Source organism: Pleuronectes platessa, chromosome 22 (assembly GCF_947347685.1).
Source record: "Pleuronectes platessa chromosome 22, fPlePla1.1, whole genome shotgun sequence".
In the NCBI taxonomy this organism is placed as follows: Eukaryota; Metazoa; Chordata; class Actinopteri; order Pleuronectiformes; family Pleuronectidae; genus Pleuronectes; species Pleuronectes platessa.
The window spans coordinates 5,482,246-5,626,424 of NC_070647.1; the positions used below are offsets into that span (position 1 = coordinate 5,482,246).

At 41.7% G+C, this 144,179-nt stretch overlaps 4 protein-coding genes across 9 annotated transcripts; 1 reads left to right on the top strand and 3 right to left on the bottom strand.

Annotated features, from left to right (window-relative positions):
- Positions 1-731: 731 nt before the first annotated feature.
- osbpl8 (oxysterol binding protein-like 8) lies at positions 732-81,659 on the bottom strand. Of its 6 annotated transcripts, none has more exons than XM_053414735.1 (25): positions 81,342-81,659; positions 59,065-59,162; positions 48,363-48,431; positions 40,492-40,528; positions 37,627-37,797; positions 19,395-19,468; positions 17,950-18,030; positions 16,920-17,021; positions 16,110-16,313; positions 14,691-14,775; positions 13,544-13,709; positions 13,208-13,433; positions 12,061-12,245; positions 11,360-11,441; positions 11,151-11,249; positions 10,915-11,011; positions 10,673-10,771; positions 10,231-10,328; positions 9,821-9,910; positions 9,294-9,430; positions 9,015-9,200; positions 8,020-8,107; positions 5,861-5,963; positions 5,325-5,430; positions 732-5,230 (listed from the first exon to the last, which is right to left on the bottom strand). In XM_053414735.1, the coding sequence occupies exons 2-25, from the start codon at positions 59,107-59,109 to the stop codon at positions 5,101-5,103; spliced, it is 2,760 nt and encodes a 919-aa protein (XP_053270710.1). In that variant the 5' UTR covers positions 59,110-59,162; positions 81,342-81,659; the 3' UTR covers positions 732-5,100. The 6 variants fall into 6 exon arrangements, with proteins under 6 accessions (XP_053270710.1, XP_053270709.1, XP_053270711.1 ...); XM_053414734.1 differs by having other exon boundaries at positions 7,954-8,107; XM_053414736.1 differs by lacking the exon at positions 48,363-48,431 and having other exon boundaries at positions 7,954-8,107.
- Positions 81,660-84,401: 2,742 nt separating this feature from the next.
- Positions 84,402-114,114, top strand: zdhhc17 (zinc finger DHHC-type palmitoyltransferase 17). The gene is made up of 17 exons (XM_053415042.1): positions 84,402-84,505; positions 93,869-93,972; positions 94,473-94,595; positions 94,999-95,076; positions 96,710-96,854; positions 97,819-97,883; positions 98,628-98,790; positions 98,899-99,024; positions 100,050-100,192; positions 100,611-100,711; positions 106,831-106,955; positions 107,781-107,843; positions 107,958-108,051; positions 109,819-109,902; positions 110,005-110,162; positions 110,280-110,374; positions 111,087-114,114. The coding sequence occupies exons 1-17, from the start codon at positions 84,443-84,445 to the stop codon at positions 111,223-111,225; spliced, it is 1,869 nt and encodes a 622-aa protein (XP_053271017.1). The 5' UTR covers positions 84,402-84,442; the 3' UTR covers positions 111,226-114,114.
- A 6-nt stretch (positions 114,115-114,120) lies between these two features.
- Positions 114,121-126,450, bottom strand: csrp2 (cysteine and glycine-rich protein 2). Its single transcript, XM_053415043.1, has 6 exons — positions 126,334-126,450; positions 124,007-124,131; positions 120,749-120,917; positions 118,829-118,958; positions 116,671-116,764; positions 114,121-114,337 (listed from the first exon to the last, which is right to left on the bottom strand). The coding sequence occupies exons 2-6, from the start codon at positions 124,116-124,118 to the stop codon at positions 114,261-114,263; spliced, it is 582 nt and encodes a 193-aa protein (XP_053271018.1). The 5' UTR covers positions 124,119-124,131; positions 126,334-126,450; the 3' UTR covers positions 114,121-114,260.
- Positions 126,451-129,488: 3,038 nt separating this feature from the next.
- On the bottom strand, positions 129,489-140,411 carry e2f7 (E2F transcription factor 7). The gene is made up of 13 exons (XM_053415014.1): positions 140,221-140,411; positions 139,583-139,687; positions 138,829-139,134; positions 138,178-138,337; positions 137,628-137,861; positions 136,742-136,897; positions 136,492-136,635; positions 136,186-136,359; positions 135,992-136,076; positions 133,836-134,172; positions 133,536-133,692; positions 132,058-132,455; positions 129,489-131,109 (listed from the first exon to the last, which is right to left on the bottom strand). Exons 2-13 carry the CDS (start codon positions 139,676-139,678, stop codon positions 130,954-130,956), a joined length of 2,403 nt encoding a protein of 800 aa, XP_053270989.1. The 5' UTR covers positions 139,679-139,687; positions 140,221-140,411; the 3' UTR covers positions 129,489-130,953.
- Between the last annotated feature and the right edge of the window lie 3,768 nt (positions 140,412-144,179).

Here is a 144,179-nt window from a genome sequence, read left to right on the forward strand (position 1 = left end):
TGGGTTGACACATACTTACTGGGGTTAACATACATTCGGTTTATGTATAATTTATCATCAGAATATTTGCCAACTGCCAACTCAGTTTAAATGATCACATGGCATCAACTAGGACCTTCACAGCCGATACAATAAAGCAGCTTGGCCTATCATCTGCATGAGCATTTAATGAAATGAAATAAATCACCCTTTCTTTACCTTTACAGTTCATCAGATGAGAGTGAAATGTGATATTTCATGGCCATAAATGTATATTAAATAAAAAGGAAAGGATCAAATTGTTTATTTGACGAGGAAATGAGAAAACAGTAAACAAAACCAAGCAAATTCAATTAAATCCGACCTCAAATCTATTAATTATAAACCAGCTCCTCTCCTCGGTCATCCACACCTCACTTTCATTCCATGTTTCAATCTATTTTCATTTCCTGCATGTTACTTAATTCGTTTTTCACCATCAGTTGTTTCTGATGTTATTAGATCTTTTTTTTTAATTGAGCTGAAACCTGAGTGTATCAATGTTTCTATTTGCATTTAGCCATTTTACCTATTTATTAATTAATACAATGATGTCTCGTTCATGTTGTGCAGTTTAACAATTAAAAATAAATGGAAAACTATTTTGGAAAGATGATCTAAACATTAACAAGTCTCTGACCACTAGTGCATTATTCAAGAAGAATAAATCCCATAAACAGCTGCTTCACATCAAACACACAGAGAAGACACCGGGATGTCACTTGTTTTTATTCTGTTATTTGTTACATGTGACCATCAACTTCTAAGAAGTTATAGTTGCCATGGAGATACAGTAAATATATTCAGATACTAAGATAGGAAAAGTGTGTGTGTGTGTGTGTGGTGGTGGTGGGGGGGGGGGGGGGGTGTGGGGCAGTTATCAGTTGACAGAGTGCACAAGTTGAGGACAGTTGTGACGTCAAGTAACGAGGAGCGGAATAAAACTCTAAAATCCATTCTGAAAAAAAAACGTTCGGTGAGGAAACAGAACGGTGATCTGACGCTACGGGCAGAAACAAAAAAGAAAAGAAAAACATGAACCCACATAGAAAAGAGTAATAAATAAATCGTGTTATTTTACAGATACAACAACAGACAGCGGAGATGTTTATTTCTCTCTGAATTTGGTGTGTGTGTGTGTGTGTGTGTGCGGGAGAGAGAGAGAAAGAAAGAGAGAGAAAGAGAGAGAGAGAGAGAAACGGTCACCCTCCCTCCCTCTCTCACTCCTGTGGCAGGAATCAGCATCCGCGAGCCTACAGGTGCGTTACTATAGCGACGCGTCAGGAGAGGAGGCGGCAAACTGTGGAGCCGGAGTCAGACTCGTTTCTAAGGCTTCGTATGGCACGTCCACACGGAAACACCAGAGTCCCAGACCATGTCCAGGTCCACTGGTCCCATTAAGCCGTGCGACTCTGGCTACATCTGGATGCTCCGCGCCGTGCCACACCCCCTCACCCCTCCTCCCACCTCCCTATACAACCCCTTCCCCAGCCTGACTCTAGAAGGCACTGGTATATAATATGTTTATCTCCACATTCTAACATCTGGATTCTCTATTTAAGATCAGCGATTTGAGGCAATGAGGATACACACACGACCATGAAAAGGAAAAAAAAACAAGTACAGATACACACGGGCCAGCCGGGTAACTTACGGGAGGGGAGGGGGGGAAGGGGGGGGGTACAGCCGGCTCCTGATGATGCTACCAGTTTTGTCTTGAATACCTGCGTTGGGGGTAACAAAGTTCTCCTTCGCTTAACAGTCAGCTGACGGCGGAGGCAATCGGATATGTAAACGTCGACAAGGCTAACATCATGACAGGCGACAAGAGACACACACAAAATAAATATTTCCCGATATGGTCCAGAAGTAGGTTTGATCTTTCGAAAGGGCCCCGGCGAGTAATAACTTGCATCTTTGAAGGAAAACCCCTGACTGTGTGCTGCCCTCAGCCGTCAGTGAATCAGTCAAATGTTCAAACGTAATCGTTGGTTAACTAGATTTCCTGGGTAGTAAAGCCAAACACACACCATAACCTAGTTATTCCTCACAATCCCGTGATTTGTCAAGGTTGTTATGCCAAACATCACTTGTTTTGTTTGAAGCTGCAGGTAGCTACTGCTGAACAACACACACACCTGTAGGCCATGTGGATACACCGTCAATAGGAATCTAACCTGTGTACACCCACTAATCTGTTGTCCTCGGTTTTTGCCTACGTGCATGTGCAGCTACAGAGTGAGTGGACAGAAAGACACACGAGGTTGAAAAGACTGGCTTGTGCACAGAGCGCAGGAGTGTGTCTGTGTGTTTGCGAAAAGCTCGCTGTTAAAAACGGCCCGCGCTCGCCCGTGAGGAGACGAGCCGTCCCATTGGATATTTACACAGTGAACGGGGGGGTAGGGGGGGAGGGCCGACTTCTACTCTACACACTTGAGTTTGGCCGGTACTCGAGTACATCTGGAATGGTTCACTATGTTTCGATACTAGTAAGTAGAAAAAATTCGTACGTCTCCTCTGCAGCTAAAGTGTCTATCGCTAGTTTTTCCTGGTTAACATCTGAGACGCAAAAGCACTGGAAGTGATGTTTGATGCCGTGATGGTGCAGCTCGGGGGGGGGGGTTCTCCTCCATGGCTCAGTCTTGACTCTGCTTTATGCAACACTTTCTGATACATAGGGCTGGACATGAAGTAACGGAGGAATGAATCTGTATTTTCTTCCTTCCTTCGATTCGCTCATTAACCACTCTTTCTTTGCTTCCTTCCTTCCATCCCTCTTTCTTTCCTTCTAACCCTCTTTCCTCCTTCCTTGGATTCTCTCAAGAACCACTCTTTCCTTCCTTCCTTCCCTCCTTTTATTTCCATCTCACGCTATGTTTAAGTCGAACTCTTCTATTTCAAAGCCTTGGAGAAGCAGATGTCTGACGCCATGTACCATAAAAAAAAAAAAAACATTAACTAAAAGGCAACTTTAAATATATTTGCCTCTTTTTAATTAAAATACTATACATACTATTAGATATTAAAATCTGTTCTGCATTTACGCTGAGGTTAAAACAGGAAATCACTGTCACGGTCAGCCATGTTTTTTTTCTGTTAAAGTTTGGCTTCATGTGCCGGGAAACGTTTAGAAGCCTGAAAATCGGAGCCTCCCACGTGTCTTGAACGCAGCATCGATAGATCCCATTCCACCCATCAAGCTTTTTTTTTTGTGTCACAACTTCACCCACTGACAGGCACTTTTTGAAACAGGCAAACAAACACAGTTATTAGTTTAGTGTTGGGAAACACACTTACTCACTTTCCTGTTGAGAGTGAGATAAGACGATTGATATCACTCTGCATGATGGACATGAAGGTTGATCTATGTAGGCATTGAACTGTGGACGCTGAGACCGTGGGAGACACACACACACACACCCTCACCTCTTTCCTTTTCTTTGGTTATTATTGTTTACGTGGTTTAATGTGAAGTCAAGTCCAACACGTTCTTTAGTGTTCACCCAGAAAAAGTACATCTTGCACGCTCACTAAATTAACAAAATATTGTGTATTTGAAAATGATTGTTTGGATGGAATCATTTTGTAATGGGAGCAGTAACTACCTGATTCTAGCATCACATCTAAACTGTGTCACTGCCACATGAATAGTAAAAATGGTCTCTGAGCTTTAGAATAAATACGATATATTCAGAGATTTCTTTTGAATGAATACTGAATGTTTCCTCCGGTCTCCTCAGTCTGGGCGAGTGATGATTGACCTGAACAGAGTGGTATCGATTGTCTCATCTGACCGTCGAGAAAACAAATGAGAGCACTTCCATTTCTTTTCCTTTACTGTGTCATCGGATCTAAGACCGCGTCGTTTGGAATTTTGGTGAATTCGTGTTTTGCCTCGATAAAAACCAACTCCTCACTACCGACGCTTAACGTGTCATTCTCCCTTTTAACTGAAACCAGGGCAGTGGTTAGAAAAGTCATTCTCTGGCCCTCTGTGGCCTCCCCGGACCTCGGAGCAGAAATGTAAAAGTACTGTGATGCCCCTGAGCACCATTCGAACTGAAAGAATGACCAATGTATTTACAATACAAACAATTCCAGTGCATTTGTGCCTTCAAACAAAAATACTGTACATAGGGCTAGAGTCCTAACCACGCCGCCGTCTGTACACGCTACGGTATACAATGACGCTGTGTCAAACATCGGACTTCATTTTTTTTCTTAAACATTGACTTTGTATGCAAAAGGTGACATTTTATTACACAGCAGAAAGTATAGCTTCTGTTCCTTTTGACAGTATCACTTGTGTTATTTTGTCTCGCTCGTCTTTTTCCCCCCGCGTGAGCCTCTGTGAAAGTATGTGATAATAAAAAAATAAGTCACATCGCTTTTTGGACCACTTTGTTTCTGTCTCCCTTATCGTCGCTTGTTTGTTCCACGCAGACCAGGACACGCCAAGCAAACCAGAAGAGCAACAACACGAAAACATCCAAATAAAAGGTTACTTCTTTGTCTTGGTCACCGTCTGAGTGATGGTACTCGTCTGCGGGTGAAGATGCTCCCTGTCTTTTGAGGTTGAAAGTGAATCAACAGAGTTGTGTCCCATCATTGGTGGAGAAACAAAACAAAACAAATCAAAAATAAACACAAAGAACAGCTAAAAAATGGCTGCTGTCTTTGCCTCTTTACATCAAAGGCAAATCAATAAGCTTCAGAGTGGCAGTCGAGACTTTTCTACACGGATGACTCCTCTCCGCTGCTCCTCTCCGCCTTGAAATCTTCGGATCTCTCAAGAGTTTCGGAATGGACAGGTTGAAAATAAATAAAGAGTTTTTAAAAGTCTCTGTTCTGTGTGTGTCGAAGTCTCCACTTCTCCACTGGACGTGTTGCAGTTGGATTCAGTAAAGACGGATGAACACAGTCGGTGGAGACTGTCACTTAAAAGGACAAAGTTTATACTCTTCGTACCCCGTTGTGAAGCCTAAGGCTCAGAGTGTGTGTGTACAATATATATATATATATATGTGTGTGTGTATGTGTGTGTGTCTAAGGGCATCACGCTCTCTCTGTGGGGTATGGCTGCTACTTGAAGACGTAGTTGATCACGACCTGAAGGAGGATGAGGAAAAAGATGATGATGTAGTCGCGCTGCTGGAGGAAGGAGCCGCCCTCCACCCGGCCCGACGCACGACTCCGCAGCACACTGATGCTCCTGCCAACACACAGACACACACACATTAGATGTAGGGGCTGAAAACGCACACCTAGGACCACGAGCATCACAACGCGGCTGCTGTCCGTCTCACCTGTTGATGTCCTCCTGCGTCTTCTTTATGGATTCAATGGCACTTTGAAGTTCACTGAGGTCGGCTCCTTTTTTCCTCAGCCGACTGTTGTGTTTGCTTTTGTGTCCTGCAACAAAATGCAACAAGGAAATTCTGTGTTCACAAAAGGAAATATAAAAAAAATTCTGGACCCTTTTAAATACTAGATGACCCAATTACTAAAATAAAAACCAATAAATACATTTTTCAGGTAAAATGTAGTTAATTAGGAGGTACACAACAACAAGAATTTAACTAAAACGAAGGTTATTTACAGTATGGATCTAATTTATTTACATTTTTTACCAAATTACCCTATAGATATTTGTTTTTCCTGATTATTGGTCTCTAATAATAATAGTGTGCAGTATTTGTGATGTTTAGATTTCACTTTAATATAACAAAATATTAATAGACTACACAAAAACTTAATTTTTTTATATAAATAGCACAGAAGAGTTCTATTCATGTTTTCCAGTAAGTTTACACCAGCATGAATTTGAGTGAACACAACTCACGTTCGCTGCCAGACGAGTCCTGACGGTCGGGTTCAGGTGAAGAGCAGCCACTCTCTGGACTTTTGGGCTTGTCGCTCTTATGTTTCCTCTTTGGCACCGTCACCTATTCACACCAACACACACACACACACACACACACACACACACACACACACACACACAGAGTCACACACACACGCAGAGATGAGCAGGTCAAAAAATCAGGCCACACACGTCAGTTACAAACAAATAAAGCGAACACAAACACACTGAATGTTAGAGTACACACATGTACAGACAAATAATTGTTTCAGGTCACATCAATGCAACAAAGAAGTTCATCCCCCCCACGCAAACTCCCACACAAACATGCAAGTGCAAGGCATGCTGGGACATTAGCAAATTACATTCAGAATACACAAATTATCTAAACCTGCCAAGAGCTGGTACATTATTCAGTTCAAATGGATTAAACTCTGAGTGGGTGGCAGCTCTAACTCTTAGTGCTGTTTTAATGGGGCGCAGTTTGGACGCCCCAGGGTTTTGATTTGGTAGAATTAAAACTTTTCATATTTGACATCACAAAACAACCAAAAGGTTTAAAAGTTCAAGTGCACAAACAATAAATAAGGCAATGAATTATTACAGGTACAGAAATAATTATTTTTCCAAAAACTTCAGCTTTAAAATATACTGTATATACTTGTTAAGAATAATTTCTTCTCTTCCAGTACTATTTAGTTACCAAAGTCATGTAATTTAAAGATTTTGTGAAGAAAAAAACGAAATTGACCTTGTAGTGGTTTAAGTAGATAAGATATTAACTTGATATCATTGCTGTGAGTAGAACCGTGTGACGACAAGCCAATCAGGGCCTGGTATGAGGCCAAATCTAGAACCATAAAAAACTGAAAGACCCTGTTCAGACCTGGTATTAAAACACGCCCTGAATGTGTCTCCTTGTGTGATCACTTGTGAAGATAAACACGTTTATGACGAAAAAATATGTTGCTTATATCCAGTCTGAGTATCCAATCTACAGATGTGTGACAAAGTTTGTGTCAGTGTGTGAGATACAGAGACAGAGAGGGAGTGAGCAGAGTTAGGAGGGACTAAATTAATGAATGCACGCAGCTTTGAAGAAAGATTTGACCAGTTTAGGAAAAGTATCGGCCATTATGTGATGGACACTGTTGATATTATTGTGGTGGATACAAATAAATGAGTGTGTGGACACTGAGAAGCGTAAAAAAAGATGTTTTAAATGGATAAGCTGAGCAGTCGTTCTTTGTACCAATGTTACCAAGTCTGAACGGGGTCTTACAGGCAGGTAACTATCCACCCAAGAGAAACTTCACTGGATTGGACACTTGGCAGGTGTTTACTTTGAACAAACACAAATAAATGACCAGCAGCTGAGTAAAAGTAAAGAGTCTGTGAGTGACCACGACACAGGAACAGACAAAATGAAGATGAGGACAGGACATGAGGCCTTAAAGCAGCCAGGCTTTGATGGCAGTGGTCGGTTGATGTGATGGATGAAGCTGATGATGCTGTTCTCTCTCGATGACTCTGTACAGGGAGTCACCATCTGTAAATCTGTGTTGGGTTCGATGTACACGGGGCTTAAAAAGATTTACTTCACTAACTTTCTTCGACTCCCATTTGATGCTGAACAGGAAGTGTGTATCAGAACTTTTAATCACTTGCTCTTAATTTCTCACAATCTTGCCCACAAATCAACAACTTCATAGTTTTTAATATTACATCTGAAGCACAGACGTCTACATGAACCCTGCTGGTGTTTCGTCTCTGCACAAAGGCAAGAAAAGGAAGGAACAACTGTTGGATTTCCTGCAGTGTGACTTCCCGCCCATATAAAGAGAACAGCTGGTGCCACGGCAAGACAAGAAAAATAAAAAAAAAATTAAAAAAGGTAGAGAGACATAAAAGGAGCAGAGGCGGTGGCGGCGGTGGCACAGCGATGATGACACACACGGAAGAAGCGACAATGAAGACAGTGCATCGGGTGCTGCGTGGAAGGTGGCTGAGGCGGCGAGATGCTTTTTTATTTTTATTTTTTTAATGGCGGCTTTTCGATCGGGACAACCTACCTGGCACTTGCAATTGTCCCTCCGCGGCCCCTGGTTACTCAGACTAATAAGACTGCCAGAACGTACCATAGGGGTGCGGTGTCGGACCTTGGTCTGGATGCAGCCGTCCTTTTCAAACTGGATCAGGTCGTTGAGTGGATCCCATGGCCTTGTGCTGGGGAGGGGGACGCAAGACGCAGAGTTGCAGTTAAAAGTAGTCAACACTAGATGGCACCATGTCCCAGTGGACAACTCAATATTGAAGATGGGGGGTACAACTAAAGCATTACTGAATTTTAAACTAGGTGTGAACTAAATAATTTAAACAGTTCTATAACATAATTCTTTGTAAAGAAAAATTCAGTTAAGGGTATCTACTACATGTTAATTAAATTATAACATATAAGTCAATTTATTATTAATAATATATTTTTCTCTTTCTAACCAGGCATGGACACCTTTCAATAGATCATAAACACATAAATATTTAAAATAAAGCGATTTTTAATTTAACCAATTTAATATTTTTCTTTAATTATTCTACAAATGCTATAATATTTAGATAATATGGAATAATTATCAAAATGCCCAGTTACTTCATCCACAAATTATCAAGAGCTGCCGAGCTTTTTTCGCTGGTTTGTTTACTATTTGTCCCAGAATTGTAAAGACACTTGTCACAAGAAATTGTACAGTTCAGTACGTTCAAGCCAATTATATTTGTTAGTTTGAAACGGTGTCTAAATTACATAGTTTATCCACAAGAGGGCACAAATTTCTTACAAATGAGCAACTAAGAACACACTGCATTTGTTTAACACATTATTCATCATTAAACATTTGAAAAAAAACATAATGTCTTTTCTGTGTTTGTTATGTCACAAAACACAACCATTGGGTGAGATATATGATAAATCTAGTACCAGTAAGCCTGTACTGGGTCATTCCAAATGTACGTTATAAGCATAACGCATAAAATAAGTTTTTCGTTATCGTAGTGTGTTCGGTGCAGGAGATGTGATAGAGCCACCTCATTTCTGCCCGATAATGTGACGTCATGCTGCAGGAGAATAATCACTCACTCAGCATATCGGTAATGCCACTCTCCAGTGATGGGGTCCTGCTCAAACAGGGCGGAGATCCACTCCTCGCATTTTGCTTTCCGCTCGCGGGCCGACTTCCTCTGAGCTTCCTCCAGAAAGAACTTCTCGTTGGTAGCCTCGGTCTGGTCCTTGTTGTTGATGGCCCGGGTCACGTGCTGCCACAGTCTGACGGACGGACGGAGAACAAGTTAGGTCAAGTAGAGTAAAACACGCTGTCATGAATGTGTCTTCATTCTATTCTCATTTAGTTGAGGTAACCTTTCTGCTTCAAACTCCCCCTGGTCCTCTGGTGGGACTGTGCAGCGAGTGAGTCGACTCTGTCTCAGCTCTGGCGTCGGATTCCAGAAAGTGTCCACTGTCCCCGTCTTCTTGTCATTGATGAAGATCTCGCTGTCCTATAAGTGTCGTAAATATGTCGCGTTTAAAGACAGATTCTACCTGGGAATGTATCTCTTCTTTAATATTTTATAAATCTGCTAATACTGTGGTTACAAAGGAAAATAATTGTGAAAATTCTGTTGACATTTTCGAGTAAGAGTTAGTAAGTAATTCTTCAGTCATTGATCTTATACTGACAACATTTTAAACAACTGTGATTGGTTATCTAAATGAATTAGATAACCAACCACAGTAACTGGGACCTTAAAGCTCGTCTGGGAAAAGCAACATTGCTTTAAAAAAAAGTGACAGCTTTATTGTTTGACATGAACTGATAATCAACTGTAATCATATGACATCTTTTGATTGTTCTTCACATTTCATATTCACATATATCAGAGACTCACCCAGTGTCCTTCTAGTGTGGCTAACACCTCCTTTCCCAGCTTGATCTTTCCATAGATCTCATTGACACTGTCGCTGCTGCCCAGGAATGGCTGCAGGAGAGAGGAGAGAGACAGGGAGGAGGTGTAAGGAGAGGGGGGGAAAGGAGGAATAGGAAGTAACAGAGAAGGAAAGAGAGGATGGGATATAGCGGGGAACACACATCCAGTTTACTTGCTGCAATTACAGTGTGCTTCATCGGGTCTCATTTTGTGTCGAGAGTGTATTTACACAAATACACAGATTTGTTTTGTTGTGCTCAAGTTCTCAAAACGTCTGAGGATTCAATAAATAAACTCGACTTCTATCACAGCTGACGGAGGGAAAGGCATCTTCTAATCTTACATCCGTGGATTTGAAAACACAGTCGTACCTTCAGTTTGAACTCGAGCTGAGCGCTGTAGCCTGTTTTCTCACAGGCAATGGTGACCTGTCCTCCCAGCTCCAGTGTCATGGTGCCGTACAGGATACCTAACAGACGAACAAGTCATACACAAGATAAAATTATAATCAGTTGTCTGTCCTTTTTACACAAAAACAAACAGTGGAGCTCAATGACAATCTAAAGTTTAGTCTATAGATTAATAAATAATAATTAATAATACATCCGAATGTAGACCTACAGAACCAAGCATAACACACAAGTCTTGGTAAGGTACATTACCTTGGTGTGGCACAACATCTTACATGCAATGTTCTACAATATTTGGAATAGTCCGAGTTCCACTGCTCATGTAGATCTCACATTTCAAAGAGCTTACAGCTACGTAAAGCATCACTTCAGTGTCATCATGGTGTGGAGGATGAATTCTGACCTTTACAGTGGGCGTAGGGCATGTTCATCACATAGTCCTCCCCTCGGTTGAGAAAAGTGAGACGAGCCTCCCCGTCTAATATGGCCGACAGAGAGTTACCTAAAATTTGAATATTACAGTCAGTGGGCGTCAGAGCCTGAAACACCTGCAGCTGAATAAATACTAGAATATGCTTTTTTATTAGAGTTAAGATTATTGTGGATGATATTATTTTGGTTTTAGTTGTGTGTGTGTGTATGTACCATAAAACTTCGACTTGGCAAGGATGCTGCCACTGAGGCAGAACCCATCCTTCCTGTTGCTGACATAGAAGGCGGACACCGGAGGATGATGGGAAACCTGGGAACAAACGGTGAGTCAGCTTGGTTGCTAATGAGGTGATTTCGAGGTCCACCTATTCGTCCCATGGCCAAAACCAATGCAACAAGCTTTATAGGAATGATCTGTGAACCAATCAGTCTTGGTATCTCTTTGTTACCTGTTCTGCGATGTAGAACGTCTTGCTGTTTGTCCTCTGGTGGAGCCACATGCAGCGGTACGTCTCCCCAATAATCGGGTTGTAAGGCTTCTTCAACCCCTGTGGTTTAACAAGCAACAAAATACAAAGTTCATCTAGAGTACTGTTTGGAAATCTGTTTGGAATCTATGGAGCTCATCAACATGAAGTCAAGTGTTTAATCTGCTGACCTGTGGCTTCTTGTAAAATCCAGAAATGTACCACTTCACCACCTTCTTCATGCGGCTGTAGGCGTTCTCTTCGATCGCAGCACTGAGAATCAAATAGAGAGTTAAACTTACGCTCGTCTGGAACACACGCTGTTTAACTCAGTGGGTAGAAGTTCCATCTGCTGTTGCGAAATTCTGTCGATGAGCTTGCCCAGTTTTCTTAGCATCCACGGACCAACTTTACAGAGCAAAGATTCTCTGTGTATATCTTTTTTTTATATCTTGATTTTCTTGTTTTCTGAGTCCATGTGTTGATATGTGTTCATATATAGCTCAATTGGTCACTCAGCTCAATAATGGACAGCCTGTCTAGAACAACAGGACATTTCAACTTGACCAGTGATAATTAGAGAGCAGGAAGGCGTGGACAGACGCCTCCGAATCCATGCATCAGGTACGTCTCTCACTTCTCTCTCTGAGGTGCACATAGCAACCGTCTACCTGTTTTTCCATTAATCAAGTCACAGGCAAAAAAGAGACAGACCCTTGCTGTCCCATGAGTGTGCAATATTCCTTTTTCAGAGGCTTGCTACACTAGGTAATATGCAGGTATTATTACATTTTTTTTGGACAAATTAAAGGTTTACACAAAACTAAATAGGTTCCAGGAATGACTCTAAACCATAGAACTCCTTAAGTGAAAACAAAAAGACCGGGCTTACTCTGACAGGAAGTCTGCGTGGTAGTAGTAGTCCGAGAGTTTGTCGAGGAAGGATCTGGGCTCCAGGATGAAGGTGGGCAACACAACCTTGGACAGGTCCATGCCAGGTCGGACCTGCTTCAGCAACGTCCAGATCAGAGATTTATTCTCCTCCGATACCGTCTCTGTCTGCGCAGCCTCACCAGCCTGGAGAAGGGAGAGCGCAGGGAGGACGAGAGGCCATGATTGTTTTGAGTGTGATAAAACCGCAGACATCTTACTATTCACTCACAAGTGTTCAGATTCAGCTGGATGCCATTGGCCTCCCACTCTGTTCCACTAACCCACATTTGTCTGCTGAACATTGAATCCAAGTGTCTATCAGTTCTGTCCACTCTATGACATTAGGTTAAAACTACAAACCATAACATACACACCACACATCAATAATGAAGCAATCACCACGGAGTATATATCTAGTTTGTGTTCTTCTCCTAAATCATATGCTTGATTTTAATGCTTGTGTGTTTGTGTAGTTTGTCCTCTTCCTCCCTCCAGGTCTTCATGGTGGAGAGGTGTCTGTGTGGCTCAGGGCCTCAGAGATCACCGTTTTTGTATTAGCTCAACAAGATTTTCCACACTTTAAATCTACAATATTGGTTGGTTCTGTCCTGTACGTCACATTTGTGATTTGTAGGGGGGAACAAGGTGAAATTTATATAAAAACATTCACATTCTTCCATGTGTCTCCACTTTCTTGAAACTCGCTGCTGTGTGTGAGACTGCTGTGCAGAAGGCGGCTTTATTTAGCTTCTAACTATAAACAATTTGCCTCGCTTCGGTAGGTGTTTAATTAGTGAGCTGTCAAACTTTGATTTCATCAGGGTGGAAATCATTTCAGCACTTCCACACATAGCACTGCAGACACCCACACACCAACACACAGCTACACCGATCAAAGCCTGTCAGAGTTACAGTTTTCTTCATCGCCTCAACAGAGAAACATGCTAATTTCTCCTCACTTCAAGAAACTGACCTTCATGAGAGAAGCTAAGGATGAAAGCTGTTACAAAATACCCTATGAGATCATGTCCCGCTGGTGCAGACATGCTTGGACAACATTGATTCTTATTGAACAGCGGTTTTGAATCAAACTCTCCATCTCCTACCTCTCCCAGTTCCTCGTGGGACTGCTCCAGGTACGGGGTTTCCCTCAGATGTTCGTTTGGATCCAGGTCAATGTACGAGTCGTCTTGGCGCTCCGACGTGTCGCTGTCGCTCTCCTCGCTCTTCTCCAGGCCTTCTGGGTCCGACTCCTCGTGGTCCTGCTCCCCCTCCCGGTCCGACTTGTCCGAGTACAGGTCCGGGTCTTTCAAATGGTCACTGTCACTGAACCTGGAGGAAGACCGGAGTGGTGGAGAGGTTTACAAGAACATACAAATAGAATAGCCACTTTTACAGACTATAAGTGAGCTGTAGGTAGAGATTTTTATTTCCGTACTCACTGGAAACCGTGCATGTTGTGGGCTCGCAGGAGACTGTAGAAATTAATGGAGTGTTCTCCGCCAGTAGCGACTGTGCTCATGTCCTCCTTCCCCTCACGGATCATGGTCCTCTTCAGCAGGCCGGAGCACTTCAAGGCCAGCTCTAAGGCGTCCATCCAGCATCGACCTGAGAGAGAGATTTCAATTCATTATCAAACAGGAACATGCATTTAGGTTGTGTTAAGATGGGATTTTTGTTCTTCTGGGACTTTTAACCCTACTCTTTATATCATTCCTAAAGGATCTTTCTTTCTCATATTGATATTTATATCATCAATGTAAATTAAATGTAGGAGGGTTGTTTTTGGCATATAATAAAAAAATATTTCTGGCTAAGTGTTTATTTTTAAAGCATCTTTGAGGACACAATATTGTGTGTGCGCATTTTTTCACATCTCAAGACACTGAAGCAAAAAAGCAAAGGAAAAATGATAGACTTAATAGCAAATCGGTAGCCATTTTTGATTTGGCTTCTGCTTGCCTGTTCCAGCACCATGGAGAGAGACTGAAGGGAGAAGGGAGAGACTGGCTTGGAAGTTTCAGCACCATGGACAGAGACACATAGTTTCTGTGGCTTAAACCTCTCACTCATTTGGTCACTAAATGAGAACTTTATAAAAATGAGCAAATGATTCCCTCCCTAACAATCTACACTTAATACCCTGTAATGACAAAGTAAGTACAGAATTTGAGAACATTTTGGAGTGACTGAAATAACAAATTAACATTAGACGATGATAACCATGTTTTTTATTGTAACTGTAATACTTCATGGTTAAAAAACATTATTTAATGGGATTACAAAACTAAAGGAAGGCCGAGTGTTTTCTTTGTGTGTGTTTTTTTTTAAATTGTCCTTGGATTACTCTCTAAACATGGCAGTCTTACGTCAGGACCATCAGACAATAAGTGAGGTTTTCTTAATCAGACACAACATAAATTAACGGGTCTAAAAAAAGGCTTGTGTTATTTCCACAAATTAGCAGCAGGTATTATTATGGAGCTGATACTGCTGTGTTGCCATATTATGGGTTTGTCACATGATGTACGCAATCACTGGGACAACACAGACACATTACTGAAGAGTGAATGACAGCCTGTCTCTTACCATCAGACTCTGAGGTAGCACGAAAGATGAGGTGGCTGCTGGGTAATGGCTGCGTGATGGAGCCCACCGCTTCCCCTTTAGGACCCTGTTGAGAACAAGAGTTGAGAGATGTTATTTTGACTCAGTGTCCTTATTGGCGCATTTGTCATTTTGATCTTTGTCTCATTTTCTTTAGACGTGGTTTGAAGATTTCTTTTGTGATTTCCTTTATCATTTATTAGTATGATGTTTATGTTCAAATAGCGGAAATCTACACTCGTGACTATGCCATTATGAAATAATCTACAAGAGGGGAGAGATGCGACAGAAACTGAATGAGTGAAGTGTTTATCGCAACCGTGAAGAGGAGATTGGAGAGGGAAGGAGCGGTGAAATCTAAAACACAGGACGATAATTGTGATTCAAGCCTTTTCATTACACTGACAAAGAGAGAAAACACTTGAAATGCGAGGCCAGCGATGAAAAAACAAATCATAGTTGATGTGGATGAGAGAAGACAGCTGCACACACATCAGCAAATGGAAAATTTTGCTGCTGCCAAATAGGAAAATGGCTGGGGTGTCGTATAATGTTCTGCATCTGTCCTCAATTAAACAAAGATGAGCTCTTCATTACAGTAAACATCCACAGCTGTTTGACTGTTTGTTTTAACTACAGAGGACAAAGGGATTTTTTTATTTTTAATGGAAAATCATTGATGCCCTGATGATCTCCATCAGGACATTACTCTTCGTCTCTAGCTCTCCTATTATCAGTCTATTATAATCAACATTGGGATTACTCTATAAGAGCTATAAAGGACTTTTCCAACAATAACAACAAAGATAAATGTAAAGTAAATATGGCACATTTAAAGAAATTTGAAAGGCGTTGCGAACTATGTTAGAGATAGATGAGACGATACTGACTGCACAGTAAATACGATTTCTGTGCTTAGACTAAATTTACTGCAATGCGCTTGTATGCCCCCACCCATCCAGTGCAGTTTCCATGTAAATATTTGTATCCCAAATAGAAAAAAAATCTCTTAAGCAGTCTTAGAAATTACATGAAGTGGCCAAACACAAGTGTTTTGAAGCCACCGTGACCTTTGACCACTGTAATCAAATCAATTTATCAGTGAGTCCAAGTGAATTTTGCCAGATGGAATGAAATTCCCTATGGGCAGTCCTAATATGTTACATTCACAATAACATGAGTTCACTGTGATCGTGACCTTTGAATGCCTCCATCTATTTTTCATTTCCCGTTTCTTAAAGTAAGTTAATGTGAAGCTAAATAGTCTGTTTTTCTCTGCTTTTTAATTTAATAAATACTTTATTGGGGACGACAGGGAATTTTCCAAAAATAGAAAAAAACAACTCAACATCCCATGATAATCGACCCGAGTAAATTCTGTGTCTTATAGTGAGTTCTGACCTTGACGGCCCAGATGGACTGCTCCAGCGGGTGGAAGAGCTTGAAGCAGAAGCCGTCCTTCTTGGAGGGCCTCTCGATCAGCTCGCAGGCGTTGAGCAGCACCGTTCCCACCCACTGGCCGTTTTTGTTGGTTTTGTAGATGAGCAGGACGCCTGGCTTCAGCACGCACCACAGCTTGGTCCAGCTCTTCAGAGTGCCGCGAATCTAGAGAGGAAATATATGAGTGGCAGATAATCAAAGGTTTTACCTGAACAAAATTACTCTCTGTATTAGAGATTTTATATATCATAATTGCGTCTTTTAGTATTCTTATTTTATTATAGTATATGTATTTTTAAAAGGCACATTTTATTCTATTCTGGTATATTTCCCTGATTAGTATTATGTTCTGTCTTTTATTACACATCTTTAACCAATATGACAATAACCAACTTGAATTTTGAATTCACATTGAACATGTTAAGTGAGGTTTATTCTGTAATGGTAAAACATCTGGATTCTTTTACACCTTTGCACCAAGTTAACACAAATGCAGAAAACATATTGTATTTGGAATTTAAGGTGGAGTAAAGTGGAGCCAAATCTTTTACTGCTAGATGTAGCCAAGTGTCATTATGTATGATGTACTTGTATAAGTGCTTTGTAAGCACCAAACACACCATTTAAAAGAAAACATTTCAACTAAGCATTGTCTGTTCTTTATTCAACTGTATCCATTTAATCACTTTTATGAAGGATTTTATATGGAGTGTGAAATGGAATTATCTGTAAAGTTCCTGTAAACCAGAACAAACCACCCCTTCCTCTCACCTTCAGCCAGTCGGCCATGACGATGACAGAGGGGTCAGTGATGGTGCTGAGCAGCTCCTTGGTCGCCCTCTTCTTTTCTTCCCTGTAGTTTTTCTTCTGCACCTGCAGAGAGCACACACAGAGAGACAATGCTTCCAGTCAATCTACACAACTGCAGTGAATAATAATAAAATCCCACACTCGCTTCATCGCTGAACTGGAAACAGTGGGATCACACTCAATTTCTCACTTCCTGACTGCATTGTGAGGTATCCGCTGCATTTTTGATTCTTCAGTTTAATGTAATGTATCCTGCCTTCCATCTACTGTGGGGACACTGGTGCACAATAAGGAGGAACAATAAAGTAAATCCAATCCAATATACAGTATTTTGAGGATAATGACTCATGGTATTTGTACACTAAGGCCGTATTCTTTGTATGTTTTCCAATAAAAACTCAATGCACGGCAACCTTGCACATGGAGAAGAACAAGCTTTATTATTTTATATTATTTGTAACAGGATTTGAGCAACGAGGAAGATTTTGTGGTCCTCTTACTTAATAAACAAAACAATAGAAACAGTTAATTGTGTCTATCGAATCTTGAGAAGCCGTCAGGAACAAGGAGAAATTTATCCCATGATCAAGGAGCTGAGAAATTATCCTGATCACTTCCAAGTCTATTTCAGGTCCAGTGTGTTTCGCTGTTAAGAAGAAAACACATTTTTGTAAATCTAATTGATCCTGGGCAGCTTACACAACTCGACTTGACACGGCTTCGACAGATCCTAAAAACGCAGCTTTTCAAACCTCTTCTGAAAATTGAAATGACGGACAAACGTTTCAGAGTTGGTGTGCATAAATGTGATTTACACAATACAAGGTTGTATCTATTCATTTTAAAATGGAGGAGTGGATGATAAAGAGGGACTCAGTGTGCAAGGGCCTTTAGAATGAACGATAAGCATTTGACTATACATAGCATGACTGTTGTCGTGAGAAGTAAGAATCCGTATGCTCTCGACTTAAGCTATTTTAAGCTTATTTACCTTGAGGGACTCCTTCTTGGTGAGCTTTCCTCCAGACGCCGACACATCCTTGTCTGAGCCATTGTACAGCTTTGTTTCAGACTGTGAATACACAGAGGAAAGTCAGTAGATAATCTCTCAAGACTTCTTCAAATGTTACATGTAACTCTATCATGTGCTCTCTAATATATTTAAAAACACTACTCAAACATGTCTGGTGATTGTAACCAAAGCTTTCCTGTGTGCAGTCTGCATAACAATCATCAGCTTTTTCTACTCCTGCACTCTGCGTAAGCTGCTCTAAAAACACACTGACTAAAAGACTAAATGCAATCTAAGCTACAGTGTGTTCTCTGTTAATAATAAATCTGTTACCAAAAATGTTACAATCAACAAACTCGAATGAAATAAAGGCATCACATTGGAGGTTTACCAATAATAGAGTACTTGTGTAAGCTATTGTTTGCTTTTTCCTCTTAAGTCTGTGTGATCCCTGGGTTTGGTCCAAACTTAGCTCAGTTGGCAGAACGAAGCCTATAAATGCCAGTGCAGGAGCGACTCGGCCAGCTCCCTCTACAAGTTGATATTTAAAGTGCAGATACAGGTGGTGCAGTGTGGGAATCCTAAAGCAGGGCTGCTTAAATGCCCACAGGCAGGGTTGAAGAAATAGAGAAGATGCATGATAACGAACGTGGAAGCTGAAATGTTTGCTTTCTGATCGCGCACCAGATAATAACTTGTTTGGACACATTATTTACTAAAAAAATCTGGTGCATCTCTCACAACTTCAGATGATCTTAAAATCTATAAAAGCAAATGACCCCTGTTGTGTTCATAGTCAACCATGGTTTTACTATGCAGATATCAAGAAGGAAATTATCTTATGCTAACATAGCAAATAAATAATAAACATCAGCTGTCAGGACTTAAGGGCGCGGTACATTTCAGAACCACCTTTAGATGAGACTGAGCTATGGGTCGACTATCATATACACAATATCAAAGTCTTGTCTTTGCCTTTTAGAGGCCTCGCTGATATCAAGAGCTTCTTGAGGCAGACCAATGTCCAACAAGTTGGAAACTTCCGAGCTTTAATTGGATTCAAGTCTGATGCAAGTGCTTCTGCCGGGACTCAGAGGGAGACTCCCACGTTTGTGCTGACAAACATGTTTGATGTGGACCTCGACAGATAAAGGAGACGGACCTCCTCCACATTTATCTAACTTGAAAGAAGGACTGAGTTTAAGTTTTGGTTGATAAATGTTTGATGAGTGCAGTGTATGATATGTGAGAAACATCTCAAAGTAGGCTATCTCGTGCCTGAGGCAAGACTGGGAAAAACAGAAAGAAGAAGTGCACTAACTCCCATATTCTCCAGTCTCATTACAACGGGCACAACGAAGCACCAAATCAATCCGACCCACCCATCACAGAACACTCACTCAGTGGAAGGATCTGAATCTTACCTTGCTCTTTGAAATGGAATGTGAGTCCTCTTTTAAAGGCAGAGGCAAGAGGTCCTCCTTCCCTCTCTCAAAACCTGTAACAGAAAAAAACATAAAAGGCATCATACTCAGTGTGTCTCTGTGGAGTGAGCCGGGTTTCTACCATTAACTGTGACCCCAGCAACAGATTCCCCACTGGGTTCCAGGCAGATGGTGACACCGGTGGTCTCAAGGTGACAGAGAGCCTTTAAATATTTTATAATATCCATCTCCTATCCAAAGGTCATCAGTATTAATCAGTAAGTCAAGGGATGGCTGCAGAGTCTCATCATTACAAGTTGCATCTCATTTGCTTTAATGAAAAATGGGTGTGTTCCCGAGTTTGCTGCAAAATAGTCCTATCCTTTTCAGTATTTTTCAGGACATAGCCTGGATCCTGAGTTATTAAATGAATGTTGAGAAGAGAAGAGAAAAGCGGTTGCAGCAGCAGATAGTGAGAATGAGGCAATAGAGAGAATATGTAGATAATATTCACCTTTCACTACAGATGGAAATACAATTTGACTTAACTAGCTAGTTAAACATATCGGAGTGAAACAGTATGAATAATGTTCATGCTCTTTAAGTGCTACTTGACCAAGAGTCAGTCGCATGCATGCAAGTTTGGTTCGAGAACACTTCAGCTGCTTGAATGATGCCACGGAAGTATTAACCCAAGCATCGGTGAGAGATCCTTCTTATGCCAAAAAACCTGCCCTTTATTAAATGAGAACCCCCCCAGAAGCAGGAGTCTTTCCATTTAGCTGATAAAATCCAACATCAGAGCCACGCCGTGTTCCTTTTAATTAGTTCAAGCAGAAGCGGCGATATAAATCAAGACATCAGGGCATGTGATTGTCTTTCCTGCCGTGTGTGTGTGGCACTAATGCGAATCCAGCTTCAGTGGGATATGAGACGTCCCACCAGACCATCTGTGACCACTTGACAGACACATCGCCATGCCAACTTCAGATTGAAAACAACTCAAGGGCAATTCAGCCACTTATAGCGGAGCCACCTGAGATGACATAATCACCACCCCCATCCCTTAATCTCCACATGTATGGACAAGAGTGGATGATCATAACATATATAATTCCATTCATTAAGACGAAGAGTGTTCTGCTGCTTTGTGGTTCATGAAGTAACAGACGAGCTGGTTTGAACACAACAAAAGATATAGTAATACATGGACATGTGATAAGATGATATTGAGAGATAAATCTGGGATGCATGCGGATGTTTAGTCAGTGTGAGTACACTCCAATTTACATGCTTGACAATTAGTAATCAGGCAGTCTGAATAAATCAGTGCAGACCACCAAGTGTCCCATTTCCATTGGAGACACTACAGGAGGACACTTTTCCACGCCAAAGGGATCAGACCGAAAACCTGAGGCAACTTGTTCAATAATTACAGCCACTAGAGACACCATACATAATAAAATAATGAGGTTCATTAATATTTAGCTACCATTTATTGTGGGGAAACAAAACCACATTATGTTTATCGTGAAAAAAAATTACGATCATTTCTTTCCCAGGGGCCATTTTTAACAACAGATGTGCCATTTATTTTCGAAAAATCCTCTCATAACATAACACAGAGGGTCTCAAATAATCCAACTGGATATGAGGGATCTTTATTTTAAAATCTTAATCCTATCAATCCACATGAACCCTCTTGTTACATTTTGGGGATTACGCAAATACATTAAGGACGATAGCTACGCTTAGAAATGTGCTTTGTACCGTTTCTTCAACTGGGGACAGTGGCAAAGCAGATAGTCAAACCACCAGCAGATTTAGGCATCAGGGTTTTAGTGGGGTGTCTTTCACATATATTTTATTGACGTCATGCATTTTTCATTTGGTGCGAAGCTGTTTGGCTCAACAGCCTGACATACCTCTTTCAGCCTCTGGATTTGATTTAATAATTTCATGGTTACATATATTCCTTATTTTTTCGTAGAATGATCTTTTGGATTGTGTGTAGTCTAAGGTTGATACTTTTATGTGAACAATTATATATTAAGTATTCTAATCTAATAACTATTAAACATGATTGTCTAGGCACACATTCTGTGCCATCACATCATTATGGCACTGTGCCTTGCCTCCTACAAGTTGGCTGCTGAAATGTGGGCCACAGATTTTACATTTACCTGATCCCTCACACTATCCATAATCCTTGAGCAAAAATAAACTGCTCCAAGGATGCTGGGAAAAAACAATTAAAGTAGTTGGAGCATAGCCACACAACTGTTGCACAGCTAAAAAGCTGAACAATGGATAATTTTAATGTAACACACTCATCCTCACATTTCAACTCACTGTCCCACAATGTCAGGGATTTATAACTGAATTACAGCAAAAATAAGTCGTGTAAAGCAGTTTATTTTTATATCAAATATCGTTTTAGTGCTGCAGCTTTCGACAAACCCAGCGTTTGCTGTGCTCATGTGTGTGGTTGAAGCAGTTAGGAGCCTCACGTCCCACTGCAGACAGACTGGGGAATTCGCCTGTAAAAAACTGGAGCTGCAGTGATCTCACCCTGCATCAAAGATCATAGACAGAAGAGAACAGTAGAGGGACTGATGAAAACAGAGGGAGAGAAAGAGCTGTACGCTGCTAAAAGAAAGTGGTTATACATATATAACAGCGCCACCTCACACATGTACACACATACGCACAAACGCATACACTCTAGATCACCAGAGGCACGCGTATACATCAGACATCAATAGTGCAGAAGAAAGTAAAGGAAACTATATTGTTTGAGACGGCTAAATATGAAGAAATTTAGGTTTCAACCGAAGAAAATCGATAGAAACATTTCCAGCTTTTAATAGAGCTTCAGTATTTGTTGTTGTAAATGCGAGGGCTGCCATAGCAACAGGCGACCTGAGAACAACACAAGGAGGAAAAAGCTGTCAGCCCGTTTCTCCTCAGAATGCATCAGTTTTAAGGAGTAAATTGAATGCTTGTTCCTGTGTGAACCTCGGCATGGCAACAGCATGCGTGGAGATACTATTTTGGCTCTAGATTCAGGAAAACTGAAAGATGGCTTGATCCGTTGAAGGAAAAGGAAAATACAAATAAGGACATTCGCTGGTATTGATTTTCTGTTTAATTTTGGATGACTACCCAGTTAGCAGCATACGCCATGTGTAGTATTGTAATGTTTGAGTATAAATCTGACATGTATTATCAATGCTATAATAAGTTGTAACACCTCAGGTTCACATGTAAAAAATAGCCCCTCATAGATGTTGAATGTACTGATTATATGTCGCTTTTGAAAAAAGCACCCGCCAAATGAAATGTGATGTAATGTGTCTGGAGCACTTTTTTAAAACACGGATGTATTGGTTATCATATTTGTTAAAATCCTCTTCTCTTCCCAATAGCCATCAATAAAGTCATCAGGGGAAAAAAGGCTGTGGCCGTCGCTGGACTGAAATGTCATATAAATAACAATAATTTCATTCAAATTCAATGAAATCAGTGGTCCACATGCTATAACCCTGCTGCCCATACTCTCATTGAGCATTACCAGTTGTTTACAAGACGTGTTTTTAGTAATTGTCAGACATTGTATGTTCATAAGTTTTGGGGGCATAGCTTTGATGAGAGGGTCAGTGTCAGTGTTGTATCGGTCGCATGTGTTCAAAGTGTAGCCTGCTCTTGCTAAATTTTCAAGGATTACCAACCCTAGCTCCATATATCCCTATAGGGTCTTTTACTGTATATCTAACCTACAGCTAACCTCTTTTCATTGTGCACCACTTGCACTGGTAATCAAAAACTCATCTTGTCTTCATGGACAGAGACTCCACTTATTGTTCCGACACGCAGCCGAGTCACGCTGACCTCAGGATGAGCTGTGATTACAGCTACTTATCGACCACAATGGTAGGGCTCTTTCTCTCTTTGGCTTTATAAATACCCCGTGTTCAACCACCCCAATCAATTTCCCCCCTGCAGGTAGTCCTTGACTACAGAGACAACAACAGTCAACATAACAGCTGAAAGTGCACAGGCCACATTTAATGGTGGATATTTCAGTAATTTAGCTGAAAGTGGAAAAAGTAAGAGAAATTCACAGATTCACTCAAACCAGCAGAGCTAAGCTCAAACTTGATATATTTCGGTCTGCGGGTCTGCTTCCAGGTCTCTGAACCGGTAACTTATTCAGCCTGTACTTCACGAACAAAACAACAACTGAGATAAAATGGCGCAAACCACATTATGTGGGTCATACTCTTATTCTGTCCGCACACAGGAAGCTCGATGAGACAAAAGCACATTATCGCTTGGAAGTGGTGATATTTCAGGATGTGACTGGATGAGAGAGGAGGGCATCAGGTTGCTTGTTATGGCTGCTGTTTTGTGTTGGTTATATATTTATGGTTTCAGCAGGGTTGATGTGCACTGTCAGACGCTGGGCTCTTTTGCTTGAACTTTGGCAGGGACTACAGGCAATGACCGATTGCCCTGTCCTCTGATATTTTGAGGAAAGGATGTTCAGAAGAATCTAACTCCTGGATTTTGTTTATTAAAGTCAAATATGTCAAATTCTCCTACTGCCTTCTCACCGTCTGCTTACTGTCAGCCACTGGAAATGCCACTATGTTATTGTACGGGAAGATACCAACAATCATGTTCGCAATATCACTCTAAAGGTTAAGTGCTGAAGGATAAACCACAGAGAACACAAAGAACAAAATGAAACAACCAAAGGTCAAAAACATCAGTGAGCTGTTTCAACGGTCGAGAGACCAGTAGAAGTTGAAAAGGTTATGAAAGGGGATGAAGAAGTCGCTCTGCTTCTGCCGGACAGATTTATTTAGCTCACATTTGGCCAAAATTGTGTTGCTCAATTTGCTATTGTTTGTAATGCGTGTGCATGAGTGTGGGGGGTGCAGCCCTTCAGGGACCAGTTAAGGGAGGGGTTTGTTTGTTTTGGTATTAAGTTAAAATATCATCAGCAATTCCCCAGAATTCCATTTTTAAATAATAAAAGATTAAGAATGAAAATTGCATTATTCATCAAAAGACACTGGCTGAAAACTGAGTAGCACTAAATTTCAAACTCTTATATTTAAGAAGTTGGACACATCAAATCAATCATCAAATGTTATGCATTTTTTCTTCAACTGTAGCTTTAAAGGTTTCAGTTTTCTGTTGATGGGCAAATAATTATTTTTGGCTTCGTTGGGTTTTGCAAAACAAACAGAAAACCTGTCCATTTCATCTATAATACATTTAAAAGATGAAATGGCGAGAGAAAATAAGTTGACCACAATTTGTTTGGTAGTGTGTGTTTTTGACAGCATTACCAACGTATTAAGAAAAACTGAGTCATCAACCATTCGTCAGACAGAGCGTCAATCCTGAAAGTGATAAAGATAGAGTAGACGCAGACTCTACTGTGGAGGATGTGTGGGTGTAAAAAAACAAGGAAAGTATGAGAAGGTACGACAGTAAATGCAGCCTGCCTGCGCCAGCTGTCTCCTGCAGCTTCTCTTAGAGCCGGTGCCAGTTAGCAGAGTGACTACAATGAGGATGAATGGAGCCAAGACTGGGAGCTGACTGAGGATAAAACATCATGACTCAGACAACGTCTCGCAGCTCGAGATATTCCTATTGCTGGAGGAGGTGAAGCTTTAAAGGGGCCAAAAGGTCGTCATGTCAAATCCCCAGACATTGAAAGGTCTGAGGAGATAAAGACGATGACGAACACCCTCTCCGTCCTCGTCAGCTGCTGCTGCTGGGGCACCCTTGAGCAAAGCAGTGAAATGGCAGAGTTGCTCAATGGCAAATAGCGGGGGGGATGAAGGTTGCGGCAGGTCGCATGAATGTGGATTTGTGCATTAACAGTGTGGCAGTGCGTAGGTGAAAAGTGGCAGCTAAGCACAGTCAGCCTCTGCTGGATTAATAACATTCATCTGCGAAGGTGGAGCAGAGAACATCCACTCTGTCACCGCTCCAGCGGCTGCCAGCTGTCTGCCTCCAGGTTAGTGTCCTTTTCAGCAGGACAAACAAAGGTGGAGGCAGAGATTTCACGAACGAACACTTAGCTGATTTAATCCTAAGTGTTCTGGGGGGATTTGGTGCACTTCTAAAAAATGCACGATGAGGATTATCACTACACTATCACAGAGGTATCACCAGAGCCTGACTAACAGAAAGACAGCTGAGCTGAGGCATGGGCACTGCGTCATCCATCTGACAGTTTGCACCAACCTGGTTTACCTCTGTAGTCCATAAACAGTTATATGTTTCATTCTCCAACTGTAGAGAGAGACATGAGAGTCCTTGAAGTGGGAGGGGGGTCACTCTGACGAAATAGTTAAAGCATTTCGAGCTGAAATTATTCTGTTTTAGGATCGATGACACTAGTGTGACTTTTAACAAATTATTTTTTTATGTTACAGAGTTAAATCTACATTTACCATTGTCTCTATTTTCTTTCAATATTTCAGATAAGGTGTCGCTTACACCCTTGTTAACAAGCTTGAAGTCCTCTTATTCTTCACTACAGTTGGTGGCACATTGTTACACCCCTTTTCCTGTCATCTCCCCCAGTCCCTTGGTCAATGGAATGACATGAAACAGGCAACAGGAATATGTACATCGGATATAGAAAGATGACCACATCACCACCCTATGATGACGGGTTTTCTACCAATCAACATTTAGCCCACAGAGTCAAGATGCAACTTCATTTGAACTAGTTGATAGTGAGCACGTCTCTGATGTTAAGATGAAATTCTAAACAACCCAATGCATGAGAGCATTGGGTCCATGAAAGTCGTATATCCTGATGTATGGACTTTTAAGTTTCAATGCAACTTTTTGATGCCAACATAAAAAAAAGAAAAACTTCTCTTTGGTTGAAAAAAGTTTGAAGCAGTAAATCTGTTAAGTCATTCAGGCAGATCTTATATAAACCTCATTAAAATTCACTCTCTGAAATACAAGACCGAGCAGCCCTGAATCACAGGAGTTCAGACAAGCTTATACAGATCACCACAAGCCTGTTAATATTCAGTTTGGAATTCACAATCAAACGTGCATCTCAACAAACACAGTCATGCTTCAGTACTCCAAATTAGATTTCACTTTCAAAGCCACAGCTACACACATACTTGTCAGTCATTAGGTAAAACTAGAGGGTAAGCCTATGGGCCAGCAACACTTCCCAGAGTGGAGCTCTGTCTCCGTAACACCATCGGAAAACACCAACCTGGCAGCGACATGGGTGACAGCTCGTTATAGCCCCCGAAGGAGGCATTGCGGATGAGTTTGCGTCCGTCCGGATGCGGCGGTCGGAGCGATGCTGTGCCGCCACACGTGGAGAAACGCCGACGACTCAGCAGGCCCTCCTCCTTCATCATGGGGCCGGTGCGCAGCTCCCTTGTGGGGAAGCCGGGAGGGAGGGACGCGGGTGTGGGGAAGGTAAGGAAACTCAAAAGACTAGAAGGGTCGAGGAATGGGGGAGTCGGGGGGAACAGTCCGATCTGTCCCACGCAGATATCGTGTGAGTGAGAAAAGCAACAAAGACACTCACATACAGACAGACACACAAACACACACACACACACACAGTAGCTCAGACAGCAGTCGCCGAGGCAATGCAGTACGCTGCTCTCCTCAACGCTTCCTTCAACCAACAGCTCCCTTCCTCCCTCACACACAGTCTCTTTCTCTCTGCGAGTGTGTATGAAAGCAGCAGCCTCCAAGTACTTAATAACGAATAAGCTGAGCCCCTCCTACTCCCTCTCCTCAGGATGGGCAGGAGAGCTGCATCTTAGCTTGGAAATAGCCCTTATGTTCCATATCTCATCTTTCTATTCAGCTATATCCCTCTCGCTACATATTTTATTCATTATTATAGATTCAAAAGGGGCACTTTACTGCTTTTCAACCGTGTTAATGGATTAGTCATTGGGTGGTGTGTCTATGACGTCAAGGGTACTTATAAATATTTTCAAAATATTAGCCGAGCTGAATTAAGTTTCTGTATTCACTCCTCTGACATCAGCGGATGATGTTAAAAAAATACTAGGAGGGTTTGTACACAACAGCTGTGGAAATTGAAAATCACATTTCTTTTTCCCAAATGTTCAAAAATCTTTGCTCAACATAACCATAGCACTTGTCAGAGTCTGGACAGGAGTTCTACTGCATGAGTCACAGAATAAAGATGAGTATGTGCACCAAGCGAAGCATAAACTCGAGCTGCTATTGATAGTATTGCCTTCCAGCAGGAATGGACAGAACAACTGGCAGCATCAGGGCAGCTAGCTGGAATAAAAACAGCTGAAACACTGGTAGTGAAGCTATTTATATATTATATATATTTCAAAATGTTTAATCTAATTATATTTGAATAGGCTGCAAACATTATATTTGTATGTTTATATTCAATACATTAAAGTTACTAAGGCTACCAGGTAGTGTTCAAAGGGATAGTCCACCACTAGGCCGATGGAAGGGTGGGTGAAGTGTTTGAGTCCACAAAACACTTCTGGAGTCTCAGGGGTAAACAGCGTTTCATCCAAAGTGAGCTGTTCTTCAGGCAGAAGAATAAAATAAAACACCATGCCTCGATACTGCTTATGTGGTGTCATCCAAGTGTCCGCAAGCCCAGACACATATTCCACTCGAAACGGCATAATTTACACAAGTTTTAAGCCTATAGTCCACTACCTGAAGTGACAAAGCTAACAGATGAAGCCACGCGCACCCCGCCTATGCCCTTGGGCAAGAATGCGGGGTGCCGAGGTGCCCGAGGGTACGTGAAGGCGCCTTCGAGGAGGCTATCAGGTGACATTTAGGCTTCAAACACAGTGTAAATGGCCTTGTTTCAAGTCAATAATGAATGTTGGGGCTGCCTGACACTTGGATGAAACCACACAAGCAGTATGGAGGCATGTTATGTTTTTTCTATTGTGGTATTATGTCTGAAGAAGAGGTCCCGATTGTTTTCAATTGTATACGATTCAGCTGCAATGCTGTTTACCACTAAGACTCCAGAAGTGTTTTGTGGACTCAAACACTTGGATGGAGAGAGAAGAAGTATTACCACATCGGTGGTCCACTGCAACGTAAAAAAAAGTTTTTACCATCACCGGCAGGCTGTATTGTTCAAATATCTCTCGTATGACAAACACATACGTAATGCTTGCTATGTTTGCTTGATTTCTGTGGTGAGCAGGATTAAGTTTGAACCTAGTAAATGTAAGCACTGTATTTAATCAAAGAAACACTGGTTTTGGTCGGCTCTTCAGAGGTTATGAGTCAATGGCCTATATAGACCAGCGATATTTAATAATATCTATATCAACAGCAGTGAAATACCCCTTTAAGATAACAGTATACAGACCATCCTTCCTCTCCCTGCTAGCCACACTACATAGAGCTTACAAACTGTAAGTGCTACAGAGACAGCTGTCGTCAGACCAGAGAAACACAACCACTCACACACACACACACATACAATCACGCAACATAAACTCTATTGAGGACAGAAGGAAGCACTTTATAACATCAGCGCTCAGATAATTCCAACGCATAACAAATTTCTTCCAATCCCAGGCTTCTGTGACCAACCCGGTCGATCAAAATTGAAATTCTACCCAGTATAAATCATATTCATATAGCACTACTTCCTGTGCACAGCTTTTAAAGCAGGAGATTCAGTAGTACCCAGATTCACAAATTATATGGTAATGGTGTGTATTAATACAGTGCTTTTCTAGTCTTGATGATCACTCAAAGTGTTTTACAGGACAGTGTTAGATGAATACCATGGCAACAATTCATTCTGAGACTGACTACAGTTAAATAGGGCTGATCACAAAGGAATCGACTGTGAGGGAGCATGTGACACTCACTGGAAGTTGCTTTGTTGGAGGACACAGTTTCCTACAAAAGTTATCGCATGGTACAAATCTAGCTGTGTTGTAAGGAATAACTGAGGCTCAGACCAGACAGAAAGCTGATTGGTTTGGAATTAGTTTTTTGATTCAGTTATAATGAGTTGTTTCTTTATTTAAAACAATATAACTCATTTAGTTGCTGTGGTGACGGCCATAAAGGATAATTGAGGTTATCTGTGTTGCTCATACCAAATGATGATAAAGTGTGCGTTGGAAAAAATACTTCGGCAAGGACACCGGTGGGTAATGCATTCTTTGCAGGAATGAAAAGACTTGCCATTAGGCCTTATCTTTGAAACTCAGTCTCTGAGGCGCATTGTCTGCTGTGGATATCCCTCCACAGTCCACTGGCATCTCCATCTTCCCTTTCAGCTGAAGTACCCTTTTCTACTCTGTCGTTTGAGCCACTCCAAATGCAATCTCCTGGCATCGGGTCGAACCATGATACGAAGTGGCCACAGAGACATTTCATCCCAGGTAGCTTCAAGAGGTAAACAGTGCGATCCCTTTCCCTGAAGCTAAATGATGAATACAAAACTGGTAAGTCAGCAGCTTTGACCTCCTCTGCTTTAATTAACAAAGGTAATTAGGATGTTCCGTATGTATAATGCGGATCCCAGATCTAATTAACCCGCTTGCTGGAAAAAGTCCATTTCTACTGGTCCAATGGCACATCGGCTAAGTATAGCCACCATCTGGGACGTTTCTCAAGTAGGAAGTGATTCTGGCCAATCCTTACCTCACCACCTTCGCTAACAAATCCAAACTCAAGAATGGCATTAACCTGCTGACAACACTCCTACCATTAGCTTTTCCCTATGACCACAGGTTTTGCCATCTGTCTTCCTGGTAATAATACATTTTTGTTATAAAAACGTTTTATTAAACCTTTTCTAAAAAGCATTCTTATCACAAGGACGTGAGAAGGAACCATCAGTTATGTGTACAACTGGGTGAACATTGTCTGAATATCAGCTCTTTAGCACGACTGGCCAGATAGAGTTACTTATGTGCTACGTCTATCTGCTCCACCACTCATGTGTATCAGGTGAGCTGGTGTCAGGTATATAGGGAGTGCTGCTATGCCAAGCAGGTAAACATGTGGAAGAGTGAGGATATACAGCTGCCCTGTGGAACAACAATTCAACACGCTGATTCTCACCAGAGGGGGCAGAGTTATTGCTATATTGACATTTGAAAGTTAATTTCGATCAGTTGATTCCAGACAAAGAACTGTGGTGTTTTTATTAGCCATGTCTATCAGTTAAATCACCACTTTGGCCTGAATATGAAAAAATCTTTGATACAGATATCCGTGCTGTCGCAAAGATGAACCCTGACATTTCCTTGATGAGTTTGAGTTTGACATTTGTGGCTTTAGGTGAAATATCTTGACAGCTGCTGCTTGGACTACCACAAAACTGTAGGTCCCCCTCAGGGTGAATTTTAATGACTTTTAATTAGCACCATTAAGAAGGCAGAGTTTTAATTTGTCCCATAGTTTGCTTTAAGACAAAGATCAGAAGTGTAATCCGGAAGCAAAAAGAAGATTTTGATTATCAGCCATAATATTGTTACACCTAGGGGGCACAAACCACAGCTATGCGATTGTCGTATGCTATTCGCAATGTAAAGGAGAAGAACTACATTCCCCACAATGCTTAGGTCTAATGGCGATGTCTCTGATCGAAGGAGCTAGCTGTTACCATGGACATTTTAACCAGTACTGTAAAAATCATATTGGGTACGATCTTTCACAGTTATATTACGTTTACCACAGAGTGACCCTTTATGACAGTGACAAGAATACAATAGTCATTGGTCAAAAGGTCATGTACTGGAGTATAGTGTTAGTGTTTTTTTTGTCTCTGAATCAAATGCTATACGGTCACGATTCATCTAGAAGCAGCTCGGCCTTGTTCCAGGTTATATTTTTTCATTATAAGGATTTTGTCAAATGTCAATGGAGAAAATTAATGGGGAAAATACTTTCAAAACCAGTTCTGGCAGGGGACGGTCACTGTTACTCTCAACAGCCATCAGCCATTAATGTACTTTTAAGATGCTAGGATGTTAGCATTCTGTCAAACTGTAGCCTCAAAGAGTTGCTAAGATGGCAGTAGACCTGCTATTACTTTAAGAATTTATAGCAAGTTTACCACGATAAATGTAAAATCACTTCAGAAGAGTTACCATCAGTTACAGTCAGTTCTGGTTGAGACCAAAACAAAGTTTTCTAAGCTTTTTCTTTTTCAGCTGAACAGTAAAAAACTGTTTCATCATTACACACTGACAGTCTGAAGTCACAGGAGGATAACAATCTGTCTCTGTAGCTGCAAATCACCTGCAGACAGAATGTGACACAGTAACCCACAGGTTGCAATTCACTGGATACCAAGCATGTATACAGAACATACTGTGTTTCACATGCAGACAAACCTCCCCAGTATTACGTAAAGCATCCAAGGAAACCCTGTAAGCCTGGGATTAGCTTTGGAACAAAGCAGCTTTTTGAACGCTGGCCTACAGGTATCTTCTGCTGTACTTCTCTCCTGTTAGACTCACTGTCACAGTCGAGGCTTTTTAAGAATCAACAACCTCGTTTCTTTGGTGCGTAAAAGCGGTTTTATGTTAGAGCAGTCTTCCTTCTCTCCTCATCACACAGAAAATGCACACATGTAAAAGCACAACACAGACAGCAACACGAGAGTCATCATAGCAAAATGGGGGTGGGTTTCATATTAGCAAGGACAACCAGGACAAAAGGGGGGGTTAAGGGGTCGCGCTAGCTGAAACACTAACAAGCTAAACTGCATGGTACCTCTTTTCTGAAGCTTCCGTTCAGGCTAAAGCCAGTGTGCTAAGGTCAAGTGCTGACAGCGGTCCAATCTCCCATATCATGCTAAATCACTTGTGCTTTAAATCCAGATCATGTTAGTCCAAACAAGCCTCCGGCCGTCCGAGCAGAGCTCAGACCTCAGGGCCGAGATATTGTCCATCACGTCGTCCTGTCCTCCTTTACTTCCATAGACTTTTCCTTATCTATGATGTGTATCTCCACCATCAGGCCCTCTCCCTCTTAGCACTCAGGCCTCCAAGGGCTCAGCGGCTCATTGGACGAGAGCGTAGGTTGAAGAAAAGGACACCGGCCTGGCAGTGGCTGGAGTGCAGATAAGACCTGCCCCTTCCATGTTATTAACCCTGTCTGACAGGGTATAATCCCCGAGGCTGATCTCAAATCCGCACTGACCCCACCTGCTTTCTCACTTTTGCACTCCTTTGCCTTTCATCTCACCTCTCTTCCATATATATAAATATATATCCCAAATCTCTCCATTTCCTTGGAAATCTCTTTTTAAATTCTCTCCCTATCTTAAACTTTGCCCTTTTGTCTCACTCTGCAGTACAAGTAGACGTTGGGTTTACCTAGAAAGAGGGTCAAGGCAGCAAAAGGTGTTTAAAGCGAGAGCGGCTTATAAGCCACTTGAAGAAACCTTATTAAACAACCTCCTGGGTTTATTTTTGTTCCCGGTGAATCGTGAGGAAAAGAAGACTCACGTAACAGCCGGACAACAGACACCAGTGTTTGTCCGTGCTTACGTGATGACGCAACTAAACTCAGATTAAAATAAATGAAAAAACACTTCCAATTATGGTGCGAGACCAGGGTGAGTCATGAACCAACACAGCAAGGATTTACGATAGAGAACTGTTTTGCTCTCTACAAAAGCACGACTCATTTTGACAGCAAATGGCCATATTTTAGAATCCGATAACTATACATTGGCCACTATTTTGTATGTGTATATTTTCATTACTGATAAGGATCCCTTAAATTAAATCTTTGCTCTGAAAGATGCTGGATATAAGGTTTCTCTTCAAATAAATTAGATTTTAAGACCTACATCCATTATTGTGTTTGCAAGACAAATCTGCTATTATAGGAGGCAGTGCAAAAACAAGAGTTATTGGTGTTGCTTTTTACTGTTAGAAATTAAGGAATACAATTTGATACTCATGTTGACTTTGAAGCAATAGTGTGATGTGCTGCAATAAATTCAAGCTTAATCAAAAATGCAAAAGAAATGCAAGAGAATAAATAATTACAGAGCAAATCAATACTACTAAGTTGAAAACTTTTAAGCAATGTGTCCTAGTTAGTGATTTAAAATGTCTTAAATGATGTTAAGATCGATATTAAGATATTATGTAGTTGCCAAATGATCAGTGTCAGTAGTTTTTCATTACTCTTGATGAAGGTTGAGGGCAGAGGATGGCCTGTGATTCTAAAACTGTGATTTGTGAATATGGGCTTCACAAATAAAATTTGATTGATTGATTGATTGAGAAAATGCCAAGGATACAGTATTTTGAATACAAAGTTTCTACATCAAAGACCACTGACAAGTTTATTTAATATAACTGTTGGATGTCCTGCTCAGTCCCTATTGCTAAGTAACCCAATTTAAGTTCTAAGATGAAAAAGAAAAGACAAGCTCCCACACAGTGGCAGAACAAAACAAAACAAAATTGAATTAGAGGGACGTTTTTCACTGTGTCCAATGGGCAATAAACTGTCGCAATGTACCAATGTGATTGCTAATATGGGATTTGCAATTTTAAACTCAATTCAGGGAGTAAGAACTTTGTAATTGCTTTCAGTAAATGTGTCAATAACAACACCCAAAACACTGATTCAGATTCAGAAGTAAGAGGAAAGATGTGGACTGTGATCAACAAACCCCATGTAAACAAGGGGTTTAAAGTGTTTACTATAGTGTGCGTCAATCAGAGGTGAGTCACTTCACTCAGGTAGAGCAATCAAAAGTTATTGTGTTTATATACCTTGAGAAATCATCCTCTATAAATCATGGTTATTGTTCACTGAGCGGCATCGACTCACTAAACTGAGCTGTGGAAATTAACAACCAGAATGAAGCATTGATCTTTCCACCTGGGTTGTTAACTTTCACACAACACTTACAATGCTCCTCTCCAACTGGGAAATAACTCAGAGTGCGACAGTCGACCCGTCGTGATTCCCGTGGAATACACAGATCAAACCCCACATTAAAGATTCAAAGTCAATTTTTACCGCAAACTTTAAACTAAAGAAAATGTCCAAGACTGTTACACATTGATCAAGCACACACGGCCATCACTTTGAAACGGGACTAAGAGGGAGCTGGAGTAAAAATCAGTTGCCATGGATACCCCATTTTGGGCTGCAGGGAGTCGGGGGGTCAGAGAGAGCTTTCATGACTCTTGTTGCACAGTTACTTGATGCTTGGGAGGGGAGGTAGATGCACAGACACAAGCCGCTCATGCTGGTATGTTTACTTCTGCTGGATCATGTTTCCACTGCACGCTCTCAGGGGACCAGTTACCGTTTTAGAATGCCAATGTAATATGATTCACGGTGTGCAGCAGTGACGCCAGATGACTGTATGAATTCTGATTGAGTGGATATATTACATCTCTGGCTGATCTTATTGTTGAAGCACACATGAACACACACGTTAGAAAAAGTCTAGAAGCAGCTAAGCAGTGACGCAGAGCAAGTTTTTATTGACCCCATCACATATGATTGTTTGTGTATTGAGAATGATTACACACACACACACAAACACACAAAAACACGGATATGAATCACAGTTATGTCAGAGTAGAGTGAGATCACACTGATGAGTCAATTATCTACAATTTAGAGTAAATTGTGTGTTGGCAAACCATGAAGAATAATCCCTAGATGGTCTTATGTGATTACTCCCTCTTGTGGTGGGAAAGTGGCTTACAACTATCAAAAAACTGGAGGAAACAACCGACCGAGATGTCAAAACTTCTTCAGCAATACGATTAGATTCCAATCATCGTGTGGAAGTAAAACCTGGTACAGCAGATTTACTGAAAACATCTAGTGAAGACCTTTGTTTGAGCATTTATGAGTCAAAGCACTATTAAGATGTCGTCTTTCTGCCTCTTACTTAGAGGTTCCGAACTATGAGCCAACAGTTGACAAATATATATTTAAAATACTGACATGCAGGACTGTATCATAGCGAATCGTAAAACCAATTTTCAGTTAAACAACTTGACTTGTAAACCAGTTTCTATGGCAAGTGCAAAATAAGCTTTTCCACCAGGTCCAACATCACAGTCTGCCTTTTACTAGGTTTTCTCTGTGAATCTTTGAAAAAGACTAATAGATAAGATTAATATCCTTCAACATTACTGGCAGCAGTTGACTAACCACAGAAAAGGATCCACAAGGGGGCACTGTAACATAAGAAAAAGGTTCAAGCAGAATGGAGGGGGTGACGTAAGACCCTGGCCAGATCTACCCTTGAGTTTATTTCTCATCAGCTATTCACTTCCTTTTTCATTTGATTATCTCTATGCTGTGTGGGATTGTCCATCATCAACTCTGGAAAGTCCCAAATGAGAGTCTACATAAGAAAATGATACGCTTTACAAAACTGCAGGAAATTCTGATGTCCTCCTCAAAGCGAAAGGTTGAGGATAACAGGGATACATCAGGTGGGTAAGGGGAGCGGACATGGTATTTATGATGTATCGCAAAGTACATCAGCTGATACCCGAGCTATTTTGAGTTGTAGCTCAGTGACTGATCGAACATGAAAAAAAGAAATAAAGAGAAGATAAGAACTGGACCATGCAGGTTTACTGCTGTGCCTCTGTGAGATGGACAGAACTGCCCAGCGAGTGAGCATGAGTCATTGTTTCTCCAGCGGGAGTGCCTGGGAAAGGCAAAGACCAAACACTGGCGGCCGTCCTCGAGCTGGAAATGTCAAAAATATTCTCTAAAGTCCCTTTAAGTCTGAACTTAAACCTAAGAAAAACAAGATAAAGAAAGCAAAGACAAAGGAAAGAGGATTATATATGTTAAGAGGCTCAAGGCGTATGTAGATCTGTTTAAGGAGTTCAGGGGTAAAAGCAGACAGAACACGCAACTTCAGACTGTTAATACTGAATGTTAGAACCAGTCTGTGACCTTTCTGTTAGGAGGCAGCCATTCGGACTGTTCAGCAACCCAATTAATATTCATGCAGTTTATCAAGTCAATCGCCGCAGAGGAAACTGGAGTTCTGCCTTCAGCCTCATAGCACAGAACCCTTAGTAACACAAAACGTTTGGGGATTTGTGCGAAACAGATGGCCAGATCGTCAAAGAAATGGAATCCCATGTAAAATCTGTCATGTAAGAAAGTTTTCTCTCACTGAATCCACTGGTGGACTGTTAAAGCAGCCCCTGTGCTTGTCCTGTTAAACAGAAGCGACTGTGTCAACAGAATGCGAGAAGATTCGTAAAGTCAGACAACTGAGTGAGAAAAGTCCAAAAAAGCATTGTCACGGAGATTTGCAACACAAGCCACGGTAAGCTACTGGTTAAACCAGACTGAGGCTGTGGCGACCAAAGCCTCTTCTCATTTGTAAGACAATGACCTTCATACTGACTCTGCCAAGGGGTTTATGTTTTTTCATCCTGTCTGTTTGCTGGTTGGTTTGTTTGTTAGTTAATTTGAGGCATTACAAAAAAAACACTGGTATTTATTTATAGTGTGTGTAACTATGATGCAGATCCAAATGAAAATGCGAATGGTGAATTTAAATGTTATTTCATAAGGGGATTATTGGGCCAACTGGGTGCCCTTCTAGTTTATTATTCCAGTCTTGACATTTTCTCACTTAGATGTGAAACATCTGCAGGAAGTGATACGTTTTATCAACAGCAGCTTAACACTGGAGAGACAGAACCGCTTCCGACATATTTTCTTAAAGCAAGAAACTCCGAGTGTGGCGTGCGTTTTGACTCCAGAGGAAATACACGTTACACAGTGATCACCACATCAGTTGTGAGTTTCCATGAACAACAGCAAATAAACAGGACAAATGGAATCAAATGGGAAATGTTCTCACAAAAGTGTAATGAAATACACTGAGAAAACAGGAGAAGTAGAAACACAAGCCCTTCTCAAACAAAGGGAAGCATTTGTTTATTTTTGCCACATTGCTATTTTTCCTTCATAATAAGATATTTCAATCATCTGCACATGTGAGATATGTGAAATAAAAAGAGAACGAATGCGAGTGCAGATCATAACGTTGGATTTTACAGGGTGGGGTATTTATTAAATGATGTCATAAGTTAAACCCATGATTATATTCTGCAAACCATGACACAAGTTTACATCAGCAGTTTAACAGCTGGCCCACGTTCTCTAAACAGCCGACTGTCTATCTTACCGTGGGTGTAGCTCACCCCCGGGCTGAGGGTCGAGGGGGTGGAGACATGCTCCCTGTTGGGCGTCTGGAGGCCGGCCTCCTTCTCCCTCTCTTTGTCCCGCTCCTTCACCTGGCGCTGGCTCATCCTGCCTGGGGTCAGAAGGACGGTGTCATCACTGCACGCTACAGCAGCTGGAGGAGAGAGAGCAAGAGAGAGAGAGGACAGAGAGGAAGAGGTGGAGGAAGATTGAAAGGCAGATGAGCGATGAAATAATAAAGAGACATGTTGCAATCTTGTGTGAGAGCAGAGAGCATCTCCACACAGCCCCCTGGTGGAGCATTTGCTAGCTGCAGCCCTCAGTTTCGTAACACATTTTAATAAATTATATAACATTTTTCATCCAAGTTTGATGAAAGATGTGTTTCATGAGTCCTAATAACTCTAACATGTGTGGGTATCCCTCATCACCTCTTTATGTATACTTGGTGGGACTGAAACAAGTAGGAGTGTTCTGGTAGTAATGGTTGGCAGAGGACCAAAATAAATGAATGATGTTTAAACACGTTTTATCTGTGGCACTCTTCAGACCTGGTATTAAAACCCCTCTAAAACTATTTTAAGGCAGAGTTTTACAAGTAGCTTTCTGCCTGATATCTGTTCACAAACATTCAAAGAAGCACTTATTATTTGACAGGGTCTTTAACCTCACCACTGACATCGTTAGTTAAAAGGTTTAATTCACACAGACTCTTTCCTTTTCGCTATCACAAATTTTTTCCTACAGGTTTACAAAGACTGATGTACAACTATAGACTTAGGAATTATTTGTGAACATCACTCAAAATATAATCGCATTGTTTCTCATGAAATATCTAGACTGTGGTGGCCTGCCATATTCTAATTGGTCCTGACACAGTTTTGTATAATAAATACACACAATCATGCACACGTATGACATTTGTGTTCACAGAGACCATATTGTATCAACGGATACAAAAATGAGAAGTGTGAAATGATTTGGTTCATTGTGAAACTGTTGCTGGTGAGCTGCGTAGGCTGTGTTTCAATGTGATCAGGAAACATGTATATTCACGCAGCTAAAAGAATGTGACCACATGAGTCCCAGACCTCCGATTGGGTTCTGAGTGATCGCCTTGTTCTCAATGCTTCTTGGGTGCTTTCACAGGAGAACTTCGAGCTGTCGACTTGTGATCGGATGACTCAGGACAGTTGTTAACACCCGGAGTGAACAGGGCCTTTGTTTACTGAGGCACACTGAGACAAGGACCTCCTCTCTCCCATGTTGAGAAAACTTGCCTCAAGTGAAGACACTGCAGATAAGATATTCTCAGTGGCCTTCACAGTACCAGTCTGTGCTTTTACTCTCATTAACTGGTGCAAAAAAAAATCCTCCTCCAACCTGGTCAAGGAGAGCTATTGAAATATTTTCTATGTCTTCTTTCAATAATTCTTTCAATGAAAAACAAGATGTTATGTACCAAACATTTTATTTCCAGTTCTATAGAGGTTGATGTTTTACTACACTACTCACTTTATATAACTAGATACAGTCACAAGTGTTTCAAAGTCAGTTTGTAGTATTATTATTCTTGAGAAGATGCATTTAATCAAGCTCAGTCTGAATCCAATTTGTATCCTCATTGTCTTTTAATTTCCCTCACATGTAAAAACTAATGTTTTATATATTGTTTAGTAAATAATTTCTCCTTCCAGTCTTTTGCAAATTACCTTAGCTAGACAAACTTTGTGGAATGCATACTATGAATTTTTACACACACACACACACACACACACACACACACACACACACACACACACACACACACACACACACACACACACACACACACACACACACACACACACACACACACACACACACACACACACACACACACACACACACACACACACACAAGATAATCCATTAGTTTATCCAGCCCTGTCAGCATCCGCTCATCCTATCAGACAGCAGTGTGTGTATAGCAGGTAAATCGTTGTGGGTTTGTGAATGAAGCTTTGCACATGTAATGTGTGTTTCCTTCTGTATGCACTGACACACTTTCCTATAGGGCTGCCAGGCAATACGTAAACCCATGGCAATAATTATTGTGTTATAATTTTAAAGCTCAATATATGTATCAATACAATGCTTATACGATGCCAACAGCATAACATTAAACCTAATAATAATAATAATCTAAATTAGGATTTAACGAGTTTAAATTTGTGTAAAAAATAAATAATCAGATTCAGATGTAAAAACAGGGTTAAGATTCAAACTATGAATTAAGTGTCACAAATAAATGTGAGGGAACTTTTAAGACAGAGTTTCACATTTTCTGCTTTGTATCTGCACACTGACCTGTTTTTTCACAATGTCTTTAACACCCAGCCCACAAATAGAAGTAACTAAATTTGGAGGCAGAAGTGTTACAGATGTTGTTGTTTTTTAAAAACAATGAACAAAGTCAGTGTCGTGACCAACTGCAGTTAGTGGTTTATTAATGAGGTTGGCCCTGTGCTCGAAAAACCAAAGGTACTGGCAGAGCAATCAAAAGTTTAATTATACCAAGCACACATCACCATGGCAAAGTAAACACATTCGGAACAAGTTTTTGTCAGAGAAAATGTGCGAGATTGGTGCATTACTGTTTACTTTTTGCACTACCTGAAAAGACACTCACACTCACTCTCGCTCTCACACTCGCTCTCACTCTCGTTCTCACACTCGTTCTCACACTCGCTCTCACATTCGCTCTCACACTCGCTCTCACACTCACACCCCCTTATGTTCAACTGGCCCCTAAATACGAGCCCTGGCCCTTCCCCTGTGCACTGCCCTTGGTCTGAAAGGTGCTTACCGGAGGTGGCATGGTGCTCTCTCAACTCTGCATGGGGCTAGCAGGGGGAAAGGGTGGAGACAGAAAAAAGAAAAGCACAAAAGGGAGAAACGTCCATCATGGGTAGACCAGATGTTGACCGGATGTTGGCAGTGGTTGGTTTGCGTGCAGCGGGGGTTGGTGATAGTGGGCAGCAACAGCATCAGCAGCGGGAGAAGCCGCAGCCATACGGGACGACGACAAATGATAAAAGAAAAAGAGGAGACGAGAGACAGAAAACAAAAGGAAAAAAACAAAACATACATTAGTTCAACCAAAATGTTAACGGTGGACACAACTTGACACAAATATGACAACAGATTGGGGCAGTATGAGGGATAAATACATAAATAACCAAGAGGAATAAATAAACTGACATTACCACACAGGACACTCATGTAGTTATATCAGTTTACTTGTAAGAGCCAGCCTGACAACACAATTACTGCTACTTCAATTCATAACAACTGTAATGCCAGGAAATAATCTTGGTCTTTTTCAGCGTTTTCACCTTTGTATAGCAACCAGCAATTCAAATTAAATTAAATTCCTTGTGCGATTCAAACAGCAGCAAAAACAATAAATAAATCACATTTGATTGGCTGGAACCACAACATGTTTAGTATTAATATTGAAATCACACTGAAACCATTTAACCATTATTAAAATATATTTAGTTTTGAGGCAAATTACTTTATTAATGTAAAACTGTTTCAAACTATTGTTTAATCACAAATAATTTGAAGATTAAATCGAGAGGAAACTTCATTTGATTCTTCCCATTAATTGCAAATGACATCTGAAGCCATGCTGACATCTCTTCGAGGCTGCAGAGATACTGCAACATTTTGCTTATCTACCCATCTTTCACTTGATCCTTGAGTCTGCGTGAGACTCTTTAACAAGATCCTAATTTACACATAACAGCATTGTATAAGGCTGCAGTGGATAAGGTAGAAATCTGACGTCACAGTTATACCTAGAAACCGGTAAGGATCCCCTAATTCCCACATTCAAGATGCACGAGCCAGTCAGTGAGGACTAACAAAAGGAAACAATGCCAGTGATTGGATATTGCTCAGTTAATCAGGAAGGAGGGGGGATCAAAATGCTAAGTTGTGATTGGTTCGGACTGTCAGAGCCACTGGCTGAGAGGATAGACAACAGTGAGAGCTGCTTACAACAATAAGGCGAGCGGATTAAGAAACTGTCACTGAACATCAGAGGTCGATAAACAAGGCTTTGTGGGAAGGCATCAACAAAGGGGCTTTCTAATTTAATCTCGGCTCAGCCCATTGTCTCGCAGAGGGAGAGCATATTTACACTTTGGTCACTCCCTGTCAGCGGCAGAACCCTGACCTACAGTCACAGGGGCATGGAGGTTAGAGGAGCTGGCGTGTGTGGATTCCTAAACAGCTCGCCCTTGATTCCAATCAATAATCTTTTATCTACACATCTGGTTTTCCCACCTTTACCATTATGCTGCCGTCCATGATTCCTGTCTGACTCAAATTCCCAAATAAGCCACCTTAATCTAACACATATTCTTTGTCTGGTTTAACAAGCCATGAAAAGTTTGGCAACTATCACTAGTTTCCTCGACTGACGCACTATAATGGGACGTGTGTGTTCCAGGCTCTTTATAAAAGCACTGATCAAATATGCAGATGAGGGTGTGGGTGGGGAACAGGAATGACAGTGAGACAAAGTGAGGGGCTGTGAAATGTGTCATTTTCAAATAATATAAATTGTGAATTTTTTTGGCGGTAGGGTGTAATGGGGCACACAGCTGGTGACATGAGACAGGCCTATATTAGCATGTGAAAAGCTTTCCTGACTGTTAACTCTGTTGCTCAATAGTCAATGGAGTGATGGAACTGTTTCTTTTTTTTGTCTCTGATTACGGTCAGGCCTCGTTACTATAAACTGTAACACATAAAAAAGCTTTTTGAGAAAACAACAAATCTTTTCTCTAATAAAATCTTATGAGCATGTCCACGAGTGTGCACCAACCTTCTATGAAAGCTTCTGTCAAGTAGACTTACATGATTGTAACTTGCTACATGTCTGTTACATCTATAAAATCCTCTGTAAAAGAAAGCAGCATATGAAGAATGCCAGTGTAGAATTAATATATTGATATTTTGAACAGGTGTATAGGTGAAGGTACACAAGTGATCTTGTTGTTTTTAACCATTAGGAATAGTTTCATGTTACATCTGGGATAATTGTTGGCAAAGCAAACTAGAAACGTTTTTAAAAGCTGTAGAGAAAATAGCTAGTGACACATTCCTGGTTTCAGATGGTCCCTTACATAATGTCCCCAGCGAAGGTTCAATGAGGCAGTGTTTCCATTTAAGACGGAACCCTGCAGCAGAGGCAAAGGAGCGGAGTAATCAGTGGGACCAGGATGTTAGTGAATGTGATCACACATTTCCATGTTTGACAGTCACGCTCGACTGAAAACACAGAAAACAAGGCTGGTGTCAGCAGGTATTTCTGCACTAATGAGCAAACCTGAGCCTGCTGTTTCTGATGTAGGCAAAGTCAGATGCTTTGACTCAAAGCAAACAAAAGTCTTAATATTTATTCTAAACAACTCTGAAGAATGAATGAAATGTATAATTGTGCATCATCGCAAGGACATGACACAGCTTCTATGGGTTTACAATAAGAAAACAAAAACAGTGTCAACTTTATTTTTAAGGTGTAGCATGGCTGTCCTGTTCTTCACAGGGAAACACAAATATTTTAAGATAGGGTGACATAGTGCTGATTTTGCTTCTTTTGTCTGCCTATAATTTGGCTTACAGACCACAGCATGTTGATGTGATAATATACAAGAGGAGGAGTTGCTCTGAAATTAAACTTAAATATTTCATGTTATATCTGAATCACAGACGTAAAGCGGAGGCGGAGAGCTGTGAATTTTTTAATTGAGGAAGGTGGTTTGTGGAAGATTAATATTTTCCTTATACAAAAAGTAACTTTGCCATCAATATTTGTGCTTTTGTCATAATATTTCAGAACAATATTGTTCCTGAGTAGAATATTACTTGGAAATTATATTCTAAGGCTTTGAACACCATCAATTCAATAAAGGGGAAAACCCTTGCTAATTGCCTGCTAGTTAGCTTGCAATGTCACAATGTCAAATAGTTTTATAGGAAAGACATCAATTGCAGCCATCATCTATCTCATCAAGGTGAGAGAGGAGATCAAATAAAACTGAACGGTGCAAAACAAGGAATAGACGTTGCCATGACATCAGGGGCTGAAAATAACCTAAGTTATTCTAAGAAAATGTTTCTGTGCCTAAAACTATCCAAATTGCAAAAAGTTATAAAAAAGAAAAATGCTCACAATCTCAACAAGCAGACATGCCTGATGGCTTTAAGTGTATAAATAAAGCTCCACAGCAAATTCGGCAAAGCAGTGGATTTCATTAGGGCTGAAGATAAGTTTGGAGCGAAACTGCAGGAAGAAACAGTTTGAAGGAACAACATTCAACACAGTTACAGTGTGTTGATGGCTGTTTAATGAATGTTGACTCTTTGTCAGGCTCCTTGTTTGACATGAGAGTTTCAGAGAGGGAGTCGACAGCAGCTTTTAGAGGAGCGGACTGAATTATTTGGATGGAAAATGTGTCACGTTGTTATGATTATAATTATACAGAGAGAGAAAAAACTAACAGGTGCACAGTCTCCTTTCAAGATCCTGTATGGCGGATGAATAATATTGATTAAATCCTGTATTGTCAGTTTATCAGGCGTGAAGCTCTGACTGTTTACACTTCAGTCACCTCTGGGGCTTTGTATTGAAGTGGCACATCAACTGTCCAGAGTCTTGCATGTTTCATTCATACTCACGTTTCAAATACAAACCGCTCATTGCTCTCTACCTGTGCAGCTCACTTTGTGTGTAGCCGTGTTTAGCATCATTGCTGGTACTCGCTGGAATATCATGCTAAATGTCAGGGCATGTGTCTATCAAAGGTGGCCTTAGGGATTTAGAAGTTACGCAATGCAAGGATGGGCATTGCTTACAATTTAATCTCCAAACACCAATTTTATGTTTTTCCTTGAGTTTCTTTTAAAAGAAAGAAGATGTCCATATATTAGCAGTTATAACACGGGAAACATGCATCCTTAATATTAGAAAGCTTTGTAAACAATCAACAGCTTCTTCCTCTTTGAACTCTACATCCCAGTTTCTTATTTGTAGAAGATACAATTTTGTGGATCACCTGTAACCAAGGCTTGTAAGAGCTGATAAAAGTGATTGTATTGTAGTGATCAGAATTGCCGTTTAAGTGTCACCTGCCCCTTAGCTGTCAAGTGTGAAACTCAAACGTGATAGAAGAAAATATATTTTATAACGAAATTGAAATGGCAACAGAGTTCATGATCAATAACATTGATGGCTAAACTACAATCTCCCTATATTACATTCTCCACATCTCCTCCAGAGCCTCCAAACCTAAACAGGAAACACAGCCTTAAACACAGCGCGCTCTCTCTGCCCCTAAAAAGATGAAGAGTGCTTACACAGAATAAAAGGCCATGACATATTATATAACATTTAAACATCACTTGAAGCAGATTTCTGACCCAGTTTCTTTATGGCAGCAGGGGAAGAAGATATAATAACAACATAGCTTTTTCCCCCTTATTCTTTATCTGGAGGGCACATTTTCCCATTTATTCAGCTTGGAATTAAAAAACTATGCCATGAAGGCAAAACAAAAATGCTGTTGAAATACTGAATTGACTGTTCTCTGTATTTAAGCTCCTTCTAGCTTCCAACAAATCCCCCACCACAGACCGTGAGCAAGATAGTGTAGGTCATTCATACATTTTGATATGGAAAAAAGGAGACAAAAAATGGGTAAAGGAAAGACTACGGAAAGAAAAAGAGACTCAGAGAAGACATCTGTCTAGGTGCTAGACTCCTGATGAACAGCTGAGTCATCACTAGCAGCTATTTGTTTAGTTCACCATATGACAGTAAATTCATGGATGTCATTTGTCTTAAAATTAGATACAGGTAACAAATTAACCGTTCATCCTCAGGGTAGGGTACCTCCAGTATTTTATCCGGTCTGAAAGACAATTCATAAATACAAAAAAAATTAAACTCAAAAAATTGTTTTCACTAGAAATACAATTTACAAAAAATAGTTGACAAATTCGTCCCTCATTCAAGACTGACTCACCACAACTTGGTGAAGCATCTGAGAGTAGTATCACCATCAACAATACCATCTGACATCAGATACATTGCCAAAGGGAGGTTTGGCAAACTAAACTCTCCATTAGAGGGGTTATTCTGATATTTGTTATCAATGATTTAATTAAGCCAACAAAGTCGGGCATAACTATATCAGTTTGTGCAGCTTTAACTTAAATCTGTTTGTTGTTCAGCAACAATAAAGCTGTAAACACAGTATTGACACTATCAAACAATAACTTATCATTTGAAATCACGTTTCTAGTCATATTGCACATATTCATTTAATGTTCACTCTTCTTTAAGCTCCGTTTGCTCTTCACTAGCTCAGTGGGAAAAGCTCTTTAGCAAATAAATGCTCCACTATGTTCGCTGTAGCTAGCTGCTTACTTTGTCTTTACTTTATCTGCTGTTTGCTACTTGATTTGTCATTCTGAGCTTCTAAATAAAAAATAGATGCCTGATGAATACAACATCGATGAGAGAAAGGGAGAGTGTGAAAAGTTGCAAAAATTTCTAAAGACCAAAACAATGAGCTGAAAGACATATTCAAACTGTGAAACTGATCCAACTGCTGGGTCATTCATTCCAGTTGTTAAAAAAAAAGTATTGATTACAGCAGCTTCAAACAAAAACATAATTATCTACATTCAAAACGTGACCATTCAGGCACTGTAATGAAATTATTTATCTTTAATATTCAGTCATTCTTTGTATGTCCCACGCTTTGCTGTGGTAATAACGATATCCCCTCTGGAGTAAAACGATGGACATTTTACTCTGTCTTACAAAAATGTCTTTGAACTCCTCAAAGTTAAATAGCTGATAGCAACACTGACTCGACATGTTCATGTAAATAGTTGACCGAATATTATTTTTGGGCTTATGCCATAGAAGTAAATGCACTTAGGTTAATAAGAAAAGCCTCCCGCCCACCACCACACACTATAATGAAGGTTCTTACAGCCGCTGCTGTGACACTGGATTAATCAGCAGTGTTTACAAAGCCTCGTAAAGAGCTTTATCATTTCTGAGGCTATAGACTGCTGCATATGTGATACATGTGAGATGTTGTACACTGTATACTCTATGCGGAATTAGAAATGGGATTCAGAGGGGTAAATCCATCCAATGTAATCCATCTCCTTTCAGAGAGATTACAATTTTAATCAACACCTAAAATGACTCAAACACAGCTTGTAAATAAACTGAAGACATTTATTTTGTAGTTTCCAGGAAGCCCATATCATATGGCATCTTATATTAACCTCTGTGCCCTGTCTGAGTCTGGCTTAATAAAGAAATCCAATACGGTACAAGCTAGGACTCGGATTGGATATCACGATTAAAGGTTCCTTATTGGTCCAGATGCTCATATGGTAAATAGAAATCAACTACTTCTCTGAACAGGAGAAGGATCACAAATTACTGTATTAGTGGATGTGAAATAGGATGCATTCTCCTGAGATCATGTACAAACATCCGCTGGAATTGGGATAACAATGGAGAAGACAACAATTGCTTCAGCGAATGCTAATGTCATAACAAGAGCAATGAGTCCTTTTTATGGATAAACACTAAAATATTGATACGAAAATAAGATATCAAATAGAAGAGTTTTGACACTGAATATTAGATGTAGGCAGTTTTACATATTACATTTAACCATGTCAGTCTTAATGCATCAGCATAGTGAATATCCTGCTACACCCAGTAGTAAGTCACCTCATCTAATACCACTGCCTTCCCTCATTTAAATACTGGAATGCGCAGGGCACAGATGATGAATCTTGCTTATTTATATCTTTTTTAGAGGCTGTACTCACAGAGAGAGGGAGGGGGGAAACACTTGACAAACGGCTGTATGCAGTTCAGCCCTTTGCAGCCTCTCTTCAAAGTCAAGCCTGCCACATGGAGCATGAAAACATCAACATATGACAGAATGCAAGCGGACAGAAAGCAATCCCTGCTGAAAGGTTGTGCAGATTGCTCTCCTGATGAAAAATTGCTTCAAAATACAAAGTTAAACTAAATGTTGCAGATAAAATACTGGGCTGGATAAATAGAAACGGAAGAAGCAAAAAAATGGGATTCTGTTTGGTCTCAATACCTTCCATGTTAACAATAAAGCTTTCGGTGTTTTCAGAGAATGCCCAAGGTATGAAATAGAGCAACCCTCCTCTGCACAATATTACATTATGTAGCCATTTCTACAATATGTGTCAAAACACCATAACACAGCTTTCACTAAACCCCAAGCATCCTCCTCTGCAGGGTAAGCAGGGTGTGAAAACTGAATCGATGGCAGCATGCAGCAGTGTCAGAGTGGTTTTATCCATCAAAGAAGGGACACATCTGTCATCACAGGGCGGGTCCATAATGTCCACAGCCTGACTCAGGGCAGGGAGGGAGATACAGTGTGTGGTATAGATCTTTAGCTGCTGTCCATATGGTGGCAGATTTACAACTAGACCTGAGGTGCAATGGACACCATAAATAACATGCCCCGGAGACTTTGACTGTGGGGCTGACTCCTTTTGCCAAGATACCGTCCACAGTCATACTTAAGCCAAGGAAACAAATTCTATTTACTGCGAGACACAAAGTATTTGTGGATTTCAAACCTTGGCAGGAAGATGGAGGAGGCAATTTATTTGAAGATGTGTTTCATCGTTTTCAGGTTTCTGTGTCTCCTGTGTAGAAAGACAGATGCAAAGCAGGTGAGACTTGCAGTTCACACTTCCTTCCTGGTCCCTTTCGACATCACAGTGACAGTGTGCAGGACTGACCTGTCAACTGTTTCGATCATTTCTGAACTTTGTAACCATGCCCATAAATAAAACATGTTCTAAAACCTTCAACACGCTATTGCAGATATTTCCTCTGGTCTGGCCTAAGATTCAAATAAACACAGATAAAGATGTTGGCAGAATATGATGAATGTTCAATGGCTGCTGGGAAACGAAGGCAACAATCCTGAAAGTAGTTAAGTCATTGGAGCTTCTCACAAAACTCTGCCTGCAGCAAGTGTAGAGAAGCGTTGAGGAGTTGAAAACAGTTTGCTATTGGCTGACTGTGAAACCCAAACACTGCTCATGATGATTAGTGTGATACATTGAACTAGTGTTCTAATATTGGTCCCTGTATTGATTCTGTTTGCTGCTCGAAAGTAGAGCCACAACTAATGGCTATTTGCATTGTTGATTAGACTGCTGATTATATTTTCGATTTGTTGGTTACATAAAACATCGGAGAAAAAAAGCCATCAATAGGTTCCCGCTTTGATTCCCATGGATAATGAATGTTTAATGAGAAAAGATTTAGTGATCGACAGATAAGGAACGTGTTATATGCAGCTGAGGACTTTACAAGAACTTTCCCTTTTGGAAGTTTTTTCATAACTTGACCACAATTGAAAAATGCTGTCCACTGAGAACAACATGTACCAGACTGTCCTTGCGATAAACCTCAACTTGACAGCTAATGGTTTTTAAAGTAGCGCTTTCGATATGAAAAGACAATAGCAAGCTGTTCTAAGTGATAATGAGGCTTTAAGTAGACAGTACTTTAGTGATTCATTGTTACTACGTGATAATCCATCAAAGACAATGTCTACAATCTAAACCCTGGGAAAGGTACATTTTCTGGTACGAAACTACAATCGTGAGCATTCTTGGAAACACCATGAAATGTGTGCAGTATCTGTTTAATGAGGACTGTGGTAGCTCTGCGATTCTGAAAGAAACCTTTTCCGGATTAATGTCTGAAATCGGTGTTTAAATCCACAATAAAAAGATGGAGGAAGACAGTGAGGAAATCAGTAGCCTTGTAAGGCCAGACAGGAAATCCATTAAGAGATAATTCACAGGAGCAGAGCATATTTTGACACGTAAGCAAACAAGAGCAATCCAAAGAGATTTGGGGTTTTCATCCTCTCTCTCCACAGAAATGACGGATGCCTGCTGTTGTTTATAGGCTCCACAGTCTCTTGCACAATCACATCTTGTCCATGTTTTATGTTACATGAGAAAGAAGCAGGGACTAGAGAAGGGGGACACTTGACCTCCCACAGACAGCATTTCATTAGACGGTAGCATTTCAACAAACAGAGCTGGGGGTGCGCTGGGTGGGTCTGTGGCCCTCACGCAGAGAGAGGTCTCAGTTTCATCACTGCAGGAGGGCTCAGGGTTCAGGGCCAGCATAGAGGAGACAGGTTAACTGCTCTTAAAAGGAAGGGGTGGTAACAATATTAAGGATCTAAAATGATCAGCTGATAAATAGTGATGTCAGATGATGTCTTAAGGTTTTCTTTGTCCTTCTCAGAGCCTAGAAACAGTATAATATTAATAATAGTATCAGAAATAAGGGGACTGTGTGAGCCTGAATGAGGGCAGTTTTCTTGAGCTGATCCAACCTTTGCAGGATAAGGAACAGCCTGGATGTTAGTATCATGTAACAGAAAACTGCAGATATATATATTTATATATTTACTCGGGTACTACTAGTTTAATAAACACACACGCATATAAATGCAATACAATGCAATGATATAGGTTCATCTAACATTCAGTGTCGTCATATCATAATTCCATCACTTATTGTAATAATAACAACAATGCAATAATAGAACACAAAGGATTAGCATGTACTTTTACAAATTATTTACTTATATGTATTATACAACTCTACTTAAGTAACAGTATGGATGCAGGACATGGAGTGTTTTAGCGGTAAAAAAAAAGGCTGTTGCTCAATACTTTTTCAAAATGATTCCACGTCCTGTTGGAGGAGGCAGCATTAAGGCCATCTCCGGACTCCAGCAGCTGTTCAGAATGAATGAACACAGGATTCGGCTAGTACTATAAATCTGATTAGACCCAATTCAGCTCCACTGCCTGCCCCTCTGAGCTGCAGCCAAGACTCCTGCAGAGCCTCTGAGGTGGTGGTGGAAGGGGCCACATGACAACAACAACAAAAATGACCATTCTTCGATAACTGCTGTTATTCATGGTTCATTTTGCCTTATTCAAATAAGCCCCGGACAGACATTCAGGTGGCAATTAGGAAAACTGAGAGCCATTTTGGCTGTTAATTTGTGTGGGGTTAGGATTGCCACATTTCCACGTTTTAATTTGAACTTGAGAGTGTTGCATTAAGGAGCTATCATGTTTCTACAATGTACTAGACTCGGCTACTTCCTCAGTGGCAAGCAACCAGAGACAGACTTCCCCTCTCTGCCATTAAGCTTCGATTAGATCCATGCTTTGGGTATCTGGCTGCAGCAGCCCTCCCTATTTGCACGAGGACAAATATTCAGCCGTCCAACCCTCTGTACTAACAGAAACAGCATGATCTGTGTTAGCTGTACACGTAGCACTTGAGCAAAGCGTGGCAGTGAGTGTTTAGCCTTCATTCAGGGACGACACACTGAGCAAATACCAAGACTCAAGAATGGAGGCATATCACCAAGTCTAAAGCTTAAAAAACCAACGGTGATGGCAACAAATTATTCTATAAGACTGAATGACATTGGTTTTGAATTTGTTTGCACTAGCTCAGGCTGATCCACGACCCCTGCTTCCTGTACTGACAGTTTAAAGGACAATGTTCAAATACAAGAAAAGAAAAAAGAGGAAATGCGTACCGTGTGTCACTCGGTTCGAAGGAGGTGAGCTTGTCGCTGCTGCTGCGTCTTTGTCAAACTAAACCTGGTACGACAAGCCACTGAGCTCAGCCCTGTCTCTTTCCCGCACGCGCACACACACGAAACAGTGAAGGGAGGAGAAAAGGCAGAGAGAACAAGCATGCGAGAGAATTCAAACATCTCTCTATCTCTCTCCCCTTTCTCTCTCTCTTGGAGCGCTGTTTCCTGTCATTCCTCATCTTTTGCTCTCATCTAATCATTCTGACGCCTCCATAATTTTCTTGTTGTCCAACTCTCTAAATTTGTTAGATCACTGAAATTTGTTTATCCTTCCCATGCAGCTTTTATCTGGCCTCAAAGTACTTTGTCCATCCGTCTGTCCATCCCTCCTATTCCTTCAATTCCTACAATTCCTTTTTTGTCTTTATGAACCCTCTATCAGGCCTTTTGACTACGATATAAACTATTTTCATCATGTTTGTCGGGCAAATATCATCTGACACACAAACCACCAGAAGACCACACAACCCAAAAAAACAAAGAAGATGTTGTCGCTGTTTTAGAGAGAGTTGAAGTCAGCGCCACAATCAAGAGTGTACTGGAGCAGTTATTGGTGTAATTCAGAGCTGTGTGCGTGCCCTGGAGCACAGCTACTATAACCACAAAGCTCTTCCTCGTGCTCTTGTTGACTGAGGCCCTTCTGCACCAATAAACCAAAGCCACCAAGCCCATCTCCACAGCCATCATGGAAAATCACCCCAGAGGAGGGAGCATGCACGACGGAGTCGCCCTACGACCTTATTATGGGCCCAATAACGTAACGTTTAATGCATTCTACTCTGCTGCTGTTTCCATTTACCTGCTTAACTGCTTACCACACACAGAACGAGGGTCATTTAAAGATACAAAAACATGTAAGAATAACCACAAATTATCCACATATTTAGGAGTCATTAATGCAGATGCAATTACCAACTGCGGTTTATAGATAGATGCCAATTGTTGTCAATGGGAGGACAGTATTTCCCGTACAGTTTTATGGGCATGCTGGGCTGCCAGATCGACGAGAAGCCCGCCAGGCTAAGAATAAGCTTTTGTTTTTAGTGCCAAAAATAATGGCAAATGTCAATTCTTTCAGAAATCAATAATCATTTGCATTTTCTTGCCCCTGTGTGAAGCTTCTCCAAATAGTGAGTCACCCTCTTTGTCTTTGCCAAGGAAACTCTTGATTTGACGCAAGTACCACTGCATGGTTCTCAGTCAATTTCAATTAATGCAGAGTGAGAACAAGAGTGTGTGCATGAGTGTACGGGATGCATATTAGCCAACTGTGAACATAGCCTCCCCTAAAAATAGAAAAAGACCGAACACGAGGACGGATGAACGAATGTATTAAGGTTTCTCTACAAATCTGATATTCAGTTGGGGAAGAAGTGAGAGGGGTAGGTGAGAGAAAAGTAAGAGGGCAGATGTATTGGGGGATGGGGGGTTTGAGTAAATTTACATTAAGCATAAACATAGTAGACGCTGGCTTTAACTTAAGCTGAACAAGTTGAATGAAAGAAATTAAATCCGTCTGGGATCCAGAGTGGAAGAAACCCAAATGTTGCCCATGGTTGTACCAGATCACCCTCGGAAAGTTCCAGTTCGAAGATGTCGGATCATTTTAAAACTTTTGTAAATGTGTTCAGCTTTAATTGTTGTTCTGTGTTTCCTTTTTGGCGGATAATAATAAGGAAAAATTACACCAATAAGTGATTGTTTATTAGATACATACCTGCACGTCTGAAAAAAACTTGAACTTGATCTTGGAACTACACAAAAAAGTATATAACGCTAATTTGAGCACCAGTAGCTTTTGTTACCTCGGAAAAACTGATTTTTATTTTAGTTTTTATTTCACTATTACTTTATTTCACTGTCAATAAGTACACAGGTCCTAACCTAAATGAGAGATGCTAAACAAATAAGGTTCAACTGATGAATTGATCGTTTGCAGACTTTATGCTACTGGCTGCAGATAGGAGAGGTGAATCAAATGGCACATCTGATAAGGAAAATTTAGAGGGATTTGAGCCACTCCTGTCATAGTCCTCATGAGCAACTAAGTTAGATCAGTATAATATAATCTTAAGCTCACCGGCTAGACATTTGTATCAAGTTCTTGAGACTGTTTTTCCACAGACTGAGTGATGCATGAAACTTTAGCCTCTGTCCTGAGAGAGGAAATTCGATTTTTATTTTCTTAACAAAGCCCACAAAGAAAGAGTTGTAATGGTTCACACTACATCCAGTCCGCTGAGGGAGAGGACCGGGATTCACCTATTAGGTTGGATTTGAGAAATTATTTCCATCTTGACAAAAAAGGCCTGTTCCTTGCATCGCTGCACGGAGCTGTCAGCGAAAGCAAAAATGATCCTTCAAGGAGTTTGGAAATAGTCAAATCAACTAAACACACAAACTTCCGACCAGAGCCAGAAATGTAAAACTTATTTGCAATGGAACAGTGGCCACTTTAATTAGTCTAAAGAGCTCAGCTGCAGGCAGAAAACTCCTGCTGTGTGATTCAATCTGTGAATTGGACAATTGGACAAAATTGCACAAAAAAACCTTAACAGTAAGTCTTGTGGTTGCGTCAAATTTGGTTTATTATTTATTTTCTTTGGCAAATGCGGCAACTCAGTAATGTTGACAGAAGCAGAGCCTCAATTCTAAAGATGTATTTACAGGGCACTTGCTCACTGATTCACAACTTCCCCTGCATTAGATCCCACAAATAACTGTATGGTCACACATCCTCATTACCACATGGGGAACTGGTGATATTCTATGTTCATCTGTTGAATGTCAATTACTTTTCACACTAGACAAGTTTCAAAGTAGAGTTCCACCTCTGTAGAATGTTGTATTTATAACAATGAATGTAAACTTTACTGTTCTTTAAGTACTCTTTAGTCCTGACGTGGCCATTGTGGTAGATTTGTCTTTATAATATTTCCGGATAATATAAACATTACTAATGCTAAACATGATAGGATAGGTCAAACTTAAATGAAATGTAATTGAAAGATACACTGCTTAACAACTTTCACATCAAGCAAACAGAGTCATTTCAAACCAATTGCATGGCAGTATTTTAAGGAGCAGATAGACCATGTCCCAGAACAGGACCAGCTGGTCCCAGTAGGATTGGTGAAGTAGGCTGACGACTACTGTGAAAGCGCTGTTGTTTTGGTTGCAGAAGTCTAACAGACTGGAGCATTATGAATAAGGAAATGAGACGTTGGCGGTGTGGCGTTACTTTGGCTGACTTTAACTCCTTGTTTTCTGCAGCCTGAAAGAGTGTGAGATTACTCCAAGTTAATTCAGCCTAAACCTAACCGTGCCAGAAAAGACAGGAAACACCACAAACAGAAAAAAACACCTGAAACATCACCATCCAATAAGGCAGAATACTGTCATCGACACTCTCCCCAGTAATTAGACACATCCCTGGTTAAAAAAAATAAAGAAAAGAAACAACCCTGAACATGCTGTTGCCAAGACCTGGTGCTGTTAGGTAACCTCAAAATCTAGGTATTTCAATTATTAAACGTAGCTGAAACGAGACATAAGCTCGCTGTTTATTAACATTTCACACTCTAGGAATTAACGATTAATACTCACAAGATTGTTTATTTTTGAATCTATGATAATTTGAAGACACGCTTCTCATATATTACATAATCAACTCAGGTTCTGAATGTTAAGCTTAAGCTTTCAGCTCTACGTCATGGCGTCCGTTTCACTGTTTAAAATAGGCTTCCACAGTGAGATATGTTACTCACGCTCAAAACCCAGGGGTTATGCACATAACCTAGTTTTCCTATGCTCCTTCTGCACTTCATCCCTAACAGGAAAACACAACAGAGGTATATTGCTCCAAAGCCAGAGTAGTGTATGAGATTATATATACGACAGGATAAATGGAGGGTATTTATGAATGCTTGAATGACTTTTAGTGGACACTTTTGTATATAGGGCTGCATGTACCATTGTATGATAGCTTTAGCATACATGTGGACCAAATAATAGTATGGTGCACTGTATGATTGCGAGGAAGGCTGCCATTAATCTCACTTCTTTAGCAAAATATATTCTTTTATCATAACTGCAGCTCTAGTGCTGATACATGTGATGTTAGCATCCAAAGACACTATATACTCCAAAAGGGATGTGACTGTGCCTTTTAATTCATTGTGCACTGATCGATTCACACCATCCAAGAACAGAGAACTTAATGTCTTTTGAGCAAGTCTAATATGGTCATATGGGTCCTATAATAGAGAACAACACTGAAATAGGTTGGATCTAAAGAGTTAACACATACATTACTTTCACTACATCCTAGGTGCCAAAATAATCCATACTGTCTTGACTAATGTCCTCAAATTAACAGCCCACCCACCACTTTTGCCCGATTAATAGTGATTTATCTTTAATGGAAAAACGGTGGACAAATTTCTGCCGACCTATGATAAATCCAGATCATCCTGCAACTTGCTCCACAGTATCTGAAGTTCACGTTGTCAAGTCTTTTTCAAAAAGCTTGTATATCTTCAGACTCTCATTTGCAGTTTTCCCACACCTGAGGGCAAGCTAAAGCCGTGGAGGATACGCTTGCTTTTCCTGTTTACTCCAACTAATTTGCTTTAGAGGTGAGATTGCGTCTCATCAGCCTGGGCTGTCAGCTCGGCTCTGTCAACGGCATCGTGACACTCACCATTGATGTACAGTAGCTGATGCCGCCTCAGATACTCAATCCCTGAGAGCAGCCTGAAGCCAATTTTCACCTCTGGTTTCTTGCGGCCCCCTGCAGCTTATTCCTGTATCACTGTGTGGTGTTGAAGGTCTAAGAACAAAGACCCAGTACTCACTGTAGCTCTGACAGTTAGTGATTACTTTCTTAATAGCAGAGCATGTGGAGAGCTACTGTCAGTTTCTTGCATGTCTTTATCTCTACTGCTTTTTTATTATGTACTCTTGGGTAAAAACACATTTCCAGCATAGGTTAGACTACTAGATGAAAAGATGGTGGATCACGAAGATCAAATTCATGAAAAGTTATTATTTATGAACTATTACAACTCAGATTTTGGTCTGAACTAAAGTGGTGGCGTGACAAATGGACAGCATTATCCCTTGAGCCAGTCCACTAGCATGGCTAAAAAGTCCTGTTGCAAATTAAAAGTGTTCATGGACTAAAATTGACTTTACAAACCTGAGCAAACCTTAGACGCTGCAATATTTCATATCAGTGTAATTTTCAATCTGATGATTAATTGAGCGGCAGAAAGCATCCAGTAACGCATGAGAAGAGTCCATTACAGAGTTACACCATTTGTCGATTTTTATTATCATAGAAATCTTAGCCTGCTCGGACAGGGGTATTTATGGGCAGTAAAAAAAATTGCACAGTTGGGACATAATCATCTACTAGTTTCCAACTTATTAAAGTATTGCAAACTCAATTCCCGTATTAGAATGTCAGGTTGCTAAAGATGGAGTGCACTGGTCATTTGTCGAGGGCTGATCAGTGTTGAGAGAAGGGTTGGTGGTGTTGATCTGTGGTGTAGCTTCACCAGATAGGAACAGTAAAAAATGTTGTTGTCGTGCTAGGACTTTTGAAGATTTTGTTTTCTTTCTTTAAATCAATGAAAGATAACTGATTTCATATCTTTTCCCAGCAATATCCTGACTCCCATTCACTCTGGTAACTAGCCCAACAAGTCTTTTACTGTTTGCACCTGCAAATCTTTTCTGGAACAAATGTCTTACGAGTCAACAGCCATCTTGGATGAATTTCTTTTCCCTCTCATCCATTTTAGCTGCTGAAATCCCCTCAGTCACTGATCTTGCAGATCCTCTTTTCTTATCTTTAAGCCACCTCAAAAACTATTGTTTGAGTGCATAATGGCTGTCTATTCGCCTTTTCACTGCTGCCTATTGGGAACAGCAGGTCGCCAGCACTTTCATTACAGTATGTACAATGCAAATGACAGGGGGACTGAATGGCGGTGGACGTTTGAAGCGAAGGGGAGGAGGAGGGGATAGGGGGCGAATTCTGCCATAAACCGTCCCGAAGCATCTCCTGACTGTGAGGGGAGAAGCAGCAGACACCTGGCGCACTTCCCAGAGTCTTTCATCTCGGGGTTGGGAGCCATCCTCTCCACCAACGGGCCCTTTCAGCAAACAGCACGATTTGCCAGAGACACAATACATCCCACAGTCTAAGTCCCACACTATCCTGGCATTGCACGTCGCTTATAATCTGCAATCAAGTGATAACACGCTGTCCCGCAACCTCCAAAAAGGATTATTGCTTAGTCACAAAGAGGTACATGTTCATCAAATGCAATTCAACCGGCCCCAAAAACAGCATACCAAAAATAAACCAATTTCAAGCAGATTTATGCATCAGCAGTTTCATTATGCAGCCACTAAATTAGACTCCAGGCGGGGGCGGGGTGAGAAATTAGCTTGCATTAATAACAGAGATTGAGTGTTATTAAAACTTACTCCCACTCGGAGCAAGACTCAAAGAGGTAGGGAAGGGCTCTTAGCTCTGCTCCCGTTCCATCCAATTGTGTGTCATTGTGTGTGGAGGCCTGTGGGAACACCGTTATCATCCCAGTTATCTGCTATTATAATTGCCCTCCTGCTCACTGCGAAAAAAGGCAATTGGGGATTATGATTGCGGTGAAATGAAAGGGCAAAAGTGGCCTAACAATGCTGGGATCTAAAAAGTGCGTTCTAGTGAGTGAATGTTTGTGAAAGCCACTTTAGTAGGCATGTACGTGAAGAAAACTTTAGTAACAAGTCAATGGCAAAATTGTGTGATACTCGTTTTTCTACACTATCGTAGGCACTGAAGGTTCATTGATCTAATAACTGCGTAATCCTTTTAGTTTAACATATTAACATATTCCTATTGACTGTCAACCTGCAACACCAAACAGGATGATGCAACAGCTTCACATCATGGAGCAAAACAAAGAGAAATAATTGGGGTTGACTGTGTCTTCTACGGAAGAGGACCTCTTTAAAAAACACCTCTGTGACCCTTAATCTACTACAGCCTAAGTAACAGTCACTAGCTTGTCTATCAACTGACACAAACTCTGACAGTAGATTAATTACAAGCAACAACGTGCAGTGTCTGCCACAAAGGGCCTGAAAGGTCTGTGGCAGGTCAGTAATATTAGCACCTTCATTTAATCATTTAGGATCATAGAGTGCACTCATGAGCAAACAACCCGTCACTGATGCCAAACACAAGCAGGATCCCTTTCTGACTAAAGACAATACATGGAGGTTGAGTGAAGACCACCAATTATTAGGGACAATGACGAGGCAATGAGGCATGGTGGGTGGATTCAAGATTACCGACTTGATCTGAACACATTTACCAATGTGTGCACCTCTTTAACTCTCTGCTTCTTCTTTTAAAGCCAGAACATCAATGGCTTCATACAGTGCTGTTGTTTTAGAGATATGTGACGGATGAAATATTACTATTCAATACTATTTTATAATACAGTATTTTTAAATTGAAATTCTGGAACAACAGGTTAGATCTTGTTTTGGAATGACCATCATTATAAGCATGTTCAAGTGTGACTGTATATAAGACAGTGACTCACCAAAGTTTTCTCAGGCTCCTGCTGGGAATCAGAAGAGGAGTCCATGGTCGTGTTAAACCAGAGTCAGGCCTGTCAGCGCCGCTCTGACAGCTGCATATCTGTTGGGAGAAGGGAGAAGCAATATGTTATCACATCTTACTTCTTTTTTTTTTTTCATTTCATTCAATCATATTTATGTTCAAAGTTTACAATATGTTGAAAATTAAATCATCAAAGCCTTGCAATTGTTTTCACAGCAGTTGTTTTTTGCATAGAAAAGAGCTGAATTTTTCCAAATCGCCCTTTAACCTCATGTGGGATGGGTAGCTCGAAAGACTGGACTCCAATCCAACGTCATGCCTACTCATCTATCACATTTCAGAACAAAACAGGCTGCACAGAAGCACAATGAAGGATTTCTCTCGTTTCTGCCACAGCAAAGATGACAACAACTGAAAACAGAAACCTATTCACTATCCCCCACTTCCTTTTACCACAGAGGCAAAGGTGTTTTAGCTCCAGGGCTTTAATAAATATCCAGTTTCATGTGGAAAGCAGTGGAGAACGGAGGATCAACCAGTGTCAGCTCCATTCCCAACAGAGTCCTGAAAGATTCATACTTCAATATCTCTTTTTGTCTCTGCCTTCAGTTTCGTTGTTTACCAAATTTGAAGAAAATTCCCTCAAGCTGTTAGTGGGACATTGCATTCATAGGAATAGGAATGATGGATGGACAGATGGATGGACAGAAGAAAAAGCGGATTTGTGGATGGAAGGATTGATGGACATATGGATGGATAGATGGACATCCAGTGGAACCCTGGCATCTGTTTCTAGACACCCCATGAAAGATAAAGGGTTGTTAAACGGGACGTCTGACAACTCATAGCTAGAAGTACTGACTAAACAATCTCTGTTTAATGAGACCATGTGTTTTAAGCATTATTCTCCATCTTGAGCTAATAAAACTGGCCTAACCTAAACTGCAAGCGGCATCACTCCATCATGATTGGACCAAAGATTAACATGAGTTGGAAGCACCGTTTTCCTTTGTCACACGTTTGTATGGCGATGCCTGTCTCAGTTTCCGTATTGACACACTCCTTGCTCTAACAGGAACACATTTTGAATATTTAGTATATTTACTGTCAGATCAAAAGTTCACGTGCGCATTAAAGGAATCTACTAGCCTGACGTTGTCAGACTCACAATTCTAGTCAGAATGTGAGTCTGAGACCGCTCCATTGGGCTGTGATTATGGGGCGTGTTTCAACTGACCAGGAAGTAAAATTCTTCTTCGCTCAATTGCATAGACCTACAACCAATCAGAGCAACGTAGTATGTGACGTATGCTAAGCAACGCATTGTGAGTTATTTACTAACGCCGGGTTCACACCGGACGCTTCAGCGCAGCGCCAAGCCTTAAATAACAGCTGGCTCCCATCCACTCCCATGTTAAAACTTTGTGCCGGTCACACCGGAGGCTGAAGCACCGCGAGGCAGCCTTGGCGCAGCGCGGTGCTTCAGCCTCCGGTGTGACTGGCACAAAGCCGTGCAGCGATCTACTGGATCAACGGGTGATATTATTAGCGCTGCCCGGCGGTTCAGCGTCGCTTCAGTGTCCGTTGTGAACAGCCAAGCGCCGGGGCGATAGGGATTAGCGCGGTGTTTTGTCGTCGCCTCCACGTTCTGTGTTCCTCTTTCAAAATGAATGCGCTGTCGATGTCTTCTAAAACAGACTCAATGGCAGCATCTACACATCTCAGCTCGCCAGCGGCAGGCATGTTTGTTGACAACGAATTCAACCCAAGGGCACTTTGATGACGTGGTTGATTACGTTACCGTTGATCATCTGTCAATCATCGTATAAAGCCCGCACTGACAATCTGATTGGCCCGGTCGGGCATAATTTTTTCCCAACGGAGCGACTCCAGACCGAACTGCCCGACCAAAAATGTTGTGGGCGGGGCTAAGTTCGTCTGGCATCCAGGCTAGGAATCTACTAGAAAACAAACTGAATTTCTAATGCACACTGAGACTCCCCAGTTAGTCAACAGTCTGTCAGCAGCTATTCTGGAACAAAACAAAATAAATCCTAAGGCCAAATACAGCCAAGAGACTTACAATAAAAAGCCCTGAAAAATCTGTAACCCAAAAGCGAAAAGGTGGCCCCAGGACCAGGAATATAAACTGGGGATTCCGAAGTTGATCACAAATGGGAAATGGAGCTGATTGAAGCCCAAACATGAGGCACACAAAAGGCTACTGCAAATGCAGACAACAAAATACAGCCTCAACCCCACTATCTGCCACAGGAATACAACTCTCAGCTAAGGCCTCAACACGAGTTCATGATCAAGTGAGACCATCTGTTAATTACACTCGATGGTAAAGAGATTATTTTGTGAAGAGCAGCTGTGTACCAACACATCACTGTCCTAAAAATGCTTTCAAGATTAGGGCGGACAGCCACTTATGCTGATTGCTGTTTTATATTGGATATTACAATGGTATAAACTGTGTGGCCCCACCTGAGCCTATACCTGATCAACCTATTGGAGGCTGCGCGAGCAAAGAGGCCACACGACAATGAAGTAGTATTATGACCCGAGTTGACCAAGGATTATTAGAAGAAAAATACCTCACTGCATAACAGGTATATACACTTATGAGATGAAACCTTATGATTATCTCAGGCAGTGACAAGCGATGCAGGCCCATTAGCAGCAGGGTGTGATGCCCTCTGTTAAGACACATTCCTCTAACAGCCGTTAACTTTTCTTTCGACTTGTGCCACAGTAGCTCTTCTGTAAAGCGTTCTGGAGCTACACTGAAAATGAAAAATGACGGGGCTATGTTTATTAACTTTGTCACAAACCAATTAGCAACCTACCATGAAGACCACTTGACACTGTGATGTATATTCTGCTTCATGTGTTATAGACCATGCTGAGAGTATTGTGAACTACGGAGTCTGTGCAGGTCCTGCAGGACAAACTATGTCATGACACATTTTTAAATTACCCCAAAGATAACTTGGATAGCATTGTTTCCATCAATTCAAGCTCAACATATGCAGCAGTCCTCTTATGAAACCTCATTTAAATGCACCAGAACACACTATTTTTATTTGGTATCAACCAATAAAAGCCTTAACTCAGTGGCATCAATTAAAAGGCTTTGGATTTAGAAAAAAGCAAGTAGGCTTAGTCACCCTGTCCTGGAGATATAAAGTTTGAAATTAGATTATTTAATTTATCCCTGCTTGCTTTTATTCACTGAGCAGGGACCAGTAATCTGATCATAAGGAAGAGCAATCTCATTTAAAGTCAATCTGAGCGCTGAAACAGTGCCATAAATGCCTCAAAGCCTGTTTCAACCTTAAAGCATCAAATCCACAGACTCGTTGTACAGAGAACCATCACAGAGAAATGAGGTGTAAATCAAATGTTATCTAATACAACAGTTCTGGAAAAAATCGAATCTCTAATGTTTTTAATGGAACTATAGAGGCACTGATTCAACTGATCAGTCTGGAGGATGAAGCTCGTGCATCTGTTCAACTGTATCATATTATACAGAGGTGATTCTTTAATTAAGGCTAGCTAACCTCAACACAAACTGCACATTAAACTGTCAAGAATCCAAGATTTATTACTGTAAGATCCGACTGCATTCGTTTTAGACTGATGTACCTCGCAAACTGCCAAATGAATGAATAATTCAATATAGTTTCCACAAAACTGTTGTGGAAACCCGGAGTATGTGGTATATTTGCATTAGCATTTATGGTATGTGAATGCAGCTCTTGCCAATATTAGCCCCCTTGAGAGGTGCCAAGAAGCTATTAGAGGACAGGTTGCAGGAAGAAAGCAGTTTTAGGAGACTCTTCAGGGACAAATAGTGCCTCCTATCAGACAGAGGACATGCAGACATCCTGACAGTGAGATGATCGCCAACCCCCGCCAACCCCACACTCATCAGTCATTCAACTAATGTAACACTCCAGTGCTCCAATGGCCTCTTGTCTCCAGCCAACAGACACACTTCATCTTGCCTCAACACTCAAGGACCCGACACACCGAAGACAGATGCTTTCCACTCTTTCTCAAAACCAGCTTTGGCAATCAGACCATGACTCAGCCCGAAACAGCGGCAAAGCGGCTGAGGTGGGAAAACAACCGACACATAAAGACTTCCAACATTATGGCATTTCTTCTATAGTGTGTGCTGCGGCAATGACAATTGAATTTACTACTAGGACACATGAAATACTTTCTCTTATCTCTGAGCCTACAGAAAGATATCTGCTATTGACTTACATCGTTTGCATTCGGTTGACACACTAATCTAGAGAGACCGTGCAACCTATGCATCCAATTCCACTACCACCTCTATATTTATGACCAAATTTACATTAACCTCGCAGCTGCCCTCTATTCGCAGCTACTATTCTGAAAATATACCCTTATTCTAATTTAAATGGCATATCTTAATGACTACAGGATGGATTAGCATTTAATTTGGTGTTGACATTCCCCACAAGATGAAATCTAATCACCTCGGTGATCACTTTAATCACTTTTGCTCTATTACCCGTCGTCGCACAAACTAATTTAGGTATGACCAATTGCGTCCACAATTAATTATGAACCCCAATTGACTCAGCTGTCCTTGTGTTAAGCACTAATTAGGAAATGTTAACAAGCTGGCACCCTACACTAACACGGTTCAATGGTTACATTATACCTGCAACACATCAATGTCAACATCGTCTTTATGTGTGTTAGAATGCTGATGTTTGTAGCACAAAGCATCGCTGCATCCGAGTAACCGGAGCTGCATAGCTGTGATTGTTAATTTTGTTCTTTTAATGACTAAATATTATTGTACACTTTGATTTCATTTCATAAACAAAGGATGAGCCAGTGACGGACACAGAAGGTGGCACATCATAATCTCTTTTAGTCCTGCCAAAACAGTCTCTGACCTGAGTGCTATGACTCATTGCCAAAGATAGAGGGCAAAACGCACAGGGAATCCTAAACTTGTGGCTTGGCAGTGGCCCCAAAACAAAGCCGGAAACACTGGCTTAAGGGTTTTTCCACCGAGCCAAATGACAACAGGGAACCTCTGAGTAATATTTCGCTTAAAACAGATGAACCAACAGAATGACACGTGTTTTCAGTTAAGTCATTGATTTCTACTTTAGTGCATATAAATACAGGGTATATGATCATGCATCATTGGCTGTATCTGTAATAGATCACAAATTCCCTGGAAAACCCAACCCTGCCCCTTTGGATCTTCTATTTTAGACTAACCACTGTTTACCTTGTTTTCTTCTTTAGATAGTATTTCAGAATGATATAGTTGACAGAAAGGTTTTCATCTGTCGTTATGAATTTGACTTGATTGCCTTCCAGAGGAATTATAGTCCAATTACGCTCGTCATTACGAAGGCAAATTGCTGTGATTATGCTTACAATATAAATATCATAAAATATAATGCATGTGGACTAAGTTAAAGTGTTTTTTTTTTTGCCTAAAACAAACATGTCTGAAGATTATAAAAGCATTTTTGAAAATGCTGGTTTGGTTTGCTTGTCACTATTGTTCTCTCCCCAATCTGCTGCAGTAAACACTATGATTCTGATTGTTTTCAGATTAACAGTGGAGCCCTGCTAAAGGGCAGGCAGGGACAGCAATCATTTCAGGACCCTAAGCTGATTGTAGAGATGTTACTATCTGCTCTCAAAAGGGAGAAGCAGCGCTCTGAATGCCCAACAGCAGAAGCTATCGTGGCCCATCACTGCTGAGTGTTTTGAAAATGATTACCACATACAGAGCTACAATGCTGAATAACAGACAACAGCAAAATATGGGATCGTAACAATCTCACGTAATGGTCCCGGACGTTTTCCCCACTTTGGCAATATGATTCAAAAACCTAACCACTGCAAAGGCAATTCGCAATTTTTATATTTTCGTCGAAATATTCAATATCTCTCGCATCACCACTCCTCGAGACGACTGCCAACCCCTCTGATAATAATGCTGTGCAAGGCCTCTACTTTGCCTCCACCTCTGCTCAGTGTTGATGAAAGTTTTAAAGGACCCATCGTATGCCCATTTTACCACAGTTGATATGGTTCCTTGGGGTCTTAATGAAATGTCTGTAACATATTTTGGTCAAAATACCACAAGGATCATTTAAAACAGCACCCTTTTTACCCTGTCTAAAACAGCCCTCCTCAGATCGACATGTTTTGAGTGCCCCCGCCCCCTCCCCCCACCCCCCTCTTTGTTTGAATTTGGCTTTTCAAAATGTGTTGTCCAAACCAATGAACAATCCTTATATCACCTGTGTTTGCTAATAAATTGCAGCGTGCCAGGTTCTTTGACACTCCTGTTGGCAACAGAGACGCCTGAATCTTCAGCCTCAGGCTAAGTTTCAACAAGTCTCATTCAGATGACAGACGAGCGTCAGGATGTGAACTTGATGAACTATGGGGTAAAGGGCAGGCGAGATACTCTGACTAAACAAGAGTCTAAAGCTATATGCTAGTGGCATGTGGGGTACTTGGTGATGCTGGGAGAGAAATGCTCATTTCAGCATGTTTACTTGCTTATAGTGACAATATTAAATGCGGATTTTCAGCAGGTTTAAAAATGTATTTATCTACGTTTAGCTGGTGGACATTTGACAGTAAATTACATCATTATTATATTAACATCCACATAATTATATGACAGTCCATCCAGTAATTATTAGGACAGTCTGAACAAAAATGGTGGAGACCAAGAAGTGCCCTCTAAAGCCCGCAATTTGCAGAAAAAGCTCAGTTTCATAGATTGTATCGGTATGTTAAAAATAAAGTAGTTTTCCCATTGACTATTAAGCACTAAAGGATCCACAGTTTAAGTGAAATGGCCTGTACAGCCTGGCAGAAGAGGTCTTTATACTCTAGCACCACCAGCAGGATGGCTGGGTTGCACATTGGTCTTACGCCATGGTACTGCTAGTTCCACCTCTTCTTTTTAATTTGTTTTGTCATTGTTGCTGATAAGGCCCTTGTGTCATCAGTAACCCGAGTCATGTGGTAAGAGCTGGATGATGCAGCGCAGTCATATGTCAGCAGCATGACTACTCAGCCCCGGGGAGTGCCAGTGCTCATTGTGTTGCTGCTAGAGGTGTGGAGCTGCTGACCTGGACTAACTGCATCCTGCCATTGAGGAAGTGCAGGGATCAAGCTCAGCTTATCAATTAATACTAAAATCTTTTTTCCAAGTGCTCCATGGATGGGTGGAGGGCAGATGTTTCAGAGGAGGAGTTGGAGCAATAAGAAAACTGTAGGAGGTCCAGTGTGGAGGGGAGCCTGAACTTAATGTGCTACAGCATGAGCCTCGAAAAGCACTTTATGATGACAGATGTGTGCTGGGCCCGTAATAACTCAGACAACATACGGAAGACTTCTTAGATACCCGGATGATGGTGCTCAACTTGATGCATTCGGGGATGCCTCTTTGTTGCCAGAGAGGATTGAGGATGTGTTGGCATAGCTTGGGATTTAGTAAAGTTCTTCTGCTGTATACGGGGTCAACCCCGAACAGGGTCTTGTTGACAGACACATGCCTGGTGGTGAACCTGGTGATACAGTCCCATTATTTAACTTCTGAAATCTGTGCCCTGAAGATGTCCAGCACATCTGGATGGGAGGCATCACTGCCACAAGTCTATGTTGAGGCTTTGCAGTCCGTGATGGCCTGGATGCCCTTCAACGAGCGCGTTGTGTGCCTCCTGTCAGCATAGAGGCTGTTGCTTCTCTCTCTCTGTATAATTCAATTCCTTCTCTGATGCCACGTGACAGGTTCGTTCTTGCTGATTTCAGCCCAAACCTCTGCTGTCAGTTAATAGCCTCTGGTTTGACCTTGAGCTGACGATTTTAATGACTGTGACATCATCAATATGCTCCCTAATGTCAGCTTTCACAGTCTCTGTGTACTTCTCCAGATCAACGGGCTCGTTATCAGGAGCCGACTCTTTGAACATGTTCAGTGCTTGCAGTCCTAGGGAGTTATATTGCTGTCATCACCTCGCCACTGTGAGCCCATTAATAAGGACATGTGGAGCTCTGAAATCTACTGAAAATCAGTTTTTACAGACAAAGTTTGCTGTAGACCCAAATCAAAGACACATCCACACTCTTCAGGGATGAACGGTTGATGGTCAGTGTTTTCATAAGTGTTCTCTTTGGGAAAGAGAAGGGGGCAGGTGAGTAAAAAGTTGCCTGGTCCACTGTAATCTTCCGCCTGTCCCAGTTTGGTGCTGTGCTCAGGGGAAGACGTCTTTAACCAGAATTAATCCATGTAGGTCAGGGAGAGATGAATATTAATCAACCACGAAAGTAGAGGAGGAGGATTGCCAGGCTAGACCAAAGAGATCCCGCACTGTTTTCCAGAATAGTAATCACTTTTCACCCCGTGACAAGAGTAGTATAAATGTATAGAAATTATTCTGTTCATGTATTAATACAGCTCAAATACAGAAAATAGCATACAAGTTCAGTGTAAGGAGACAGTGCTGGTAAGAACATATCACCTCCTGTCTGCAGGAGTGTGTGTGTGTGTTTGTGTGTGTGTGTCTGTGTGTGTGTACGTACACACTGATAATCACATGTATTTAGTTATTAATCGATGATGTCAGATCATGACTTCGGATCGCTATGGTCACTTTAACACTAATGTCCTGACTCTGTGCATCACATTACGTTACATGTGTCTCTTAAACTCTAGAGCGACTCAAACAAACAAATAAAGTAAGCATCAGTCCTGTACGTGTCCTAATAACTTTTCATCAGTGATGGTGTTTATTGTTAAAATGTAAAGTGAGCAGGTCAGAGGGGGAGTAGGGAGGAAGCAGACTCTGACAGGAGACTCAGTAAAGGACGACCGGACCTTTAATGAGCGTCTGTCCTGATCCTGAAGCAGCACTGGTGATAATTATGAAGCGGCAGGACATCGCTAAACAATGAACGTATGCGGAAAACGTAATTAGATTTTGTTCTGTCTCTGCATCGATGCAGAGTCGTCCACGTCCGCATCGCAATGCATCTAAGATTCCAGAAATTTCAACAAATCTACTCTTTATCAGAAATAATCTCTGTCCACAAAATACTAGGGACAGTAATGGCTTAAAGTAAGAGCAGGTATTACTTGGCTTGAACAGACAACAAGGTGGAACTGTTACGGTGAGGGCTAACTAAGGGTTGATTTGTTATTCATGTTGCACTCACCACTAGTAGTCAAGTCGTGACTCATTAGAACCAATTAGGAAGCAAACACAAGTGTCTGCAAAATCATATCCAAACGTTTCTGTTGATCTTGACACAAACACAGCCCCAGATTTTTCAAAAACAGGGACCAGCAGTTCTTCCGAATATCTCCAGAGTGATGACTCTTACGCTATGCAGAAAAATATGTTTCTGAAATAACTATTGTGAATGTAGCTTAAAATTCAGCCAGCAAGGGTACACATACATTACTGATCAAATAAATGGCATTCTGCCACATCATGCCACAATTGGATTTCCGCCTCATGGCAATCCAATGTCATTCTTTGAGTATCACCTCATGTGCAACATTAACTCCAGTGAAGTCACTTTCCATGACCTTGCCACAACACAACATGTGGCACACAAACAAACAGAGTACTTTGCAACAAGAGATCATACACATATCCAGATTCGGGATTATATAATGAGTGTCTTATTGGTTCCCCCTATTTAATCAAGGCTCCTGTCATGCTTTACTATCTCTGATAGCTAAAAAAAAAAAACTCCAGCATGATATTGACTTCTTTCTTTTTAGAATATCCCTCTTTAATGAGGGAAGAAGGCATGTGAAGCACAGCCAGCCAAATTAAAACACTTTCAAATTCCACAAGGTGACTCGGGGCTCACTGAAATCTATTTATCAGACATGTGATGGGAATGTTGATGAGGAGGAGAAGGGTGAGAACTTCAGTGTCAAGGAGACTGTGGTGACCTCAGAGCACTGAACCCCGCTGTCGGGAGAAGCCCTGCACTGAAACTGTTGGCTCATAATGAACTGCACAAAACCATTACTGCCACAGAAACAGAGAGGAAAATCACAGAGTCAACAGAGCTCCGGCTCCACTACACAGCGGCACACTGGATATGTGTATGACGCACACAGCTCGAGATGAATATGTCAGGTTGTGTGTGAGATACCTCTTACATAACACAAAACGGAGAAAAAGGATGTAAAGCTGATCGAGTCTACAGGTTCAATCGTTCTTGTTTTTCATTCGAAAGAATTTGCGGACATCACAAGGAAGTTAGGAGCTCAAAGGTCACAGCAGCAGGCGGTAGTCCTGTGACCCAAGAATGACCTTTAAAGAAAAACGGCACATGGGGAACACAAGCTCATAGACACAACGTCAACATGAGCGGTGCTGTCAGCAGCTTTACCAAAAATGAATCACCTTCTCATGCAGGCTGGTATTTCGACACAGACAGTCTGAACAGCTGTGGGTGGGGATCCGGACACATTATCAGCCTGCTTTGTGATGTGGCCCCAATATATTAGCATCTGTTACCCAAACAGAGCTTTCCAACATGCATACCAACCACGATCACACAAAATAAAAGGCCACAAAAGTGACAAAGTATTACACGGTGGAATCATTACGTCTGTCCAGATCGAGTGAATTTACACTGAAACCCATAAAACACAGAGGCAAGGAGACTGATGCAGCAGGCACGCAGGGAAGAGGGTTGAATGAAGCACCTACCTCATGTAGCTCGGGCAGCAGAAAGCACCATTACATTCACAACACAGCCTCTGAGAGAGGAAAAGAGAGATGAATAGAGAAAGAGAGACAGAGAGAGAGGGAGCGAGACGTAGAGATGACATCACCATATTTTTCTCCCTCCTCCTCGTAAATGTAAGCTGGCGCTGCAGGGCTGCCGACGTGAGCGGCGGAGCGGCTGTAAGAGCTGGCTCACTGTGTGCAACGACATGAGTACGCTCTCCATATAAGCCTTTCCTCCAATACTAATGTGACCCCAATGTGTTAGCGTCTATGCCTCCAACAGTGCCAAACAAACAGACACCCACACAACTTTAACAAGCACACACACAATTCAAACACCTGATATAACCGAGGGACTGATATGCTTCTTGAGCTTCAGACAATGTTGTCCTTATAAGAAAAGGTGGTATCAATACACCTAGACGCTACAGTTACTCACTAATTTCACAAAAAGATTAAAAAGAAGTGATTTAACATATCTTAGTGAGTAAATGTGTATGGGTAACCAGTGTATCACTGCCTGTATTTACTGTTGTTTGTGCATATGGAGAAATCATTTGAGTAATTTTCCTGAATAATTGAAAATAAAAATTATAGTAGTAAAGAATAAACCTAGTAACCAATGTTTATGTTTGTTTGTTTTTCTGGACATTTAAAAAAAATTGTAAACACTCCATCAGGCAGATTGTGTTGCAACCTAATAGTGAAAGAGGTGCTTTGATTTTCACTGTTTGTCACTGCTTCTACTTAATAACTAGGTCTTAGCTTCTGTAAAACTAGTACAGTGCCACTTCTAAACCCGCCTCTTTTAGAATGGCCCCTTTGCTTGGTAATGCTGGTTGTACTTTTCTTTCTGGAACCTTTTTACCTGGAGTTATTGAAATGAATAGACCGGGTGCTAGAATCAGTCCAGTAAACCATGAACAAAAGGTGTTAACCTGTTTAGTCAAAGCTCAGTGAATGCGCACGTTGATGTGAATGACCTGTTAACAGGATCGGCACATCCACTTACATTAATGAGTCCCATGCACTGCTATTACAGAGCGCTAGTCGTCTATTTATTCAAATTTTATTAATTGAACGAACAGATTGGACTGGAGTTAGTGTGGGAGGCAGTGTTACTAGTGATCTGCATTGTTGGTGCACACACTCGGTCGCTTGCCGAGAGGCTTTTCTTTTTTTAGTGAAATAAACCCATTTTATGCACCAGTGATATAGTGACCACAACTCAAATTTCTACAATTATTATTATTACTTAGGCGGACACAATTATTAAGTGCTGCGGAGTCAAATCACAGAGTAGTAGACACAAGATCAGATATAAAGAGGAAAGTTGAGTAACAAGGCGGAGGATTTGGTGTCAAAGGGGAAAGCAAAGATTTAGCCAGAATACCAATTGTCAACCTGAAAACATTATTGAGGCAAACTGCAAACTTTGTGTACTGAGGGTGGCAGCATCTGGAGGTAATACCTCTACTCTACACGCACAACTACAAGTGCAACTCTAGATTAAAATCCAATGTTAAAGATTAAAGCAAATGCTCTGCAGATTCTGAGTGGACACTATTTCCCTTAAAATGTCTGGTGTCATTGACAGCAGCAGTGTTGTCACAAGTGTTATACCCAGTGGGATAATCTCTACGCCGTGTCATCCATAGAGTGGATGAAGGGTTTTTAAGGGACGGGGCTTCAACTCACATTTAAAAAAAAACAAGTCAATCTTTTTATTTACCACTCACACACAAACAACATCCTGAGCTCACCGTCAAAACGATTTTTTTGTCTCATAACATCAGAATGATTCCTCTCTATCTTTTTCCTTATGTCCTGTTTCGACACCAATCCTCTTTATTGTGGTGCAGCGCAGCAGGGCCACAGAGGGTAATCCGGTTCTGACTCCGTTCCAGGGGTTGTTTGTAATTCTTAGAGATCGCACTTGAAGATTACTCCTTTCTGTCACTAAGAGCAGACAGATGTTACTTTTGAAAGAACTCTGTGTGAGTGTGCGCGACGAGAGCACTCGTAAAACTGCATTTGTTTTTAGATTTTAGGACCAAAAGTGAAAGCTATCTTTCCCTGAAGCAGTTTGTTCGCTTGACTGACCGCGTCTCTCTGCAATTTAAGTTTGTGCGCGTGTGTGTGTGCATGCATCAGTGTGCGTGTACTGGTCCAGCTGCAGGGGGAACATGCTGTTGCACCCGGCACCCAGCTGCGAGTTTGCTCCCGAGGGAAGAACAGGCAGGTGAGGGCTGACGGTGGTGTGTAAGAAAAAGCTGGGACTGGCTTCTCCACAACGCACTGTATCCAGATGCCCGACAAGTACAATATATGTCTCTACACACACACACAAATAGCACTCTATATCATAGCAATGTATAACCATGAGCGTTTTGAAAAAGACATTTAATAAAACACGGAGTCAGTGAAGCCAGCAGGCAAAAGCTCAAATCACAGCACAGAACAATGAAGTTGAAGGAGGATTTTTATCAAAGAACCACATAGCATTCTGTGTGAAACATGTATTCATAGCATATGTAGCCCTTCACCATTTTTGGCATCCTGATTTTTCTATGGATTATTAAGCCTGAACACCTCCATGACCTTAAGTCTTTCCTTGTTTTGTGAGTTGTTTTCCTTAACAACCTCAAACCAAATAACCATCCATTCACAAAAATTCCTCAAACGTAACATGGCGTCTTTAATATTCCAGACATTCATTGATCAATGGGACAGCAATTTCGATATAATCTCCTCATGAAAACCAATTCCATCTCCCTCTCCCTCATTATCTCTCCCCAGATAGGTGCATTGTATTAAACTCCATTGTTTGGAGCTTTAATCCAGTAGTGAAGCATCAGCCTGCATCGGAAATGAATCAACTTTAACAGACAATCAATGCATTGTTCCGAGTCATTATGTGAGAATTGTTTCTCAAATTGTTTCTAGCTGCTCAAACTAGTGGTTATTGGTTAATATTATACATCAAATTTATTTCTTATATAAGGGTAAAGCGAATATTCTTTTGGGGCTGTTGGTCGGACGAAACAAGAAATTGTCAGAAATAACCTGCCTACATATTTCATTGTTTACAGTTTCAGTCCCTCCTGTGTTTCAGCATCCAAAATTCAAGCGAGACCATCTCCCTCGCCACTTTCAAGATCTGACAATGTGTGCCCTGCAAATTGGCTTTTTTGAAAGGTGGAAAATGCAAGGCTATGTGAGGATATTACACCACTGCATTGAAAGGTCATCTTTAAAGAGGATTAATGACAATGAAGAACGGTTAGTAATGTGTTGTGTGGAGTCAATTTTGCAGCGAGTGTGGCACCCAATTACTAAGGTCCGCTAGAGGTTACAGTGAATCGGAGGGACAGACACAGCCAAAGGCTTGGTTCTCCAACAATACCTCAGAGTTCAAATTGAACAAAGACGCCTGTCACTCCACAAATTACTGCAATTATCAGCCCAAAGAGCCGGAGTCAAGCCTGCTTAGCCCAAACAGAAAGTGGCCTAGGTCATTTTTTAAATAACAATTAAATGTTGATAAGAGAGATGAAAGTCAAACTTACAGAAAAAGTATATCTCAAAAGGAAAGCTGTCTTGATTCATGTTGAGCCATGGGATCCAGATATGGTATTTTATGATCTTCTCTCTTAAATGATCCTTATTTGCCATACTAGCATTGCTTGTGTGACAGGGGATATAGAAGACATACTCTACGTTCCTGGAGTTAAAAGGCAATCTAGTCTGTCAGCTTCCTTCTTCCTGGCTGGTCTGTCATGGTTGGCTCCAATCATGTCCCTTTTCCCTCAGGCACCTGCTCTGCCTGAAGGAACCTCCACTGCCAGTACGAAGAGAAGCAGCTGAAATGAAAACCTGCCAAAGCTAAAAGCTGCTACAGTTTTGTAGACAGTCATATTGATCTGGAACAGTATGACACTGCATCCTGAACACTACACACTCTGGGCAGCATCACCATCCCAATATCTCAAACAGGCTCATCAAAAGCTATGAATTGTGCAGCTGGGCACAGGACTCAGGAGTCTGACCGAATGAATTAGGACGCGTGTCTGTGCATGTGATGTCAATAGGTTATATTGTATATTCAACATGGAGGCAGGAAATGTTCCCACAAAGAGGAGGCACCACTACCATCATCTTCCTTCGATTTAACATCGGTATTCTAATCAATAGGTGATTAGGATAAAAATTGAAAATGGTCCTGACTTTTTAACCTCTGAAAACCAAGGACAATTCTCACACTTTTCATTTTAACACATGCTGACGATACATCCATGATTTGTACATTTCCGTTTTACACACTTTTCGAGCCTCTAAAACAGACACACTGGATAAACAATGTCGTAGTCAACTGCTTTTGCCTCCTGATAGTTTTTTAAAAGTGACAATACCACTGCCAGCGATAACAAGCAAAGCGTCGCTAACACTTGCTGTCATTAGCAGTTCCACCTCGTCATCTATCCAGGGAAATAAATATCTGCTCTTTCTGTACACTACTGCTGTTCCTCGTTCATAGCATTTTTCTGGAACTAAGCAACCAACTGCAGAGTAGACAATCTACTTCCTGTTTACACAGGCTCGCACGACCATTGAATCTGAACGGCCTTGTGATATGTGTAGTCAGATGTGTTAGTATGGACAAAGATCACTTTGACATGGTGCGTAAACACTTGTCTGGAGAGGGACCGTGTATTAAAAGTAAAAACTATTGGTATTGATGTAGCCCAAGCTCTAAGGGCTGCCTGAGATGCATAATATTCAAATCCTGTTTTAAAAAACTGGGATAAAGAAGAGGGGAATACAGCTACTAACTGAATGCAAATTTAACATCATTCTTCACAATCTGTCATAGCTGGCCCTGCATGTATGATCAAACATCAATGTGAGATAGTTTTACTTTTTGTTTACTGTATGTGGATATTTTTCAGGAACATATTTGCAGCCACTAAAAATGAAACACCTTAAAAAAAATCATTGTCGAGGGCCTTTGTTATCACCGTGTTTCCACCGTGCTCACAGAACAGAAAGAGATATTTACTTCAGAAGCTGCACCAGCGGATTGTAGGATGATCACTGGTAACCAATTGGGTAACCTGTACATTATGTTTTTTTTTTCCAGTGACTCATCTGGAATGTCTTCAATACAGTTCAAGGTGTGGTCAAGGTATTACGATAAATTACAGTCCCACACCATGTGCTGATACCAGGTTGACTCACATCTGACGTTTATTAGTCATCTCACGAGTTCAGACTCAGTGGTTATTTTTGGAGTGGACTGGAGTCTGGAAGCTGGTTAACACAGTTGTGGGGAAAAGCAAGTTTCCTCTGTGGGTAAGCCTACAGGGTCAGATATGCATAATCAATTATGGATGGCAAAGAAGACTCCTGTCCAATAATCATTAATCCAAAGTGTAGAGGAGAAGACACTTTTGCAGTGATCAATATTATTATTCTATCACATTTTATTCTTTCACATTTAAAAGAGTGGAATTAGGATACAGATACAGTATGTCTCTCAAATCTTTACTGATAACAGGGATGCTTATCAGAAAGGACATCACCACAAGATACAAATCTTTATACATAGTATTATATTGCATTATGATGTGCGATACAATATATCGCAATATAAAACTTGTTGTGTACCAACTTGATGGTATGTGTGCATCACAGAATATTGATAACTCCGGCAACAAATTTTAATTTATTAGGACAAACAATTGCATTGCAAAGTGTCAATAAACAAATTGAACTGAAATGCACTTTCCATAAACATACAAAAATAAAGTGCATATTGCCCTGTAATGATCAGCTGTAATCGATATGTTTGCACAGCCCTACCTGACGATTAATACTTTTTTTTAATTAGCTGACTGTTTGGACAACATTTTGGTTTGAATGTTCCCGATGATTCATAATCAAGAGGTTCACAGGGTCTTGAATCTCCATAAGGTTTTGCTGCCAAACCTGGACAAAATGGTGTAAACAAGTACAGAGCAAATCCAATTGTGTTATGCCATTGGCAGATGTGGAGATTATGATAGCAATCATTTCACTGTTGCCTGGGCAAAAAGGAAAATTTAATTTTGTGTCTCAACTCAGGGGCATCCAGCAGCGTTTTGTTATTGGAGGCAGCCCACCTATGTAGCTTTGAAACCAGCAGATCTTTCATTGATGCAAGGGGGAAGCAGCAGCTCAGGTGGGCAGTAATATGATTCCTCCCGCCTGTGAGGAAATGCACCCGGGCCCGACGAGCGCGGACACTGAAGCTAATGGGCTGAGACACTCATAAAAGGGCCTGGTGCACCCACGCTCCTTCATCAAATGAGCAAATGCCGCTCAGCAGTGGGCCTGGTGCAAGGCTGACACAAGAAACCACGCTTAACCAAACCCTGTCATCGCAGGAGACAGGTGCAAATTAAAGGCATGTTTGTTCAGTTTTGTCTGATGTAGCACGGCCAGCAGCAGTCGAGCTCCTCTGAACAATGAAGGCCTAGACTATTAAACGAAAGCTGCACAGTAATACGGTTTCATTGGCATTAAAGCAGCCGCTTTTATTGCTAAGCCTTGGCTAACCCTCTCAGAGGCGGCAACAAAAGCCGCTGAGCTACAAACCACGGCAAAGTGCTGCAAAATGTAACCCGATTTGTTTGCCACTCCTGGACACAAGAAAGTAGAGTCGACTTGGAGCACATCTGGCATTTGTGAGTGCAAATGCGTCCAATCAGCCAAACCACAGCCAGTGGCCTAAGTGTCCCGGCTGGGAAGATTAGTCCGCACTGATGCACTGGCCTTGGCATTTCAATAGCTCCATGAGTAGCACAGCGTTTGTTATGGCTCCAGATGAGTGTTTCAGTCTGGAGGGAGAGCGAGAGAGGGACTTATAACTCGCCCGATAGGTGAACATTTGCTCAGTGAAGGAACTCAACTTGTGGGGGTTGTTATACCGTTTCATAATGTGGCTGCTGTGAATCTGTTCAAGGACTGGAACTGTGATTAAGTACTCTGCTTACTGATGTGAATGACAATGTTTATCTTAATACAATGCTACCTGTAAAGGCGTGGGATATGTAATAACTATTATAATAACAGTTTTCATCTTGTTTGCTTGTGTGTTTTGTGTGTGTCAGCATTATTGTAATATAAGAGCAATATTGTTTCACAGCCAAGTTTCCAAGAGGCTACTGTTTTCAACATTTTTATCAATATTACGATTGTTATAATAATCGCCTTTACAGATATGGTCACAATAATCATGCTGGAATGGGATGGGTTTGATGGGGAATGATTTAGTTTTATTTAGCAAACAGACAAGTTGCTGCGAGCCATTTGCTCCCAGTCGAAAAAGAAACCAATCTTTGTCTAACCGAGTGATTCATTTTTCACTGTAAATACAAAACTCTGTGAGGAAGGTTCCTTAATATCTGCTACAATGGAACATTTACATTTTCTGAATCAGCTGTAATGATTCAAACAAATATTGACCAAGAATGTTTCAGTTTCAGGTCATCAATAGCAGCCTACTTTGCATGTAAATAGTTTCTTTGGGAAGCTGAGTACAATCTCCATATCATGAAAGGAATCTGATGTAGCATAAAGAAACTAGGGATAATGAAAACATATTGAAAAGTCCTTAATAAATATCGTAACAAAAAAAGCATGAAGAATCTAATCAAAATAAGGTTGACAAAAAGGCTTTCATGCTTAGCAGATTCTAAAAAACTTTATTTTTAAAGCCACATATTGGGCTCCATATTTCACAGACAAAATGTCATTCCTCGTGCACGTGCACCCGCAATAAAAGGCTAATTAAGCTACTGAAGTGTGGACACAAGACTACATCCTTCAATTCAATATTGGCAGACATCTAGGCTAATGTGGATATAGCACATTCCAGTCTCGTTTTTATTACACACCTAATAGACCTAATGCAGAGTAGGAGAGAAAAATGTATCCTGCTCTGCTGACACGACCTTGTTCAATGGCTGATTTAGAAATAAACAGCCTCTCTCCCATGGGTTGGTCGGAGCTAGCTTGGCACTTTGCATAATTAATCAGCTTCATTAATACAACTGTGCATCTCAAGGTAAATCTTCAATAAACGCCTAATTTTCCATGGTCACGGGTCTCGATAAACGCTTTCAGACATGTAGCAATGTTTGGGGATGAAAGGTATACCAATTTTCTTCTGCAAACAAGACATTTGAAATAATTAAATGTCAAACAGATACTCAACATTCATGTTTAAAAGCAGTCAAGGTGCTTCTGTAATGAGCCATTTGAGCTATGCATCAGAATCTGGCCTAATATAAATAATAAAACCTATTTAAGAAGAGCGGAGACCACATTACATGGCATCACCATGCAGTGCATAAATTACATTCCATGTAATTTAGCTGACGCTTTTATCCAAAGAGACTTCCAATTAGTGCATTCAACATCTATGAGGGGCCATACTGGTTCAGTTACTTGCCCAAGGACACTTCGGCATGGGATGGGATTCAAGATGTCAACCTTCTGGTCGGAGGACAAACACTCTACCCCTCAGCCACAGCCGCCCTTCATAAAGCTATTGTATTGAGACTGCATATTATGCAAATGATTCAATCAATCAGGTGATCAGAAGAGTAATCTGTTTGGACAAATTGTTTCAGTCATTTTTTCAAGCTTTTACAGCCTATAATCTTCAATTATTTTCAGCGGTTCTCTGTTTTAAACTGATTACTTTTCCAACCTTCCAGCTAGTGTACATGCGATACTGCAACGTTGCTACACTGTCGGACTAGCTAATGTCCAACAGGAGAAATAACCATGCAAATCTAAATTCAAACCCAAAGCCCTTTTCTCTGTGCTCTGATAAAGGCAGAGCAATCCCGGAGCCCATCGGCTTCACAGTCCCACTTAGCAACGTGAGACACGAGAATGGAGCTGGAGTTGAGAGACATCTATGACCCGATTTATACACAAACAGAAACATTTGGACTAATCTCTATTAACAGCCTGCCTATGAATGCAGATACATTTAGAAGACAACAGCTGATGCATTTCGGTCAATGTGTTCCACCTCTTTTACTCTCCATATTGACTGTTTAACTGCAGGCAACTAAAGCCTGCTAAAACGTGATTGGTTAAACTAGAAAAAGGAAACCAAAAGGCTGCTGCACCCACAATCTTGTCCCTCGCCTAAAGAATCTGCATATTCACATGCATAGAGATTAAAGGCAGAGTAAAACTCCAGTTGCATTAATGAGTGGACAGATTTGGTTATTCATTGATCCAGTCAAAATAATGGCATCTGAGGTTCAGTCTTATTCTTCCTTTATATCACTCCCTGACGTCGCCTTCTTTATCTCCTCCCAACAACAAGGCTCTTCTCCTTTTACCGGCTACAGTTACCAATACCTGGGGAAAGCGTCTGATAGCTACTGAGGAAAACAAAAGCTCTCTCTTTTTTCTGTTCTTGCTGTGCAGCGGCAAATGCACCTCCTTTTCATGCCAGGAGCACAGTGAGAGCAAGGCTGATGGGAACCAATCTATATGCAGATGGTGTCTTTATTCATTAGCCATTACGTTGTGAAATCAACATCAAAGGCACTCGTCTATTGCCACACTAATATCTTTGTATAGCCACTCTGTGCATATTTAACAGATTTCTAACAATATTAGTAAAAGCAATAATTGATTACTAGAAATAATAATGCATTCAAAACAATTGTTAGTCGCTCTCTTACACGAGTCTGACCTACAAAGGGCAACAATTTTGAAAAAGAATACTTATTGTGCTCAACAAAACTGATTGTGTTGCCATGAGAGTAAACATGTCAGTTTCATTTTCTAGCTTCTTCCATCTCTGTGCAAACAAGCTTCCCAAAGGGGACCTCTTTCTCTTTTCCTTTGTATTTCAGCATCATTTACAACCCTGATTATCCTGAATAGACTGTGAATTCAAATATAAAGCTAATTGTGTCATCAAGGGAAGTGTGCAGGTAACATGATGTGGTTGGAGAAGGGCTGAATGGAAACTCCATTTGACTGACAAATGAGCTGGTGAGCTCCCTTGAGCCTTGATTGCGAGGGTCACCTTCACAGAAGTTTGTCATGGAAAGTCTGGGATTGCCCCTTTATTTTATGCAAATACGCAGAGGATGGAAAATATGAAAATAAAGTGTGTGACTGGTTGATGCCAAGTCGGCCAAGTAGCACAACCAGGGCTGGGCCATATAACAATATACATAACTAGTGCAATATAATTGTTTGCGTTGACAATATAACAAAAATCCAAACCATAGCTATATGATGCCCATGAATTGTGTAAACACAGTGAAGACAGTATCCTTTTACTTCAGGTTTGTAAAATGTTTTGTTGAATATCAAGTGTTTGTCATTCTCTGTTCATAAAGAAGAGTTTAAAACCACAACCTTCACTCAGGAGCAAAATCAGTACAACCAATAATGCTATATTTAACATGAGGATTGTCGATACAGACTGATATGAACATTTCAATTTTGGCCCGACCCGATTACTACCAGATGTTTCATCATGAACTTAAACCACCTGATGTCAACAACAAATTTGACAGCTATTGATTATTTTGATTCTAAATATTATGCCAGAAACCCAGACTTCTGTTGCCGCTTCCACCCTGATTTGATGCTTCATAGACTTATTGCGGGTGGATGTAGATGAGCTGATTTTCAATGCCTTCAAACGCAGGATACATTTCCAACAATAAACCCCAAAAAGGTTCAAACAAACACTAACACAGAGCAGAAAAACCGGAGGGAGAAAGCTGCATAAAAATCGCAGGAGGATAACATCACAGGCTGCTACAAGATATCCCGTAACAGGCCAGGAGCGACCGGATGCTTCACTTGGTCTGACACAATTAGGAACAGGTCTTGATACCGGACAGTCTCCTGTTTCTGCTCCTGGCTCCTTATCGGGTGAAAGTGGTAACAGAGCACCATTGAGAGGCTGAGGGGTGCACACGTGAAAATCTGGAGCAAGATCAGAGGCAGATTTTTAAAACATCAAAGCCACATTGGACGTGAATGCAACAGATTCTTCCATAAACCACCCAGACTCACTGTGGTTGCAGGAAATGGGAATCTGACCACTCACCACTTGAGCTCTTCCCGTTCAGATCACCCAGCTGCAACTATGCTATTTCAAACGCCATGTTCCCAGTGGAGGGTCAGTCGGGACAGCTTGTACAGGAAGTCTTCTAGAGATGGAGAAGCAGGCTGCCCTCAGCTACCGCTAACCCCGCGTTATTACATAATAGTACGCGGCGCCCCGATTGCAGAGTCACGGCTGTCAACTCGTCACAAACACACACACACATTAGCAACTGAGCTAGCTGCGTTGTATCAACATCAACAGCTGGTGAAGGGGTGCGTTCGTTTTGTCTTATCCTCGTTTTGTGCGCGTGAGACTCACCTTTCCTTTATTTGAGGGGGTCTACGTGCCGGCGGGTCGCGTGACGGGATGACGACAGGGAAACACAGGCTGTGGATATTCGTCCGGTCCTGTGCTAAGTGTTAGCAGGCGGGGTTGTAATGTTTATTAGCAGGCAGCCATTGCTTCAGTGCGCGTCCCCCTCCGCTCGGCCACGTCATCCAGGTCCAGGTATTGATGTTTAAAAGCACAACATCAGTATTCAGGGTTGCTGGTTCGATTGCGAGCGTCACCGACCCACTGATGCTCAACCTGTTCTCCACTGGTCCGCCTACACAGTTCTGTCACAGCTCTGAGGGGACGAAGCTCAAGTCAACAATAATGAACCATATTTCCGGTTCCAAAATTCAAACTAAAAGCCGATTTTATTTAATTGAATTGAGACAGTTTTGAAGAGACTCGTATTTTATAATAATTGTCCTTAAATATATATTCCAGTATAATAACATTTATTGTGTAACCCCTAAAAAAAGCATTGTACATGTAAAGAAACTAGTTTTATTTATATTTTGATCATCACCAAAAAAAGTTCAACCTTCTACATTTAATTGAATTTCAAGCGATTAAATCAAAATGATAAAAGTTGTATGAGATATTTATTTAAACATTCATTCATTTAGAAATGGCCTTGATACACAACAGCTTGATTGATTGTGGCAATACCCTTCTCATATGTTTTTTAACACTTTTCTTGTTATTTTATGTTTTCTATCTTCTAACCGCCTCAATATATATTCATACTGACGTTAACATATAAATTATTACACATAACATTTAAACAATACAAAATTATATTTATATAATATATATATATATTGATAAATGCTGCCATAATCGAGATTGTATCATTATTAAATTACCATTGTATTATTGGTCATACTACAAAGTTATATTAACTAATCGTGGAAGCTTTCCTTTTATGCCAAGTTACTTTTAAATACACTGTCCTGGCTTTATTCTGAAGATCAAACGATCGATATCCTGCTCAGGATTGATGACAGTCTAACTTGACACAAAACATGAGACTTCCTTCCTATTTTCTACTCGGTCATCGTTTGATTTCCCTGAATGGACAGAACAGCTCAATAGCGACCCTGTCTGGCCACTTTCACTTCTGACACAGTCCATCTGGATGCTCTTTACCTATGATGGAGAACATTTAGATGTATAAAGTCCTATATTATTATTATTGTGGTGGTGTATGGCACCTTACATAGCTGTTGTTATGATTCTTTCCGGATAAACAAATTGATGTCGCGTTTAATTTGGATATTAATTGAACCGTTGCGTTAAAAATGTTTACGTCTATTTTTCAAAATTATGTTTCATATTCGGGTGCAAGATACCATTTCTAGCATGCTTTTAAAATCATGGTTTTTAATGTAGTACATTGGACTCTATTTGCAGCTAATCACATCATCATAAGTTTATAAACTGTACAGGATTACTGTGCAAGCATGTCTTGGCAAAGCCTGACATCTAGTGGCTGAGAGATGTACGTGATGGGACGTGGAGGAACAAATGAGGAACTCCTACGTTGTTGCTGTCAATTATGTGTTGTATAATGTTAAAATAAAAGTTCTCTGTGTGACTTTAGGTTTCCTTGTAGCCATATAGTACTGGACACTGTAAAGCCAAGCTGTGTGTTTGATTTTAGTGCCTCCCATACTTAGCCCTGACTGGTGGAGGGTCTGTCTCACAAGATGTAATGTCCAGCTTTCAGTTGTCTTTTTTAAATAAACTAGTCACTTAATAACACTAGGAAAATTTGTCAAGGATATTTTTTTCTTAAATTGTATTGAAGACCATAATGTCGTTGAAGAAGATATATTAAATGATGTGTGACTAAGCTCAAAGCTTGTATGTATGTATTTATGTATGTATCTATCTATGTATCTATCTGTGTATGTATGTATGTATGTATGTATCTATGTATCTATCTATCTATCTATCTATCTATCTATCTATCTATCTATCTATCTATCTATCTATCTATCTATCTATCTATCTTTCTATCTTTCTATTTAGTAGCACTTGAAATGGCACTTACTTAAAGCACTTTGTAGTTTGGCTTTCTTGAAGAAAACTGTACTTTCTTGAATCGTGTTTTTCTGGGTTTGTACCCTCATGGTTGAATGCACTTATTGTGAGTCGCTTTGGATAAAAGCGTCAGTTAAATTAAATGTATTATCTATCCATCTATTTATAGTACATATGTGTATACATATTTAAATGTTTCTATTTTTCTTTGGATGTTTCTAGCTGTTTTATTTATATATTTTATTTTTATAACTGACGGCACCAGGCAGAGACAAGGGAACAAAGAATGTCATCGCATTGATAACTTGTAATTTCTGCATATGACAATAAAGCCTTTTTAACCTTTGAATCTTTAATCCTTGAACCAACCAATCTATCTATCTATCTATCTATCTATCTATCTTTCTATCTATTTGAGAAAACTCTTTATCTTCTAACAAACAAATAATAGTTCAAACTGTTCAAATGTTCAATATTTGTTGGTTGCCTAACACACCTCTGAAATAGCCAACAGGCAATGTATGAAAATATAATAGCAAGACGTAAATCATTCTAACTTATATATAAACCACACATAAGAACAGTAATAAAGCATATTGAGTTTCATTTGAGGTAAAATCTTCACCGCAGATAAACCAGGTAGGATGAACAGGAAGTTTTCTAACTCCAATCCGCACCATAGAATTTTTATAAAAAGCTCCAGCACGCAAACAATATAAAGTGACATTTTGTTGTTGAACCGTTTGAGGAGGACCCACTAATGACAAGGAGTAATTCTGAAGTCGCTCCAGAGCAAACAGCCCATAATAAACAGTCTGGTTTAGAACAGGTAGTGCACAAGTAGTTTATCCTGTAATGTTCATTAGATCTCCTGGTAGCATGATGTGATTATGTGACCTTCTGTGTGATGAGACCTGCCCTTCATCTCTCACATTTTGACAGCTCCTCTCTCCTCCTCTCTCCCCCTCCTCCTCCTCCTCTTGTTTTGTTTCTACTACACAGCCTCCTGTTTCCCACAATGCTCAGCGGACATCACCACCAAGATGGCCGACGCTATGGAGGAATATGAGAAAGAAGCTGGCTGCGTCCCCATTCTCCATCCCGAGGTACGCTGTGTTGACTCCCCGCCGTCACGCGCACACACGGGCACACACCGAACGCGTCTCGCCCGGTCCGTGTGTGGCGGGGTTTTGTCGTGCGTTGTGTTTTTCTCGGTAAACTGCGATGCCCCCTGCAGAAGAACCACCGGTGGGGGGGTGGCAGGCAGGCAAGCAGGCAGCTATCTAGCTAACGATGCTAAAGGTGCTAACGCTAGCCCCCCTCCTCCTCCTGCTGCATAGCAAGCAGACGCCTGGCAGATGTGTTCGCGTTAATGTCCCCGTTAAGCTCGGTGGTCTTCGCCGCTGTGGCGACACCGTGTCAGTGGCAGTGTGTGCGTGTGTAACGGGGAGAAGGCACCGTTAACGCTTAATCCTTGCAGTCATCCGATGTTAGCTTTTTTAGCTCAACTGCCTGTGCACGGCAGGCTTAGCTGCGCTGCTGTCCACTGGTGTCAAATATGTAAGCGTACATTAAGCTGCCGCGGTGGTGCAGTCTGTTCCGCTTAGATCACGGTAGCAAACAGGGATGTTGATTAATGTCTTATTTTCACTGTCATGTCAACCCCATTGGTTTCCTACCATGACACCCCCCTCTCCCCCCTCTCCCCCTGCAGGTCCACCCGGCTGGGATTGCTAGCAACGTTATCTGTCAATTCGTCCTGTAGCCTCTGTTGTTTCTACATCGCGCATGTATTTAGCAATGCTTGCTTTAAACGTACCGTGCACCCCACGCTTTAACAGGTATATATATATGCTGAAGTAACCATAAATGCTAACATCTGCCATGTTAGCCTCACGAGAGGTGAGGAAATAATTAGAATTGCGGCTAAATAAGGTTCATTTCAACAAAGGTAGCTTCCCGACATATGCTAACCTGACAGGAGTGCTCCTCTCTACATCAGGCCAAGTCATCGTTTTGTATTATGTTCATATATGCCTTTTATACGATAGTATCTTGTATCAGATTAAAATGTATAGGCCTTAACTTAATATCCTGGTTGTTATTATCCTTGCCTGCCGTATGATTTAAACATCAAGATGAGCTGAGTTTAATACGGTTTGTTCCATTGACAGCTGACTTGCGGTTTTACCACCAGTCCTGTCCTGCTGGTTGGTTTGGAGCCAGATGGTCAAATCGGCTAATCTACCTTCAGCGTCGGCCTGTAATTGTCAATAATGGCCGTGAAGGGGTGCAGCTCACATGATTCCCTTCTATCAGTCCCAAGGATGCTGGCAGATGGGTCATGTACCCTAAACGTTCATATAGCTGTTTATTAACTGGACTTTTGGCCGTTGTAAGACGAGAGTGCCACCCACACTGCTTTACATGATAGGTCCAAGACTTAAGCCCAATTCATGCTTCTGCGTTGAAGCTAAGCTGTACCCTTTGTGGAGATGTAACCCTTTGCAGAGCCCTACACTGCACCCTGACGTGCACCTCCCCAAAAATGTAACTATACCACTAGCATTTCTGCGGTGGAAGTGCAGAGCTACTCACACACTACTAAGAACTGCTATGAATTATCAGCCCCTTACGTAGGCGACGTGTGGATTTACAGCGTAGCTTCGATACAGAAGAGTCATTCAGCCTTTACTCGTATCTTAACCTCAATAGAATTTGACATCAGTCACTAACTCACTCTCACTTTTGCCATCAGGCCCTCTTTGGCAAAAGCACTGGACCTGTAGCCATATAGGCACGAAATAAAGCCTCTTTTCCACTGGTCAAAAAACCCACTAGCACCTGCTAACGTGGCTTTTGTCTGCAATATATATAATATATAGTATACACAGGTTTTCATCTGCTTAAACTCCGATCGCCAGTGATGGAAACATGACACCTGTATGAACATGCTAATTTCATCATCATTTTGGTAATTTAAGATTTATTTATTGATCCCAAACACACGACATGCAGAGTAGGGAAATTTGTCTTCTGCTTTTGTCCCATCTGGTGAACATCACAGGACACACAGAGCAGTGGGCAGCCATGCACAGCGCAGATGTTGGGGGAGTAAGGTGCCTTGCTCAGGGGCACTTAGACAGTGGGGGTAGGGAGAGTGCTCTTTGGACTTTGGAACAGATCCGGGTGTTGTCCTGCCAGGTATGTTGTACTGTCACCGCGAGGAATCGAACCAGCCCGATGGCCGTAACTTTCTGCCCATAGTCCAATTATTCTGCCACTAGTCCACCGCCTCTCCTAATCATCATGTAGCTGATGCTGCACTTTTTCTGCACATTGTTCTTACACACATTTAACTTTCAGGCATATGTGCATAAAGGAGCTTGCATACTTTTTTTTTAACTAGGGAACAACATGCAATAGTGATTTGTCTTTTCTCTCCGTATCATGCAAATTGTAACACTGGCAAATCATTGAGGTGAGCTTGTCAGCTTTCAGCACGTTGGTGGTGTCGAACATGAATCTCCAGGGATAACAACTTAAAGACAAACTCCTACTTACAATGGAAAAGGAGGCAATCCCCTCTTTTTGTCAAGTTTATCCACATAGAAACACAAACTTTGGTATAAAAGAGGTATTCTTGCCATCTTGCCTCTAACACAGCACCTTACTGTCCGTCAATGTTTCATGTTGATGAGATGTTCTTGATGGTTACTGTTGCCATTATTATTGTTTAAATATGTGTACTGTTTGCTAGGCGTTGCTCTGTTGTGTGTTTCATAGGACATTGTTTGTAGGGGTGAATGGGAACGTGCACTGTTGATAAACAGAATTTTCCCAATTCGTTACAATAACTAATTTAAGAGTTCCACCACAAAATGTTTTATTCAAACATTTAAAGAGTCCTGTTCACACATTGTGCCAAGATGAAACTGTGGTTGTTGCCACATCATGATCTGTCATACTGCCACAAATATACTTACTTCCATTTGAGCACTCGCTCTGTGTTCATAAATAATCCTATAATGGGGGGGAAATGTGGTCAAATTAACCATAACAGCTGCACTTGTGTAAACAGGCACCGTATGCTAATCCTGTCCTCTTGTCAGTTTTGTTTTGATTTTCCCAAAAGAGAAGAAGAGCAGACAAAGGAAGACACTAATTTGGAATGTAATCCTCCAGCTCATTATTCACCAAGGCTTTTGATTATGAGCAGAGATTAAGCCACATTATTTTTGGAGATTATGAGACAATTATCTCACTTAGTCCAAGTTTCACTGCAGAATCTATCACTTTCAGTCTGAAACGGTTGAGTTGCATTCACGACAACCTTAACAGTTGATCTGAGTCGGTCATTCTATGTCATCTCTCAGATTTGGTGTAATGCATGCTGGAGTTATCTTGGTTTTGTTTGAAAGATTATTTGATTTAAATTATTATAAACACACATCTCTCTCGTTGAGAACTGAAACACACTTGTTGCACTTTGGTATTAAAATATTCAGTAATTTTACTGTATAGTAATGAGATTGTGACTGTACTGACCCCTGCCATATGCACAGATTCTGTTTGAAACATTTGTGCACTTATTTTTATTTCAAGGTATTCTGAAAACTACAAATACACACATGGAAGTCATCAAAGTAACTGTAGATAACAACTTCCTTTATGGAAAAAAAAAAAAGCAAATCCTTAAATAATTCTATTACACAGTGTAATGTGAGGAAATACATGTACGATTACTGGTTTTCTCCTATCGTGTCCGCTTGTGTGATAGATAACATGCTTCCTCTCTCTGGTACAGTAACAATCAGGCCTAGACTAACACAATCAGCTCTTGGTCTTTGCTGACTTATGTGGAAACTCGGCTGTTATAAGATAGGAAAGATGATTTCAAGCTGTTCTTTGCTGCCTTGATAGAGGGAGTTATTGATAATTCCTTCCATAGTTTTGTTCAACTGGATGTCATAGTTTGAACTATGTAAAGATGACACAACAGCTCCCCAAAGGTGAAGCATAAGTGTCTCGACTGCCACAAAGTGTTTGGCTGTAGTATAGGTCCTAAATCTTTAGGTTGTAGTTCTTATCACACTGATGTACGACCAAGAGCACAATTGTCCAGTAAGTTATTCGTTGGTAGGAAATGGCGCATACCCTGCCTCCAAATGCGCAAGATGGCTTCGCTTATATCCTGTGACGACATGATGTCCATCTTTATGTACAGTCTATGGTTGGACCTGATGTTGACGTTTGAGAGACATCAAACCGACTTAAGTCTCATCAGTCAGGATTCAGTATTAGAGGCTGAGCCAGTGCCTGGAAAAATACAGTAACAGAACCTGTCATCTGAAGTTTAATACACACACACACACACACACACACACACACACACACACACGCAGCAGCAGAATAATGCTAATTTATTTTTCAAAAAAGAAAAAAAAATACCTCTGATGGTACAGCATGTTGAATATTAGTTTTATTATTATGAATTTGAGTTTTATTATCCATTTAACCCCTGTTGTCCAGTCGCCTCAGTTATTACTGCAATAAATACACAATTGCAATAGAGAAACAGACATTTTTTATTTTTGGCACTTAAAGGCAATAAACACAAGAACTCCACTTGTGCTCGTGCTTTCTCCAAAGCATATTTCCTATTCTCCAAACTGTCTTCCATTCATTGAGAGGTATCGCATCCTCCAGCGTCTTTAAATCATTGTCTAGAAGCTCTGACAATATGACCTTTTGGATGCACATATACCTGTCATGTTGAGGGATTTGTCTGATTGGCATATAGCTTCTTCATAAATGTAGTTTATTTTTCTGTTTGTGCCTACACAGGCTTGGCTTTAAGCTGCTCCTCCCTTCAACATGATGCTGCCTGGTATCTGGGTCATGTCGGAAACTGAAGTGAGAGCAGAGTGAGGCTGAATGCACAACACCTGAATTAGAGCATCTGACCTTGAATTTCAGAGGCCATGCACTCTTAGTTGAAAAATGTTGAAAACAAACTTTTCCTATTTTGAGGAACTGTAGGTTTATAACCTCCTTCGCTTCGAATCAGATTTGAAATTGCAAATCAGTTTTCTTGTGCAAAAGGGACAAATAGGTTTGGGACATGGTCAGGCACTGGATTTCATTCTTGGTTGTGGTGCAAAGTGGGAAACGCACGTTCTGTTGGCGTGGAGCATTCTCATCCCCCCCCCGCTTCCTCCAGATCTGTGGATGTAAACTGTGCTTCGAATATTGAATTAGTCCCTCGGAATGGATCTAATTTCTGCCTGAATCTGATTGTGAGCTTTGGGCACAGCCAGCACGAGGAGGAGCACAATAGCAATAGCAAAGTCTCAGCAAAGTATACATTACTGTTGCAGTTAAGAAACGGTTATAGTTATAGTTGCTGTGAATACTCCAGACTGAAATCTACCTAAATGTTGGTCTTAAATAGGGATGTCGGGATTAACCGATTTTACCATAACCGCCGTTTCATAATGTCAAAGTTTCATAACCGTAACTACTATATCTAGCTATGGTGTCCTGCCTCTCGCCAGCCACGTAATTTTTGTGGCTTGTTTGTGCGAGCCACTGAAATGTCAGTTGAGAAGAGGGAACCAAACTAAACAGCTTTATCCCCACCAACGCTGTCGGAGCAGTTCACAGTAAAAGGAGAAATTCCTGTTTACTTTCGGTTTCTGACCAGCCCCCCTCCTCGCTCTCTCTTCCTATTAACCATTATAAGTTTAATTCACACAAAGTCACTGACCAACCTTCCACAAAAAGGTAACTAAATAAAAGAGCTTACATAAATTACTTTAAAATAGCCGTTACACTATCAACAAAAAACTGGATTTGGTTTATGATAATAATACATTTTGTTTTGTTTATTTCCTATACGCTATATTATAAGCTATATATTGCTTGTCGTGTGTCTTTTCCTTCTATAGTATCGATGATACTGAAAACCTTGAAACAGAGATATTTCCAAAATCGTCCTATCGTGCCATCCCAAGTCTCAAACTAACGATTGTTAATGTTTATTGTCCTGTGGCTCTGAATAATTCTGCTGTAGTAAATTTACAGGAAAAAAGTGCATTTGCAGAGGTCCTGCTGTCCACCATTTTTAGCTCAAGGCACATGACCTCCCACTCCCCAAGGAGAAGTCGCCATATGTCCCACTGACCAGCTCCATCGACAAAGACAGGCCTGCTGCCTCTCTGAACAGAGGATCCAATCTAAAATCAATGGGTAGCACAAAATGCCTAACATGTTTTAATTGATAGTATCGTTACTGCCCTCTCTACAGTTGTATGGGTTTCCAGTCATAATTAAGAGGTGAGAAAGTGCACAAACTGCAATTATCACTGCAGTTACAAATGCCATCATTCCCACTTTTAAGACGGCAGGAGGGAATGAAGAGAGGGTACAGGCCAGTGTGATTGACAGGGGGGGTCAGAGGTTATCTCCATGGAGGGCTAAGATGGAGACAGTTACTTAACATCTGGTGTCTGGGGGTTTAGAGTCCTCCTACCCTGTCCCTCGACTGACAGGAAATCAGTTTCCCTCCTTAATGGCGGGATCACTTTCCCTCAGTTTAAAGTCCTAGTTACGGAAGAGTCCCGGAGTTCCACTTTTTCTATTTGCCAGCCTGTAGGAAGGAATAAGGCTCGGCTCAGTCACGATCGTAATCGAGTGACTCTCCCTCGCCCACCTTTTCTCTGGCAGTTAAACTCGTCTGAATAGCACACTGGGCCGTTGAAACAAGTCGTATGGATTCGTAAAATGACCAAATCTTGGCAGTGAAAGGTACAAACACCTCCTACCAGCTTTGACACGTTTAAATTACAGGAATAGAAATACAAGCTGGTCACCTTCATCTCCTCCTCCTCCTCCTCAGTCTACTGTACTCTCAAAAATACAATCCCCTCCACTGCTATTCGTGACATAAAACGTTGGGCATGCCTGTGGTGGTCACACAGAAACCTTATGTCAGTTTTAGTAAATGGCTTCCATAATTCACCTTATCTTAACGTGCATAAAGTCATACTTGGAATGAGCGATTATCAAATTAAGACGTGGAGTATTCTGACTTTAATAGCAATATCTTGACATATGTATTCGTCTTAATCACAGTATAACGTCCTATTGGGAGTTCTCACAGCATTTTGTGACATCGACATAAGACATTTAGCAATTGCTTGACGATGCATATAACCTGGATATATGTGCAAACATTTTTTGAGCCATAGTATTGCTATGATTAAGTCTTGCAAAAAGCATGTCATCGTTTTGTTTGTCTTTTAACCGTGGTTTCACACTGATGCATTCAGCTACAGCTGGCACTAAAGCACTAAGACTTCCTGGTCGGGAATATGGATGTTAACCATGCAGGGTTTGCACTTCAAAAATCAGCCCTGCCTAATGTTTTAGGATGAAGGAAATTTACTCATCATGCTTGTTAACCCCATAGGAGACCGTGGGTTAAGTTGAAAAGCCATTTTCAACTAAACCTGTACAAGGAAGATCTGCAGAGTCCAGGGCATGTCTGAAAGCAGCTAGTGTGACAGTGGAGGAACCAGGAAATGGAATTCAACCATCATTCTTTCCTATATTTGCATGTTTGTCTTTCCTACATTAACATGCCACAATGACAATGAAAGAAGGCTTGTTGTTGATTTGTTTTTTAATACAATGCAACTCGTAGTTTAATTTAATCACATTGTTAATTGTTAGTGGGTTGATGGACATTATCTATACATTTCTCAGCCGGAGTGGGAGTTTAAAACACAGCCTGTTTGTATTAGATTTTCCCCTTGCACCTTATCCATCTTGTTTCCCCGCCACCATTCCCCATGATGTCAGAGATGCTGGCTCAGCATATCCCCCGGGCGCTGTAGGGAGGCCCAAGCTAAACTCGGATGCAGGATGGTACAGCTTGAAATCTCTGTGGCCCTGAGCTCTCAGTGCGGGCTGCCCATCAGCTCTGCACAAGCCTGCCATGTCCTCTGCCCCCCTCCCCAGAGGCTGCCTCTGTATTCCTCATCGTCACATAAATGAAAGTAGCAGCAAAGCCAAAAAGGCTCAAAGGGCCTGCCTGAAAATAAACAAAAAGATTGGGCTTGAGTCGAGGTTGATTGTCGCAGAAATCCCAGTTTTGACTCTAACTCTACAGAAATTGTTATTTCAATTTCTGTGTGGGTTTAGTTTGTAGAAATAAAGTACTGGTTACATGTTTAACTCTGTTTAATTGTAAATAGACTGTATTTGTATCAAGCGTTTCTCATCTTGATGACCATTCAAAGGATAGTGTACCACCCGCCTTACCTGCTGAGCCACACTCGTGTCAGCTTCCTTCCACAAAATCCGATTCTCAGAAGCCAGTGTGAGGGCTCTGTGTTTACCAGATGCAGTGCTAGTTTCTGAGTAATGAAGGCTAGTTGTGGTTTCTTTGGTGTTACTATCGAGGCAATTGAATGTGAGTAGCAGAGTTGCCACATCTGGGTTTAAAGGCTTCTTTTTAAACATGAACAACGCAGCGGTGGAATTCTCTGCTCAGACGCACTCCCCATCAGCAACTTATCTGGTGGATTTTGGTGAGGGGTGGTGCAGCAAGCAGAGACAGGATGTAAGGTATTAATTCAGCTGCAGAGATCCCCGGTTTTTGTTTGCAGCACATTGACACCGGCATCGGCTCTTATCACCACAAGCTCTCTTGGCATCTTTTTCGGTGTCTTCCAAATGGAATACACTCCTTTTCATTCTGAGATATTAGTTTTTTTTTTTTTTTTTTTTTTCCGCCTGTCGTGTGAAAAACTTCATCAATAAAACCAGGGGGATCTCCTGCTGTGTTCTCACATCGGCTCCTCCTGAGTTTTGTGCAGGCTTTATGCGAGGGGAGAAGCTTCACAGAAATGCTGGAGGCTCTCACTCGGAAATTTGCGTTCTGGATGATCTCTTGAGTTCCTTCCATGTCTGAAAGCTAGCTATTATAACACAAACAATCTCTATTGTGGTGTTTTGTCTTGTTGATTCATTCTAGAGCTGTTCACATGTGCTATTGCTCTTTCTCTCAGTAAATCATTGACAGCAGACCCGTCTCTCAAAGTCGTGGGCATCGGGGAAAAATCCTGATAAATCGGTGGCTCAGTGAACCGGCAAAAAATCCATAGAGTCCAGTCCAGCAGGACACCCAGAGCAGTTACAGCCACATATACAATCTAATTCTGTGGGAAACACTGTGCCAATTTATAACCTCATGTAATTGAGTAATTGTTTTGATAAAATGTCAATCACAATTTCTCAGGTCATGGGGATGTCTTGAATTAGGTTACTTTGTGTGACTAACAGTCTAAGACCTCAGGATGTTCTATTTGCTGTCATGTGTTGCAAGAAAAAACAGGGAGTGCTCACTTTTGACAAACTTTGTACTGGCCTTTTCTGAATCCTGCCTCTCTCTGTCTTTTCAGGAAATCAAACCCCAGAGTCATTACAACCAAGGCTACAGTGAGAATGTCAGTCGTAAAAACCATGTGGACGACTACAGCACCTGGGACATTGTCAAAGCCACACAGTGAGTGGATAATATGTACATGTGTGTTGTCAGAATTCCTACTGTTTTGTCACTGGGAGGTGGACATTGTTTACGACTTACAATTTATTGGCCTAATTAAAGCAGCAGCATCTCTGGAATCAACATGTGTACTCATTTATAAAAGTTGCCAAGCTACATTAATTTTAAATCCGGAACCACCACTTTGTTTTTGACTGTGGTTTATGATTCAGTCTGTGCTAAAAAAAGAAGTCACAGGCTGGTGAAAGAATTCCTGGGTGTGATGAAAAGAAATGTGTAGATGTGTGCCTGATAAGACAATGAAAGCTTTGTCTGACTTGTTTTGATTCGAGGTTTGGGATATCCCCCATTTAAGATGTTGTTGTGTTGTTTCTCTATGCATGTGTGCATTTTGTCAGTGTGTCTTTATGTTTTATTTGCTTCACCCTGTACTTATTCGTGTATGCACACATATTTGTCTGTGAGGAGACCTTAATCCCACCCCCACTCCTCTTCCTCAGGTACGGCATCTTCGAGCGGTGCAGGGAGTTGGTGGAGGCGGGCTTCGACGTTCGGCAGCCTGACAAAGAAAATGTTACCCTCCTCCACTGGGCCGCCATAAACAACAGGATAGACTTGGTCAAGTGAGTCACCGCTATCGTGTAGGATGTTGACGGTGGTTGTAGCTTTGAGGTTCAAGGTTTTCAGGTTGTTTTTCAAGGGTTGTGAGTCTGAACACTGAACGGGTGTGAGTTATAAAAGTGAAACTCAAAATTCAGTATCGGTTAGGCTGTAATCTCATACGTCCTGTATGAATCCACCAAACTTCCTCTCCTAGCAGTTAGTTTCACCAGATCTCTCTGTGTCTAACATCCTTCTACTATTTCATTTCCTTGTTGAAAAAAAAAAAAGCCAACAGTTTAAAGTGTTTATTAAAGTCTGCACCAGTTTCACATCTCACAACCAGATTAGATTCATAAAAAGTGTTCACAATCTTGTGTAGATGTAAAACAAAGTTAAACCTGATAATTGTGTTCTTGTGTGTAGATACTACATATCAAAGGGAGGCTTAGTTGACCAACTGGGAGGAGACCTGAACTCCACACCTCTGCACTGGGCCACCAGGTAACAGAAACTCACAACAGATAACACGTCTGCCATGTGATCGTCACATTTCACCCTGGGCGTGTGTTCACCTTTTTTGACCTGACAATATGCATGTTTCTCTATTATCTTTGTTCACAGTATTGTAATTGAAATGCTTCTTTTGATTCATATATTTTCCTTGCGATGGTCCAAAGTTATAACAACTGAATCTAAAGCTGCTTTATGCACTGAATCCTGCACATTTTCCTGTAATTTTCCAGTAAGAATGCAAACCTCCGTCTCAGTCGCTCTTGGGTTATTCCCTAAACGTTTCCTGCCAGCCCTGTTGTAAAAACTCTGGAACATGTCCAAGTGAGCCCATGTGAGAATACAGCAGGACAATTCACACCAACAAGTGGGCGTTCTGAGGACGTTTCTAACCCATGAGGGAGGTGCAAATACTTCAGGGTGAAACAGAGGTGCAATACAAAATATCAACTTGGAAAGACAATGAGATTTGATTTCCTGCCTGCTCTACCCAGACGACACCACCCACCTGAATATTTTGGACATTTTCTGGAGTTTGTTGGTAAACAGCTTAAGAAAGATATATTTTAGCCTCTCGTCCAGTTGATAGTCCATTGTAGGCTTATTTTAGCATTGACGCAATCGAGCAGTGCAAAGTTAACTGTTACCACTCATCAGCGCGGTTGTTTTACTAGTAGAACCTCCATCTGATTTGGGTAGTCTGAAGGTGTTTTTTTTCCCCCTTCTTTTTTGTAACGATCACTCAGTTGTGCTGTAAACTGAGGTGAAGGGACTGGTTGCAGGTGATCCGCAGTCGCCACTGTGACCCCCAGTTAGCAGACATGGGGGGGACATGAAGCTCCCTCCTCCTGAATTATTAATCGGTTTGACAACAGGCATAGGAGTCCTGTGTCGGTGTCCACCCCCCCACATCCCCTCCACCTACCAATGACCTTTAAATGCCCCTCGTCGACTCTTGGCTATATGACCTCAGTTATTCATGCACTTAACAGAGCTAGCCGTGTTGGGTGTTACTGGCTTTGTCTACTCGGGTATACACACAGCAAATTAAGGGTTTTGTGTGGTGAAAGACACACACACACACACACATAGACACACACCTTCTTCTCTCTGTCCTTTTTCCTATATTGTCCCGTGTGGAGAAGTATACATTGCAGACATGGTTAGTAATAAAGCTACAATTTGAAAGGCTCATATACTGTTTGCGATAAAAACATGCAAATCCCAAGGGAGACATTACATAATAAGACAGGACAGGTCTCTCATATAATGGGCAGATATAATGGTTTAATAGCAGTAAAGGTTTTATAAGAACTGATGAGAAAACCCTGATCACCCAGTCTTACAACTATACATCTGTCTGGAATTTCAGTACTTCTGGCACCAATTCCACTTGGAATAAGGACTAACTAATAACATATTAGTGGTCACAGACAGAGGTCACTGTGACTTCATAAAACATGTTTTTGGCCATAACTCACAAATAATGAGAAAATACATTTTTTAATTAAATATCTTGTTTGTTATTTCTGTTATTTGAATTCCCCCAAAGTCTTCACGATATATGAAACTGATATGTACTGGAGTAAGCCATCTTTCTAAATCATTGTTTGTCTTCTTCCAGACAAGGCCATCTATCCATGGTGGTGCAGCTCATGAAATATGGCGCCGACCCATCTTTGATTGACGGCGAGGGCTGCAGCTGTGTCCACCTGGCAGCCCAGTTCGGCCACACCTCCATCGTAGCCTACCTTATCGCCAAGGGAGCGGTAGGAAACACTCTTTCCAGAAGGCTGAAGCTTTGTCTCTTGTCAGTAGGGGTGTAACAGTACACAAAAATCCCGGTTTGGCACTTACCTCTGTTGAGGTCATGGTTCGCTATGTTTTCGGTACAGTAGAAACAAGGAACAGAAAACTGATTTTTAGTTTATTTTTATTCAACCCTGGTTAATTAAAATATAATATGTAATCATTATTACATATATTATTTAAAAAAATAAAATCTTCAAAAAATGTAACCGTCCACATAGTTTGCAGAGAGGGTGTGATGCCCTGCTGGTACCAACCATGTCATCACTCTGTTGATGCCGTTTCCAAAGAGTTGACATTGTGCCAACAGCTACATATCAGATAGCAGTTGTGCAATGTTGCCATACGGCTTTTGTATGATCCACTCGTTGTTGTACGTCGTCATTATAGTGACTGCTACACTGAAGTTTTCCTACACAGTGTACTTAAATGATGAGGGAGGATCTTCACACTCTTGTTTGTCTGTGGTCGCTCTGACCACGAGCCTACAGCCCATCAAGTCCTTCGCTAAAGTTGTACCTCAGAGTTTGAGACGCACAATAAGTTCCACCCGTGGACTCGTTACTTTTGGTTCGGTACACGTGCGTACCGAACCAAAAGGCCTGTACCGGAATCTTTCACTTCGATTACATGTACCGTTACACCCCTACTTGTCAGTAGGAACAATTTAAATGGATGAAATGGCCCTTAACACAACAGCAAGTGTAGTTGTCACTCTACACAGTTTCCTCAAATGTTTTTATCCCTGTTTATCTGTTTTTGTTTGGCCTTTGTGAGCCACTTAGGTTCAAGGCTGTGCTTTGACAGAAAATTCTACCGTTGCTCTCCATCAGGGGGAGCCCGATCACCTCTCTTGTATTCCTGTTGCCTCTCACTTGCTCCTCAGCTTTTTCAGCGTGTAACTGAACCTTCCCTCTCTAACAGGACGTGGATATGATGGATCAGAACGGCATGACTCCTCTGATGTGGGCGGCTTACAGGACACACAGGTGTGCAACACTTACATTTTGAAGTCCACTTAAGCCCATGTACAAGCCGGAGCATGTTTCTGCTGACGGCAGACACGCACGGAACATTCTCGTGTGAATGAGCAGTAATTCATTAGACAAACTGCTGACCGAGGGAAACAAGTCTCAGTCTTGCTGCTCTGCTCTATATGAATAATCCTGACAAGCTATTTTTCTCTGATTTATATATTCAGCAATTAAATTTACTACAATAGTGGTTAATTAGCTGATTAAAATGGAGATGAAGAATGATGTAGAAACGTCTTGAGTTTTGTAAGTGAAAAATGCATTGAAAGAAAGGACAGTTTTCATGTGGCATTTTCTTTCTAGCACATGGAATTTTCTTTTTACGTCTGTTATACATCTATTGTTGACCACAGACTTGTATTTGTTTGGTTAGGTGGGTTTCTTAACCCTGAGTGAGTATCACCCACTGGAAGAACAGTAACTTAAAATGTAGGGAAAATGTGTTGGTACTTTAAAAACTGAAATTGGAATATTGTTAGAACTAACAATGTCATGACATGTTATAGAAAACAATATACAAGTATTTGTATTCTACTAAACTTTTTTTTTTAAAGATGGTGATGTTTTAAATTTTAAATCCCTTATGGAACAATCAACTTACCTGCATTAATGGGTTTTAAATCCATACAAATTGCACAGTCATCTCATTAAGTGGATTTCATAACTCAATTTGACTTGATTTCTGCCTCTATGTGATAGTGTGGATCCCACCCGGCTGCTACTAACCTTCAACGTTTCTGTCAACCTTGGGGACAAATATCACAAGAACACAGCGCTGCACTGGGCAGTGCTGGCCGGCAACACCACTGTCATCAGCCTGCTATTGGATGCCAACGCTAACGTTGATGCACAGAACATCAAGGTAAATTACTTCCTCATGTCTCTGTACTCTGTCCTAGCTGTTTCATGCTGGTAATAGTTAGTTCTGTGAGGCTACCAGTGCACAGACTTGTCTTCTGTCCCTTTTCAGGGGGAAACGCCGCTTGATCTTGCCAAGCAAAGGAAGAACGTCTGGATGATCAATCACCTACAGGAAGCGCGGCAGGCAAAAGGCTACGACAGCCCGTCCTACCTAAAGAGGCTGAAGATGGACAAGGTACACACACACACACATACACACACATATAAGAGAGTCACAGAGTCACTTCTTATCAAGTCTCACTGTGTAAACAAAAAAACTAAAAAAAGTTTTGATGTTCGTGGGGAAACCTTACATTTTCTATCTCAGTTGAAGCGGACATGCTCAGACCAGCTTGTCCAGGTTGAACTTCTTTGCATCCCAAGTGCAACAGCATGCCTGGGGTGGGTAGTGTGTCAGACTATCAACAGTTTCAGGAAGTAGATGGTTCTTTAAATGACCTGTTGCATTAAACAATGTGACCACCTGGAAAAATTTGAACTAAGCAGGAAGCAAACCATCTAATCTGAGCAGAGAGGGTGGTCATTCACATGCGACCTGATAATGAACTGGAATACAATGAACTTGACTACCGGAATACGGGATGTTCCGATATTTTCTTGGTTTCCTGACAGAGTGGGTGATTTCAATACATCTGTGGTCAGTTATTTCCTGCCCTGGTAGAAGTTCTGTATTGTTTTCTGTTTGTTACTGTCCCTGAATGTTTTTATTTGTCGATTTTTGCCACTGAATACGTGTTTTAACTCGGCTTGTGTTGTCTTTCCTCTATTCTGCTGGGACATAATAAGTTAATGAAGGTACATTTTAGATTTACACAAAAATTGCATTAAAGGTAGAAAAATCGATGCCCATTCTTTGACAATGTCACTATAGATTAAGTGGATTGTAGATTATTACATGCACATCCCATTGAAGTCTGTTGTTTGTCTCAGCTTTAGTCCAGATCCCTTCTGTCAGACCTAGTGCTTTAGTGAGTAGAGCTTCATAGGCCATAAGTGTGAAATACACCTGCTGCTTCCTTCCTCGCTGATCATGTCACAGGGCTGTTAAAGACATAATACCCAACCTAGATAAAAAACAAAATAGGTTGCATTTCACTTGTTGAGGGTCAGGACACCTCGCTTTGCTCCCCCCTCCTTTTTATGTCATGTCTCTCTCTACTTGTCTCACTTGTTTTTTTTGTATCCGGCCTCCTCTTGCAGGAGTTCAGGCAGAAGGTGATGCTGGGAACGCCCTTCTTGGTCATCTGGCTAGTCGGTTTCATTGCTGACCTGGATATCGACTCGTGGCTGATCAAAGCCCTCATGTACGCCGGTGTCTGGATCTCCGTGCAGTTCCTCTCCAAGTACGTGTCAGTCACATCAACACACTTACACTCACACACACACCTCATCGATTTCTGTCTGCTTTGTTTTTTGCTTTATAATGGGTGGAAGACATATGTAACCATAATTCTTTCTCGCTTGACTATACACTGTTTTTTTGTTGTTGCTTGATTTTGTTGGTTAAACTTCTATCTACAAATTCTATCAGCTATTTTGATGATGACCCACTAATGCAGAAGCCAGAACAGAGTGTTGGCTTCCTATTCATCCGTATGTGCTACAGTGAGCAGGTTTCACATGTGTAGGAAGAGTACCTTGATGTATTGAACACATTCATTAAGTGTAACTGTGAACAATATTTGATGGTTAGTGGTTAAGGACAAAAAAACAACCAACATCTTCATTGTTCTTCTTCTGTCTTCTCTTCTCTGTGTGCAGGGCTTTCTTCGACCACTCCATGCACAGCGCCCTGCCTCTGGGAATCTACCTGGCCACCAAGTTCTGGATGTACACCACCTGGTTCTACTGGTTCTGGAATGATATCCTTTTCTTTCTTTAGACTGCATTAGCATTGACTTTAGGGAAATACTAAAGAAGATTGATGCCATTGTAATGTCAGTACAGTTAATATATAGCTACTGCTACAGCCAATTAGATAAGCTCAGCATAAAGACTAGGGATGGGGAAACAGCTATCCCTGCTCTGTTCACAGGTAACATAATCTACATTAAGTTTTTATGTACAAAATTGCATTTGAATATTTGTGTTACTTACCCCCTTACTTGCACATACTACTGTGACATTGAATCAAAACGTTTTGGCATTTAGCTGGCACTCGTATAGACCTCTGTACCTCTTTCCAGCCACTCAGAGTGACAGATGGGCTTTTGTGTCCACATTAAGTCACATATCTGTATTCACCCACAATCCACTTGTGTGTGAAGTGAGTTGCCAGAGGTTTGAGACCTGGCACACACATCATCTCATTACTGGAGTAAAGATTACAATTTAAAAACCTTGTAGTTCCGTTCCATGTTCCTCCAATGGGCTGTTTGTTCTTGGCTTATTAGATCTTTCAATCGTGCTTTTATGTATTGGGTCAACCGATATATGATTTGCAAATGTTATCTTTAAGCAGGAAGATCACAATAAAATAAGGGCTCGTACAATTGAATTGTATTTTGCTAGAATAAGACAAAACACTACTAGGATAAGTGCTCGTGTTTCAGGCAAATTTCAGTGGATTGAAGGAGTTGGAAGAGAGAAAGCTGTGTACAAAGAGGAGTTCATGGACATGAAGGCTCCAGAAGCTGATATGTTACGTGTCTAAATGAACACGCCGCTTCTTTACTGTGTTTCATAATCGGGAACAGTGTGGTTAGTGTGTAGCAGCTGCTGGTTCAAACCCAACAAAGCGACTCCAAAGAGTTTCTCATGGCCACAGCATGGCTCCTTTCTCATGTTATTCTGTTCATGGAAGAATGGCTGTTCTTTTTCCGGAGCCACTAATTGCAGGAGGTGAGCGGGGAGTACTCGTTTGTGGAAAGCTTTTAATTTAATGCCTCATTGCTTGACTAATGGGAAGGGAGAGGGTCTTTGACCTGAGGTTGTTGAAAGAAAAAGTGTGCTCTAAGGGTCTTTTAATTTTTCATGTTGTTGGAGATGTGTTTTGAGCATGTTTTTCATGGATGTGTGGCAACTACTCAGCAGTAAATAGATGGGACCTCACTGCAGTAAAGTGTCCTGACCTGCTGATGTCCATTCATCTTCAAAGAGCAAAGATTCTATGAGGTTTACATCCCGTGCAATGTTAGATGTTTGTTCGTACATGGATCATTCACCACGTTGGAATTGTCCCTTTGACAACAGACAAGTCTCGTCTTGTGTGAAGACATGCGATTGAGAAAAACACTGCTTCTTTCAGACCTCTCTTTTGTCCCCCAGCTATCAAGCCTGTCATTAGGTGTATGTGTGCGTGTGTGTCATGAATCATTTTGCTCTAACGGTGTCTCTCCTCAGCCTTTTCAGTCCACAGACGTGCTGGTTCATGCTTTATGACATCATCGAGACATTAGATATTTCTCCTACAAGACTGCAGTCGTGGTCTATTCTGTTTTGTTCCGCCGCTCAATAGGAGATTTGGGGTTGACATTTGGTTTTGTCCACTTTTTTCTACTTTTGAATCAAGTGTAATGTTTCTCAAGAACACCGTGAGACCGAAGGATGTTGTGCTTGTTGCGACGAGTATCGTTTTGATACTTTCACCCCACTAGAACAAATGTCAAGTTAAGGTCCAAGTGTGTTGTCAAGTATGATGTGTTATCACAGGCCCACACTCAACATCTGGAAGAAACATCTGCTGTCCTAGAGAGTAAAGATGAAATAATCGTTTAAATAGAAGTAAAATGAACTGAGGGATGTGACAGGGAAAAGTGTTGAGTCATCGTTTTCTGAGAAGCAACATTTTTGCTTGAAATTTGACACTTTCTGATTAATTTATTTGAATTGACTAATCCTGTAACAGTCGCGGCTCTGCCTAGTTGTGTGCGCAGGAAGTGAAAAACATAGTTGGGAATATAAAAGAGAACCTCATTCTGCATGATAGTCCAAGCTAATCGCTGGGGGAAGTGTTTGTGATTGATGGATTTCTGAAATTTATCAACAAAAATTGTTTGATGTGAAAACGTGTGTGGGTTTCAGTCCCATTTCGATCATCCGACAGCACTGCAGTTGAAGCGTAGCAATGCTTTTTTACCTCCTCCTTTGTGATCTCCTGTGTGATGCCTAGGGAGGAATCGGTTTACTCGGTCTGACCCTTCAGAGCCTGGTTACGTAAACTGTGGCCTGGGGCCCAGCGTGGGTTAACATTCATTCTGTACGTGCCTGCAGAACTGGTGACCCTCGATTGAACTTGTATTTGTAGATGGGATACAAACCTTTCATTGGTGTTAAGGGCTGAAGGATTCCAACAAGTGGTTTAAAGTGTCTTGTCCAGACTTTATGGTCAAATATAAAGAGATTCCTTTTCATTTGACCTTTTACTTTTTGTTCAAACTTTTGAGTGAAGTTGCAAGGAACTGATAACCACAAGGACCTGATCTGCTGTTGGTTTCTTAGCAGCCCCAATGTCTGTTAGGCAGTTTCATTATTTTGCCTGGTATTTTGCAAGTCTTTGTTCTACCTTCAAACGGTGTGTCTACCATTCCTGACCCACTTTCTCATAATGTGAGCTTCTTATCCTCTCGAGGCCTCTGGTGGAAATCAGATCAAATGACAAAGTTATGAGCTGAGCGATGCTACTTCTTTTGTCCTTCCCCGGCCCAGATCATATTTTCCTTATGTCTCAGGTGAAAAAAAGGGGGAAGACTTGCTCATAAAATGCTCTACCAGCAGGGTTGAAGATTTGAAAATGACAGATTTGTGATGTGTGGAATTAAGCAAGAGTGAAGAACTGATGAAAGAAGACACTGACCGCTTTGTAGAAACAATAAAAACAGAGCTTTGATCTGTATCAGTTTAACTTTAGTCAAAACGAAATGATATCTGCTCTTCATTAAGGGTGCAACGCATCACAAAACTCACTTCTTTTAATAACATAAGAGATCTCTAACATTTTGTTCCTTTGATTTATTTAGAGCTGTACTCTGGTCTATTTATCTAATGCTAGCCCGGTCTCTCCCTCTTGCATGCTCGTGATATGGTCCATTAAGTTTTTACCGTCCACACAGGCACTCAGATGTCATAGTTTCGGCTGGAGCTGTGCGTATGCAGGAATTGCATGCCATGCAGTTGTCTCACAAACGAGAAGTAGTCTGTGTACCTGTCATTCAGGCACTGTTGCGCGTGCATGTGCCCCTGTGGTATGGCCACAGACTGGATCCACTGTGTGGGAATCATTGGTCTTATGTGCCGGGTGTCAGGATGATGTAGCTTCAAATGTGTGGCCATGCTAGATGTATTGCCAATACCACATTGTTTATTTTCCCACAGTGCCTACATACCATAACAGTTTTATACACCATCCTTCCTCCATTATCAGTATACTGAACTGGGAATGAGCCAAAATGGTTGCGTGCATTGCAGCCCTTCAACAGATAAGTGGATACTAATGGGAAGGCGTTGACTCTCTGTCCCACTGAAACCATTTGTCTGAGGAGTTGTATCCAACCCTGGCTCAACCTCTGCCACTCCACTGGTCATTGAGTTACTAGACCAATGAGGCACTCCAGTGAGCTCCTTACTTATCAGGTCATTTCAGACGGGTGATCTGTCAACCCCCTCTTCTTGATGGAGGTACTTTAGAAGATCAATCTCCATATGGTCCTCGGGGATGTGTAGAAGCTTCTCTCGCTCTGTCAGAAAGTGCTTATCAATGAAATCATAACTGCGCTGCAGGGATGACCACAGAAGCTCAGTGGTCTGGTTCCTTGTCAGTAACAAACCACAGTAGTTGTTGAGGCATGTCATTTCTGTGCCTGCAGTGTCTCACAGTTACTAGAAGCTGATTTTCCCAACGCACCTCGAGGGCTGCAAACCTTTGCGTCTGCTTCACAGGATTTATTCGTTCATCAGTTGTGGTTCTGTCGTTTTGGTTTTAACATCAAGTGTGTTTGGACAAAGCTGATCTCAGACTGCTGCCTTTGCGCACACATTTCAGGAAAGCATTCTCCCACCATTGTGTTGCGGACCCCAGGAAGAATCACTGCTGCAGTGCTGGAGCTAATGGGGATCCTAACAAGCTAACATAGACTGTGGCCATTTTCAAAATCCCCTTTGCTTTTGGAATAACGAGAGTAACCTCCATGGTAGTTGTTGGCATCGTTTAATCACACAGTCAACTAAACTTGTTGTTTTTATGGCGTTTTAAATTGGTACCCTTTTAAGTTTAAGTTTTACCATTCTCAAGGCACTTGGGATCCAAATGTTTTTTTTCACTTTGTAATAACTTGTTTAATTTTAAGTCTGGAATATGATCCAGACACATTAATGCAACACGTCGGCCAAAAATGGAAGCTTAACAGTATGGAAGCTTCTTTGGGGGGATTATTCCAGTAAAGAAATATTGCACACCCATAAAGTCAGTGGACAAAACCATATGTAAAATGCCTTTTTAAACTTTTTTCGACCTTGGATGAAGTAAAACCCTTTTATGTCAGTCATATGCTGCCTTCCACTGACACTTAAATGCTTTCAACATGCAGCAGTGTCTTTATTCAGCTTGTTTGACCGAACACTGTCACACGCAACAATTCATTTCACACAATATTGCTCTTGATTTGTTTTCTTTTGGATCCTATCATGATGATTGACTCATAGTTTTGTCTTACAAATTGAAATGTTGAGTCACCCGTTAGCAAGTGTTGATGCTTTTGCAGTGTGTGTCATTCGGCTGGTTTCCTCTGGGAAACACACGAACACACACACGCAGCACTGACTGTACTTAGGCTAATCCACAGCTGTCACAACATGTTATCTTATCTCTCCATGGTTAGACACCAGGCTGTTGAACCCACACATTTTTTTTCCATAACTTAGCAATCGCATGTCTGTTGTGTGTTAAAATTGATGTGCACATTTGAACCTTCCTCCCTTACATTTAAAATTGACTGTGAAACATGTTCACACAAGCAGTGTTTGTGTAACAAAGAATCTAAGTATATATATATATATAAGAACAGCCTTTCCTCTGTGGAAGCAGGAATGCTTTATGGTGTCTTGTATTCATGGAAGGAAGTCATGTTGAGCTGTTGTGACAGACTGAAAAGATCCCTCCTTGACACGGTGAGTCGAGTTCAGACAGTCTGTCTGTTCGTCATGTTGTTATGACGAGAATCACTGACTCACTTTGACGGTAATTGTAGTAAAATACACCGAAAAACTTGACACAACACACAAGTTTTTGTCATGTTTGGCTGACGTCAGCTGAGTATGTACGCGGAGCAGCAGCAGGTGTTGGTGTGAGTTGGTCATCACGTGGACCTGGACACACCTACTGTTGCAGGAACGACCACAGAAGTGGTTTTGTGTATTTTGGCAGGTGTTGAAAGGTCTGTGAATAGATTTAATCAACACGATAGCGTCACAACCGGATGTAAACAGGTGTGTAATTGAAATCACAATGAAGAGGTGGACGTGATCCTACCATGAATGTTGACCACTGATGTTGTAACGTAGTAATGACTACGGAGTACTCATGGGTTGGCCTGGGCCTGCTGTGTTCCCATTACGAGATAGTTACTGGTTATAGTATAAATATACAGATTTGTAATCGTTCAAGCTACAGTCTTATAAGTGTGCTTCTGTAAATTCATCAAGATGTGATTGAAATATAGACTTTCAACTTTATTTTAAGGGGTTTAACAAAAACATCACATTGACAGTTAAGGAATTATTGTTACTTTCTTAAATAGTCCCTCAATTTCAGAGGCTTTGAAAGTAATGGTTGTGCTGTGTTACACAAAGGACAGATGAAGCTCCAGGCAGCAGCAGGTTACACCAGCACCTGTAATAACGCTGCAGCTTTAAATGAGTCAGTCCAGTATTAGTAGTAGCAGCAGTGTGTTTTAAGATGATTTGAAGTTTCTTGTGATGAAAGTAACAAACTAAAAGTGTGCAGAGAACAGCTGTTTGTCCACCATCTTCCTTAACCTCGCTGCACATCTACCTTTTGCCACTGTCCATCTGCCCTTCCTGATAAACACCCTGTTTCTGTTCTACAACTTTGGAAAGTCTTGGAAGTCGGACCCAGGAATCATAAAAGCGTCAGAGGAGCAGAAGAAAAAGGTTGAGTTATACTTTGTGCTCACTATGACTTGTTTGGTGTTTTTTTCCCCCACTCGCACGTAAACATTTTTCGACACTGTTTTCTTATGTCACGTGTGATGTTAATTGAGCTGTGAACATTTGCCCGGTGGGTTCTCCGGTCCACTGCCCACAGTGGTCGTCCCTCTCTGTACCCTACTCTGGCCTCCGTCCCTCATTATCTCACTCTGATCGACAACGACAGGGACTCAGCGTCTTACCAGGACCCGATTGTCCTGTGTCCTGTGATTGATGATGAGCTAAATTTACCCTGCATTGTTAGCACAGTGCAGGCTAGTCAGCCCCCTCCGATCAAAAGCTTCAAAGTCTTCCCTCCGCTGCAGAGGATCTCCTTCCACCTCTTGTTTTCCTTTGACACATGCACATAAGATGTTTTCTAACTTCAGTTTATTTGCACAGAGACGAGCTGTAAAAACAAGATGATAAAAAACCCACAGGAGGAGCAACTGTCTCATTTGCACAGATTAGATAAATCCTGTTCAAGGTATATTGCCTTTTAAAAAAGAAAACGCACACGAAAGTGAGTCATACTGTAAATCTCATCGTGGCCTTTGTCCCAGTCCACCGTGAATCAGCCAACTTTCCAGAGTGATCATCCAGCTGGAAACCCTAGCTTCAGCCTGTGCACCTATCAGTAGGTCTTTTGTTGCTCTGCCAAACAGACCTCAGCGAGATGAGTTTCTCAGTTGTTGATTCATTTTTCTGCCATGTCTTTCTCTTCATCTTTTTTTTTTTCCTTCATTTGTTTTTAAAATCCTGCTCTTTATTCTCGTTTCTTCACTCCAGACGATCGTGGAGCTGGCGGAGACAGGCAGCCTGGATCTGAGCATATTCTGCAGCACCTGCTTGGTAAAGTCTATCTCCTTCCCCCCTTCCCCCACAGGAACTGATAATGCATATTAGGGATTATGTCAATAAGCAGACTCTTCATTTTAAGGATTCCTTATTTGTGTTTCTTGACAGATACGGAAGCCTATCAGGTCCAAACACTGCGCCGTTTGCAACCGCTGCATCGCCAAGTTCGACCACCACTGCCCTTGGGTGGGGAACTGTGTCGGTACGTCGGCGTACACCACTGCAGATTTATGATCATGTCAACAACCACAGCAACACATTCACTTCTCAACAACCAGCTGCTCCTAGTTTTCCTCCTCAGGTGGAAAGTTTTGACTCTATTGTTCCAGAGCTTTAGATTTCCCTTAGCAACACATGTCCTCACTAGAGGCTCTGCTCTGACTTTATTCAGTTTTTTATGCACAACAAAGAAGAACTGAGGGAAAACTGGGAGATGAGGGGATCAAATATTTTGATCTGCTTGATTGTAAAAATTAAGCTTTATGACATAAAAACCTCCAGTGGGACTTAAAAAAGTCCACATCCTTAAAATCATGAGTAATGACAGAAGCTGAATGCAGTGGAGAATTATTCAATTATGTCCTTCATCCGTTGGAAAGTGAAGTGTATGTACTTTCTTTATTAGGCCTTCCAGTGAGATCATTTTGTTGAAAGCTGTGTTTTATTTGTGAAGGTTAGGTTTTGTGTAAAGGGAAAGGAAAAGCGTTTTGTCTGCGAGTGTCCTTACACAAATCGAAGTGTGTGTGTGTGTGTGTGTGTGTGTGTGCGTGTGCGCGGGGGGAGGTGTGTCGTCTGCACTCTGGAGACATTCGTGGAAGGAAGGCGGGCAGGGGTCCTGTAGCACTTCCATTCTTCTGTTGGTCAGGATGAAGCTTTAAAAGTGAGGAAACTGTCTGAACAAACAAAAAGTTTGGCCTCATGATCACTGGGACAACGGTCCAGTAAAAAAAGTGACACAAAAAGCTTTTAAGATGCGGTGAGGGTGAGCTTTCCTTGTACTGCATGTTGTGTTTTAGAGGGTACATCTATAGCAGGTGCACTGACTGTCTCAACAGATAATATCATGATGTTATGTTCCCTCATAAGGCGTTAATAGATAGTTAATAGACGGCTTGGTCTATGTTGAAGCTGAAGGCAATGAGTATCTGTGACAACCAATCACCCTGTCAAGTCTGCAGTTATCTTCTTACCTCTATGACTGTAAAAGGCCTAATTTGCAAACATTTCCATGACAAGATACATTTAACAGTTACTCCATTGTACCAGTATTAAATGCTGGGCCAGACGCAGACTTATCATTTCAAGTTTTCCTTCTGTCCATCCCATTCCCATAAACACAGTACTGCAGGAACGCCTCATTCATGTGCTGATTGTGACAAAATTCAATGTAAAGGTCTAACAGGATAAAGTAAACAATTACATTTTATATCCAAAAGATTAAAAGTCAATTTCACTCTGAGTTCATAGCGCTAATTCTTGTTGACCATGCTAGCGCAGAGGTGTGGTTCTGTTGTTGGCTGTGTCTCCTTTTTTTTTTTTTTTACCCATCCTCCCTCTGCTCCTGATACTGGAAGATGGTGTATACTGATGGACATTGTCTCCACCGCCTCCCACTATCCAGAAATGAAAACAAAATATTCCACATTTGGACAGAAACAATCTCTGAGGGAAATGTATCCGATGTGTACTCTAGTGATCACTTTAGTACTCCAGTATACTTTAGTTTACTTAGAGTTTTTAAGTTTATTTTGGTCCATGTCCGATCCACTATCATAGAGGAGGCGGGGTTTATAGCCTATTGCAACCAGCCACCAGTCGGCTTCACTTTAGGGGAGCAATCACGTCGTCCATCTTTACAAACAGTGTATAAATGAAACCAAAATTGTGAACAAACCGATTAGCATGTTAGCATTCGGCTCAAAGCAAAAGTGTATTTGAATTTGACATTTTTTTGTCCTTTCCTCTGCAGGAAGTGGGAATCACCGCTACTTCATGGGTTACCTGTTCTTCCTGCTCTGCATGATCTGCTGGATGATATACGGCTGCATCTCCTGTGAGTCAAAAAGGCCTTTTCTTTTTATTCATTACATCAGCACAACACATACATCTTCCTGTTCCTCTGCTAACCTCTTGACTTCATCTTCTCTGCCCTCAGACTGGAGGATCCACTGTGCCACCAATTACGCCAAGGATGGCTTCTGGCTCTATCTGACCCAGATCGCCTCCTGCTCCCCCTGGATGTTCTGGATGTTCCTCAACAGCATCTTCCACTTCATGTGGGTGGCGGTGCTCATCATGTGTCAGCTCTACCAGGTCCGAATTGACTTTTTCTACTTCTGAGTCCAGCTACCACAATATCAGTGTTATAATCTCGGGCCAGTTTGGATTGTAATCGAATTTTCTGTGATCTTTACTTTTCCCTGTTGTCAGATCGCTGCTCTGGGAATCACCACCAACGAGAGGATGAACGCTCGGAGATACAAGCACTTTAAAGTCACCGCCACGTCCATCGAAAGCCCATTCAAGTAAATGCTCCTCTGTTATTTGTTGGCTACAGAGAGCTGAGAGTGTGGATCTCAGCAGGGCTTCAGGAATAACATTTAAAGGGTCGCCTCGCCCGAATGAGGAAAAAACACATGTTCTCATTTAACACTGGTGATCAAACCATGTTTAATATTTAATGAAAATGTTTTTCCAACTGAGTCTCTTACCGGTAAGAAGTTAGATGTTTTTGTGTGATAGAGAATTTTTTTTATTTTTTGGATACAGAGGAAATAGTCCTATTGACAAGAATAGACGACTTGTGTTTTTTTTTTTTGACCATTGCCTCTGAGTGTCTCCAACGTGAGAAACTGAGTGTCCGCATCCTAACACATCTTCTTAACTAGTTGGGGCACATACCTCCACCAAGGCTAATACCCTATCTCGCAATGTCAAATCAGTGTTCACCATTAATTATCCAGACTGTGGAAGGCCATCATATTCTAGTTTGTCCGGCCACAGTTTCGACCAAACACTGTGCAAGGTACCAGATGACTGTCTCTTTTCTTCAGTAATTTAAACCTATAATATCTGAACCAAAGGTCCATTGTGGGGCCATCGGTTGTTTTTGCAGAATAACACTTCTGGAAGAGTCTTGACACTGTTGCCACTAACTGAAGCCACTCCCCTCTCTCTCTCTCTCTCTCTCTCTCTCTGTGTTCCTCTCTCTCTCTCTTTCTGTCTGTCTCTCTACAGCCACGGGTGCATCCGGAACCTAATAGATTTCTTCGAGATCCGCTGCTGTGGTCTGATCCGGCCCGTGGCGGTGGACTGGACCACGCAGTACACAATAGAATACGACCAGACGTCTGGCTCGGGCTACCAGCTTGTGTAGACAGAGGAAGAGGACGATGCCGAAGAGGAAGGAGGCGATGGGGGGGGGGCAGGTGGAAGTTGAGTGCGGCTGGACGGATGAATAGTTTTGAAGGATTGCTCCCCCCCTCCTCTTCCCATCCCCACCCTCACAGTTGCGATTATATCGAAGTGATGCTGTTCTCGGGAGCGCTTGCTTTTTTTTTTGGACCATCTCTCCCTCACCGATCAAAACACTTTGGGGAAAAAGAAAAAAAATAATCAGCCAGGACTCGCATGCTGTTACAGGGCAACACCACAGCCACACCCCGCTCTCTCTCTGCCCGCACCACCACCGTTACTACTATTAATACTACTACTACTATTCTACAACATCAGATGTCTTTACCGTACCTTCACCGCTATCCAGCGCCCCTCCGCTTCGCCTCCCCTCCCGAAGCCCTTTGGACGGTGTGATGCTGCCAGGCACGAGCGGAGGGGAGGGAGGAAGACGGACGTGAGGAATTACAAAATAAAAGCTCTTCTATTTGTACTGGAGATGCGATGCCGCAGAGACAGCAGCGCCACGAAGTGGCAGTTTCGCTCTTTCCCCCCTCCTTTCCCACTTTAAACCCTTATTTATCGTGTCCCTGTTGATGTGCCCTGTATGTATTTCCGGTTTTTGATTGGTTCGGGAACCCTGGCGTTCCTGTGAGAATTAACTGTGGTGGCTAAAGTAAAGTTGCTCTTGTTTTTTGTTTTGTTTTTTAAATCATGTATTTGTTCCTCAGTATGATAGAGATAAGGGAATGTCTTTTTAACGGCTTGATTTTTGCACCGTGATGATTTGTGCGTGGAGCTGATGAGGATTTGCCAACATTGTTGATCTTATCAGAGGAAAGCGTTGGGTTACAGGCGGAGCCGCTGGAGGAGCCCCACTTCTCACCTGCTCAAACAAAGCTGCATCCGCTGGAGACAAAACTTTAGAAGATATAGGATTTCTTTTGCTATTAAATAATCTGGAGACAGTTGTTATGCAGTATTAGAGCAGGATTAAATGCAAGAACTGGGACTTCTCCAGCTGAAAGTCCCTGTAAAGTGACAGAAGATATCCTACAAACAATGTGATACAGGTATATTTATTTTAAAACTATTTATAGATAAAGTAACTATCCTCTAGCCTCCATCGTTTTTACATTTCACATTATTTTAGCTGAATAGGTTTTTATGAGAAGAATTATTAAAGAAGTACCTGTGGCTGTTGATCATGGAAACTCCACAGGCAGGTACAGCGAGTGTATTTATTAACAGCAGAGACGAGGAAAAAGGAGAGAGCAGCAGAAAGATGGACGAGTTTATGTAAATGGTTCATTCCATGTGTTTTTCTCAAGATGCTGTAAAGTCTTATTTGTTTTGGTGTTTTTTTGTCTACCTACAACATTGCACTGATTTTATTTTTTATTTTTTAGTTGTTTGTTTTTTTGTTGCCGTTACTGAACAGAAAGGCCCAGCAGCTCCCTTTGTTTACAGTGAGGAAGACAAGGGGTCCAACAGACATGGCCGCCCTCGCAACACTTCCTGTCTGGACCCCCGCGCAGTCGGCTCCTCAACATCAGCAGCAGCAGGATGGACTGAAGTGTAAAGAATGTGCATCTGTACATAAATGAAATCTTTTTTCTTTTTTTCCCGTCAGTTAGTTGAGGGTGCCCCTGGATTTTTTTTTTTTTTTCAGTTCGGGGTATTTCTTCCAACTAAACAGAAAGAAAGAAAACGAAGTGACTGTACTCCAAGTGTATGACTGTAGCTTTTAGTGATGTCTGACACTGCTGTCTATAGGCATTTTAACCCCTAAGTCCCCTTAAATTTCCACTGCATGTACGATGCTTGGGACAGCTGGGCTCTCGCTGCTCCCCCCCCCCTTCCCCGCTGTGTCAATCCGACCCCATTGTCATCACCATGGTGACAGCCCGGCAAGCCACGTGTCTGTATATAGTGAATGTGAAGTATTTGCAAGTACTTTTCTGCGTTTCATCCATTTTTCCGTTGTTTTTTTGCTTTTCCTTTTCTTTCTCTCAAATCCAGTGTGTTTAGTGGAAGTCGTCTTTCAGGGCGGCCAGATCTCCAGTCAGGCCCTCCTGTGCAAGTGTGTAATATATTTGAATGTTCCATGCTTGTGGACTCTGTAGTCATCCTAAAAGTTTTTTTTATTGTCATATTTTGCTGGGTCTGTTATACCACTGGATGTACAAATTGTAAAGCAAAGACACTAGAGAACTAAGGCAGACGCCATTTTTTGGGGGTTTGTTTTCTAAAAGCTGAAATGTGACCATGCAATAGTTTTAAGGATAGAGGGAGGTTATATTATATTAAGGCTTCCCAAACTTTTTGGGCCTCATGTTTGCATCATCAGAAGGGGACAGTGTGTGTTTGTGTGTGTGTGTGTCATCATTTCACTCCCACCACCATACAAACCACTGCCCGACAAAGACGCCACGCAGCAGCCGCAGCTCGTGAGCTTTAAAAGGTCCGACATCACGAGCCGGCTGTTCAGATCTCATATCAGCGGAACATGCTCCCAGGAATTAGCCACTCGTGTGTTCTGATGATGCCTTTTCAAGTGACAGGAGGTAAATGGTGTTTTCTAAATAGGTCAACATCCAAACCCCCCCCCCCCACCCCCACCCCACTCATCAACAACTCAAAGCCATTTCAGTCCTCACTAGTTCTTCCAGCAAACCCGTCCCTTCCACCCTCTCGCCTCATCATGTGGAATAAAGAAAGAGAAAAGGAAAAAAAAAAGATAAAGCACATAATCATCTCCAGTGCCTCTCTGCCCACCTTCAGACATCACTGTAACTCCGCTTCAGATGTAAACATATGGGCATGGTTCAGTTTTAATGGCTTTAATAATAAAATACAGTCAAATGTGAAATGGTGGTTTGGTTTGTAAATGTTTTTTTATTTCGCCGTTTCAGCGCGGGAGCACGGAGGGTAGCAAACACAGTAACAAAGTCGAGAGTAGCACGGAGGAATGTGTGAGGGTGAGATGTTCTGTCTGAGGGATCCACTGCAGCTTCATCACTGAGCGTGAACCAGAGCTCCGGCTCCCTGGCCGTAACCGAAGCCTTTGGGCCCGAAGTTCTTGGCGTAGCACGCTGTGGAGAGAAAGGGAGGAAAGGATTAAAATGAGATTATAGATGCAGATGTCATGAAACTTCACTAATGATTATTTTAAATTTAGAAAAAAGCATTAAGCTTTATAAGGAGACAGATTCATGGTTAATGAGTCCATGTTAGTGTTTTGTACTGCTCCAGTGTGATTAGGTGGTCAAATAATATTACTAAATCTCCACTGATGATAACGAGGACATTTGTGTTTTGGTTGAAATGTCCCTTTAGTCTTCAGGCCGTTGATCTACTTGCTGTTTAGCCACATGTTTGCATAGACGACCAAATGCATTGGGAGTGCGATTGTTCCCGTGCTTGCTGTGAAGTGTAATATGAGTATTCCACTAGAGGCCCCACCACAGAGTTTGGGCTCTACAGAACCTATAAATTAACTGGAGATCAGGTACAGCCCTGACCAATCATGTGTATAATGCATCTTGTGGATTAGTAGCATGAATTTCTGAGGATGTGCACTAAACGGAAGCAGGGGGCCAATGACAGCCACGATGCCTGCTTCTAAAAGAAACTATATCTCCAGCCTTAGTCAGTCACACTTAAAGTCAGTAGTTTCTCAGAGCAGCAGGAGTCTCTTGCCGAAGCCCTTTAAATTTAGAAAATGAAGCAGCGAAAAGGAATTCAGCCGTAATTGATTTCACGATATATAGACTTGTTCCTTTTCCCACTGTGACAGGTCCAAATGTCTCCCAGTTAAATTCCCCTGCACTTCCTGTGTCTAAAGTCAAACTGAGCAGGGATGTCATCGTGACAACCCCTCTGTGTGTGTGTGTAGGTCATTCAACTGGCAGTAGCTGAAGACAGAAAACCAGTTTCCCAGCTCCCACCCTCAGCTGTTTATCTCACACCAGCGTGATAAGTTTGAAACGCGCTCACAGCTCAGATTGTGGTCAGACAATAAGAAGTGGAATTTTTCACTCTCTCTTTAAATCCCGCCTGGATTTAGTTTCTGCTGCAAAGCGCAGGTCTGCTGGCGGCATCTGTCTTCAAAAATGTCCACGATGAGTAACAATATCCAGAAGACAGAGTCGGGATGTCTCGGAGAGGACGGAGACAAAACCACTGATTGATAGCAGCAAGGGCAGCGGCAGAGTTTGGCCTGTGTTGGGTTTAGAGGCCGAGAGGCAACATTCCTGCTCATCAGCACATGGTTTCATTATGACGCTCAGCAAGCATCCATCTGCCTGTGTGTGTGTCTGTGTGTGTGTGGCCAAGCTGTCCTGCCATGTTGTTGAGGAGAGGGTGAAATCACCGCGGAGGTCAGGCTGCAGATGTGGACAGGAAGTGGCTCAGTTCCTGTCCACATCTGGAACTGACACCTGTCGACAAGGCCGCTGTCGTCCATCCATCCTTCACTTGAGCCATGTGTTCTTACTTCCTGGTTGAAGAAGTGAGTGCAAGATAGATGGTATCTGGCCGATGTCTCACTCACATGACGGCAGCATGTTCACAGAGACAATGCAAACGCCCTCAAGCTACTCTGGTGCAGTGTTTACCATGTCCACAGTTGGTGCGTTTGCATGTTCACAAGGACAATGCTCTGATACTGAGGCTGGATTTAACTATAGTTTTGTTGCTTGTTGATCATAAACCAAAGAATAGGACAAACTTAAGCCTGATGGCACCAGATGACATGTTGAGGGGTCACCTGACTTTGTGCCGTGAAGTTGTGCAACAGATTAAAGACAAAAAGCTGACCAATAAGTTCAAGAAAAAAGGATGATATCGCCCCCGGGCAGATTTTGGATCGCCATGCTAGACCGGAGGACATTTTGGAATGCAGACTGTTGAAGCTAGGGCTCGAACCAGCAACTTTCAGGCTAGTGGAGGACCCGCTCTACCTCCTGAGCCACAGACACCCACATTTAGTGAATTATTAGCCACTGCGAGATCCCTGGGGGCCCCCTCCTCATGTATGTCCCTTGGAAGAATTAGTCATTTTAAATCTTCTGTTTAATTATGAGAGATCAACACAAGATAAATGTAAAGACCATTTTCACCATGTCACCCTAGAAGCCCCACGTCATATTTTAAATGGATGAATCTGGAAACGTCTCGGCGTACTAACAGTATTCTGCGTTAATAAATGTTTATCTGTTTTCAAGTGGTTGATTTATTCCCCTCTTGTTTTCGCCAGTGCGAGTGTTGGCTACAGCTAATGCTCTTTACACGGTGTTCTTTGCGGCTCTATGTGAAATCTCAGCGATGGCAGAGATCCATCAGGAAATCAAAGCCTCGAACAGAAACATTTATTACAGCGCTGTCGTAAAAAGAAACACACTGCACATGTCTAGTTTCTTCTCACCTTTGCAGTAGATTTCTCCGTCCTTCTCCGTCTGGGTGGTCGACTCCAAGCTCTTTCCACATTTCGCGCAGCGGAAGCAGTTCTTGTGCCAGGGCTACGAAAGAGAAAGGATGTTAATGTACAGTGGCAGATGTTAAAGTCTGTTAAATTGTTACGATTTGTGCCAAAAAAACAAAATCCTCCAACAATCAACATTCTTTTTTTTTTTTTTCAGCGGATCATATTAAACTTCCTACATTGTTTCCTATTGCAGCTTTTCACAACATCTTCTTTATTCAGAAAATGACAGGTTGCGTTTGAGAGTCAGTGGAGCCGCAAATAGACTTGCTCCCATTAGGAAACACATTAACAGCTCCTGCCCGCCCAGTGACATCACCCTCTATAAATCAGCACGTGTGTGAACCCACATGTGCATCGGCGACGGGGGGGGGGGGGGGGGGGGGGAACGGTCCACTCCCATTTTTTTTTAGAGGGAACACAAATCTGTGCTGCCCTGTGGACGTGGTTTTCATGTGAGCAGCCACACTGAGACTTGTTCGGGACGTGCCAACAGATCTCCATTACAGTGTGAGCCTCACGACTTCATCTGCCCTTAAATCTGTGTGTCCACACAACATCTGCCAGGAGCCCGGTGTCCACACAGCTTCAATCAGAAAGAAACAGGGTTCGTGTTCTCTCATTAGGAGACGCTGCACCGAACCCCCCCTGCATGTGGTTCGGCGCTGTAAAACAAAAACATGTGCGTTCAATCCGGTCACTCACGGTTGCCTCCCTGCGGATTTTAGCGAGGTCCTGTGGCCTTCGAGGACCCGGCCCCCCCCCCCCCCGGTTAGAGGTTTGATTCCTGTCAGATGCTAAATCAGTGTGTAATGATAGTTCTGTGATGATTAATACACACTTCACGTTCAAAGGTTTCGTTATAACCCCATTAAGTTCACACTGAGTCGTAGTAACACATGTATTCTAGTCTGGTGTGAGGTGGAGCGCCGGGCACCCAGCCTGTCTCTCTCCGTGTTGTCAAGACGATCTCCTGAATCCTCACCTGAGCCAAGAGACGTCACTTCTGTAACTTGGCTGAACGAGTGAAAGCCGAATGAAACGTTGGCTCATATCTTGACACACATCCCAATTTGAATCGGCCAGACAGCGAGACGGCGTCCAGAGGGTTTTCTACTCTGCAAACACGTCTGCCTGGCTCTGCTGTCACTTCTCGCTCGTAAAATAAATGAGGTATCTGATGAAGTGAACAGTCAAATATTAACCATTAATAATTTTGAGCTATTTAGTAATTTATCAAGCGAAAAGGCCGCACACACTGTTTCTCTCTCACATTTTTAAATTTGCTTTTCTTTTTCAAATATCATGGACAAAGTTATAATTTCGCAATGTGTATACTATAAAGGCATAAACCCTTCAACATACTCATAAGTATTTTGGGTTTTACAATTCACTTCAGTTGCCAGGATGCTCTGATGATTGGTTAACCTCTCAGATCAGGAGTTTAAACTGACCAGTATCCTGCATTATGTCCTGAACTGGGACCATAGTGTGGGAAACAATGAACTCTCTTTCTCTACCTCGTAAAATGAGATGCACACAAAATATCCATTCGTCGAGAGAAGAGGACAAAATCTTCCTCACAGGATATTGTTGAAGTGATAATTCTCTCTGAATAATTCAATGGAGCAAATATATTCAAAGCCTGTTGCTTGTTTTTCCTTTTGCATGCTGTTTATTCTTAATTTCCCAGATGCGTAATGGCCTTAAGTCCGTGGAAAATTGTGAAGGACTTTTTCCTTTCCTCCTCGAGTCATCACTCACATGTAAATGCTCAGAGAAGCGTGTTATGAGCAGCCGTAGGTTCATAGAGGAGCCGATACACACACCCTCCAAACCCTGAACAATGGGTTGTGTGTGTAGAGCATGTTGAGTGACCGATCCAACACTGCCAGGCAGGTTAGGCACACACTGCCACTATTGTGCTGCCTCCTAAATGCAGCATGTTTGCCGAGGTGCAGCCGGAAGAAACACAATCAGCAGCTTCATCCATTTTGAATATTAACTCCCGTAGTTAGTTGATTTATTGTTAATATATGAAGCTGTTAAATGTATTAAACGTAGTATTGTATTCAGAGGAAGCTTCAGATAAATCTCTCACCTTGCCCGCCCCCATGATCTTCTCAGCTGCGTAGACAGAGTCTCCACATCGCGCACATTTCTCTGAACCTCCAAACTTCTGGGCAAACTTGGACGGGTTGGGGTTGGTGGTGGGTCTGTGAGTCGGCGTCCTGCGACAACAGAAACAGGCAAATGAGGAAAAGACTGATTGTTTACTATTAAAACATTAATTCAGCTCTCTACTGTTTTATTAATTAAAGGGCTTAAAGTCAGATGAAACATTTATTAAATTTTTCTTCTGCAGGGAAATAAAACATTGGCATTTTAAGGCTCAAAGAGGTTAAATATTCTCAAAGTTGTCTAATGCCAAAACCTATTTTCTTTCAAAAGTATGAATCAATTGACATATTGAATGAAGTATGACCCCACAAATACCTCAGTGTCAGTGTTAGTTAAACAATAACTTATGCCTCAATAATGTCGACTGACACAAACTCCAATATTAACCATCGTCAGAATTTTCTTAAAGCTACAAAACCCCTTCCTCTCCTCTTGTGACTTTGGCCAGTGGTGGGAAAGGGAGCAGAGCATCCTGGGGCCCCAGAGCGGTGCTTATCGGAGGGTGACTGGCCGCCCCAGTGGCCCCTGAATGAAGCCCTTTGTGGCCAAACACAGAGAGGACGGTGATCCTGCCGGTCACATAATGAACTCTTTGACAACTACAGTCATCCGACATCTGGGGCAGGAATAAACCTTGTGGGTACGTGTGGGTGTGTGTGCGGGAGGAGCTGTGGATTTTCTGTTGGTTTCTTGGTGCCCACAAAGTGACAAATTAAACACTCTTAGGTCTCAGAGGTGGGTGCAGAAAATACAGACGCCTACAAGCTGCTGAAAGATGATGTATTAACATAAAAAGTTGAAACATATTAAATATTTCAGAGATCAGCTTTGGCTTTTCTGCTGCTGGAGTTACACCGTCCACCAGAGCAGCTGGAAACAGCCGCAGCTGGATTTGATCAAGAGGCCGACTGCCAATATTCCCGTCAAGGTTTCCTTCCTCTCTCAAAACCCTGTGGTTCAGTCAATGGGAAACAGAGCGAAAAAGTTTGACATCTTTAAACTGGGGCCATTTGAGCCTTGTTTATCTCATGTGTCCAAGTGTCAGGACCGCTGATCTTTACTGAGAGTGACATCTGACTGCTGTGCAAGTATCAGTCATGTAATAATCTTTTATCGCTGACCTTGATGTAGCCATTATTTATATTTTATACATTTTTTATATCGTGCTCCCATCTGGTAGACCTGGAATAAGTTTACTGGCTCCAGAACCAAAACCTCGACAAGGCTAGAAGGAGGGACGTGTAAATGGTACTACTTCTAGTAGTAGTAGTAGTAGTAGTACTCTTATCAGCTCTTTTTGGAGTTTTTCTCTGAAAGTATTTGTATTGTTGTTTGTCTGCAGCCCCCAAAACCACAAAACCATTCCTGCTCAGTGATCTGAAACAGAAACACAATCATTCTCTGACCACTACAGAAGGACTACATGAACGCACCCGGAACAATAGGCTGGATAATGCTTTCATTTAACCATTAACTCCTGTTTGTATATGTTAACTGTGAAGTGTGTGTGGCCACCAAGCTGCTCACACACATCACATACCTGAGCTACGACAAGTAGTCTGCATTTCTGTGGACTAGTGGACCTTATAAGAGGACATCTCGGGGAGGAGAGGACATTTTCGTCAGTTTGATTTGGTTTTAAGTTGAAGGATATAATTCGATTCAGGTCAGGGTAAGGATTGGAATGAACGTCAACACAGCTCTGATCAGCAGCTTGTTGAGTGGTGACAGATTGAATTCATCATTGATTATTACTGCACCACACTTTCGTCAAACACACACCCACACAGCATCCATTTACGCCCACACTCGGCACATAAAGGCATCGGGCCCAACTCACTCTTCGTGTTTGATGCCCAGCCGCTCTCCTCGGTCCATGCTGAGCGTGCCCGCCCCCTGTCCGTAGCCGTAGCCTTTGGGGCCGTACTTTTTACCGTAGCATGACTTGCAGTAGATCTCCTGGTCATGAATGGCCAGTGTGGTGCTGTCTAAGCCCTTCCTGCAGACCACTGTGGACACAAAGAAAGACAATGTTGTAGTAATCTTGACAGATGACGTAGGGACACTCTGGTGATCAGAAAGCTGCCGCCCTGCAGTGGTACGTCTTCACCAACAAGTGCAGTTTCTTTTTTTTTCCAGTTTTTCCAAGACTCATGAGGTCACTGGGACGTTTGACCTTTGACCACTAAAGTCCAAGTGACAACTGGTCAACATATGAGGAAATCCCCTAAAGGCAGACTAGAAAGACATGGTCAAAAGACAAAAAAAAAACAGTTTTGTCACAGATGTAATCAATACATTTATGAGTCTAGTGAAAAATTGGACCATAGCTAAGAGGATCATCAAGACGCAAATAAATTCCTCATGGGGTTCCTGTTGTATCAAATTTGAAGAAATTCTCTCGAGGTATTCCTGAGACGTTGCGTTCTCAAGACCATTCAAATGGTTTGGTGAGGTCACAGTGACCCGGATGTGTTCATACTTGATCCAACTAAAAGTTTGAACCAAATTTGAAAAGATTCCCTCAAGATGTTTTTGAGATATCGTGTTCAGAAGAATGGGACAGACAGACGGAGAACTCCAAAAAACTAAAGCATAGAAACAGTTTTTGCAGGTTTCAGGAAGAAAATTAACATTGTGTTTGCTGCTGGAAATGTGTACTGGAAACATTTTACATCGGAAATGGTGCTAACTTTTTTCACGAGAAATTCAAAAAGAATTGCGCGACAATTTGACAGTGACATTACAACTCTTAAATGTTTCAACTGCAAGCCTCCAGCAGTGAGCCCACAACATGTGTCTCTGGGAGGTTTGGCCTGTTCCAGTCCCACACACAGATCTTTATCCTGTGAACTCTCTCTCTGATGAGAGGCGAGAGATTTAATCCAAACAGAGGAAGATACTTGTGGAAGTTGCCTCCCTTCATTTTTCATCTCGAACGAAACAAGAATAATAACTTTATGTCGGCCAATTGTGATAATTCCCCCCCCCCTAGCCCTCAGAGGGTTGTTTTTCACAAGCCTGTGGGATTTCTTCATCACATCCCTGTTACTCTCACTGCATGTTAACATCATTTAAGCCTTTAGAGAAAGAAAATTAACATGCAGAGAGGGAAAATGTATTTTCCTTATCCAGATTTGTATCATCCTAACTGGTTTTCCGGACGTCTGTATTGGATTCCATTAAGCAGAATACAGTAGCTGTTTGAAAAGCAGGTTTGTATTAACCTTAGAACTTATTATCAGGGGGAAATACAACAAAGGAATTGCAGCTTCTCATGACTGCACACTCGCACACAAATTCTTCACACACTAGTCAGTGCTGTGTGACCATCTGACACCGCTCTAACGTTTCACACGACTGGCTGGCAGAGTGTCTCCGCTCCAGTCCCTCTGATCTCATGGCCAACACTTTCAAAATAAAGGCTTTCACGAGCACGTTAGAAGATGCATGTGAGTCCCAATTGTGTGACTCCTGAATCCTCATATTTCTTCAACTGCTATCAATTACAGGAGGTCCGCAACAAGTTCAATTTAAGACTTGTTACGACAATGAATGATATCTTAAGACCTGTGTCATGTATGACGCATGTCAGGGTCCCAGAATCCCTTACACATACCCATAACTGAAGATAAGGTGTGTAAGTAGCCGAGTACTTATCAGTTCCATGTTGGTTTTGTTTGTAGTTTTATTGCAGCGTGTTAATACTGTACCTGTATCGCTGAGAAAGAAGTACAACACATGGAGACACTAAAAACTATTAATGCCAAATTAAAGTTCTCTTAAAAACTTTTAAATGCACGTTAACGCAATTACAATGGACCTAAACTTACAAAATATTCTAACTATATTTAAGACTTTTCAAGCCCCAAATTTAGATTTACGATTTAAATTTTTATAGACTTTTCCAAAAACCCAGTATAACAAATAATGAAGACATAGTCACTGAAGTAGAGTCAAGTGAGGCTTGATTCCAACTGCTTGCCTCTATTGTCTGTAGCTGCCTTTTACACACTGAAATGGAAAGTGTTGAATATCAGACAATGTCAGAAAGTGCCAAAGGAGGACGCCACGTCGGCTGGCTCCTCGTCTCCTCAGTGAGTAAGACAAAGCAGCCCTTTGTAAAAAAAAAAGAAACTCATCTTCTGTGGCTCAAACTGCTCTGGTCTCCACTTGATTGCGGCTAAATGAAAGTGTCAGTGTAATCCTGTTCTCCATGCAGGGTCCTCACTGGAACATCCTCACTGACATTTCAAGGACGGTCCGGGGACAGAGCCGTCCACTCATCCAGCAGACTGACAATGGCCAGAGAGAGAAATGTCAGCAGCGGCTCTCTGATGAGCGCTGGGGAGTTGAAGCAGAGTTCACCGAGCGCTCTCATTCTTACCCATATGAGAATAACTGTTAAATGATCTTTCAAGACCCTTCGCAGCCTGGAACGAGGATGTTACATCACACAGACGCCCTTTAATATATGATGAATACAAGGGATCTGTGGAGGTGGGTGGAGTATCTGCTCTTGGTAGGTCTTTCATTAATATCAGAACTTTTCAGACTGCTGGCAGCAGCTTCTGAAGTCTGAGCTGTCAGATTTGTATTCTTCAACCAAATGGGTTTGTCAACGTGCTGAAAGTACAAATCCATCATGAGGTTTAGGAGTTTGCTCTCATGAATCTCAGGAAAAAGAGATGGACTTCAGCAGGCCACCCTCAATTCCTTGTTTTTATTTGTATTCTTCAATAAAAGTCTTCATATCTTCAAATATATGAAGAGTACATGAAACTGATATTTGTTTCTACCTAGTATTGGTCCGGCTCAGCCTCATACACCCAATTCCATTACTTCATATCTGTACAGTGCAGATCCAATGCCAGGGCTCTTATTGTCACATATACATTCTTGCATGCACTTCAATAAGATCATTTCAATTTAATAATAGCACTTCACACTGTTTAACTGGAGACAAACAATACACTGGCTTAGACGTAATATTTAAATCTGTGGAATGCTTTGAAGGCAGCGATGTGTGTGTAGTTCAGATCCTGCCTTAACCACAAGCATTGTCATTCTTGTTTACTCGTCACACGGCAGCACTTACTGCAGAGGAAACAGCATTTGTGGAAGCTCTTTCCGTCACACTGCACTTCCTCGGCGTGGTAGACTGTCCCACTGCACGCGCCGCATTTGTTGCCTCCTCCCCAGTTTGGCATTGTGCGTGTTGTCCTAACGGGAGACAGAGAAAAGACGTGAGACATTTACACACATTGATCTATTTGGTCCTCATCCAAAACTTTGGAAACAAACCAATTCCTTCAGTCCCATTCACCAAGGAAGCATGACTGGGAAACTGAGCAGAACTTCATTCCGGCAGCACCCTTCTTAATTCATATCCGCACACAGTTCCACCTGGGGCATCCTCCAGGTACAGCTGTGTGTGGATATGAATGAAGACGGCTGTAAATTACAGCCGTCTTCATTCATATCCACACGTATGATTACAGCCTGTAATCATACTACCTGAAGAGCTTTCATTTAGATATTTAAAGCATAAAGCAGTCTCTCTCTCTCTCCATACAGTTATATCTGCATAGGCCTCGGAGAACCTGTTTGCCTGGATATCCGAGTAGCACATGTTCGAATTGAAAACCAGTGCTCCAGGCCATAACTACCACTCTGACAGAAAAACACACACAACACAAAGGAGGTCAGCCCAAATAACAGGGCAGGCTAATACCCAGAGGAATGTTTTAAAGCGCCGAGCCTTGAGGCTTTTGTTGACTGCTGTCTGACGGGCCGTGGCGGTGGCTGCAGGGTGTAAAGCACAAACGGGGGTAAATAAGAGTAAATCAGAGTGTGAAGTAACTTCTGCTGTTATGGCAGTGAGCCCACGAGACGCACCCTGACTCACATGCGCGTCTGTCTGTAATTACTCGCTCACTCATTCAACGGTTTTTAAGATGCCCTGCTTTCCTTGAGTATCACCGCAGGAGCGAAGCAGCCGTGACGTCCGACCTCGGAGATTGAAACGCTCTGTGATTATTAACTTAACTGCAAAGAAAAACACTTCATGAAGTCCTCCTCCCGGTTGAATTAGAGACTGTGAAACATTTACCCTTCGACGACAAGGGTTGGGTGGGTGTGATGAAAAGGTCAACATTAAAGTGAACAGTCCTACACTTCATTTCCACTTCCATAGACGTTTTAATTTACTTAACCTGTGTGAATGACCAAAATAGCAGCTTCAAAATTTGTTTGATAGTTCACTGACTTGGATCACGGAGAACGGAGCCGCTCTTATTCCTGCTCCTCACTCTGTAACTTTGACGAAGGGCTTTGGTATCCTTCAGTTGTCATCAAAACTCAAAAGGTGTTAAGTTTGTCCAGTCTGGGCTGCTGTAAAAAACATGGCGGCCTCCGTAGAGTGGACCCACTCATGATGTATATACAAAGTATTTAAATATAAAAGGTAAAGAGAACAATTCATACAATTAGATGAAACACAGCAGTGGAAAACCTCACCAGGATTATTTTATTATTATCTTAAATTTCTGCCAGTAGATCCATTTCATCTAAATCTTACCCACTGGACCTTTAAAGAAATCCTCAGGAACACATTACTGCCTGTAATAAGTTTATATCTGATATTTCATGACGCATTAAGTCCAATGAAAACATCTTTGTTTCTTCTCCTGCTTCTTGTTACATCATCATTTCATCTGTCTTTGGTCGGTGACCTCTCTGACCCTCACAACGTCATCAGTGGCTGCTGCACCATGTCTACCAAAGGTTGCTTATTCAATGCCGTCTTCACTTGTTTATGAAATTCGATGACCGTCTTTTCAATTTAAATTCTATCATTCTGACGTCACAACATCTTTCACGGAGCTGTAAACACTGGAGAGTAGATTTGAAGTTGTGAAATCTGGCTGCAATCGCAGACGTAAACGACACTGCAGCACAAAGCTGAGAGAAACAGTTCGTGTTACATATTTAAAGCATTTACACTAAAAAAAGGAAAAGTTCTATATTAATGTAATATATTTACACGTCACTCTTCATTTTCTATGACCTGCAGCTTCTTAGCTTGATAACTTTCAACGTTTTGTGTTTTTAACCAAACAACAGCGAATTAAAAACCTTCACAGCTAAAGTTTAAGTATTAAATGGTTGAAAGTAGTTTTTTTTCACTAAACTGCACTTTATCTGAACTCAGATTGGGAAAGTAAAGACAGTAATTTTTCAACTTGTGAATAAAGGACAGATGTTGCTTAAAGGTTTTAGCGCGCAACAAAAAATAACACGACATTTAAAAGTGATTATAAAAGTAGCAAAAAGTTCATTTGAGCCTGTTTATCTTGAGTAAACCCGTCTGAAACATTCTTAAGGTTGTCGTGAGGTATCATGTGTAAAGAATAACAAGTTTACCTGAGCGTCTGATTTAAAAAGCAGGTAAAGTCCGGCTGCGAAAGTCTCCTGGCTCCTGATGAACGTGTGTTAACTGTTCTGCAGACTCCTACTACACTGAGCCTGAACGCCACACACTCCACATACTGCGTGTGGGAGGAGGAGAGAGTCCGAGGGGCGTGAACTCACCACTGCTGCCTTCAGGTACCGTCGGGGAAAAAAGGAATAACACTAATGTCATTGTGTCAAAAATGCCAATGATGTCTGAACTACGTTTCTATCACACACGTGGGTGAGAATTGTACTTTGGCAACTACATGAGGGGGTACTTAAGAGCTACAATGTATAAGCTAGTTGAGTTATTTGTCTGTTTGCATGGTTGCGGTGGCTACTTGTATTTTAATTGTTTTTTTCTGATTTGATCAATTTCAAATACAATCATATCACCATGGAAACATCTATTCAGTCAGTGGCAGCTTGAACGGTTATAAAAAGGAAACGAGACAGTTTTATTAAAAAAAATGTAATCTTTATGGGAAGTGAATGTAACACGTATTGAGTTACATGCTCACTACACTGTGTGTATCTATCTGTCTATCCATCTATCTATCTATCTGTCTATCCATCTATCTATCTATATGTCTATCGATCTATCTATCTAACTAACTAACTATCTGTCTGTCTGTCTGTCTGTCTGTCTGTCTATCTGTCATCTGTCCAAACGTTCAGTTTTTCTGCCCCCTTCTGGACACACAGTGCAATGCCTGCTGTCTTTGCCAAGTTGCAACACAAAGGTGTCTGTGGTATTACATTATATAATAACAATAGAGTTTACAGTTGCTTTGCCACAACACACACTTGTCCAGCACACACAGCCTCCACAGATAACAACCTGCTTCCTTCAGCACGATAATACTGTAAACCTTGTTTTTGGGGGCCAACAGGTTAAACGTGTGAATATCCCACCCACCCTGCTGGGTCTGAAAGCTTGTTTGTGACCTTTAGTCAAGGCCTCGCTACAAGTCTCCCCTCAGTGAAACATTGCAGCACTCACAGCACTCTGGTGTGAGTAGTTCCATTCAACTGAAGGTCTTAAATTCATGAAGAATTGATGGAACAATCAGATTTTCAGTGAAACCAACTTGTTTCATTGATCCAAGTCTCCTGTTGCTAGACTGTAATTTACTGTGAGACGACTTCAGTCACTTCCGAGGTTTGAAACTCAGTAAAAACAGACTCTGCTTCATTATTTTCCAATTATGTGGTTTATTTACAGTTGGTCGCTTGGGACGTATAATGAAGACAAAATGAAAGAAATAATCTTCCAGTCACGGTGAGAGCTGACATCAGCAAATGGAAAAAAAGTCTCAGGGAAAACCTTGATGGGAGTGCAGGGCCTCTCCAGCTGCATTCAGGGCTCCGCAGGAGGAAAGAGGCACAGATGACATGTGAGGGAGAGGGAGGTGGAAAACCACTGACTACAAAAAGTACAGTAAAAAAAAAAGTACAGGGCCTCAGTGGTAGTATTAGTGGGATAGCAGGGGATACTCTGCTGCCTCAGTGTAAACAGATGCAAACAGAAAACAGGGTATTTTCTACCAAGTGTTGCACAAACTGACATTTAGATTTGATTATAGTTCTAGAATGAAGGTTTTTAGAACCCATGCTTTGGGAATAGGATTCACAATATCGATACCAGACTTTGTGCCAATCTGTCATAAAGTTGCTGAGATATTTCAGTGGATGAGTGAAAGTTTGACCTGCCAGTGGACGCTGGATTCAAAGTTATGGAATTGTTCCAAATGTCATTGCAATCTGCCAAAGCTCAAGGGCTTTCTCACTTGAACCCTTGTTAGTCTACATTACCATTGTTGTTGTTTTGTATTTTTCATAAAGTTAGGCCAGGACTCCAGAATTTAAACCTAACGAAGGAGAATGTACGATTTTATACTGAAATGTAGGTGGGATTAAAAAAGAAAGAATAAAAAAAATCTGTTGTTCCATCGGGGTTATTATAGACGTGTTAGAGGACCTGAACATTGTTGCCACATGCATCAACAAAACAAATACAAGAATCAAAATAGACGAGGACTTGAGTTCCACTGCTCCTGGGAATAATTCCTGTATGTAGATTACACAAATCAGGCCTATACAGGAGACTAATATCTTTAAATCTATAGGATGTGTTGGGCCTTGGTGGAGCTATTTGCTCTATTGAGGGCCACTCTAGTTTTCTAGATTGTTTTCTGCACCTTTCAGAATTGAGGTGGTTGTGGGGACACGACTCTGTGTAAGTGTGTATATCTGAGAATATGTACACACTGATTTTGGTATATACAGGTGTAAATATGTATGTCTCATATCAGGATTACATTGATATTACTATGTACTGGTATTAAAAAGCCTATCTTCTCAGTAGAGCCGAAGCAGCATCCGTCACCGAAGTGGTTTTTGGTCACAGCAGCAGGTACTTTGCGAAACTGTGCGTCTATATAAAGTTAATTGTCCCATCTGCTGAGGATTTAGTGTTATAGATGCCTCACTGAGGCCAAACACATCCTCTTGCAGCTCCCTCGGCTCACATTTAGTGCAGATATAAAAAAAAAAGCCTTGATTAAATGTTTATGTCCTGTGACAGATGGCGCGTGTGTTTTTTAAAGTGACTCAATTAGCCTGACCTGACCCAGAGAGCCCACTTGATGACTGTGTCAAATCACTGATGGAGTTTTCATTCACTTTAAATAAGAGCCCGACCTCGGATCACAGGAGTTTACTGCTTGTGTAATTTGTATTTGAACCGTTCCCCTCGGCTGTGACATGCGAGTGGTGACTCATTATTTGTGACAAATCTCTATTATAAAGCTTCACTCCCCCGATCATCAGTCTAATCTAATGTGTGTTTAATGCGACAGTGCACGGAGCAGTTTGCCGCGATATGAACTGTTACAGATGAAGAATGTCACCCGGCCACATTAGCATGACTCGCTTCCATCTGCTGGGGCCCGCTCTGCGTCTGTAAACCGCAGCCATCTAAAAACGTGTCGACATATGGATCCCCCCCGTCCTGCATGTTTGTTTTCTTTCCCTCAAAGTATAAATCTCAATGGAAACCAGTCAAAGCCTTTAAAAATACAGCCACCAGTGGTCGAAATAAAGAGCACGCGTCAAAAAAACAGTTGGCATCGTATCTTTTTAATTTGTGGAAAATGAGAAACAGAGGAGAAGCAGTTAAAACTCCAGAGCGGCGCTGCAGTGAAGACAGCCAGACTCTACTCAACAAGCAGTGCAATTCTCGTTATTCTCAAAACAATCAAGCAGCAGTTATCATTCGGCATTGTGGAATTATTACATGACACTGAAATAATTATGGACATGTAACTGTACATTGATGACGACACGTCCACCGGTCCCAGTGGATTCTGTGTGCACCCTTTAACGTGACTCAGCTCTCCAAAAGCACCATTATTTGTTTGTGTTTTTTTTTGGCTGGGCTGTTCCAGAGGCGAGCTGGCGGGTCTGTCACCAGAGGATTGTCGACACAAATCCCTGCAAAACCGTCTCTCGGTGAGGTGCCTTTAAGCAAGGCACTTAAACCCCGACGGCACCAGCAAACAGCAGATTGTGATCATGCTGGACATCTTCTTAAATGTGATCGATTATATGAGAGGGAAAATAAAAAAAAGACAGCCAAAGCTCTGTCTACTTTCCCCGGATAAATAATGGATTAAAATAAAAGGTCTTTACAGTACTCGGATATCTCTCAAGAATCTACTTCTAGTGAAACAAGTATTCAAGTACCTGAGAGCATCGTCCCATGTCACAGTCCTTTAGTAACACAGCTAGAGGGGTTTGGTGTTGAACCATAAAGCACTATGGTTGTAAATCCTCAGCTCCAGTAACATTTCACTTCCCCGATCAAAGCATTCTCTGTGCATCGAGACTCGGAAGAACTGTCCTCTGACAGTTTTCTGGCTGTAAACATTTAAGGCTTTAGTGATTCTCTCCTCACAGTAATGTCCGAGCTGAACCAAGATAGGAGTGTCTGCTGCGGTCCCACTTCCTGTCCCACCATGATAATGCAGCAGCACGCGAAGGGGGGGGGCAACTAAACGACAATCGCTTCGAGAACAACACGTACATTCATCCAAAGATTTAGTGCTACAAAAAGAGTTGTCGTTCCATTACAGTTCCTGTAATCGACATATATTAGCTAAATTATAAATAGCAATTGGGCTTTAATACACAAGTGATGGGGGATCGTTTAGATTGGATCACATCCGAGAGGGAGAAGTGTCAAAAAATACAAAATGCAGCAGTGGCTGACTCCCACCACAGGAGGGCACTGCTACATTGGCAATACTGCTTCACCTGTTCTCTGAAGTCAAGTTTCCCACAACAGAACCAGAACCACAGGGCACGTTTGAACTGTTTATCGACCAATAGTGGAAGAGTTTGGTAAAACTGTAGTTGTTAAAAAATGTTGTGCTCTTTTAGGTCTCATCAAACAGCATTTGCTAAAAACCTCAAAAGGAAAACCTGAATTCTTGATAAAAACAGCACCAATGGCTTGAAACCATTTTTTCCCCGTTGTAGGAACCAGGACCTGGATGTTACAATAGTATCTGAGCCACCTAAAGATCTTTAAGTGGTCGCTGGGTGGCCGATGTCCAGCCGCCTCTGTGCTGAGCCTCTTCTTCGTGCAACTGGAACAGCGCTGACTACACTTCCCAGGGTGCCCGGCGTCTGGAAGAAGGCCTTGGTAGCAGACGCTGGGAACTCCTTTGGAGTATGTGGAGTCTGAGGAAGGAGAGAGAGAGAGAGAGGCAAGTTTAGAGAAAATCCTATTATAGATCATTACAGTAATGAAATGTTTGCTATTGATATATTTATTTTTTGTGCCTTCAAGAGCTCTCTGTAAAAAGCTCTGTACGATTGTATTGTGTCAGTACATAAACACGATGGATTGACACTGGAAGGCGTAAAAGAGTGAAGCGAGTTTCCTTTGTTTAATAAGTTGCTGTTAGGGGGCAGTATCCTAACATTTACACATATATATATATATATATATATATATATATATATATATATATATATATATATATATATAATATATATCATCCTTAAAAGTGAGTTTTTTTACCTAAACATAATAAACACCACCTCTCTGCTATACCATTTTGTCCTTATTTAATGATATTTAATCATCAAAACCACTTTTCCTACAATCAACTTAAGAAATGATGAATTATTTCATCTCTACGGTTTAATTTGATAAGAAAACACTGAGAGAGCTCTGCTCAGTAACTGGCACCAGACCCTCCTTCTCCTCTCCTGCTGTTTTCAGGAAGGTATCACTTGTTCCAAATCAGAGCCTGGTCATTGATTCGTCCTATTGTTTATAATACTGCATTCATTTCCCATCCAGTGCCTCTGCTCTGATCAATGAAACCATTGCCAGCAGAGCTTTGATGGGTTCTCTGTGTGGACGGGAACATTAAACCCTATTTAAGGACCTTGAGATTAATCAGCTCGAGCCGCTGCCCCACAAAAATGAGTGAATGAGTAAATGAGGGGAAACCCTTTACAGAACAGATGCTCAAGTCACACTGTGTTATACCAGAAAGCTCATGTATCAATGTGAAAGGAAATTATGTCTTAATTAATGTTTTCAGAGCACAGATCGATGAGGATGTGATGATTTTCAGCTGTATTCATTTGGGGCTACCAACAAACTGAAACTCTTACCAGTGGTTCAGATGTGCTGATGCTGACCGTCTGTCTGGGTCCCTGTGGTGAAGGTGGAGCGCAGAGTGCTGACCCGTACAGCTTGCTTTGTTCTGGAGTGGACGGCGATGGAACCGGCGACCAGCTAATGTCTGGAGCGGCTGCCGCCGCCAGGCTGTAAGGTGCCGCCCCTACTGTAAAGTGGGCAGGTGACATCACTGCAGGTAGACTGAAGCTAAGCTTGTGGTGGCTGTCCGAGCCTTGCTGTTGTAGCCCGCCGGCCACCAGGGGGTAGTGGGAGAGGGCGGAGGACGGCACCAGGACGTAGGGCAGCGCCAGGGTGGGAACGCCGCCGGAAGGAAGTGCTAGACTGGCCGGGTTCTGGCCCGCAGAGAGGAAGAAGTTGAGGCTGTTCAGACCTGGAGACAGAGGAGGAGAAGATGTGAACAAAAGTGCACGGAGGTTATCTGTTTATGGAAGGAGTAAGGCAGACTCAAAGAAGAAACCTTTAAATTTAACAATTTGTGGATCTGGATTAAGGAGCGGATCCAGGATTTTATTTCACTTTCGTTTATATTATAAGACAGATAATTCATGGATCTTGATGAAAACAATCATGTTTAGGGAACTGATACTTAACGTTTGTTTAATTTGATGCCGAGCCAAATGAAAATTCTAGAAGTAGTGACTTTTGATATGGTTTCATGGGGGGTTGGGGCTGTCGGTCTTTGGCGGAAGTATGTGCTCTGTCCTTCTAGTTTTATCACTAAACTGACATGGCGATCAAATCAAGTCATGTGATGGAAGTCACATGACCTACAATGAGACAGGGGGATGGAAATCAAGCGCTCCCTCAGCACACAGGTGTCTTGATTCAGTGTGTGTCTCCTGTGAAGTGGATCCTTTGTTCTTATCTGAATGCATCTAAGTGAGTAGTTACTTTATTCAGGGTAATTGCTGATTGTTGGACTTTGATTGCTGATTGTTGATCATCTCACGATAGATTGTTAAACACAGAGAGAAAATCCCAGCTGAAGATCAACAATCGTTCTTCTCATTGAACTTCAGGGTATCCTCAGTCAAGTGTAATGGCAGTTACATTTGGTGAGTATAAAAGAATATATATAATTCATTGTAACTGATATCAAACTAATGTTTTTTAGTTGTATATTTAGTGACAGAGTTGTTTAAATTAGTCCTCTACCACTTTGGCAGTTTCAGCCACTTTCAATCATAATAATCCTCATTGCCATGACCATAGAAACCTGTTTACCACATATTCTTACAGTGTGTCAGCTTAAATACAATCTCTATAGTACAAGAACTTCAACCACTCCCTCAAGTCTATGATCATCTTTGTACAAAGAGCACATTAGCAATGAAATTGTAATTTTCCTTACTTGGTCAAGATTAATTTTAAGGAGGGCAGATTCCATCCCTTCCCAAAAGATTATTTTGGATTTATAGATTTGTTTGAGTTTTCATCAATCTGTATATACCTGCATTGTTGGGCACGTAGAGGTAGTGTGACGGCTGGGCGGGCTCACTGCTGCTGTCACATAGTCCCTCATCAGATGCTCTGCCTTGGCCTGTGGGGCGACACGTAGAGGTTCTGGTGGAACGCTCCTCTGCTTCCCTCTGAGCTTCACCTCTCAGCTGGAAGGAAATTTTACATCACATAGACTTTTAATAAAAAATCCTATTCTGCATAACGGGACTTATTAATGCCGTGCAATCATATTACTGCACTGAGCCCAGTAAAAGCCCAGAGAACCAAAACATATCAGGTATCACCTCACCTTGTCACATTCCTCTAATCCAGACATTCCCTTCTTTTTCACCACTGCATCCTCCTCCCGCTCTTGTTCCTTCCTCCTCCTCTTCCGCCCTTCCTCAGACTCCGACCCGGGTGACCTCTGACCTTCGGGCATCTGGTGGGGCTTGTCTAACGGCCCATACAGCATCACCACCGACGGCTGCGACAGGCTGGGCAGGTAGGCCAGGCAGTGGGGAGAGGAGGTGGACGTGAAGTGGTACTCGGGCGGGATGGAAGATGTCAGCCGGGTGGACTGGGTGGAGGACGGAGGTTGATGGCTGCTGTGGGTGTGAGGCTGCAGTGCCAAACTGGGACGGTTACTGAGGAGAAATAACAAAAGAAAAAGCCTGTTAAAGATTTTAGGGGGAATATTATTTGACTTGATTGACTAATGCAGGCTCCACCAACCAATCAGAATGCATTTATCCCCAAAGTGTAGTAAATACAGCGGTGGTTTAGGCTTAGGTCCCCATTTCTCATATGTCTAAATGGCAGCTGGGTTAGAGCAACGGTTTCCACAGTTGAGGAAACAAGAGATATGTCTTCTTTGTATTTACTGTGGCGTTTCTGTGCTAAAATACATGTAATGAATGGATTTAAAGGAGACTGAAAACTTCTCAAAGTAGATTATTTGTGTTCTGTGGTTATTTTACAGCTATTCTGCTTTTTTGCACAACTGCCATTTTACTTGTTGTCACAACCCCGCTCTGTCACACAAAAACACAAGACAACTCCTTATAAGTGATACCAGTGGGATCCAGTGCTTCCATGTTGTGTGTGAATGGAGGTTTGCAACAATGTAGCCGCTGAGACTCTTGAACATGACAAATCTGTAACATTCACTCAAGCGGCATCCACACTGGTCCGAGGGTTTCAAGCCTGTTACATGATGTTTGGAGACTCTGCTGGCCCCGGCAGACACATACATGTCCAGTGTATGTCAATGGTCATGTGATGTTTAAGTGTGTTGGTATGTGCATTGATAACTTCTGCTATTGCACTCAAATGCTCCCCTGGGTGAGATCGTTTTAGTCTTCAGCCATTTTAAAACAAAATGTATTTTGTATGGATGTAGCTTTAGTGCCTGCTTCCTCCAGTAAAATCCCAGGCTACTTCCCTGCAGCATTGCAGAGTTCCTGATGGTGGAGATGGATGCAGAAGCCCCTCTGATCTCTCTTGCTGATGTGCAGATTTCTAACTGTCCTGTGGGCTGCCACTGCCCCTGGTGGATTTTACCCAGCCTTGTGTGTTAAATATCCCGTTTCAACACTCACTTGCCTGTCTTATTATTTCCCTCCCCCCAAAAAACACTTAAGCAGCCACAGCCTTGGGGCAGTACTGTGTCTGAAGAAGCCAACATATACATTCATGAGACCATAACTATTCATATCCACAGCAGCCAGCTCCTGTTACATGCAGCCCAAAGCTAAGCTCATCAGCCAATTCAAACATATGGAGTGTGTTGTGTTATGTATGAGAGACTGAGATTACTTCGCACCTCCTTGTAACTAAAACACAGTCGATAGCTATTAATGCCTGATGTGAAAATGGAAACCGAGTTTATCCATTTGAAAGTAATTGCGGCGCCTCGCTCTGACAGCGGATACATTCTGAGATGAACCGTTTCTGTAAACAGCTCCTGCACCGTTCCTCTCCTGACAAAGGTTAGAAATACTGTGTGCTGTAAATTCTTCGGCAGTAAATCTGAAGCGCACGATATAAATCTAAACCAAGAGAAGGCCAGGGCCATTATGGTGCTCTCTGTGTGTGGGTGTGGGTGGGGGTGTTTTGTGGGCATCTAAATCTGTTTACACGGTCACATTCTGGGGACAAAACTCGTGTTCATTATGTAAATTGATACATTTTAAGTTGACACGTGTTTTACGGTTAGGTAAAGTTTATGGTTAGGTTGGCAAGTTATGTCCTCTGACGTCATGGAGACTGTGTGTATGTACGTGTACAGGCATCCGAGTCTAAACAGTGAAGATATTTTGTGCGCATGTTTTTTATAAGTTAAGACTTGACTTCACGTTTTTTATCTATTTATTTAATGTAATGGTGACGGTATGGGCTGAGAAATAAATTGGAGTAAGGGGCTAATGAATGCATTCTGTCAAGGTGTGTGTGTGTGTGACTCACTCTGAGCTGTTTCCAAACTGCAGTCGACACACTGCGTTGAGGCCTGCAGTCTTCCTGGAATAATCCACAGGCTGATTCGGCAGACCTGAGTGGTGAGAAATCAAGTTGTCTTATTAAACAGGAAAATACAAATGCTCAACTGGAAATGACTTTTCTGTATTTCTGACTATATTGTAAAATCCCGCGTCTCTTACCCGTTAGCTCTGGTCGTGGGCTGCTGGGGGCAGAGTTGACCAGCCGCTGAACAGTCACAGACCTGGGTGTGATGTTGAAGGAGGCGTGGCGTGCCATCTTGGCTCTTCTGAGGTCCTGCCCTGCTATTGGCTGTGTGGCGTCAGGAGTGACCGCTGCCACGTTGAAAGTACTTCCTGAAGGTTAAGGTCTGAGTTAGCATGACAGCAATAATGACCAACAGGAAGATGACAGTGATGTAAGCTCAGGGGTCCCTAAATGAATTCAATTTATTCACATGGATATCAGAATGTGACTTTGATTCTTACCGGCACTTCCAGAGTTGTTGAACTCAACCTGGCCGAGCCACTTGAAGGCTGGTTTCCTGCCTCTCTCCTCGCGGACATGCACCTTCTTTATTAGGCCCAGGCTGGTGAGGACATTGGCGATGTCGTACAGTCGCCGCACCTTGGCTAAAGATACATGGAGGTTTGGTTAATACAACAGACGGAAGGAGTCCTTAGGCCACATTTCAGCTTTCCAACCACAGAGCATGTTAGGTTTGGTTGGATTTCTTACTTTTGTATTTGCTGTGACTCGACGAGTCTTGACTCTCCTCAATCAGGATCTTTGCTGCTGCGTCCAGAGTGACAGTCTGCGTTTTGGACACCAGGAACAGCATGACAAACTTCTGGCTCATGATCCGCAGAGACTTGTCTTTCCTGTTGCCACCAGCTGCGAACGACATGGATGCATAAAGTGTGTAAGACCAGGAAATCAGACACAGAAATATGTACATCGGGTATAAGATTAACATTAATTCACCACGCTAAACCAACTCATTCCAGCAATAGAACGAACATATAGAACAATTGACTGCAAATAAGATCTCCGTCGACTACCATATTCGAATATCTATTTATTCTTACCCATGAGCCTGAATCTTTATATTAATTTATTATATACACCGATAAGCAAAATAGAGACATGACGAAATCTTGAAGGTGGCAGACGTAGTGGTAGTAAATACAAATACAGGAATATAAACATGAAACCTCACTATCCAACTCGTCAAATCTCTACTGGTGATGTGATTAGGCCTGAAATCATGGCCTTGATTAGAATTTTTACGATAAAAATATTGGCTGTTTTGTTTTGTTATGAAATGGTTTTCGTCAGAGCCTCTTCTAAAGGTTGGAGGCTGTAATGAGCTCAGGTGAAACTGCACCTTGAATATCAGCAGCTATGCAATACTCACAGGAGGTGCACCATTATCCTGAGGTAGGCTTTTTAATTGTTTCCATAGGAAATACAGCAGCCTCAATCAAAGCAGGTACGCTAATGGTTACGTGATCACATTCTGGGCCAGGGTGAATTGATAACTAATTAATCCTGAGATTATAAATGCCTAAATAATACAATCAAATCCCGTCACCACTTAAAGTTGTATAGGTCTGTCCATTACCGTTGCCAACGTCCCCTCCGTCATCCTCCCGTCCCGGCCCCGCCTCCCTGGGCTCTGCGGCCAGCTCCATCTGGAGGTGGTAGCCCTGCTGCCGGCCCCTCCGCTGCAGCTCCTCCAGCGTGGCCTCCAGCTGCTGGCGCCCATACCAGGTGTAGCTGTTTTTGGCTATGCGGCCGACGATCGTCAGAGACTCCAGCACGTTGACAATGTCGTAAATACGCCGCCTCTCCACTCCTGACAAGTGCAAGAAGGGAACTATTAGCTCAATTATCATCAAAAACTTCACTGAATAGTAAGTATTGCGATTTAAAATGAGTGAAAGACGCATTCTTGATTTAAATAGAGATGTGCATTTGAATCAAAGGGATCACCATAGCAACCGCATCTAAATCCAATAACATAAAAGCCTTATAACGCCCATGATATGAACATTAGCTGCTTTTATTATCATTAAGCTCTCGTCAGTGTTCACAAACAGCACAGGAATGAGTCGGGACGTAGACCCATCTCCCCTGTCAACACACTCTTTTGTTATGCTGCTGGCTCTTACCCAGACTGGTCGCCACCTCGTCCAGTGAGATCCAGATGGGGCTGTTAGGTGGCGGATAATCGGGGTAGAGGGCCAGGAACTTTTGGCACAGAAGACCCAGACTCTTCTGCTTCCTGCTCGGCTTCTTCTCGGCCTCGTCCTCTTCGTCCACAGCTTCAAACTGAACAGAAATATAGATCAATATTGGTGATGATTTCCTAAAATACATTTACATTGGGTAAAGAGGTTTTGGTTACGCTTTGTGCATCCCCATTATCCTGTTGCGGTAAGATAACACACATCTTAAATGAGATTTTCTGCAACAAGCCTCCAGGGACTCACAGAATCAATTCTTAAAATCCATGGAAAGATATTAACACAGGGGAAATATTCAAATGTCGGATTAAACTAACAACTGTAAAGCTTGGGGTGATTTACGCTCCATCTGCTGCTTGTATACCAAATTACTTCATCGGTCATGGCTATGAAATTGTATTTGTACTTAAGGGTAAAGTGTTTACTCTTTCAAATATGGAAATTCTAGCTTTATTTGAAAGCATTTCTCTAATTAAAACAATAACTGTGATTAGCTGGCTTTCTCCTCAGTAAACTATCAAGAATTCCGACAATATTAAAGGGGTTATTGATTTGCTCTGGAGACATTTCACGTACTTGACAGGAGTCTTCCACCTCCGTGTCCTCCGTCACGGTATCTGGACTCGCCGGCTTCTCCTTCTCGTTCTCGATGGGCCTGAACAGCACCTTCCTCATCTCTCGGTCCCTGATGTCCGGGCTCGCCGCGCTGATCAGCATCTTGAGGTTGGCCGTGGGGGACCAGGGCTCGGCCAGGGCGGCGTGCTTGATGGGTGTGACGTGTGCCAGGTCAGCGGCCCCTTTTCTGTGGGTCGGCAGGGGAGGGACGGTGGACTCTGGGGACTTCAGCGGAGAGCATCTCCTTCTCTCTGTGCAGATGTTTTCCTGTGACGCAGACAGATGTGTGGTTAAAAGACAAACTCGGGTCATTTAAACCGTGATTTAGGCCTGAATGTCCTCTGATAGCCTCCTGTGTAGCTGCATTGTATAGCTGTGTAATATTATGATTATAAAACAAGATAAACGTTTTAATTTTAGTAGAATAAAGTTGTAATCTCATTTAACAAGGGGGATATCAGAAGTTCAGCCTGTTGCCAGTATATAAAATGAGGAATGTTGACCTCCTTGTTACGTCCCCCCCATCCCCCCTCATAACCTAGCCCTTATCAGATAACCCCTGTAACTTGGGATGCCATCACACTCCTCTGGTCGTTTCCCTCTCTCCAGCCTGACTCTGCAGCTCACCCCTCAGTAGCATGATCTGAAACCTGGCAACCGGCCCCTCACAGACCTGAGGATCCAGCTGTAAACCACCTTTTTTGGGGGGGGTTACCTTTTGTTCGGCCCGGTCTCCCTCCTCCTCCGTCACCACCGCGAAACTTTTCCTCGGACTGGTGAGGTCTCTCAGCGCGAGACATTCTGCTGCCATTGGGGAAACCTGTGGATCCACAAATAATGGAAAACAGCGAGGATGTGTAAGAAAGGTAAAGCAAAGACGGGTCATAGGACTTATACATTTGGCGGTGGCGGGGGAGTTTTTTTTGGGGGGGGGGGGTTAAGGAAGTTTCAGTCTGGACAGAAAACGAAGAGGAGTGGGCAGCTGGATTTGGCGCAAAGAACATCAGCTAACTAGCCCTTAGCACGCTAGCACCTGGAACTGAGCTAACAACCCGTGTCTCTTTACTTCGCAGTTTGGTTCATTGCTAAAACAACGTCCCCCATTATACTGGAGCAGATGTGACAGACACATTAGTGAGGGGGTCGCTGCCAGACATTAACGCGCAGGTAAATAACGAGCTGTGGCCCAAGATGGAGCGTCCCCGCTGTGACATAACAGGCTCCACACTGGTTCCCACTGACACACTGGCAGTGGGTTTATACTTAAATTAGATGCTAACGGGACTAGCTCAGCTGATCAGCACGTCTCAATGTAACAGCAGACAGGAAACCGCTGGAGGGAAAGAACCATACCTCGGTGCTCTCTGCTGATCGGATGGTTGTCTCCTGTGATGGCTCCGTGTCACCCACTTGTCAGCACGCACAGTTCCTCCACACGGACATGGCCTGTAAGAAATAAGCGGGTAGTCCTCCGTGTGTCCAGTCTTGCACGGTTGTGTCCAGCGGAGGGGACACTTGTGATCTGTCCTCTGCAGACAGCATCACCCGCTCAAGATTGTTTTCTGGCGCTCTCCGGAGTCTGGCCCGTTCCGGCCAATCAGCGCCCGGGCGGTGGGTGGTGTCCCACGGCTCCAGCCAGTCAGCGTGTTTGTGCTCGGGTGCGCGCCTCGGCTTCCTCCAATCGACGTGTAAAGACGCCACTCCCCCTAGGTGATGTTGGCGGGGCAACAGGCGCGCTCCGTCCAGGATTCCGGGGGGAAATTTTAAAGAGTTGATGAGGAGACAGAGGTCTCACTCTGCGGGTATTTTCCGGAGCAGGATCAGAAACGGGGAAAAGCAGTTTTAAGAACTTCTTTTTTAAAGCGATTCATTAATATTGAGCACTGATAAAACGATATGCTACATTTGAACATAATATACCGTAACACAGCCACCAGAGACAGCTTTATAGTTCAGAAACTGGGCGTTTTTCTTTAAATATGTAGTAATCTGAAAAACAATTCGACAAAGATAGTTGAAAAAAACATAACTGGTAATGTGTTTTTACTGATGCATATGGAATAACTTTAATACTTCGGGCGATGCGGAGGGAAAGTAATATGTGAATAAAATAATTTTATTATGAGAAAAAAAATTGTAATTTCATTATAATAAAGTATTAATGTCATTTTACAGGATATTCAGCCTATTGTCTGCATTAAAAGGAGGAATATTTTGCATCTTGTTATGCTATTGTTAAGCCTACGTCTCACAAATAATGTAAATCAGCAAATCAGCCTGTTACAAGTACTTTGAAAGGATTGAGTAATAAACTGTCTATTCCCCAAAAACAGAGACACACAGACCTGTGCAGGAGACTGTACATCATTGGTTACATGTGTGTGAGATTTAAAGCAGTTTCATAGTTCCACAATATATTTTTACTGGTGCATATGGAATAACTAATACTTTTGACATCACTTCACTTTGGGTGCAGATAACGGGACGTCAGACGGGGCCCTACATGTTTATGGTTGCTTCTTGAAATCTTTAAAAGTCCATCTTTTCCCCCACATTCATGCTTCTAAGTCCGTTCTGTTGGCCTTGCAGACATAACATCAAAAAGAGGAGACAGAAGAAATGGGGTCTCAATAAAGACGATTATTTCAGATTCTGATAACATTTTTTTTTACATTTCTTGAATTATTTCGGCCCATTCAAGATTGTACTACCTACTTTTAATATTTGTGATATTAAGCGATTATGCAAACTTCTATATTGACTGTTAGCCCTGCTGACTTTCACTTTTAGAAAAGTACAGACTAGATAGATGTATTCAAACAATTGACTCCTTATTCCTTAAGGAGGCTGTTTGTAACTTCCAGCAGAGGCCTGTCCCCTGCGTCCTCTCCCACAGTGACACCTTCTGTGAATATAAATCTACCTTGAAGCTAATCACCCGGGCCTTTGTCTCCAGTATAATGCAGAATTAGCTCTGCGGCTGGAGAAGGCAGATTGGAGGCCCCCGGGAGATGTGGGAAGGGGGTGTCAAAAGCAGTGGCGCTAATAACACCCGGTCCTCAGCGCGAAAACTTATGGTGGGTGGAAGAGAGTCGGGGAGGGAGGGAGGGAGGGAGACCGACAGACAGACCCGCCCTGCGTGTAAACAGAGAGCCGCAGGTTTTGGCCCCAAATCCACCAAATCTCCCGCCAAATGTTATTTAGATCTGGAGGGTAAGGGTTAGTATTCATAGAAGATATCTGCGATTCACTTCGAGAGGCTTCATCCAGATTCCTTTCTTCATTGCATTGACTTCTAATTATACAAACAAATACCTGTTTATATTAAACAAACGTCCCCTACAACCTCTGGGAAGGGGATGCCCCCCCAAAAAGTAAGGGTAATTATGTAATACGCTATATTTTTTACTAGTGTAATCAGCATTCTAATGTTTTTGCTTGAGTTTCAGCTAATAACAATTTCATACCCCTGTTTCATTGTTTAATCGCTTTCAATGTATCATTTATTATCAGAAACATGTTTTGCAGTTTAATTTTCATAATTCATTCGAATAATTTAATGTTTAAAATGACTATTTCCATCAGAAATGTAGCAGGGGAGAAATACAGAGGTGCAGGACAATTAAAGTTGAAACACTTTTGTAGTGCAACTGTGCAAGTAAAGATTTCACACACTTTGTAAATGCATTTACTTTCCATATCACAAAATATGTGTCCATCTTGTTAAAATGTCTAAACACCTTTTTAACCAGTTCGTTTTTGATTAATGTGAATCAGATCTCGATGGATTTGCAAATTGGGAAATTATTTACATTCTTTCATTCATAATCTATGCAGTCCTCACACATCAATTCATGTTTTGGAAAGGTTTCAGTGGCAGCACTTGTGAGCACGTTGTTTTAAGGGTCTGTTAATAGCTGGTGATCCTTCAGTGTGAGTCGTTATATGATTGTAGCTGAAAGGAGCAAAGAGGTTCACGTTTACATTTTATTGAACCCTCACTGTTAAATCTAATCTGTTTGTCTTCGCTTTGCGTCTCTGCATTTGAGCTCATAAAGCCTTTGGTGTCATTACACTTCCCATTAGCCACTTAAATGACTGTTGGCCCAAAAGTACCCGCATGTGGAAATTTAAGAGGCCAAATGCAGATACAGGTGAGACAGAAAGTATGAAGGTGCGTTTGGAGCATGGTTTGGAGCTGTTTCACTCAGTCTGTCAGATATGTGGTGCTAGTTCCATAGTTTTGGGGCATAGGCAGTAAAACAAAACATACTTGGACTTAGGGTTGCAAAATTCCGGGAATATTCAAATTTGGAAACTTTCCATGGGAATTAACGGGAATATAAGGGAATTAACAGGGATTAACTGCAAATTGTGTGGCCAATTTATACTAACTGTATTTACCTTGTCATATACAGACATGAATATAAACATTTTGTTTTGTCATAGGCTGATATGAGCCCTGAGGAAACTTTGGGCACTTGACTATATGCTTCTGGATCTTTGTGTATTCCTGACAAAGGTCTTTGCACAGTATTTGCAAATGTACACAGCCTTTCCTTCTACATTGTCGGGGGTGAAATGTCTCCACACATGAGATTCTGTAGAATAAGATGAGAAAAAAAGCTTGTAAAAAAAACACTAAAGCAATGCCAGAATCGTCTTTAAAAATATTTAAATTGATGGATAAATGAATAGAAAGAGGCTAGATGTACAGATGAACATTCCTCAATCAGCATGCTAATATAATTTCCCCCAGTAATATCATCGAAACTTACCTGACTAGTCCTGCACAATACAGCAGGCCTCTATAGCCCTGCTGTAGTGTGAAGGATGCTGGGAATTATCTGCGCATGTGATGGAGAAATGCACAGTGGAGGGTTGAAATTCAACGTGCAGCGTGTGCTGGATTCCATACATCTTTAAAATAGAGTTTTGAATGATGTTTTTATTGCGCAGCGTTTAATTCACTTCATTTTTTTTCTTTTTCAAAATTCCCGAGCTCAATATTCCCATGGAATGTTTCTGGAAAGTTTCCGCCCCTTTGCAACCCTACTTGGACTATAGATGAAATTATAGTAGGTATAAATGATTCCAGGGACAGATATTTACCAGGGACCTCTCTATAATCATCAACGTCCCTACTTCGAAACCCCCCTGTGCTGGAGGCTGCTTCAGCAAGTTCAGTCAAATATTAGAAACCACACATCCTCCAATAGTGGGAACAAACTACACACCCAGTGATATGAGGAGATCTCTATCCCCTGTTTTCCCATGCCCAGGCTTGGCCAGTATAGCGAGAAAGATGGAGC

Excerpts from the sequence above, each read along its gene's own strand:
- csrp2 (XM_053415043.1), bottom strand. The coding sequence starts at position 124,118 with ATGCCAAACTGGGGAGGAGGCAACAAATGCGGCGCGTGCAGTGGGACA. Across the intron at positions 120,918-124,006 it reads CAAATGCTGTTTCCTCTGCA|TGGTCTGCAGGAAGGGCTTA; the intron begins GTAAGTGCTGCC and ends TTGTGTCCACAG. Across the intron at positions 116,765-118,828 it reads AGATCATGGGGGCGGGCAAG|CCCTGGCACAAGAACTGCTT; the intron begins GTGAGAGATTTA and ends TCTCTTTCGTAG.
- e2f7 (XM_053415014.1), bottom strand. The coding sequence starts at position 139,678 with ATGGCAGCAGAATGTCTCGCGCTGAGAGACCTCACCAGTCCGAGGAAA. Across the intron at positions 136,898-137,627 it reads CGGAGGGGACGTTGGCAACG|CTGGTGGCAACAGGAAAGAC; the intron begins GTAATGGACAGA and ends TGTCGTTCGCAG. Across the intron at positions 136,636-136,741 it reads GAGTCACAGCAAATACAAAA|CCAAGGTGCGGCGACTGTAC; the intron begins GTAAGAAATCCA and ends ATGTATCTTTAG.
- zdhhc17 (XM_053415042.1), top strand. The coding sequence starts at position 84,443 with ATGGCCGACGCTATGGAGGAATATGAGAAAGAAGCTGGCTGCGTCCCC. Across the intron at positions 100,193-100,610 it reads TCCGTGCAGTTCCTCTCCAA|GGCTTTCTTCGACCACTCCA; the intron begins GTACGTGTCAGT and ends CTCTGTGTGCAG. Across the intron at positions 110,163-110,279 it reads TCATGTGTCAGCTCTACCAG|ATCGCTGCTCTGGGAATCAC; the intron begins GTCCGAATTGAC and ends CCCTGTTGTCAG.
- osbpl8 (XM_053414734.1), bottom strand. The coding sequence starts at position 59,109 with ATGGACTCCTCTTCTGATTCCCAGCAGGAGCCTGAGAAAACTTTG. Across the intron at positions 17,022-17,949 it reads CCAAGAAGGAGTCCCTCAAG|GTGCAGAAGAAAAACTACAG; the intron begins GTAAATAAGCTT and ends TGCTCTCTGCAG. Across the intron at positions 9,201-9,293 it reads GGGGAGTTTGAAGCAGAAAG|ACTGTGGCAGCACGTGACCC; the intron begins GTTACCTCAACT and ends TCCGTCCGTCAG.